The sequence below is a fragment of the Vespa crabro genome, chromosome 6 (assembly GCF_910589235.1).
Source record: "Vespa crabro chromosome 6, iyVesCrab1.2, whole genome shotgun sequence".
NCBI lineage: Eukaryota > Metazoa > Arthropoda > Insecta > Hymenoptera > Vespidae > Vespa > Vespa crabro.
The window spans coordinates 11,146,857-11,289,160 of NC_060960.1; the positions used below are offsets into that span (position 1 = coordinate 11,146,857).

General features: G+C 45.3%; 6 protein-coding genes across 21 annotated transcripts in view; 4 read left to right on the top strand and 2 right to left on the bottom strand.

The window, feature by feature from the left end:
- Positions 1-270: 270 nt before the first annotated feature.
- LOC124424996 (transmembrane protein 11 homolog, mitochondrial) lies at positions 271-4,407 on the bottom strand. Its single transcript, XM_046964713.1, has 4 exons — positions 4,275-4,407; positions 3,588-3,667; positions 2,531-2,748; positions 271-2,456 (listed from the first exon to the last, which is right to left on the bottom strand). Exons 2-4 carry the CDS (start codon positions 3,626-3,628, stop codon positions 2,170-2,172), a joined length of 546 nt encoding a protein of 181 aa, XP_046820669.1. The 5' UTR covers positions 3,629-3,667; positions 4,275-4,407; the 3' UTR covers positions 271-2,169.
- Positions 3,968-67,505, top strand: LOC124424988 (protein outspread). 11 transcript variants are annotated; one of them, XR_006942401.1, is made up of 18 exons: positions 5,098-6,042; positions 25,040-25,120; positions 37,367-37,432; positions 55,452-55,640; positions 56,715-56,787; positions 56,854-57,468; positions 57,551-57,723; positions 57,790-57,930; positions 58,001-58,162; positions 58,368-58,540; positions 58,635-59,590; positions 59,708-59,864; positions 60,013-62,907; positions 63,015-63,306; positions 63,605-64,010; positions 64,977-65,169; positions 65,242-65,304; positions 65,430-65,491. XR_006942401.1 is itself a non-coding variant. In XM_046964693.1 (17 exons), exons 4-17 carry the CDS (start codon positions 55,482-55,484, stop codon positions 65,865-65,867), a joined length of 6,507 nt encoding a protein of 2,168 aa, XP_046820649.1. In that variant the 5' UTR covers positions 3,968-4,162; positions 25,040-25,120; positions 37,367-37,432; positions 55,452-55,481; the 3' UTR covers positions 65,868-67,505. The 11 variants fall into 11 exon arrangements, 8 of the variants coding, with proteins under 8 accessions (XP_046820649.1, XP_046820646.1, XP_046820647.1 ...); XM_046964693.1 differs by lacking the exons at positions 5,098-6,042; positions 64,977-65,169; positions 65,242-65,304 and adding exons at positions 3,968-4,162; positions 65,719-67,505 and having other exon boundaries at positions 65,430-65,585; XR_006942399.1 differs by having other exon boundaries at positions 64,977-65,304.
- Positions 67,506-68,935: 1,430 nt separating this feature from the next.
- Positions 68,936-70,591, top strand: LOC124424995 (mitochondrial import inner membrane translocase subunit Tim21). 4 transcript variants are annotated; one of them, XM_046964712.1, is made up of 5 exons: positions 68,936-69,478; positions 69,587-69,618; positions 69,690-69,815; positions 69,883-69,979; positions 70,087-70,444. In XM_046964712.1, the coding sequence occupies exons 1-5, from the start codon at positions 69,305-69,307 to the stop codon at positions 70,177-70,179; spliced, it is 522 nt and encodes a 173-aa protein (XP_046820668.1). In that variant the 5' UTR covers positions 68,936-69,304; the 3' UTR covers positions 70,180-70,444. The 4 variants fall into 4 exon arrangements, 3 of the variants coding, with proteins under 3 accessions (XP_046820668.1, XP_046820667.1, XP_046820666.1); XM_046964711.1 differs by having other exon boundaries at positions 68,943-69,499; XR_006942402.1 differs by adding an exon at positions 70,451-70,591 and having other exon boundaries at positions 68,954-69,503; positions 69,587-69,815; positions 70,087-70,274.
- A 315-nt stretch (positions 70,592-70,906) lies between these two features.
- On the top strand, positions 70,907-77,808 carry LOC124424991 (annulin). 2 transcript variants are annotated; one of them, XM_046964702.1, is made up of 11 exons: positions 70,907-71,012; positions 71,240-71,466; positions 74,666-75,015; positions 75,083-75,215; positions 75,277-75,506; positions 75,679-75,992; positions 76,102-76,371; positions 76,454-76,533; positions 76,594-76,738; positions 76,822-77,128; positions 77,234-77,808. In XM_046964702.1, the coding sequence occupies exons 2-11, from the start codon at positions 71,337-71,339 to the stop codon at positions 77,540-77,542; spliced, it is 2,268 nt and encodes a 755-aa protein (XP_046820658.1). In that variant the 5' UTR covers positions 70,907-71,012; positions 71,240-71,336; the 3' UTR covers positions 77,543-77,808. The 2 variants fall into 2 exon arrangements, with proteins under 2 accessions (XP_046820658.1, XP_046820657.1); XM_046964701.1 differs by lacking the exons at positions 70,907-71,012; positions 71,240-71,466 and adding an exon at positions 74,326-74,594 and having other exon boundaries at positions 77,234-77,807.
- A 10,617-nt stretch (positions 77,809-88,425) lies between these two features.
- Positions 88,426-115,979, top strand: LOC124424999 (T-box transcription factor TBX20-like). The gene is made up of 6 exons (XM_046964716.1): positions 88,426-89,127; positions 95,133-95,559; positions 100,737-101,010; positions 105,804-105,971; positions 106,061-106,137; positions 114,088-115,979. Exons 1-6 carry the CDS (start codon positions 88,956-88,958, stop codon positions 114,632-114,634), a joined length of 1,665 nt encoding a protein of 554 aa, XP_046820672.1. The 5' UTR covers positions 88,426-88,955; the 3' UTR covers positions 114,635-115,979.
- Positions 115,980-140,262: 24,283 nt separating this feature from the next.
- The window catches only part of LOC124425037 (T-box protein H15-like), a 23,509-nt gene continuing 21,467 nt past the window's right edge, over positions 140,263-142,304 (bottom strand). The window contains exons 5-6 of one of the 2 annotated variants that reach the window (XM_046964802.1): positions 141,364-141,440; positions 140,263-141,269 (exon numbers count right to left, since the gene is read on the bottom strand). In XM_046964802.1, the coding sequence (XP_046820758.1) occupies positions 140,579-141,269; positions 141,364-141,440 (768 nt within the window). In that variant the 3' untranslated portion in view covers positions 140,263-140,578. Of the gene's footprint in view, positions 141,282-141,363; positions 141,441-142,304 lie in introns of both variants that reach the window. The other variant, XM_046964801.1, reaches the window with a different exon arrangement.

Genomic DNA, 142,304 nt, shown 5'->3' on the forward strand with positions numbered 1-142,304 from the left:
AATTTTTTCTTTTATAAATTTAAAAATAAAATTCGAATACCCAGTTGACTAGAACTTCTACATGTTCTAATAATTCCAGTAATTCTAAATAAGACTAATAGTGATTCTACTAGATAGTAGATGTTACGTTAATTGATACCATCAAAATTATAGTATCGCAATAAATATATCAACAATTGCATTGTCGCTATAAATTTGTTTAAATTTACATATCTCAGCAATGTTAAACAACATAAGCCTTATAAAGAGGCAGGTGAAAAGAATGAAACGTCATTTTAAAATATTTTATTCGTACATATTCCGAAAGACCTTTTTATTCTGAATAACTTTAGCTGACAACATTTATCAGAATAAAGCGCACATCAAAAGTTACAGAAATACAGAATTTCGCACACGCAGTTCCATTTAAAATATACATTTGTTACGAGATATTATTGTTTGTTGATATTATTTGTACCTCTCAAGATCATTTCGATAACAGAATATAAACGATCAAATATAAGGTCATTTCGAGCAGACATACGATTCGTGACGGTATGGGGCAAAATATTCGAGAAACGCGCAAACGAACATAATTTCAATAATATTTATTAAAAGAGAAATATAATCGACGTCTTCATTGGAATTTATTTAGTTATTGGATGGAAGTAAAATTGTCGTATAGATTACTACAACTCGCTTGATGTGTGCATTATTTCGAATAATAATAAAAATAATAATAATAATTCAAGACGTAACCATTTATAATAAAAATGGACTTTCGGAATGTGTACGAATTAATCTATCATTCAATTTAATATTATTAAATAGTATCTCGTTTCTCTCATTTTAGAAGACATTTGGAATTTTGTTAGATATTGATAAAATAAATGTTTTTTCGTCCGATAATGTGAAATAAAATTATACTAATGTAACGAATCGATATATGAATAATTATTTGTTAAAGAGAGTTAGCGAGTCAGTCTGTATATAACATCAATTGGAGTTCTGTTTATCGTGAAATTTGAAATTTTTTAAATGATATAAAAGAAATTAATGTGCAAATATCATGAGTACATCTAATGCTATGTTGTAAGAGAGATCTTTACAAGAGAGATGGTCTATCGAGAAATTTATATTAATTGGAATGTTAGAACACTGGAATACTTGGCCGTAAAGGTAGACGAATCCACGTAAAGGTAGACGAATCGACTTATGGTTGCTGCATTCATTTCTAGCTCGGTATGTTAGATACATGAGTAATCAAAATTTGGGTTTTAAGTAAGAGGCCTAATGTCGATATACAAGTAGAGAAATAATTTCTTTTCTTTTCCTTTTTTTTTTTTTTGTTTTTTTCTTTTTTTTTCCCCCTTTTTTTTCTTTCTTTTTTTCCTTTTATAAGCTTCAAAATAATTAAAAATGTTTTATATATTGAATTAAAGAACTTTTAGAATCCTTTATCATTTTTTGCAGGAATGCTTACAATGCTCTTCTTGTGGGACAACATTATGAAGCTCGATATACCGTTTTGAGTAAACGTTTATTTACTCAAAGTTGATCGTTTCATTTTGACTCAAAATAATTATTTACTCAAAACACAAGGTAATCGTTAAAATGTTATATTATTTAAACAACTTGGAGTATAGAATAACACTATCATTTACAATTATTATGCACAGACACAGTCATTTTGCTTTGATTCTTATTAATTTTATAAAACGAAAAAGTCTAGGCAACGTTCTTTTCTTCATTTCGTGTTCTGTGCAATCTACCTATTTTATATACAATCTAAAAATACACGATGCTACATTTAACTTCTTGAATTTAAAGTTGCAATTCTGTATAGTTAAAAGAACACACATTACTAGAATTATTTTGGATTATTTTTCAATTTGTTTTGTGACAAAAATGATTATAGTATAATCGACAAATTATGGATCACAGAGTAGAAACACCTGCAACTCTGAGGATAACGTCCGAAGGCTAAATGCAATTGTTATTAAGTGAAGTTATACATTTTATGTAATACAAAGTCTCCTCTGTATAAGCAAATGTGATTCTGTGTTTCTTCTAATATAAAGAATCCTATGCTAGGCCTTGCATTCTATTGTTGATGATGTATTGCATGGGCCCTTATGTTGCTTCTTCAATTTAAAAACAAGATATAATTCGTTTTCAACAAATAAATTTTCATTTAAAAGCTTGATAGATTCTCCATGCACTAATGCTAATGGCTGTCAGCGTAACAGTCGCATGAAGAATTCGTCTCCTCGTATCATCCTTTCTTACAAGAAACGTTGGCGACGATGGACCTAAGATAGCTAACACTTCTACATGTGGTAGCTTACTTGTGTCAGTTTCTACTTGGTATTGACAGCATGGATCAAACTGCCATGACAAAGTGTAAAGTCCACAAGTTATAAGTGATACAAAACCTAATGTGCCACAAATATAAGGTCGATCGCCCCATATAAGACCTAGGAATATTAGAAACCGATAATTAAATCAACAACGTATTAATTACAATCACGATTTAAGGACATTAACAAACCTGTTGTGATAGCTGTTAAGCCAGATAACGTTGCAGTTTTATGAAGACAATTACCAACCGTTATCCATCTGGAAGTTTCATCTCCCAATTTCGATGGTTCAATTATGATTAAAGTACATTCGGACTCAAGGGCTCTTTCTAACTCGTACTCAAAAGTTTCATGAGCATTTTCACTGTCATATACTTCTCTAATAATTGCAACTTTTGAGTTATCATCCCTGTAATGACGAAAGTGTTATAATATGATGGAACGATACTTCAACGTTATTTCCTCCTCATTTGTGCCTCGATATAAGTAAAAATTGAATGAAAAGCGTATAAGAATAAATTGGAAAGCGTATAAGAATAAATTGTAAAAGAGGATCCATTGGTCATGGATCAAAAGACATTAAATCTAACAGCAAATAAAATTGTTTTGCAACATAATTGTATATAAAAGCAATATAATTGTAAACTTTTGATATGTAATTTTTAAAAGGACTCATTAAAACTTGATATCTCATATGTTAGATTTTAATTAGACAATTATGAATTTTTTCTATGAATTCATCTTTTTCATTTCATGTTTTTCTTTCCTTTGCATGTTATGTAAGATGGTCGGATTTAATCGGATTAAGATTTGTTTCGATATAATATTTTTCCATATCTCTAACAAACGTTTACACGGGTTTTTTTTTTTTTAATACTAAAATATATCATAATAAGATTATTTTATAGAGCGATAATGTAGAAATTGAAAGCAATAATGTAAAATTGTCAGGAAAATATTGGAAATGTGCATATACTTTGTACCTTTGAACGATTCATAAGAAACAACTTGGAAACGTGACATTTTAGATGGTCTTACGTTAGAGTAAAAATATTTTTTCTAATTAAATATTTACGAATATTAACACAAATAAAAGGTTAATTTGTTATGACCAAAGTATAACGTTGGAGGTTAACTATATTTTACATTTAGTTGCACAATATGATATTAAAATTTTACATGAACATCTTTGCGACTAATAAATATAACTTTTCGTATAAAAAATTAAAAATAATCAGAGCTACGAACCTGTCAACAGCTTTATCTACCATCTTTACAGGCAATCTCATAGACGATGGAACAACAGTCGTTCTGAACCCGGAACAAATCTACGGATATAGAACCGGACGTGTAAATCAGCTGATTGTTTTACATACGCGTATGACTCAAGTAGTTCCTCAAAACCAGAGGAACATATTTTTATTAGCAATATATGAAAAATAACAAAATATCTTTATCAAAGTTTCATCGAATAACGTAATTCGTTTAATTTTTATCACAAAATTAAGTAAATTTAGAATACATATATTAGTAAAGTTTGGAATGAAAACATATGTCGGATTAATATCATTTAATAATTCCCGCCTTTTATGGTTTTTACGTTTATGCGTTTCAAGATGTCGCGATATATTCGATTCGATAGTAGCGGGAATAAAAGCGCAATAAGTAGTTCGGCGTTACTCGACAATGTCGTTTATCATTTCTTTTGTTTTATAAATAAATGAACGATCGTCGGTCGTTGTGCTACAAATATGATTTCGTGATTCCGTCACGGTGTGAATACTCGTACTCGATCGACGATACTCGTCGGCACGGGAGAGGAGGTAACTTTGGAAGATTGCTTTCAGATTATTACATAATTTATGTCTCCGGTGTCGAACATTTCTCAATGCATACGATTAAAGAGATAGACGAATAACGTGAGAAAAATATTACAAGGAAAAATTTCACAGGTGTATTCGAGGACAAACACTTGGAGTAACAAGACACGAGTAATTTTTTTATCGTCGATAATTAACTTCATCTAATAATATTTGATTCGATCGAAGAAAATCGTATTGCACGTAAGACGATATAAAAGCAAAAAAGAGAAATGTGCGTCGCATCAGAAACATCGACCAATGGTAGAAGGCATGTGTTAAGGAAATATGGCGGATACGCGTTGGTGGCGTTAGCGACCAATCAGCTAACGAACTAATGGGACGATAGCTTGAGAAAGGGCAAACGGTGGCGCTTGGAAAACGGTACGGTAGCGAGGATCGCGAATGGATGTACGCGCGAGTTTCGTTCTGTCATGGATATTATCGGACGCTGTGTCATAGCTTTGTCCGAGCATCGTCGTCGCGCTCGTCTACGTGCTCGTCGTCATCGACGTCGTCGCCGTCGTCGTCGTCGTTCTTATTGTTAAAGACTCACATAGCGCCTCCACGGGCCGTTTACGCGATCCACACGAAATTCACGATTCTGCTTTCGTGCTTGTCTTTTTTTTCTTTTCTTTTTTTTTTTTTTTCTTTCTTTCTTATCTGCACCGAGTGGCTGCATCGAGTGAAACAGACGGAAAGAACGTCGGCAGGAGGGAGGGGAGAGAGAGAGAGAGAGAGAGAGGGGCTTCTCCGTGATTTCGTTCCATCGTCCACGTGCTTTCGCGGCTTAAGCAAGAGATTCTCAAGTGACGGGTGCGGCGGTGAAAGAGTGGAAAGGGAAAGAGGGGGTTTGGCTTGATCTCTCTCTCTTTCTCTTTCTCTCTCTTTCTATGCCGGAAGGTGGGGTAAGAGTGGGGGGAGAGCCTGTATCGCCGTCGACCTTAGGAGTTGAGCGGTCGTTTCGTTGCATCGCGTTTAGTGCGTGTCCGTCAGTGCGCGAGTCAATGACGACGTCGTGAACGCGCGAGACCGCGCGTGCTCGTGCGACGACGCGCGTTTCCCGCGACGTCGAGAGAGAGAGAGAGAGAGAGAGAGAGAGAGAGAGAGAGAGCAGAGCAGAGCAGAGCAGAGCAGAGAAGATAAAGAAAAAAAGGTGGGGAGTCGCGGAGAGAAGAATAAAGAAAGTCAAGAACGCCGCGAAGCATCCATCGAATCGTTTTTGATCACACGGCACGTTTGCGTGCCCAAATACACACGCATATAGACACACACATAGAACGAGCGGATAAGGTGCACTTCGTTCGCTCCTACGTTTATCCTCGAGGATATTAAAATTCATCTTGTTTGGTGTTTTTCGAATAGTCTCTTTTAAGAGCGTGACACATTTAGAGGAAGACCAGGCGGGAATTTCAAAAGGCGCCAAAGTGATTCGAAACGTAGGTTAGGGGGCGATACTTTCGGGTTAAGGGGGTCCGCGAAAGTGACGCGAAGTTGTCGCGAATCCCGAGGAGGGTGTTGTTAAGACGGTCAAAGGATAGCGACGGAGATCGATAGAAAATCTAAGAAAATAGAAAAAAGGCAAAAACTTTGAGGAGCGAAACGAACGATGTCGTTGCTAGTGTTGCTATTTTTATCGGCCGATAATAATCGTCGTCCTCGTCGTCGATAAGTCGTCGTGCTCGCGTCAGTGTGTCGCGATGTCGAGCGGCACGACGGGCGTCGTGCGTGCTACCGGCGCCGAGTGCAGGAAGTTCGCACCAAACATATTCAACAAGAGCAAGTGCAGCAGCTGCTTCAAGCAGAAAGAGGAGCACAGTGCGGAGGCTCTGGAATGCAATAGGGTGAGTTTTCCTTGATGGACTCTATCTCTCTCTCTCCCTCCCTCCCTATCCTTCTATCTCTCTGCTTCTATCTCCTTTCCTTTCTTAGTCCTTCTTTCTCGCGTGCTCTTGCGTGTCCTTTCTCTCTCTCCCTCTTTCATTCTGCCACCCTCCTCCATCTTTCTTGCGTATATGCTCGACTCGACGCGCCTCGAGACGTCTCCCTTGGCTTCTTCTTTCTTCTCCTCCTCCTCCTCCTCCTCCTCCTCCTCCATCCCTTCCCTTCCTTCCTTCCTTCCTTCTTTCTCTTCTTTTTCGTCTTTCTTCTTCGCCGTTGAATTCCTCGGCACGATCGGTGAGGAATAGCGATAGAAGAGGGAGGGAGGGAGAGACCTCGTAGGGATCATTGCTGTTACGTAAGTCATACTTTTTCATTCGATCTGCTGCTACCTTCGGCCATGTCTCAAAGGAGCAAACTCGATCGATCGATCTACCAACCGAGATGGATCGATCGATCGATCGATCGTCGGAGAAGCGTTAATTGCTCGCTCCCTTCGCGAGATGCTTTTATTCCGACGCATTTTCATACGACATTTCATACGTTGAGAATTCGCCGTTTGTTATTCCATCGATAAAGGTGGGCGCTTCTTTTCACGTACAGATTCTTTGTAATCGATTCTTTTTCTTTTTTAAGGACACAGCGCGAATCCTTTCCGATTGTTATCGCGGCGTTCTCGCGGCCTTGGCATCGTGACTTTTACGTATAGTAGATATGCCTTTCGAATCTACGTTTTCTCTCGCCGTGACGCATCACGGTTTGCCTTATCGCTTAGATATATTTATGCGGATTCAACGAAGGGAAAAAAATCTCGATGCGCCGATAAGAGGTCGTACGCATTTTCTTATCTCGAACTATATATATATATATATATATATATATATATATATATATATATATATATATATATATATATATATATATATATACTGCTACATATACGAAGAGATGTGATTTCGATCGAGTGAAAATAAAAGAAAATTGGATTTTGATGTTTTTCATTTTAAGGAGGAAGAGGAAGAAGAATTAAAAGAAAAAGTAGAGAAAGTTAGGATACTTTTATTTTATATCGTTACTTCGTTAGAAAAAAAAAAGTCGGATTGAAGTAGAGCCACGCGTTTCTCCTTATACTCGTTTGCAAATTTCGGAATGCTGGCAGCCTTGCGACCTGTTCTCTCGGTGCATTCCAATCGCCTTCTTCCAGCACCCTTTATAACTGCCTGTCGGAGAGCCGTTGCTTCGTCGACTTTCGAAGGAACGCAGTAATTTGCGTGAGAAAGAGAGAGAGAGAGAGAGAGAGAGCGCACGGTCTTCTTTCTCTCTTCGTACAAAGCAACGTTCGAAGAGACAAAAATGACGAGTCAAATTACCGGTATAATATCTAACCTCGGAATGCTCTTTCGATCTTCCCCTTATCGTTAGGAAACGCATTCTCTTATTATCTTTCCTCCTACGTTCGAGTCATCCATAAGATTGAGTTTTTATGAAATTAAAAATGGTTTCGTGTAGGTCACCAACACCTCCCTACCCCTCCGTCTCAAGATCATTGCATGAAATTCCACGAATTCGCATTAAGTCTCAGGGCTTTCGATCGTCGCACAAGGCATATTTCCATATACAACGCACGTAGAAGGTCTTGCGAGTGGTACGCGTATAAAGCGAAATACGTTGCCCGATTGCTTTTCTCCTTTACCACTAATTACGAGAATACTTGGCTCTCTCTCTCTCTCTCTCTCTTCCTCTCTCGATGTACGATCTTAAGGAAGCCGTAAGACGTGCTTTTTACGAACGATGCGTTCTCGCGGAGCAGTCAAAAACGTGTGCCCGTTATAAAAGCGACGGAGCTTATTTATATCGGTTTGGTTTATGCATACGGAGTATGTATAGTTTGTCCGACTATAACGGTTATACACGAAAACGACGTCCGACTTACCAATGACCGAGGACATTACCCGCGCGAAGTCAACAATCTTTTGATAAGAGTAGGTGGAAAATTTTTAAATGATTATCTCGACATTTTCTCCATAAAGACGCAAACGTTTTTTTTATTTTCGATAGCACTTTCGTACCTCGATAATCTCGATAGAAATTTGACGTGCGAGCGCGCGCGCGCGAGAGAGAGAGAGAGGCAAGATTTATTTAAGCGAGACACGTTCGCGATGAAAAAATTCTTCCACCGTCATCGTCCTCCGTCGTTGCGTTTGGTATTCGAAGAAGATGAGCGAGAGTCGAAGAATTTCAGTTTCCGTTCTTATAGCGATACGAAGAAATTTTGCCATTTGCCCTTCAAAATTCTCGCTACGCTAGATACGGTCAACATTTTTTCTCTCCTTCTTCGACGACCGAGAAAGACGGCGAACGTTACCACCGTGTAACGTGTTCATTCGTCTCTCCCTCTCTCTCTCTCTCTCTCTCTCTCTCGCGGCCGCATATTTACTTTGCTTACGACTCCGAAGCGTATGCCATAAGCGAGATACTGTTATGTTCGGCGCTGTATGTACGACGACGTATCGCTTCGTTGATCTTAATATTTCTTTCTCGCTTTTCTGACCCATTCAGCTCTTGCTACAAAGTTTCGATGAAATTACGCCTTACGAAAAACGCACATATTTATATAGATAAGTAGATACGTATGTATATACGTTGTACAAACATGACGTCGTCGACAGTGTTTGGTTTGCTTTGCCGCGACGCGGTGACATTGCTGGTATCTATCTGTGGTGACTTTTCGTTGGATCAACGAAAGAATCGTTATTGTTTTTCCTTTTTTTCTTCTTTCTATTTCATTGAGAATTGGCGAAAGCAGTGAAACTGGTAATATATCGCACGATGAGAGAAGACGCGAAGCGAGTTTTGCGCGCTTCTTAAACGTGCCGTTACAAAAAGGTAAAAAATCTTTAAGAGCGGGCATCCAGTTGTAACGGTATACGCGGTATATGGAGGCGAAAGAAAAGAGTAAATCGGTTCGATCGTTAAGCGAGTAAAGGCTAAATGAAACGTCCTGTACGCGAGAGTTACTAGTGAATGGAAGTCGTCGGGTCTAACGCGCGCACCGTCGGTGGCCCGCTTTACGGTGTATCCCGGATAGATCGCCCTCGAGCGATTTTAATCGAGCCTGCGAAGGCGAAGAAGAAGAAAGGCGAGCTAGATAGATAGATAGATGGATGGATCGATCGAACGATCTATCGATCGATAGATAGATAGATAGATAGATAGATAGATAGATAGATGAACAGATAGACTGCGAAAGGAGAGAGAGAGGGGGGGGGGTGAAGGGTACTTCTTTTTTCCTTCGAATCCGAAACCTTTTTCCTTAGCTCGCGCCTTAATACCTGCCCTCCTCGCTTCGGTTTCCTCTCGTGGAAGTCGGAGAGAGCATGCGCACGCACGCTTCTTACCTTTATAAGGACTTCATTGAAAACGTCGTCGTCGACGGAAAACGACGAGCATGCTCGAGAGAACCTATCACCGGCCATCATCGCCACTACTACCATCACGCGCGCGAGCGCGCTTTACAACTTCTCCTTACCGACCGACGAAAATACTTTTATGAGTTGGCCATCGCGCGTGCGTCGAATGGATTATTTCTTTCTACACGTAGGAACGTCGTTCCATTAGAGAGGGAGAGAAAGGAGACAAGTGTCTTGAAAGGATTTTTTACTATCTCAGAAATTGCTTCTTCCTTGCATTTTCTGCTCTCATAAATAAATATGACGCGCGCTACGTTATTTCGATTTTAAATCCGAAGAGATGGATGGATGGATCGAAAGAAGAGTCGTTTTTCCTCGTAGGATTCTCGTAGGGACTTCCAGGAAGGTTCTATGGGTCTCTAACATGAATGAACGATCTCTATCGTCCGGGCTTTACCTTAACGGAGTTACTCTTAACGAGAAAATCTGGTTCCGAGACGGTTTCCGCGTAGTCGTCTCTTCGAGGGAAGATGACCGTGGCGCGAGTAACTCGACCGATCTTTCCCCTTGAGCAGCTCTCTAAGCTCCCTCTCCTCCTCCTCCTCCTCCTCCCCCTCCTCCTCCTCCTCCTTTTGACTTTATCCGGTGAGACAGCGCGTTATCTGCGATCTCGACGAAGGATCGGCGTAAAACTTGGGAGTGCTCGTAAAATGAGCGGGATTTTCAGCTCGTATACTTTTTAGCTCGTTCTCTAGGATAAGGAGAAGTCTCTCGTATTTTCTTATCTTCTATGCGCTTCTTATCTTCGAAAAAGAAAAACCAAACAGAGAAAAAGAAAAAGAAAAGAGAGAGAGAAAATAAAACGCAATTGGCAAAGATCGATGAGTTATTTCGTTGTTCTCGCTCTTTATCGTCGTCACCGCGCGATCATTTATCCACTCTCTCGGTCGTTCGTCCTCCCGTTGACCACCGGCAATTAGCTTCACGGTCACGACAAGGACATCCACTTCGTGATAGGCTAAACGTAGGTCGGCCAAGTTATGAGATATTGCTCACCGAACGGACGGCCCGGGGTAACTCGAACCGGACGGATAATAACGGCACTGGATTTACTCTCGATCAAAATTTCTCTTTTCCATTTCCGTTCTTAATTGATATCGGTAGATAGTATATCTCATGGTTTTGGAATTTGATCATTTTAAAAGCGTCTCTTAGTCACGGCGCCAATTTTCTATACGGCTGATGGACGAATTCAGTCGAATAGTCGTACATTAATGCTTGGCACGATTGAATAACTCATCGGGTAGAAATCTCGGTGCTACTATAAGCGTGCCTGGAATGCCGATTTATAGGTCGATGAAGTTCGATCGAAGCGCAGAGGATGATTATCTGTAATCGAGCGGGCATAACGTAGTGCCAGATCTTGTTTCTCCGATGTGCATCGGCCAGCCGTTTGCTAGTCTCTCTCTCTCTCTCTCTCTCTCTCTCGCTCGCTCGCTCGCTCCCCGTTCCTCTATCATTTTCCCCTCGTCGTGTTTTAAATATATGTACGGTGTGAATCACCGAGGAGGAAAGCCACCATGCTATGTAGTTACTTTATTATGTCAGGAATTACTCGAAGGCGCGATGGGTTCACGTAGCATTAAGAATAAACTCTTGAAGACTGGCGAGAGAGAGTGCGTGAGAGAAAGAGAGAGAGAGAGAGAGAGAGGAGCAAGCTCGAACGAAGAGAGAACTCGTCTTGGAATAATCCGCTGCTTCTTACGGAGCTCTCTGATCATTCGATTTAATTGTTGATTTATTCCAAACGAGAATTCATAAAGCGCGTGGGAAAGCGATCGGACCGGTTTCATCGATCTATTTTCCTTTCCTTTTTCGTAAGCGCGATATCAGGGTTAGGCTTTCGAATTTGAAGGATTTCGTATCTCGATGGCTGGACGAATAGGTCGATTACCTTAGATGGCGAGAAGGCCCAACCCAACTACTCCCAGTGTGCACTCTCGTTTCCCTCACGGAGATCTTATCCTGACCTTGTAGTTGGCGTATAAATGATTTATAAATAATGTATGGAGTGCATTTATTTGTACACGGGCGTACACCACGCGGAGGAGTGATGTACGATAAAAAAAGAAGCTTTGCGCGCGCGCGCGAGAGAGAGAGAGAGAGAGAGAGAGAGAGAGAGAGATATGTCGTTGATATTTGTCTCGGTTCCTCTTCGATTCATTCACTCGATCTCTCCCTCCTTTTACCTCTTCGATCTTCCACTTGACTCGTCCGTTAGTACACCGTCGCCTATCTCTCTGGAGCTAACTACGACGACGACGACATTGCGTACCGTAATGCACCAAAGAAAGGAAAGACTTAATTTTTGTTCGAGACGTCGGCCAATTTGACCGAGATCGTCAATGAGCGTACAAGAGGGAGAAAAACGATTCCTATTTCAGATCTTTTCATCGCGTTTCCGATAGCATTAGGATAGACCAACCATAACCAACCTTCCTCACTTTTCTCGAATATCTCATCGAATTCTCGCGTTCGAGCGATAGAACGAAGAGAGCGAGCGCATAGTCACGTGGAAGCGAAGAACTTTCCACCTGTCCTCGATCTTATCTATATACTCTCGGTGAACTCGCCGTGTAAAACCATACACGTGCGATCTCCGTGCTGTATTGCACGTGCATCGCCGTGAATGGTGCTACACGCTCGTTACATTTGTCTTCGTTGATTTCTGGAATTTCGCGTGTTACAACGTAACCGAGGAAAAGGAAAGAAAAAAGGAAAAAGTCTTCTTTATTTTCGAGTTTTGCAAAGAGAAATCGTTTTTTTCGTTCTTCGCTGGCTTGCTTTATCGGAGTATCCTCATCGAAGGAGGAATCATCGAAGATCGATCGAAATGAAATTTCTTTTCTCGGAATCCCGTTCGCACGTAAAGCTTGCTTTCCACCTGTTCCGGATCTTATCTTTCTCGTCATCACTCGACCGGTGAAACCTGCGAGCAAAGCCGGCGACGGCGGCACCAGTAGCCCTTCTCCTTTCATCGTCATCCGGTACGCGACATTCCTCTCGATAGCGATGAATTCGCGATCGTCGAATGGAGGACAACCCACTCGTATCTAAAAAATATACGCTTGTACCTGCTTACATGTACGACGTTTGCGCGAGCTTGTCTGCGCCGTTATGGAAGATTAATTAATATCGCGGTATCGTTCGCGGCGAGCAATGACAAATTGGAGAAAGTGAGAGCAACTCACTTTCCGGTGGTCGTGACTCTTGCGGGTAAGACACTCCATCGTGATAAAAGTCGTGGCGCAGGGTTGAAGCGTAACATTATTATTATTATTATTATTATTATTATTATTATTATCATTATTATTATCATTATTATTATTATTCTTATTATTATTATCTCAGATTATTTTTTATCCCCCTGCAACCACTCGAAACAAATATTTGAAGAATTTCATGTAATTTACGTTGGAATTAATTGGACCGCGTATAACGCGCGATAATAATCTACTAGATTTCATAACGATTTTCTGTTTCTTGTCTCGTAACGTTTCATTTTTTTTTTGCTCGTACTTAAGAAAAGCATAAAGTTTCTACTCGTTTCGCGCGTTGCTCTCTAGTCACGTAAGATTAATAAATTTGAATTCTTCTGTATTTCTTTCGACAGAAAATGCGTTAAATGTTTGCCTGCGTTACGTGACCGACGACGATGATTTGGCGTACACGCGTACATACGTGCATTGCGTAATGCAGATACGTGTCTTCTAATCCTCTCTCTCTCTCTCTCTCGCTCGCTCGCTCGCTCGCTCTTTCGCATTTTGTTGTACCTAGGATCGGTCGCTAGCTCGCATGGTTTACGCAATGGGAAACGCGTAGGAAGATGCAGATGTAATATGCAGATTGGATAAAAGTGGATCACGTGTTTGAAACCGTAGGAAACAGGCAGTTCGTGTGTACTCCGTTATATATTATCCGTATCGGAAATAATAACGTTATAATTGTGATTGGAAACGACGAGAAACCTACGGCTTTTTTCTTTTTTTAAATACTTTCGAGTCGATGAGTTTTCTTTTTACTCGCTTCGTCGAATTCGGTAAACGCAAAAGGTTTTATGAATGCTACTCATCGAGGGTTCTCGAGTGATTCGTTGTTTGCATCGAAATTACATAATCTCGCGGCTCAATGGGCAAGGGTCTGACGAAGCATCGAAAACATTTTTCCACGGTGCAGCCGCGACGCTTCGTCGAGCGAAACGTTTTCATCGGCATACCTACGACGGACTGGTCCTATCGATTACCGATCCGATCTTATATCGATGCCCATATAATATTACTGGCCAGCCTATATTCCAGGTGGAAATGGGAGGGGGGAGTCGGGGACGAGCCGATATCGTGTCTCATAAAGAATCCGTCGTATAAAAGTTGATCCTAGAGTCGGTCTCGTTCTCTTTCTCTCCTTTCTCGCGGAAGGTGTACGCGATTAGTTTGCAAATCGAATCGTGCTCGCATCGCAAATAATAATCGATGACTCTTCCATGTACGATGATTCAAGGAAAGTCCCTCGAACCGATCGAATATCTTCGCCGTGACACATTTCATAGGGGATCTTTCGAATCGATCTATCGTCGAAATTCCGAAAGGATTACTTTCATCCCAGAAAAAGGGATGACCGTCATTCGGTTAGGTACGAACGACGAGCGTTAATACGAATAAAAGTAAAGGAAAGGAGATAAAAGGGAATGGAAGAGAGAGAGAGAGGAGGAGGAGGAGGAGGATGTAGTATCTCGCATAATCTACGTCGGTGGATCGCCATGGTGGTGATGGGTGATCGATCGTTACATAGCGTGCATGGAAACGATCTCGCTTCCCCCGATTTGCGATCCTCCCTTTCTCTTCTCCTCCTTCCTTTTGCCAGTCATGAATCCCAGTGTCAGGGCCGTAAGGAGAGCTACGCGGCAACGGGATCTCTTCGCGCGCGCTCGGTGGAACGCGGAAATCGAAACTTTCCTTCCTTTCCAAGACTCTCTCTCTCTTTCTCCCTCTTTCTCGTTATCGGGTACTGAAAAAAATATCGACGAGAGATACAAACGAGATATCGTAGCGACTTTTCTACGTACGAGGAGGAAGATAAATAATCCGATAGGCGGGGACGCATCGCGCCACCAGATCTTCGCGTTTTGCCTTTTTCTAATATTTAACGTCATTTCTTCGTTTTCACGAATCGGAACTATTCGTGAAATCGACTTTAATTCGTCGACGAAAGCCTTAATAGAGAGTTATAAACTTGGTTTTCGTTATTGCGATGTTATCGATAGATACGGGACTGGTTTATAGAACGGTCGAAGGAAGATGGAAGGAGAGCAGAGTCGAGAAGATCGTAGTCGGTCGGTCTCCGCGTGATTATAATCTCCTCGTCACTATGGCGGCATGCAATCTGAGACTAGAAGCATGTCATTCGGTTGTTCGCAGCTGCCAAGGCCTATGGTTATCCCTTCGTTGCCCATCTTTTTTCTTTTCCTTCTTCCTTCTTCCTTCTCCTTTCCTTTTTCTTTGTCCTTTTGGAATCCGCGGATTTTTTATCGCGAACGAACCACAGCCCAGCCTAAGAGAGAGAGAGAGAGAGAGAGAGAGCATAACGCGAATACTCACGTAGATCGCGCTGATCGATAGAATCTCGAACGCGCTCGGTAGCGCAGATCACTGTAATATCGAATCTCGAGAGCTCCTTCGAGCTCTCCGAACGATCGAAGAATCATACAGGAAGAGAATCTCGAGACACCTTTCAACATTTTCTTCGATCGATCAAGCTTTTCCATGTAAATCGTTGCAGCTGACGCTTCGGCGAAACGAAGCAGACGTTTATACTAATATTAGAAGCTGATAAGATAGGTAGAGAGAGAGAGAAAGAGAGAGAGAGAGAGAGAGAGAGAGAGAGAGCTTCCTTGTACGCACTTGTTCAACTTATAATTCTCGTAGGATTAGCTCTAATCGAATGAACGAAAACGAACAACATACTCCCATTAATTAGTCATCGAGGAAGCAATTCTCGCTAATTCGATATACCTACGGAACAAGTTCTTCGCATTAAAGAAAATGATAAAAAAAAGAATAAAATAAAATAAAATAAGGAAAAAAAAATATAAAGATAAATAAAAAGAAAAAAGGGTCGTTAACGAGGCGGCCTCGTTGGAAGAGTAGAATAAATCCCGCTTTGGCGAGGCTTTAACTTAGCTGCTCGAAGTACAGAGCAAAGTCACGAAGGCGCAAGTGCGCCGCAGCTGCGGCACTCTTCGCGAAGAGAAGAGAGGAGAGGGAAAGGAGAAGAGGCGGCGACGTACGAAGCGGTGCAACGTCTAAGCCGATGGCTAAGCCTGCTATTCCTGTACGTTCTATACTAGACGGCACACAGGGCAATGACACTCTCGTCCCTGTCCCGGTTGGCTTCGCGCTTGCAGGTGCGCCTTTGCATCTCGCGCACGGCCACTCTTCTACGGCCGCCGCGACGCTAATTTCATCGATTCCCCCGAATACTGTTCTCCTCCCTTCCTTTTTGCACCAAATCAGATCTCGACGCGTAAGCACCGTTCTCCTTTTATTTACCCTCCTATTATTTAAGATAAATACTCATCCTTTCTTCTCTGTCCCTCCTTTTGCAACCTATCTTTCGTATCTCCTCGAGTTTTTCTTTACATCTTATTGCTCGTTCTAATTCCATTTTGGTCCTGACTTTCGGCGAATCCTCGAGAGAATTTCTTTTTCTCCGTTTCCGTCTCCGAATCTAAGAATACACGGTCGGTCTCGAGAATCATCGGGAAAAACCAAGACCACGTCGCGAATTCCCTTTGCGCTCGTGACCTCTCTCTTCTATGTCTCTTCGAATTTATATTTGCTCGTAGTTTCGTCATTTCGATCGGACGCCGATTCTTTTCCGTTCCGACTCGTTCTTCTTTTTTCTTCCCTTCTCTCTCTCTCTCTCTCTCTCTCTCTCTCTCTCTCTCTCTCTCTCTCTCTCTCGTCTAAATACTCGATCGTGCGTCGGCCAGTAGCCGTGCTACTTTCGTTAATTTTCTCTCCAACGCGTTGTACGTTATTACTTCTTATTGTTAGCCGGAACGTTGGCCGCTCATTGTGGTGGCGCACGTAAGAGCGGCGCGCCGGTGCGCACCTATAAGTGCATTATAACGGAATTATTAAGTTAATTGCGGTTACGCGCGCGCGCGCGGCGGACTAATTGTAAGGCTAACGTTCTGCGAGCTTAGATATATCTGTATGCAGCGCGCGTATCGCATTAAAATAACCGTAAAATACGAACGTTCCTCTCGCGAGCTAATCTTTTTTTTCTTTCTTTCTTCCCCCCTCCCCTCCCCCTCCCCCCTCCCCCGACCCCTCCCTACCTTACGTGGAAGAGAAGAAGCCGCACATCGTGGAACGCTCTTCGAATCTTTTGCTTTTTATTGTCCGAAGATTTACCGATAAAACCATAATGGTCGCCGTGCTTCTTGGTTCGCGAGTCGGACGAAAAGTCTGGCAATTTTATGAGCCAAGAAAGAAACGAGCGAGAAGTTGATTACAGAGTTGCAAAGATTGCAGGATATGCAGGTCGACGACGCTTGTATCGAGGTATCTTTCTTTGACGTGCGTCATCGTCGCGATGCTCCATGTGCGTGACCGTCGATACTCTTTGTCATTTCGAACGCATCGCACGTTACGATCTCTTTTTATTTTTTCCAGCTCGCTCGCGTGCATTCGTCCCGTATACGATCTTCGTTAAACGTTCGTGAAAGATAATTCGACGAAACAGAAATATGCTTTTTCATACGACGACGATTCGAAGATCGTCATCCCCCGATACGTCGTATCCGCTCGTAATAATTTACAACGCTTTGCACTATTATTTTGGAGATTTGCTTTGAAGAAGAAAAGGCTCGTTGCTTAAATCTTCTCATTTCGTTGGTTGCTCCTCGGAGAAGTTGATAATTCATCTAAATGTCTCGCGACTCTTTCTTGAGATACCGGTCGTCGCTTTTGCAGAAAAAGTTGCTCAATGATAATGCAATTCTCGCGCCTCTCTCTCTCTCCCTCTCTCTCTCTCTCTCTCTCTCTCTCTTTCTCTCTCGCTTTCGTTCGTACTCTGTACTTTGGTAAATAGCGATTTTGCGATTGCTGGGCGTTGTCTTCTTTTAACAATTTTGCACCGGACGCGAGTCGGTCACCGCAGACCGGTTTTTTACCCTACTTTCTCTGCCTTCTGATATTTTATTCTTCGATAACCCGACGCTCGCGAACAACGCACGTACCGTCCAAGATTTTTGCAAAATCCGCGTCACGATGATGAATGAAAATCGGTCACGTACCATGCCGGCTCTCGATAGTTGGTATTTTTTTTGCTAAATAATCTAGTCGAGCGGTCTAAAAGAGTAAAGATTCGATCGCGCAAAGGGGCGTTGTATCGGAGAGGGTCAAAGGTTAAACGGAGGAGGAGTGGGGGGGGGGCAGAGAGAGACTTTCGAGGGCGTTCGCGCTGCGGTCGCCGAGATAAAAGCGAGCATCGTTATAGATGCTTTCGAGAATAGCGAGTCGGTGGGGTCGACTTAAGCGTGCCACTATGCCAATAACAGTACTCCTCGTAAGAGGATCGGCCTCCGAGGTCATGAACCGCGTCTCACGTACGTGGTACCACTTAGCAGCCCTCTAAACCGACTTCAAATCATTCTCCTCGAAAGCACCTGCGCGTAATAAGATCGTCGTTCTTTTTTTCTCATTCTTCAAACCTTTCTCCCAATTTCAAATGTTCGATAACGTCGGAGATACTCCTCGACGTTCTTCACGATGTAATTGCACGACGAAACTCCTTCGCGTACTCGATAGGATCGCAAAGAACAGAATTAAACGTTGCCATCGGGTGGCTCGTAAAGCTTAGCGCGTTACGTTATAAATATCAAGGTAAGCGAGCAAGCTGCAGGGATGTGAGAGAGCGTCGTCGGTATTTTCTACGTCGTCGACACCTCTCGGATCGTAGATCACAGAGAGAGAGAGAGAGAGAGAGAGAGAGAGAGAGATACAACGACATCGATAAGATTTAACTCGACGACGTTATCGTATCGCCGTGGCGAGAGATATATATAAAAGCTAAGAGCGATCGTTCGATTTCGAAATTTTTCGGGGTAATTGTCGTACGATCTTATCGATTTCCGCGATGCTAAATTTCCTCCTACTCGGCATCTCTTTGAAATGTGTCAATTATCTCGGTTGGCGCGCTTTCTCGAGTCCAAGACTCGAGGTTTCTCACAAGTAATGGCGCTTGTGCTCTCGGAACTTTTTCTTTCTCTCGACTGGAGGAACGGTAGTAGTAACAGCAACGGCACAAGAGCCACACACAAGAGAGTGTTTCCATCTCTCTCTCTCTCTCTCTCTCTCTCTCTCTCTCTCTCTCTCTCTCTCTCTCTCTCTCTCTCTGTCTGTCTCTCTGCTCTACGCCATCTTGAACAGTTGGTTGCATTTAGTGACGAAACTAGGATACTGGTATTAGACAGGAATCCGTGCACGCGTTGCTCCGGGGCTCGTGTCATTCGAGTGAAAGGACCCTCTGCTCTACCCTTTGTCGAGGTTGCGAAGGACGAAACTTTGCGCGCTCGATCACGGCCTATCGATATCGTCGTTCTCCTCGAGAGAATAATTTCAAGAAACTCGTCGGAGCACCGCGGCCTCTACCACTTTAATCTGCGCACACACACGCACTTACGCCTCCAGATAATTCGATTCGACCCGATCAATTGACCTCTCGCGATCCTACGTTCGCTCTCTTGCTCGGTCGAGCGTCGATATTAAATCATCGGTCGAATTAAACATTTAATGGCTTTATCTCCGCCGTTCGTTGGACTTTTTCCCCGACGATGACTTTGTCTCTCTCTCGATCAAAACCCTTAAACGTGTCTCTACGTTTGAACGGAGAACGCTTCAAAATGTAGAAAACATAATGCGACGTTTGCCCGATTAGAATTGCAGTCTCGTTTACACAGGCCATCGTAAACGAAGGCTTTCCTTTTGAAACCGTTTTCGAACGGTCGCGTCTATTAATTGTTATTTGAAGCGACGCTCTTGGTTTCTCTACTATCTACGTCTCTCCTCGCATGGAATTCTAAACCGGAAGTGAAGTACGCCTATGAATGCCAATCAACGATCGATTAATATTCCACGTTGACGTTCCAAAGGAATTCGAATATGTCGCGTTACATTCTTAAATAGTCCGACTGGTCTAACGAATTTAGTCGGCTATTGTAGATAAAAATGTCTGTTTGTTTGCATTTACGTATTCACCTAACGGTGCATCTCGAAACGCGCCTTGCCATATGCAAGTCGCTTCGTTGTTTTCATTCCTTCCTTATCTATTTCTCTATCTCTCGTATCGATAGATCGGAGGCCGATGGCCGATGAGATAACGAGCAGCCAACGTACTATAAAATATCCCATCAATTTTTTCCCCGTAATTTCGATTTTTCGTATGACACCGCAAATCTTTCCGTTGCGTCGCACAAAGATAATTATAAGATTCGATGGGTTGTGCGTGTAATTAATATTACGCGTGAACTCCGAACGCTTCGCTCGACTCGGATCGTACGTTTGCGAGCGGCCTTTATAACTGTATTTGCAAATTGACGGAAAAGCGTGTGCGCGGTAGAAAATAACGGTCTTCGATCTCTAAGAACCTTGCAAAAGAGATGAAAAACGATAGAAGAAACGTTGGCGTATCGGTTCCGTAACGGTTTCGGTTGTAGTTAATATCGTCGGTAAACGCATACCGTCGTCGGTTTGAAATAATACAAAAAAAGAGAGAGAGAGAGAAAAAAAAGAACAAGGAAAGGAAAAAAGAAAAAGAAAAGAATGTACGAACAAATAAACGAGTAGAGTGGGTCGGTCGGTCGGTCGGTCGAACGTACTTCCGCGTAATTTAGCACAAATAAGTCATTTTCGATGTTTTCGCAATGAGAATCGACGAAGGGAAGCGAAGGATCGTCGATTTTTTACGAGAGAACGTCGAAATATCTCGACGAGGCGCGTAATCGTTACGAAGCATTTTCATTTACGGTCGAGTCACGATTCAAATTAAAGCGCGCGCGCACTTTCGAATGCGATCCTATGGAGAAGCGGCGGAGAGCGGTTCGAGTTCGCGATTCGTCGACCGAGGAAACCGCGTACCTCGAATACGAATCGGAATTTCTATTCACGGTCGACCGTGAAATCGAAAACTTAGGCTTTGTCGGTAGTCGAAGAAAGTCGTGTACGAAGATGCCACTCAATGGCGATTGTTTTCACCGTGCTCTTTCTTGTCATAGCGAGATCATTGTTATTCGCAATTCGTTTAACAAAAGTAAAAAGAGAAATCTCTTCTCTCGTAAACTTTCGATTTTCGAGCTTCGACGCTACGTCGTTTACTTTCCCAGAAAGAGGCCATTTTGCGAATTGATAATGATATTGGCATTTGGAAGGCATTGGCGAGACAGAGTCGAAACGTAGCTCTGGTTTTTTTTTTTCGCTCGAATATTATACGTGTACGCGCAAGTACTTATCTGTTATTGCCTTGGGGCAAGCACGAAGCGCGCAGCAGGCCAGTCATTGCCGACAAGTGCGCATCACGACGTCGTTTTACCTATATATATATATATGTATATATATATATATATGTATATATATATATATATATATATGTATATATATATATATGTATATATATATATATATATATATGTATATATATACACACACATATATATATACACCAACGTAGTCTATACGCGTAATGTATTTACGACTGTATTTACATACGTAAGTATTTACGTACCTACGTACACACATAGAGACATCCCGATCCTGATCGTATTCGATTACGTCACTTGCTTTTTGTCCGACTCTCGAGATCGTTAATAATATAATAATCCCGCGTGCTGTGCGTCCTTGCAAAGGCGGATTAAGGCAGAGAGCCGAAAATATACGGTCGAGATCATCCCGAGGCTTCGGTTCTTCTCGAGCGGTGAAAATGATAACACGCAACGTACACGCGTACATAACACGGTTTTACTACGGGTTTACGATTCGTGGAAGAATTCTTACAACACGGATATTTTGCGGATGAGGCAAATAAAATAAGAAAATACGCTGATTCAGAGGCGCGTGCGACAGAGAGAGAGAGAGAGAGAGAGAGAGAGAGAGAGAGAGAGAGAGGAAACGTTTGACCTTAAAAAAGAAAATGAAAACGTATCGAACGCTTGATCGTAATATTTTTCCACGAATTCAACGCGCAAATGATAAAAAGAGAAAAAAACGGCTGTTTACGTTGGAATGTTCTTCTTTTTTACAAATTTTTGAAGGATAACGCGATTAAAAAAGATTGCGTACAGAGACGTTTACAAACTCGCAATTATTGTTAGAGTACGTAAAGAGAAGTAAAGGGGAGAAACGTCGAAGAGCGCGAGGTGCGATAACGAGCATCGATTTCCAAGGGAATTTAAACGTTCGAGAGATAGAGAGGATAGTTTTGTAATCCATAGGTGCTCGCGCAGCATGCGAGGCGTTTCGTTCCCATCTCATTTTTATTCTCGATAAGCGCACGATTCTCACCTCGCAGAGTCCGCAGCAGAGGCTTGTTAGCGATTTGCGTGGCAAGAAAAATGGCCGACAAAAGTCTTCGGCCGATTACGCTGAAACGTTCCAAGTGGTCTCTCTTCGTTTCTCTTAAGCGACAGCAAAACAACTTGTTCGATCCCACGTCTACGACCTCCAACGATCTCTTCTCTTGAGTAATTCTTTTGGAATACCTATAGCCGCGGCCCCCTTATGTTTGTACGCGCTTGTGTGTACAGCTGCATCGCTATTGCGAAACGCTCGAGAGGTAATAATCGGCGTAACGTAACGGAGGAGGAAGAGAGGACATATGCGAGGGCTCGGCAAGAAGGGAGCGGAGTAGTTAGCTTCTGACATAACTGCGACTCGCAAGCGATAATTTATGTGCATCGACCGGAGCGCTTTGCGAGAGCGCCTTGCGACTAAGAAAAATTTATCAATAAATCCTCTTATCTAATGTCTCTTCTCCTACTATATTCCATCCAGAGACGTCTCTCTTTCGTTCTACCAGCTTCTTATATTATAATAATATTCGTTTTACGAGCAGGAGATCGCGAAACCGTTGTTATTGGGTCAAGGCGATGCCGTGGACGCGTAACGAGGCTTATTAAAGCGTCCCACTTATCTTTCTCCCCTGCCCCGCCCCCTGCCCCTTCTCTCTCTCTCTCTCTCTCTCCCTCTCTGGGGATCGAGAATAGGATCGCGAGAAAAATGCAATTATAGTATTTAATGAATCGTACGACGAGATCGCTATGATTATATTATTAAATCGAAATACACGTGCACATACAATCGTAATAAGCGGTAGGCAAAGTGTGTCGTGACTCGAAAAGAGAGGCGAAACGCGTCTATGTTTTCTATCGAAGCGTTAATCCACTCGTTGGCCGATTTCACGGCATGATAACGTTGTTAACTCCAGGTGAGAGACAGGTTTCCAGTGACGAGTTTGAGTACGGATACCGGATGTGGGGGATATGCAGATGCGTGGGATTTTTCCTGCGTTGTCCGCGAGTATTATGTACACTTGTTACATTTCCCTTGGAATCGAGTAAACTCGTCTTTATAAGCTCCTCTTTATAATTACCTCGTCCGTCAATGGGTCATCATCATTTTGCTAACGAAATATCCTCACGTATTCTCGGCTTAATTTATAATTAATGCCCGTCCGTCGGATTATTTCACAACGAGAATACGAGAGACGTTCTTTCATCTTGTATGGACAAGTCGGACAGCTGGCATTCTTTGAGAATAGTTTATACCATGCTCGGAGTATGTAATAACGATTTAAAGTCTATGCGCGTGGAGAAGGAATTAACGCGTTTAACGGTATTTGCCCATTGGACGGGCGGGCATCGCCCACGTCGACGTGTTCTGATTGGCTAACGAGTTGATTCGTCGACAAGGTAGACCTTTAATTGCCTTAATAAACGCCAACTCGCTCCTCGTTTTCCTTCGTTGTGCCTCTTGCGTGTTCACGCGCACGTACAAACCGGGAAAGATGTATATATAGAGAGGGAGAGAGGGAGAAAGAGAGAGAGCGTGCGTGCGTGCGTGCGTGCTTGCGTGCGTGTTTGCGTGCGTATACACCTACGAAATAATGAGAGAACGCCTTATCGGCCTTATTAGAAATTATAAATGTCACTCTGGCCGATCTGGGTCGCAGATCGAAGCTTAAGGATCGGCAAGGACTAACTAACTTCGAATCGTGCCAAGGATGAGCACGAGGAAATTGACCCAGGATACTCGTCAATATGTCAAGTTTTTGCCTTCTAACGTTTTAAACTCGGCAACGAATGAATTTCTGACAGGACGTTTCGAACGACGCGTCCCACGTATTTACGCGCGGTCGCTTTAACCAGCGGAAGTTAATTGTTAGTGCCGAGGAATGACAGGAAATCATCGGAAACCGGATGGAAAGCGGTTAAACAGAGCGTACCCTCGCCGGCCGATGCTACAAACTGTATCGATCGGTGATTTCGAATGATAACGTTTTCCGTAATATCGCGAGAATGCGATGCGGATTTATATATCGATAGCGACTTTCCAATGTCACTTTTTCCTTTTTAGTTTTCTACTTTCTTCTCTCATTCTCTCTCCTCTCCTTTTCTTTTCTTTTCTTTTCTTTTCTTTCTATTTTTCTCGATCGGGCACGATTAACGCGGCAAGCGAACCGTGAAAGACGCTTTTCGAGATTCACGATGAAACTGCACGAGAGCTATCCCGCCTCTCTCTCTCTCTCTCTCTCTCTCTTGCGAATCGGAGCACGCTCCATCTGCTTTGTCGTCGTCGTCGTCGTCGTCGTCGAACGAGTAATTTTGCGAACTCGTTGACAAGAGTTTTGCGAGCGTACTTTCCTTTTATATGGGTCGTCTCGATTAGGACGAACGTTTTCCCTCGGCCGTGCGTGAAGCATCGAATGTAGAGAAACTAGCAGCAGCTTGCCATTATTTTTTTTTCTTTTTCTTTCCTTTTCTTTTCTTTTCCATAGATTTATTTCCAAGAGTTTAAACTGAAACTCGACTCGTCTCAGTTTCCATCCTACAATTTTGTTCTTTAGAAACGATATACATAAGCAGAAACTCGTTTGGAAGGAGCGTTCTTAGGAGAGTTAAGTTTTGCACGTGGGTTGTGCGTAAGTGGATCCATCAAGACGAGACACGACGAGGCCAGATCGAACAATGTTCGCGCGAACGAAACGATCGCTGCCCTACGTGTAATTTCAGTGCTTTACTCTGTCATGTTCGACACGAAGAAAAACTTGAGACGACGACGGTTGTGGCCTCTTCTCTTTCGTAACGAGCGAAAGTTAAAAGCGCGCGATCCAGCACCTGGATCCATGGCGAATCGTTTTCTTCCTTTCGTCGAGAAACATTTTCGAGAATCGTTTAATCAAACTTTATTCATTCCCTTTATTCATTTTGTTCCAGGCTACAAGAAAGATTTCAAAATGTGGATACCTCTTCGTCGCACCCGGCTGGGACTTTTCGAATCCTCTCAACCGTACAAAGGTTCGTTATTTTATTCATCGCTTGAAAATGTTCATTCTGTGATTATCTTTTAAAAGTACCTCTACCTCTACTACCTATCTATCGGTCGCTTCCGATCGTTAGATTCCATCGATGCCTCGGGAATTATCATTAGTCCGTGATCGACAAATCGTGTTGTAAAATCGATCTCGAGTTTCGCAATTTTCTCATTATCGTGAAAGTGAGGATAACCGTGCCTGCCGCATATTTCCTTTTTCTTTTTCATTTTTTTTCTTTTTTTTTTCTTTTCTTCTCCCCTCCTCTCCTCTCCTCGCCTCGCCTCTTTCATTTTATCGTTACAATGGTAGGACCGCGACGTTTTACGTAACACGCGAAACGAATGATTACCCACGTTTCTTCTTTCTTTTCGATTCGATTATTTGTTATTCAATCAAAGAAAGAGGGGGGGGGGGGAGAGAGAGAGAGAGAGAGCCTAACGGATAAGAAAATTTCAAATCTCAAACATTCCGTCGCGTGAGCACGGCGGAGAAAGTGAATAATTAGGAGTCGCCTTAAGGCCTTAAAGGCATTTGAAGCCTCGAACGACGAACGACGCGTAATGGCCGTTAATGCTTGGTATCGACTCCTTAATCAAGCGGATCTCGTTAATTCATACTCTTACTAATGTCGCCGTGCCAGCTAAATTTTCTCCTATCGCGAAAAATCAATGGGCGAGAGATGATAGGTTTTTGTATTTTATTTGAAAAAGCGAATATATGATTTCGTATTTATTTACATGCATAAATTTTCCATGTTGGTACTCCTCTTCTTCTCTCGTTGGCAGTTCCCAATGGAAGAAAGTTCTATTTTTGCTTGGCGAAGCTTAACGAGCGTGTTTCGAGCGTAATGACGGCTCGTCGTCGCCTCGCGAACGCGCTCTCTTGCCTTACACGCGAGAGCTCGGCTTAAGCCGTCTTTTCTTCTTCTTCTTCTTCCTCCTCCTCCTTCTCCTCCTCCTCCTCCTCCTCTTCGTCGTACGTTTCTTCTTCTTCCTCTTCCTCTTCTGGAAGTTGGTCGCTGCAGCCTTTGCAAAATGCATTTGCTTACGGCTCGCACCGCGACGAGTGCACGGTGCCGTATAAAATGGCGCATTATTCGCGAGTTATGTCCCGCGTACGCACGTCGTCTCTCTTTTCTTTCTCTTCTTTCTCCTTCCTTTGTGCCGCCTCTCTCAAAGCAGCACCAGCAGTAACAACCTTAAGGCGGCGGCCCCCTTGGCGCGCGCCAATACGACGACTTTCTTTTCTCTCTTTCTCTCTCTTTCCCTTTTTCTTCTTACTGCACTCTTATATGCTTATATTCTTTTTCCTTGACATTTTTTATTTCGTACAAAAGTACACGACAGACGGGAGCTTCTTCTCCCAATTTTTACTTCACGAGTTCAAAACGACTCCACGCTCGTTTACTTTTCTTTCTTACAGTTTCAAAGATACGCACGAGTTGCGTCTCGATTCGAGAGTTTAGACCCGAGTTTGTGATATACATACACACACACACACACACGTGTGTGTGAGAGTGTATATACTTTTTATTATTTTTTTGTTGTTGTTTTTTTTCGCGGAATTGAACGGATCGAACGGGATCGCTTTCACTGCTGAGTCTGCTTTCTTGCGTCTTCCGGAGTACACCGTGCAAAGTTCCCTTAATGGATAAGTTCATGCGCGTCGACCTCAACTTCGTTTCGCTTTCCATTATCGGTACACCTGGAGATGGGTAATAGGAATTGTTTTTTCATTATCCGTAGCTATGTGAAATATTATTCGAAAACATTGTTCGGTCAATGATCTCTGGAAAGTAAAAATCATCTTGTACATTTCCCGAGCTCATTAATGAGATTTTATTCATTTTGTTGGCTTCACGCTCATCCGACAATAATCGGGTTACCGAATTGCCCTGCGGGTAGATCGATACGTTTTATACGAGGTTGGACGAGCGCAAGCAATGAACGATATCTTTTTAAATATGTAACTATACGATACATCGTACCTAGCATTCAGAGAGAGAAAGAGAGAGAGAGAGGGAGAGGGAGGAAAAAAACACGAGCAGCTCTACTCCGTGTCCATTTTGTCTTATTTCTTGTGAAACTCGTAACGGTCAACCCGGTTTACATCTCGCAAATTGTTTTCGAGATGTTAATCGTAGTTTACGACGATTGGATTTAAACTCGGATTTTAATCGATATATCCTGCGTAAAAATCTTTTTTAGATCTATGCCTTAATTCGCAAAACTTTTTAAACAATGGTTCGTTTCGTCGATCACAAAGTACCGTTTTGTCTACCATCGATACACGAGAGATAGAAGAAGAGATGGAAAAAAGAGACATAAAGCGTTCTCGATTGCCAGTTGACACCTGTGTCGAAAATAAAAATGGACCGCAAGTAGGCGGCTTGAAATATCTCTCTCTCTCTCCCTACCTCCCTCTCGCTTTGTCTCTCTTATTCTCGCCCACAGCACTTTACGCTTGAGTCACCGCGAAATCCGTGTGAACGAATTGTCGTGAGAACGAGAAAAAAGAATGTTTCAGAGTCGTAAGGAAAGCGCTACCACATGGTGCCCACTTGGAATAAAAGGAGCTCTGCAAAGTGGCGCTAAAGAGAGAGAGGGAGGGAGGGAGGGAGGGAGTCGTTAGACGCATATTAAGGTCAACGTCCGCGGCAGGACGCAAACACGAGACCTCGATTTTAAAATTCACTTTCGTCATCGTTACGGCCCTCCGTTCGTGTCAGGTGCATTTACATAGCAATACGAAAAAGTGAAACACGCTTCGTTGGCGACAATTTTATTAGATCAATTTCGAAGAGAAATTTATTGTTGCATCTTTTCACGATCGCAAGAACGAAATAGTTTTCGTAATTTGGACTTTCTCGGGCGTTTCCTTCTCCTCCGATATTTAAAGATGATCTTTCTCTTTCTCTCTCTCCGTGTACCACTTCTCCGCGGCTCTTCGCTTCGCGGATCTACCGATCCGTATAAAATCGTTTCGAAACGATCGACCGAGGCTACCTGACGCTTTCTTCTTTCTCTCCTTCTTCTTTAAGGTGTCGGCTCGTTTTGAGCAAGCCTTGTGAAAAAATCGAAACGTCAAACGAGCTGTCCATTCTTCTCCCTCTCTTTCGATCTCATTGGCCGAGAATTGGCAGGTGTTTCGAGCGTGCGTATAAAAAGCAGGGCGTTAGGCGTATGCAAGATGATAATTTATCGATTCGCTGGCACAGCACCTTTGTAATACATTTTAATAAATATGCGACGCTGAAAAAGTCGGTCGAGGTCGCGTTCTCGAAGATCCGAAAAAATTCGATCGATCGACTCAACCTACGTACGATTGATATTAATTTAGATTGAATAACGGTAAACACCGTTCAGCAAGGGAGACACTTTTCGTAGTCGGAGTCGATCGTTAAAACGACATTCGAAGAATCGTATTCTCTCGTTTAATGGGAATATTTTTAGAAAAGGTCGCTCAGTGTAAACTGACTTTTTGAGTTGGTTCAATTAAATTCTTACGATCGAGCTCGATCGATAAAATGACTCAGCTTTGATTCGTACCTCTAACGGATCGAGTCTTTGCTTCCCTTATTTTCTACCATGTCCAACGAAATTGAGAGATGCTCGTACTTTAATGTTTGCTTTAGAGAGGTAAGAAAGAGTTCTGGAAAGGTCTCTCTCTCTCTCTCTCTCTCTCTCTCTCTCTCCATCTCTCTATGGATGGTTTCTCCGATCGGGCGCAAAGTTAAGAATATCGTTGAGGAAGAAACCGCGTTCGGAGTAACTCGCAATGACGATATCGGTGAAAGCGAATCTTCATTAATGCTTCACGAGAACATTAAAGGCCACGCCGTTTGGTTCGTCGACTTCCGTGTGGAATCGTAGCTGCGTATCTTAGTAGGTATCTCTTATCCCCTATACTTACGTATGTTGCTATTATTATTTACCTATCGTCTTTATCTCGAGTGAAATTTTTTAATGATTCCGACGAAAGACTTGCATTCGAGAGAGCAAAGAAACAATCGTCGAGAAAGATGGCACGAATGTTTGAAAACGCGTATTCACGGGGCCGTGATACACGCGAACACTCGTCTTATATGCATAACTGTACCTGTCCGCGGCGAAGCGCGATTACCGGTGCCGATGTAACGAGGTAGGTAGGTACTATTAGCGATTCTTCCGTTAGGATAAATACGTGTCAGGCGCCATCGGATCTCGTCCTAACGACTAATGACAGATTAACGCAAATGCTAAGACACCAGGTGGGATAATGTCATTCTGGAATTTCATAGAAAATTGCGAACTAAATGTTTAACTTTGAAACTCGAGGTGAGAAAAAGGTTAATCCTTGCGTATACTATTAAAAGCAATACGACGGTGGACGTCGCACGTGCGAAGCCGAGCGAGTGAGTCACCACCGGCAGAGAAGAAGAAGAAGAAGAAGGAGGAGGAGGAGGAGGAGGAGGAGGTGGGAGAGAAGGACACTCTCGGAGGACGATTTCAAGGGGGTTTCTTGGCTCTTACGCAGGTGGTTCTGCGGTAGCACGAAAGGTTCTCTCTCTCTCTCTTTCCCCCTTTCCTCTCGCCCTTTCTCGGACGCGCGCGCGTGCGCGCGAGCGCGACTCTCGGTGGTGGTGGTGGTGGCGGCGGCGGCGGCGGCGGCGGCGGCGGTGATGGTGTAGTAGTGGTGTTACGGTAGGTTATGCCTTGCATTCCTCGCGAGGTCGACGAACCGAGACGAGCGACTGCCTTGCATGTTCGGCGGCCACGTTGCCTTCGCTTCTGGCCACTGTCCGCTCTCTCCCTCTTTCCTCCCTTTTCCCTTCCCAGTCCAACCTCTTTTCCCTTTCCTTCTCTCTTACGAATAATAAAATCCACGTTTTTGAATAATTTAATAATTCACGTCCTTTAAATTCGTTTTATGTCGTTGTAATTTTAACGCATGGCTCCCTTTTATCCTCCTATTTTATACAATATTATTTATTTAATAGCTAATGCAATCCTCGATGACGAAGAAGTCGTCGTAGATAGGGTCTTTCTCGTAAGTTTCTTTTTCCGTTCTCTTTCGCTTCTATCGTATTATTCCGTGGAAAGAGAAAAGGATCGCGTCTCGCTCTCCCTTCGTCTCCCTGCTCTTCTTTCGTCCCTTACAGGGCGTTCCACCTCGGGGACACTTCCGTCTTTCTTGCTGAACGAAGGAGGAGAAGGAGGAGGAGAAGGAAGTACGATCGAACGATCCTGACGACTTCTTGCATGTTACCACGCCAGCTATTCTCCACGATTCCACGAGGCGCAAACTCGAACACAAGTTCCTTCTCTTTTTCGTCTTGCTCCACTTCTTCGGATCCATCAAATTTTTTTCCCACCTTCTCGGATCCCGAGTGCTCTTATTAATCAAATATGTTTCATTCCGATCGTAGTACCACGGAGAAATTATTAAAAGATCCTACGAATGGTTGATGCGTATACGGCCTCTCGCTGGCTAGAGCCGGTAGCTTTGCCCTCGTAAAGGGCTTTCGATGTTCTTTTTTTTTTTTTTTTTCTTTCCTCTTCCTTTCTCTTTCTTTGTCGTTGATAGTGTCGTCGATAGTGTCGTCGTTCGCGAGCCGCGCACGTGCCGATGGTAGTAACCTCGAAGACAATGATACGTCGGCGACGAGCTCGTTGGCACATGTAAATGTAACCTTTTGCGAGTGCACGGCTAGAAGACGTTGCGGCTGCTCCGTTCGGTGAAAGGTGCGACGTGTTTCGATTCCGCGATCCGTAAGGCCTCCGCGCTGCCGCTTCTTCTTCGCATTCGCCGCTAGGAAATGTCAGGTAGCCGTTTGCGAAAATCTCGGAGATAAAGCTGCTTCGATCTCTTCCTCTTACACCTCCTTTCTCGTCATTCCTTTCTCGCTTCGCGTTACTTCGTTGCGAAACGTTCCAACTTTGTTTCTCCGCTGGTTTTTTCTTTTTTTCTTTTTTTTTCTTTTTTTCTTTTTCACAGCTACAGAAAAAATTCTAATCATTAATTAATTAAGTTAATCGGCATGACTCGATTAGCATTCGATGCCGATTGGAAAATCGTTCAATCGCCATTACGTGTAATGGAATTAAAGGGAGAAAAATCTGCGTTGCGTAATACGCGTCGATCTAATATGAATAGGGAGGGAAGTGGGGGCATTTCAATGAGATCTTTTCCTATCAAAGAGGTAGGGGATCGTTTGCGCGCAGTCTCGAGAAAGATCACACGAGAGCGGGATCATAACAAAGTCGCTGTATCCGTCTTACGGCGAGGATCTCGTATTTCTGTGGGACTCTTTCACACAAGGATACGGTCTTCGACGTCGAGTGGAGATGTAGCGAGTTGTGTGTGCAGTATTGTCGGATGGGTACACGCGTGGAGTCACGCGAAACGGGCTTTACGATACCGACACCATTCATCGCACTTCTTCGAGCAATCCTGCGGAATGACCTTCGATCTTCTCGCATCCATCACGAGCTAGAATTCTCTTCGCTGCGTAATCCTCTTCTTCTTTTGCCGTCTCTCGTAATAGATCGCGAGCCGCTTGCCGATCTTTCGCTTGGGATTTCAGCTTTCCGGTTTTACATTGGATCTTATATTAGCGGAAAAGATACCTTCTTAGGGGATTCCGGGAAGATTAGAGTAGCCGATCGAATGCCACTTAGAACGCATGGATTAGATTCTTTCGAAACTCTCTCGTTCTCGGCACTCATTTAAGATCGTAATTTCCACCTGCCGGTGGACCACGCTCGATTTGCATTCGCGTGAGCAAAGGCCTGCCAAGTATCGCGATCCGGTCAATTAATCGCCTCCCGAGAACACGAGAGAGCTCTCTTCGAAGGAGCGTTATTTTTCGTAGCAACGCGTTCGAACGATATTATGCGTCGCCTTATTACGACAACGATCTCTTCTATTTATTTTTCTTTTTTTTTTTCTCGTTTTTCTTATTCGTTCTGCTCCCCTTCTTTCTCGTCCTTTCTCTTCTTAGCTAGGGGAATGTACGTCGTACGTTCATCTAGCGATCGCTAGTCATTAATGTTTTCACGTCGAAAGGTCATCTCGTTAGGCGACATCGCGCTTCGTGATACTAAGCGTTGCAATAATTCATTGCGTAAGCGCGACTTTAAAGGCGGCACCTCGCGCTTTTACGTCCGGGATCATCGAGAGCGTCCTTTAACCTCGGACTAACTTCTCGTGCTTCGTAATTTTAATGTATCCTTTAGCGGCCACGATCGAACGAGTTCCTCCGATTCACGTTCTTCGCCGATCAAGATCGATCATCGGAGGTTAAATATTTCGCTATTTTGCTCGACGAAGATCCATCTCAGTAGAACTCGTCGATCGCGTAACGATTTTCTATGTTCGCATCTCTCTCTCTCTCAATGCATTCTCGCCTTTAATTGCTATTCCTTCGACTCTGCGATTTTTGCGCGATCCTGGTCATGGTTGGCAAAGGAAAATAAAGAGAGAGAGAGAGAGAGAGATCATAGAAGAAACGATCTACATGGAGGGTAATACGAGTTAGCACGAGGAAGCTGTCGACAAGAAGCAAGTCGTAACGGAAGCAAGATAAATGCGTGCTCGCACGCATAGCCGCGTCGATACATCGGCCACTTTAAATGTACACGCTCGCGAAATAACGATACCTCTCGAGAATTGCCTTCTATTATCGTAAAATACTCTTCGACGGCTAATGAAAATTGTCCGTATAATAAAAAAAAAAAAAAAAAAAAAAAAAAAAAAAAAAAAAGGCGAAGGAACTATAGATAGATCCCTTTTTCCTTTATTTCCTCTATTCTCTTCGTTTCTCCTCCGTTTTCATTGTCCTCGCGGCGGCGGGAGGAACGATGCAACGATGTCACCGAACAAAGAGACGTCGCATTGTTCCAAGGATTTATCGGACATCCTTGTGGACATAATTCGTTTGTCACAACGAATTATGATACGCGAAGGACGATACCATTCGATTAAGTTATTCGCGCCAACAGGGAGGGAGGCACAGAAGAACGGCTTACTCGAGAAAGTCAGCCGTCAATTATCACCTTTCTAGCTCTTGTCCGAACACGAACTCGTTTTAGTTTTTCTCCTTTCGATGTAGCCTACGCGGTTTTCTATTTCTCCTCTTCTGGCTCGAATCGAATCGAAGGAGACGAATCGACCGTGCCTTTTTTTCTTATCGCCCGGTGAAAACGCATTGGAAAACGCATTGGAAAACGACGAAAGAGGAGGATTTTCCGGTCTCTTCCTTTATAATCGTGTCTCGAAAAAGCTGACGGATCTACTTTCGACGTCGCGATTTCACTTAATCGTCCCGTGTCTTGTCGCCACGGAGATTCGTCTTACTTTTCATTTGTTCTCTCTTTCGGCCCCTCACTTCTTTCCTTCCAACGAGTAATCATCACGCGCCGCGTTGCTCGTAACGGTTTCTACAACGAGACTACTACGATGTTTATGGCACGTCACAAATTGACACGCCTTTTTCTTATTTTTATCCCGAACCCGCGATCGAGCCTTTGCTTATGCGCTCGTAAATCTGACGTATCGGGTGCGGATAAATTATTAACCTGGACTAGAAGGGGATAGTCGAGCAACAGCGCGTGGGTGGATAGTCGGCTTGGCGGCGAAATTTCGATTTACATTTTAAGGAGGTGTTACGAACTAGCTGCTCCCCGCGAGAGGGGAATAATATTTTATTTATTAACGTTCACTCTCTAAAGGAACTATCTGCCGGGTGAAATTAACAAAGCCGGACTTTCTATGGATTTATCGCTAAATCATTGCCCGTTAAAATTGCAAGAGGAAAATTCTAAATAAGATATGCGCATCGTGGATCGCGTGTTTCGATTAATTTAAAAATAATCTTTTTCGAAGATCGAATTCTGCTAAAGGGTTAGGCAGCCATAATATATATTCGTTCCACGCGATGTCCTTTCTTATGACTTATTAATCGAGAGAAAATCTCTAAGGTCGGATAAAACATCAGCGGCGCGTAGCGAAGCAGCGGGATTCGTCGAATATACCTATTTTAATGATCTCTCTTCTCCTCCACCCTCTCTCTCTCTCTCTCTCTCTCTCTCTCTCTATCTCGTCGTATTAATTATTGACTGGACGAGCAATTATCTTGCCGAGAGTACGAGGACTAACGGGGCGAAACTTTGAAATTATGCTCTTCGCAAGACGGAGAATTAATTACGCTATTTGACTTCGATCTCTATGAGGACGTATAACGGAGCAATAAAAATTCATCGTACCTTCGATTAAATCGTTTTACTTTGTTTCTTCGTTTCGAAGAAGAAAGAAAAGCGAATCAACGAGCGATACGCGGAATCCGACTACGGTTGGCCATCGAAAGAAATTTCTACTTTCATCGGAAAGGAAGATTTCTCTTTTACAACGTTCTCATCGAGGACGTTGATAAGGTCGGAGATTCTCGGCGGCGGTTGCGCGTCTAATAAGAGAACGATAATAAAACTGATTTCTCTCGTTGTTGCAACCACTTGTATATACATATATACTTTTCTCTCGATAGCAAATGGAAAAATGCGCGTAGCACGTGACGCTTCGATGAAAAAAAAAAGTTGTTCCAAGTTCGCGTTCGCGAGGTGCCGTTCAATTTGAACCGTCTCGGGTTTGCGCCAATTAGTCGTTTACCATCCGAATCGATGTTTGCCCGTTCCTCTCGATGTTCCGTAACATCTTTAAAGATCAGGATACTTTCACTTTACGCGCTGCATTGCCTTTTATATTGCTTGCAGTCGGTGCATCCGACGAAACTACTTTCCGTATACATTTTCTCTTAATATATATAATTTTTTTTTCCTTCTCTTTTTCTCCTTTTTCCTTTCTTTTTATTTTTCTTCTTTTTTTAATTCTGAGTTCGCTCGAAAGAATCGTTCTAAAGAGAGAAAGAACGTTGGGGGGGGGAGGTAGGACAAGAAGGAATGCAGGTTGACGAAACAAGATCCACAAATTGTGGGTCCTGGATCGAAGGAAAAGGATCATGGTTGGGAATGGATTAGGTCACGTTACCGTTGAGGTCAGATTGGTCTCTTTAGCAACCTCGCCCATTTCCTACCGCAGGGGAAGACCATAGCGTGGCGATGGTATAGTTGTTTCGTAGCACGCCAAGCCATAACTGCACGACGTCGACGATGGCGCTTCCTCTTCGATTCAGACGACGGGGAGAGTCGTGAGCCAAAGAGAGGAAGCCGAAGAAGATATAATCCGATCGACGTCTAGGAAGTCGAAGCTAACATCGGGAACGTTTCTTTACCACGTCACGAAACGTTTCGCTCTTTCTCACGGGAACGACACGCATTCTTCCAACATTGATATTTCTTTTCTTTTATTTTTGTTTTTGCTTTTATTAAAGAAAATTTCTCTCGCTCGCTGATAAGAGGTTTATTATGTCGCAATTTAATAAATGAAAATTAACGAAATATTATACTACGATATATAGCGTTTTGCCATCCGCCCGTATCTCTTTTTCATCCAGGAAGCGCGTTCCGAATGACCATCGATATGTAAGACAAACTTCTTGATCCGTGGGCGATGCAAAATGATCGTCGCTATACCCGGAAGAAGGTGCGGTAGGTCAGCGTTCCGAAGCGCGCACCGCGATCGATCGATCCGTCGATCCTACGGTCCATCCTTCTCACTCTCTCTCGGTAGAAGAACTCCTTAGAGCGCATCGAGGGACGGACGTGACTCGAAAGTCTTTTGCTTCAAGACGAGGAATACGATCTAATCATAGGAAATACGCGCTTTATAACGTTTATCAAGTAGTATTTGTCCTGTCATTTTTTTTGCCGACCACCGTTAAAAAGACAGGCTGATTCATCCGTATTCTAAATGGCGGCCAAGTGGTACAACGATAGCGCGCTAACGGGGTCTGCGCTTTATTATCTTTTGGCACGCGACACAAAGAAGCCTCGATCGATTCCTCTCATTGCGAGAAAGAGAGAGAGAGAGAGAGAGAGAGATGTACGAGGGTTATGTCTCTAAAAGTATAGCTAGAATTACAGCAGACGTTACACGAGGAGAAGAGATTACGGAGTCCAAAGTTCCGCGCTTTCTCTTCTACACACCGTGTCTCAATTCTCTTCCTCTCTTTCTTTCGCGGTGCATTGTTCGCCAACCAAATGTCCCGCTTCTTCGTCTTTTACGTCCTTTACGTCTTCCTTCTGCTTCTCTTCCTCCCTCTCCACTTCTTCCTCTTCCTTCAGCGAAGAGAAGATCTTCCCACGCACGTGCCAGGGCCCCTCGTACGAGTTCACCGAGGCCTGGTGAATAATTACCAGATAAAGATACCGCCGTTCTGTGTAGGCCGAACGTCTCTCCTTTCTTCTTCTTCTTCTTCTTCTTCTTCTTCTTCTTCTTCTTATTCTTCGTCCCTTCCTTCTCTCTTTCTCTCTATTCTGCATCAGACGATTTTGCAACGGTACCTAGATGCCTATTCGACAACGTACGACGACGTATCTCTACCGACGATGACCAGCGACGAATTGTATCTACGAGGAAGTTGTCTCCTCCTCCTCCTCCTCCTCCTCCTCCTCCTCCTCCTCCTCCTCCTCCTCCTCCTTGATATGAATGCAAAGATAATGAAAAGATAAAGAGAAAGAAAATCGCAAAGTCGAGTCCTTCGCATCTTCTCGTTCGTCAAAGTTCGTGCCAGGAGCGATGACTCGGCATGATCATTGTCGGAAAGTCTCTCGTTTTACCTCGTCATAAATTAATGGCTGTGCGCGGTCGCGTTTTTTTTTCTTCTTTTCTTTTTTCTCTTTTTCTCTGCAAGGGATCATAAAATTTGGAAAATGCAAGGCAGAGACGTTTAAAAAAGGAATCGTAGGAGCCTCACCGCAGGTGGCATTGAAAGGGAAATCGTGACGACCTGCCGCGATGGCTCATGCCGTCGTTCCTACCTTTCTTTTCTTCTCCGACTTTGTTTCTAATTAACGGCTACCTCGTGCTAATTACCCAGCTAGCGCGTCGGTAAACCTTAGAGATTCCTTGCCGCGAACTCGAACAAGTATACGGACTCTTTACTCTTTCTCGTAGAATAGTTTTCGCTCAGAGTCGTAATTACGATTTCGTGGAAGCTCCGCTATATACTTAGAGAAGAAAAAGAGGAAAAAGCGAGAGTCGAGTTTTCGCGGTAAGAGTTTAAACGGTGATTGACGCGGCTATCTTTATTAACCTTTCACTCGACATTTTTTCTTTTTTATTTCTGTTTCAGAGATGGCAAAGAAGATGGTTCGTCCTTTACGACGACGGAGAGTTGACTTATTCGGTCGACGAGCACGTAAGTACTCGCTTCGATTTATAATTCAAAGTGGATACGCTAAGACGAATCGAATCCCTTTAAGGGCACCGTCGCCCCTCTCAACCGCCTTTCGTGTTCACTCGAAAATCCACTTTACCGTTGACAAATCCGTTTATCGTACTGATACGGATTCGCACTCCGACTATTCTCAACTGTCGCTGAGAAAGATGACACGGGTCACAGTTGTTCGTGTTCGTTAAAGAGAACGAATTAATATCGTTCTTTCTTTTTATATTTTATTTACGCCATCGAGTCTTTTATAAGGCTTACGTAAGATCCCCGTTGTCGTAGACCTGGAAAATGCTTAAATTGGCTTCTGCGATCATCGATCTCATTAATTGCTAGCTAAAATACTTAACCCCGCTACGTTGCTTTTTCTCGTAGAAAATGTTAAACGGTATTTTGTTCGTTCCCCCGGCGCCTTCTATTAAAGAATCATTTTCATGGAATTCCCTTCCTCCTTTCGTACTCGGTATAGAAAGAGAGAAAGAAAGCGAGATGGATGAAGCCGACGGTCACGTATTATCATTGAAGTATCATGAACTGTCAGACTTCTAACTTTATAGCTAGGCAGTGAATCAAAAGCTGCCCCGCCAAGTGGCTTCCTCGGAACGTAGAAGCGTCAAAGGTCGAAGTCAATTGTGCTCGACTGACAGGCCGGTTCGCGCTTCCCGGACTCCCCACGATCTCTCTTCGTAATATCTCTCTACCTTGGTCGAGAGGACCTTCGACGACGACGACGAAGACGACGACGACGACGAGGAGGAGGAAGAGGAAGAGGAAGAGGAAGAGGAAGAGGAGGATAGCGGTTCGTCCATGCGCGATAACGTTTCCTCTTCCTGATGTCAATGCTCACTTGAAAACGCATTGTCAACGGTACCGATTTAACGTCGCGTACAATATGTCCTCGAAAAAATTCTTCCTATTTCTCGGCAAAGCTCCTTAATTCAATGTAGATCTTTTCATTGAACCGGTTGGAGGTCGATTCTATAATCCAAACTCTACGAAGAAGCCCTATCGTTTCTAAAACCGACACGAACCGTCTCTAATCTCTTTCAAGTCCGTTCGATTTATTAAGAAGATAAGTACGACTGCGTATGGATAATGAGACACGCCATTCCCCCCCCCCCCTTATTATCCTTCTAAGATGACATAGGGAGATCCGCGCAGCCACCATAAGTACAATCTTTCTTTCGGTTATCTCTATCGCGCGCGCGATATTTCTGATATTCCTTAAAGTTCGTGATACGAAAAGGTGCGTATCTTTTGTATTCGTCGACCTTGGCTCGTCCCCTTACTAGTAGTAGGTCCTTGGAGGCGTGGTAAGCTCGAAATCGTCATCTCGCGCGAGGTTGCACGAAAGTCGCAAAAAGGAAATGGACGATCTTGTTCGCGTGGTGCGAAAGAGGTTCACCTCGAGACACCTTTTCTCACAGTCGTCTCTCTCTCTCTCTCACACACACGCACGTACGTTCGCTCGCGTGCACGCACATCTTTGGTTGGCACCTTGTGCTCATTCCGAGATGAAATCTGTTGAGATCCTTGATTTCCTGGGCGTTCGAGTTCTTGTAACACGTCCAATCTTTCTATCTCATCTTTGAATCCAATTGATCGTCGACTCTCGCAATTACCTTCCTCTCGTATCGTACTTAGCTTGCAATAAAACGTGTCACAATCGGTCGTCCGTCTCGTGTTAAGAGAAAACTGCGGAACGAGGAATGGCCTTGTCGCGTCGCTTTCCTGGAAGAACAAAGACGACCGGCGTTTCGTCGGTCTTTGGTGACAGTGCGCGATAAGACGTCGCCGCTGCTTGTACCTCAAAGTGACTCCGAGATAACAGAAAGTTCTACCGTTAGCGAAGATATGTGGATGCCTCCATTACTCAGCTCTGTTCAACCTGCTCGCTTGCAATCAGTCTCTCGAAGGAGATCTTTTCGAAGGAGACTTCGAAGGAGCGCTTTAAACTAGACTAAACGGGGTACGGGCTGTTGGTTACGTTTAATGGTACCTCTCTTGCATCTCTCTATCTCTTTTACTTCCTCGGATCATTCGTCCTTTTCGCATAGTCGTCGTCGTCGTCGTCGTAGTTAACAGTTAGTCGGAACACGGAAGCTGCACCTTTACGATTTAATGGAACGCGATGAAGGAGGCACACCGTGGACTCGTTGAAATTGAGCTTCGAGACGACTGCCGGCACGAAACAGTTTTGAGCTATAACGACCGGTTTAATGACCGGCTTAGATTCATTGTATCGGACCACGCTTCGGTGCTTAGACTTCGAGAAAGGTACTTACTTTAGAAGTAAGTATGCGAGAGCTCTGATCAACGACTCTGTTTACTTACGTGCAACGCCCGTGTCCAGTTAGCTTTAGCTCGATCTCTCGCCACCATAGCAGCCGCGCTAGCAGCGCTGCTAGTAGCGGAATGTTCGCTGTTCCTTCGGTATTCTTACGACGATTCGACGCTTTAAGAAAGGCAGCGCTATTCAAAGGAGAGACCTTACAACGAAATCTTTTTAGGTACGTTCCATCTCGAAATTCTTTAGGCATTTTTCCTCGACGCATTCCGTTGAGAAAAAGAGGGAGAGAGTAAGAGAGAGAGAGAGAGAGAGGGAGAGACTTATCGACGCCAATGACGAAAAGAAGCGGTGACTTGGAACCGATAGGCACATCCCCGGAGAGAGCAGGGCAGAAACTCATTTCAAAAATTCCTCAGGGAGAAGTATGTAATTATCTGGGAATAATGGACATCCTAGGCGGTCTGGGTAATTTTCGTCCACTGAAATCTATCTAAAGGGAACCAGTTGAAACACGACGGCGAATTAATTGTCTTCCTATGCGCTATACGACGTCGTCGTCGTCGTCGCCGCCACGTTTCACAAATAATCGTTTCTGCTTTTTAACGCGTTCCTTTTAATTACGTTATCAATGATTAATAATAAGAAAAAAGTATTTAATTTTACCAAGTATGTTTCGATCCTTTTAATAACAATACAAACGCGCTCGTTAGAAACGATAATACGGATTGATAAAACGTGTAGTAGTAATTTGTAGTATTTTAATCCCGTGTAAGTCACACTTGGATAATTTATTACCGGCGTAAACGAGACGGCGTGACGACACATGAATTATGAGTCGCTCCTTCCTCGTGTCTCATGGAGGGACCCTCGAGTCACAACTTTGAACGGAATTTAACAAAAAGAATCAAAGCTGAACATTTTCGAAGATATTCTTTTCGATAAGACGACGTGGAATTTTGATTTTCTAATTGGATCTCTTTTTACTTTAATTAAAATCGAAAACGACGCTGTTTTCGCAGTATCTCGCGGTGTGTGTGTGTGTGTGTGTGTGTATATCCTTCGCAGGGAATCGCGCTTGAAATATAACGAGGCGTGTCTTCTGTCGAATTTTCTACTCGACTCGTCGACCCACCGCCAGAACTGGTCGACCTCTATCCACTCTGTGTTTTTGTTTATCATTTTCCTCCAGACATCCTGTTGTCGTATTGTTCCCCTCGTTCATTTGTGGCTCGATCCGAGAACGAAGAAGAAGGAAGGTTGGGATCTGAGGATCGGTCGTTCTCAGGACGAGGCGTTATACAGACGCAATTATCAATAATAATAGTTCCAAGGAAGGTCGTTCCTTGGCAACGACATTCGCTTCGTCCTCTTCTTTTACTTCGTTCTCTTCATCGCTGTCCAAATTGACAAGCACTTACCGTGCGAGATAATAGAGAGCAACTTTGTCTCTTTCTTTTCATCTACGATATAGAAATCACGCGAGTATTATTTTTTTCCTTTTTTTTTTTTTTGCCGATAAAAGTAGATTGAGATAAATACGATTATCCCACTACCACCTATTAATTATAATCGTCGTAGATTAATAAGACCTCTTTAAATGTAATTTCAAGGTAAAATGTTTGACCGAGAGAAAGATGAAGAATATTTATTAAGACGTATACCTTACCTACTCCGTTGTAAATGACAAGAGAGCCTCGTCTATTCGGGGAGATATTTCATGGCACATACCACGAGGAGTCACCTCATAGGAAGTTCTCCTTTCTCGTTAGAGCGTAGTATCAAAACATCGACTTGTAATACTGGGTACTATTCCTTATTCGAAGCGATTACCCGTTTGGGCGCAGTCTTGTACGGAGATATCGTATCGTTTGTCTCTAACTATTTGCCGCTTCCGTCATTCCTCGATACCGGTTCATGCCTATCGTCGTCGTCGTCGTCGTCGTCGACGTTGTTTGCCGAACGAACGTTCGCCAAGTCGAGTGGATTCCTATCAGTGACATGCAAATTGATCTCTTGTCTCGACCTTTCCAACGATGCCAGACGTATGTATCTCCGATAGCGCATTGCTATCTTTGCCTTTGCCACAGGTATATCCTTTCATACTTGCCATTGGAGAAGCTCCCCTCTAACGTAAATACTATTCTTGGTATCTTCTTTCTCGCGTTGATTTAACAAAGTAACGCGTATATCTCTTCTGGTAGGATTCGTAAAAGTTGTCAAGGACGAGAGGTGCGTTCAAGGGCGATAAGAAACGAAGGATTTTCGCCCGTGGCGCGTCGTCTTCCTTTCCAAAAGCAGCCCGTAATTTCTCGCCTTTATTTGATCGCTGTGGACCAGCTCTTCTCTTTCTCTCTCTTTCTCTCTCTCGCTCGCTCACTCGCTCTCTGCTACACGACCAGATGCTACACGAAATCTTGGAGGAGAAGCTGGGTGAAAGGGTGCCTCGCCGTGGGCTCCAAACGGGTTCTAAATTACGCCATGCGAAGGCATTTGAATGCGAAACACGCGAGGATGCGAAAGGAACCGCCTCGACCTAGCCAGAGCAGACGACTTTTCTTTTCATCCTTTTAACGCACTTTGTCCTTGTTACGTTCTCTCGAAAGAAATGAAAAACCATTAAGATCATTGTGGGATTTTTGGAAAAGAGCAAGCAAGCAAAATTGACAGCTTCTTCCGCCGTTCGTCTTCGTCTCGCTCGTTGACGCAGCGAATCCCGGATAAGTAGTTCGAGTTAAGTGGCTTGTCAAGTCGTGAATCGTCGGCGTATCGGCATCGATAAACGCCGTGACGGTTACTGGAGAAACGCTTGGAAGCGTGGCTATTAAAAGGGTTCAGGGATTTGCATACGTCGAGGATGGAATGCGCGTGGAAAATATTTGAAAAATCACGTTCGTCGTCGCTAACACGCCCTCGCTAACTCGTCGACCGATGATCGATGAGTCCTGAGTTTTTAACGAACTATTTAACATTTTTATCGATCGTCCTCGTGCTCGAAAAATATTCTCCTTGGAAATCTCGTTCCTTTCCTTTTTGGATTTTCTACGTGATATACGGGATTCGAACAATTAGGGAGATTCTTTGGCCAGTGCAGAGCGAGAAAAGTGTCGGGAACGATAGATCTCGCGTAATTGGCTTTCCCGTTCGACCTTTCAATTAACGCCAATCGATAGTCGCCCTTACCTCATACATGTACATAAACCTATGTATACAACGGATCGGCTATAGACGTACATACATTAAAGGCACGGGGGGAGGGGAGTCAGTCCGTGGTGCAATCTAATTCGAGGATCGATCGAGAACGACCTGGCCGGTAAGACCTGATTAACACAGGTCTTACCTCCGATCAACGCCCGGTGCCGGACAACGAGTGTAGCGGACTTCTAATCTAATTAGATGCAATTAGAGGAGCGAGCAACGGCACCAGCTGCTGTCCATGTCCACGATCGGCTTCTTCGTTCAAGCGGTCAGGCGGCGGCCCTCTTCCTCTCTTCGCTTTGCTTCTCTTTTCTTCGTTTCGCTTCGCTTCGATTCGATTCGATTCGATTCGACTCGATTCGATTTGATTCTACTCGATTCGATTCGATTCGATTCGATTCGATTCGATCCGATCCGATTCGATTCGATTCGATTCGACGAGTTACGAGCTTTTCTAGCCGTCCTTAGTTTCTTACCAGATTAAAAGAAACTCCTGTTTATTCTCTCGGATGGTAGGATATCTGTCGGATCGGAAACGAACCGAACGTGCATTTACGAGCATATATTCGCTACTATAAACATATCGATATAATTTCGTGTCGTTAAGCGAAAGCTAAGAAAAATATAGATAAAAAGCTCTTGCCCTCGGAACACTCCTGGCATATTATTTCCATAGGTTAGCTCGCTTAGCATCGAATAGCACGAGTCGGTAACGAGTCGGTTACGGTGTTCCTGCTTACATGGTGTCCTTTACAATCACCACACGATGATGCTTGCACCATGCTCCAGCGGCTTCGCGCGCATTCGCTCGGCAATGTCTGTCGGACTTCATTAAGAGGGTCATATACCACTCTCCTCCAAGAATAAGAAGAATAAGAAGACGAAGCGGTGGAGGAGGAGAAGAGCCGAGGAGAGAGAAGAGCCGAGGAAGAAGGTCGAAAAAGCGAGGCCGCGATCGGTTGCGATCATCGCAAATTTTGCTTATTATAAACGTCTGAATGACGACGACCCTTGGGGTCGAACAAATTTTGTGTAGTAATCGAGGAAAAATCTTAAACGGTGGATGATAACTTTATTTCCAGCGTATCCGCGTCCACGTGGAAAGAGAAAGAAAGGGAGAAGGAGAGATAAGCTCGGCGTGTGGAATGCTCAACGACGGCTGTCATTAATCATAGGAAAATGAGCGGACTTATCTGCACCGTAAAATCTACGAATAAATCTCGGTATCGAGGAGAGTCTTAAATATCCGTTCATTTTCTCGTGATTAATCGACCGTCAAGATGATTCCAAGCGAACTCCTTCCGTCCTTCCATCTCGAATAAACTTATTAATCCTTCTTTTACGAAAGAGCAATCGCGAATCGAATTAAGGAACGAACGAGTGCAAATCGGAAAGATAGAAATGTTCGGTTCGTTGACCCCCTTTGAGATATCGTCCCGCCAATACTCGGTGGTTCCTGTTTTCGTGAATCGCTCGCATTCTTCGATCTTTTTCTCTTGGGGAAACGTCCTTTCGGACGAGTTACAGGACCTCCTGGACGCGATGGCCAAAGGTAGCCGATGTTGCCTTCTCCTTTGAAGTATTTACGGTCTCATCGAGACAATGAGCCTCTCTCTTCTTTTTTTCTTTTCCTTTTTTCTTTTTTCTTTTATCTCCAGGCGTTGTGCACCGTGAATCTCACTTTTCTCTTCGGCCCCGATACACCTTGTCTTTTGAGGGGGGGGGAGAGAGAGAGAGAGAGAGAGAGAGAGAGAAAGAGATTTCGCCTTCGTCTCCCTTCTTCCGGTTACCATTTACAGAAAATATCCGTCCAGCGTATTAACCCGACCAAAGAGGTTGGGAGGTCCGCTTTCACCCAATATATCTTATATACCTGCTACTTACATCGAATCTATATCGTAGAATTAGTGTTAAATATTTTCTTTTTGATCGCAAATATAATGCGACGTTGATTTATAGTTTTAAACGTTTAACGAGACGTCTTAAAAATCTATTTGAAAAAATGACAGCAGTTTTGACTTACAAATATATCGTCGAGAACATGAAGATAGAAGGAGAGAGACTCTTCGGGACTTGTCGCTCGATCACGAAGTCGTATTTCGTAATCTACCGCGCCGTAAGGTTACATAAATCTCTGTTTATGCCAATGTTCGCGTATCGGATCGCTAACTCGTTCGGCAGATAAATCGTGCCGGATTATACGTACACGCTCCCTCTTCTCGCGGGAACGTTTTACGAGGTAAGATCGCACCGGGGCCTCCTTTGCGAGACGATCTCTCGCACGCGCTCGATTATTATTATTATTCTTACTATTATTATTATTATTATTATTATTATTATTATTATTATTATTATTATTATTATTATTATTATTATTATTATTGTTGTTGTTGTTGTTGTTGTTGTTGTTGTTGTTGTTGTTGTTGTTGTTGTTGTTGTTGCTGTTGTTGTTGTTGCTGTTGTTGTTGTTGTTATTTTACGAGGGTCTGTAATGAAAGCCCCCTCTACCGATGTTCATTCTTCGAAAAGTATACTCGGAACGGATCGAGTTTTCACGTTATTTCCACTCATCGTTCGATTCAACGAGGACTTTAAAAGGAGTTCCTCTCGATCGTTCGAATAAGACGAACTCGCTTTGATGCATTTCTTCCAAAAGCGAGGGGAGTGATTCTCGTCGTTGTCGTTGGTGTTGAGCACGGACAAGATGAGGGAGGAGGAGGAAATCTTTTTATTATATCGTTCTACTTCCTACGAAGAACCTGGAAGTAACGTACGTAACCGTGGAATTGAAACGACCCGATGTAAGAAGCAGAAGAAGAAGCATTCAAGAGAAACAGAAGAAGAGAAGAGAGAAGAGAAGAAGAAGAAGAAGAAGCAGAAGGCTATTATACGGTGTACCGACCATTCAACCGACCAAGCCCATTACCATTTATCCTGGCAGCCGCGTGCCAGAATCGGAATTTGTACTTTTGCGGGGAACGAGCCGAGCGAATTTATAATAACAAGGAACTCCTTGTTCGAGAGCCTTGTAATCGACATCCTAGATTGCAGAGTATGCCAATCGTCGGACGATTTGACGGATAGAGAAAAGACTAAAACGCTTGAAAAGAAACGAAGGGAAAAAGGACACGCAGACCGATAATCGCTGAGGCGTAAGCTCGATTATTGGTTTTCGAGCCGCAAAATACGATCGTTTGGCGTATTGCTAACGATCAGGAAAAACGGAAGAGAAACGAGAGGAAGAACCTATCCTTTCTTTTTCTTTTTTTCTTCTTTTTTTGTCGTATCTAGTAATTGGAATCGCGGTAGCCAAAGTACCTCGAACGCCACGGAAATTTTCACCGATGAGTTTTCTCTCTCCCTCTCTTTTACAAACAACGTAATATCGCGCGACTGAATTACGCAGATTCCGATCGAATGATCAATTTCATCGAGATCGAAGCCGTTCGCATTCTTAATGATCGTTCGATGACTGCAGATAATTGCCATTGTCGAGATCGCGATCGTTAATGGCACATTTGGAATTAATTATTGCGAAACGAGCTGGTAACGATCAAGGATGTTTCCGCGAATGAAACGTCCTCGAGCTTCTTCCAATTGTATTACGACCAAGACGCGTTCCTCTTGGATCGATGATATCATCGAACGCAGCGAGAAAGAATAAAAAGGTACTATCGTGAAAAATATGATTACGATAACGTTATTACTCTGATTCGTCCTGAGAATACAACGAAATAATTGCGATCGATCGTTCGACTTGAAAAAATCAGAGAGAGAGAGAGAGAGAAATGATGGATGAGGGGGGTGGGAAGGGAGACGAGAGCTAAAAGAAAAAAAGATATACGAGGATGGGCAAAGAAAAGCAAAGGGTAGGATTTATTACGAGGATCGTATGTCCCGCAAGAGCAGCCGTGAAAGTGCACTCTTCCCCTCCCCTTTCCTCCTCCATATCTCTTCCTCCTCCCGCGCGAAGGCGGAGCACTTTGAGCGAGCGCTCGTGTTGCCCGACGATCGACGTCCTCGCATTCGATTAGTCGGTAACAGTACGTACGCGAGCATGAATTATTAACGGCTAATCGTGTGTACGAGCGGAAAATTACGGCGGTCGGCGTGTTTTGATGTAGGTAAAAGGGCGGCAAGGGTGGTACCTTCTCTTCGAGTCGAAGGGAACGAGGTGTCTCTCGATCTCTCCTCTTCTTTCCCCGATTCTTCTTCATGTTTTCTTTACGCAGACGTCCTTCTACTACGAGAGGAAATTAATTTCATTTAGTCTTCTGCGTTAATTAACGCGTTCGTTCGAGCCTTATTATAATATTATTACGATCTGCCGTAAATCGAACAAGAAACTTTGTATCGATTCGACGATGTTACCTCGGGATATTTCAGCTAGTATTTTTCTCGAAGCGGCAAAATTACCTTTCTAAAGCGGTAAAACGGCGTTCTTATTAGATATGAATTATGGTTATCAGAAATGTTTAACGTAGTAGATATAAATGTCTAGAGCGATTAACTTTTTTCTAAGCCACAGTTATCCTCTTAGCCGTTTGGAGAAGCGCAAAAGTCGACGAGAAGAACAACTAGCGAATCTTTCTCGTAAGGATTTTCGGCACGTCGAGTTGCGGTCTTTTGCAATTCGATCGTATCCGAGAAGAGAGAGAATGAAGTGATGAGGTGGGGGGGGGATACCTTTGATCGTAGTAAAAAAAGGCACGTAAGCTAGAAGATATTCTGCTCTCGTATCGTTTGATCGACTTGCGGTCCCGCCCTACTTCCTCCTCTTTCGAATGAACCCGATGTCTCGCAAGTATCGCTTTCAGATTGCCCTTGATCTTGGAGAGCGTGCGAACGCTTCTAAAGATTTTTTTCTTTTTTTTCTTTCCTCGACTAAAGTATATGCAAAATATATGGAAATTTTTCCACGCGTATTCTTACGACCGATCCGTAGTAGGTTCTCGTACGAAAGAAATTTTTCGTATAGCCTTAGGCAATAGGAAATATGTAAAAAGGAGAAGAAAAAGAGGCAAAGACGCGAAACAATCAAAGTAGAGCGGTTCGCGGCCGTAAACATCCGACCGATTTCGCGCGTGCGTCGTCGTAAAGTCTCGGCGGATACGAGGCAGAAAGATAAGAGACCGTCCGTCGAGTTGTTTCCTCTTCGAAGACTTAAGAACCAAGGAGAGGAAGAGGAGGGTGTTATCCGGTGTAATATGCCGCGCCGTCCTCATCATCGGTTGCGGGCTAAGCTCGTTGCATCTTGCGGTGGAAACAAGAAACTCTCCCTCCCTTCCTCCCCGTTCTTGTTCTCGGTAATCGGGCGCATATCGTTGGAAAACGCTTAGGACCAGCCCATATTCTGAACCAAAAGAGAATCTTACCGGGCTTATCTTCTCGGAACAAATATTACCTCTTTCTTTTCTCTCCTTTATAGCGAATTGAATATTAGAGTTTCGTCGGACGGGAAATCGATCGGGGATTCGAAAGCAACGAGTTCGAATATCCGGCCAAAGAGTTTAAAGAACCATTCACCCTCCTTTACTACCCTCGTTGGATTAACGTTACCTTTATCGCCGTTCAACGCATATAAATGCAAATTCACCGAACGAGTAATTTGATTATTTCGATTCGCCGATCGATCGAGATATCTACGTTTTAATCCGGCGATCGATTAAGCGACGTTAGGGGCGGAGGAGGAGGTTCGAGAAACGAGCTTTCCTTCCTGTCGTTCGAACGTTCTCTCTCGATAGGTTTCGATTTTCAGAAAGCCAATTCTGCGCTCGATCTGTGAATGGTCGTGCAAACGAGATATTGAGTGGCGGACAGTAAAATATCACGATGCTTCCGATGTACCAATTAGCGTATATTGAAGCGCTTCGTAAAAAGCCACGGTCGATATCTCGGGATTTCAAAAGAAAAGGACGAAAGATGTGGAGAAAAAAGATGGTTGGTAGGAGAAAGGGAGAAGGAAATAGGCTTCGTGCGAACGTACTTACTGAACGTATACGCCAAAGTATTACGAAACTCGAACCACTGGTCTTTCCTTTGATTCTCGTCATTTGGAATTAAAGAAAACAGGATTCCTAACGACGCCATAGAGAGAGGAGGAATTGCCCGTTCCTTCGTATATTTTCTGCTCGTTCTGCGCGCACGGGCGCACTCGCGTAATACGAGCGTGGCAAAAAAAGGCACACGAAGAATGCGTTTTATGCCTTGTCCAAAGATAACGTAGAATGATTCGACTTTGTTCGTCGTACGAGGGCCAAGAGAGAGAGAGAGAGAGGAAAGGTCTTGTAAACTCGAAGCTTGCCATCAGCACCGGTCCATTACGTCCCTCTATGGAATTTGGTTGGGTCGGTCGTCCGGAGGGAAGATATCCCTCGAGTTAGAAAATTACGGACATCCTATCCCAAGGGCCTCGCTCTCTCTCTCTCTCTCTCTCTCTCTCTCTCTCTCTCTCTCTCGTTACAGTCTTCTGCTCGACTTTGCTTCTTCGTTCTCCGCGCGGTCGAACGAAATAAAAGTCCTTTGCTCGATTCTTCGCGGAGCTTCGAAACTACGAGCTGCATCTCTCCTTCCTTCCTTTCTTACTTCTACCGACCGGATAAGTAAGGGTAACTACGTCTCAATAGCTTCCATCGTGGTAGACCAAGAAGCAGAAGCCCTAATATGGAACTTCTCTCAACAAGCACCCCGAGCTAAGAGCTTGCTTGGTTCTCCTTCGTCGAGTCGATTGAAAAAAAAAAAAAAAAAAAAAAAGAGCAAGAAGAGAGGGAAAACTGTAAAGCGTTATTACCGCTAGTTTCTTGTCCAGAAGCAGCGGTGGTAACCGATGGAACCAACTGCAACACAGTTCGTGTTACCGAGCTACTTATCTTTAAACTCGTGACCAAACTGGCCTTTTACCTTTTCCTTTACTCGCTCCTCATCGTCTTCCAAAGAGGTTCCTCCTCATCTTTGATCTCTTTTGGTTTTCGTCGAAACGAAAAGACGCGACTTTAAAGAAAGAATTAAAATAATACGGTTAAAGAGGGTTGATCGTTGAATGATGGCAGATGCGTGCGAGGAACCTTTCTCGAACTTTACCGTCATCGCCAATGGTAAGAGGGAAATGGTAAAGGAATTTATCGTCGGATCGAAGGTCGAGTCTATCGAAAAGGAGAGATCACGAAGTAAGGCCTCGGTTAACGACATGACGCAGTTACGACACCTTCGTAACGACGATCGTTATCTTTACGAGCGAAGAACGCGCCATACGATCGTAGATTCGCATAGAATTCGCCTTCTCCGCCTTCTCTGCGTTCTCCCGACGCGCAGGTGCCGCGCCGTACCGCACCGCAAATTCTGCGCGGTACTTTCGCCTCGCGAATTTTTCATAAGTTTCTTCCTCGATTTATTACTCTCTCTCCCTCTCTCTCTCGCGCGCGCGCGCGCGCGTTGCCGCACGCTATTCTCCTTGGAACGCGATCTCTCGGCTTATCCGTGGACGATCCATTACTTCTAAAGATGGGCGTCATTTTAATTAATGAAATAATACGAACAACGAATGTGAAATTTTATTTCTACGGTAAGACGGTGGTGGGCCTCCTTCTCGGTCGAAAGGAAACTAACGTAAGAAAACGTGTATGGGAAATAGAAAAGAGGATGAATATCTGACAAGAGAAAAGGGGGAGAGACTGTAAACGGAGGAGAGGAGGGCGTGACAACGACTGCTCTTAGCATAATAATATTTACTATTAGAAGAAACTAAGAGACTTGAATATTCTATGCGGTGGCCTCGCCCAGGCCTTGCACAACGACTTGCAGTCTCGCACCGGCTCTATAATTATGCACGGGGATGGGACGTGCGCGGACGCGTCTCTCTCTCTTCTCCTCCGTTAGCAGCTAGGATCGTCGCTGAGAAAGAATGCACGAGAAGTTTAGGATAGAAATTAATATGATTCTTTGGAATGACGTTGCACTTTTAATCGCGACGCGTTCTTTCAATTGAAATGACGCGTTTTGCGAATTTCTCGCGACACTTTTACAATGATTATCTCGAAAACAATGCGAAAGAAGGACATCGGTGATCGTCGTTGATTATCGCGACGTGGTGGAAGACGTTGCACGCTCGACTGATACAACTATGCCGAGTGAAAGTTAGTCGTAGAGAATTACGTCAATAGTCGGGCCGGTGAAAAAAAAAAAAAAAAAAAGCAAGAAAGAAAGAAAGAAAAAAAGTCACGCGTCTAGTAGGAACTTTGAAACGAATATTGTCCGTGCATCTGTGAGAAGAAATCGTGAGCTCGTGGTACATCACGCAATACGTGTTCGTATCCTCGACTAATGGCATTAAACACAAGGTACGTACCGTACGTACGTACGTACGTACGTTCTACGTATATATACGTACCGAACCTCGATATATTCCCGTTCTTGCGTAATCGCCGCTGTCTCGTTCTCCTAGTACTATTCGTCTCTCTTTTCTCTCTCTCTCTCTCGCGCGCGCGCGCGCACGCTAATCCTCTTTTTTTTTTTTTTTTTTTTTTTTTTTCTAAATACCGTTCGCGTTTTATTCGACGGCAAGTTCTCTCCGAACATCGATTCGCCGCCGTTCCTTTTATCCTCCCGATCTCGAGCGTGTCCTTTTGTTCGAGGCCGAGCACGCTCAGCGATCTATCGACGGCACGCTAATTAGTAATTACCGATCGAAACGATCGATGCGTTTACGTGTCGACGAACGTCGAGCGGTTTCTCCTGGAACCCGGAAAAGCCTTCCCATCTCGCGAGTCGAATTTACAACGGTCCTATTGTTTCCTCGTCGAAACGATTCACGGCTCCTTTTATTTTACGTAATTTGCCGTTCCCCTCCTTATGCCGCCCACATTGACGGCTCGTCGTCGATCACTCCTCGCGACGTATCGTTTGTATTTAACGACTCGATTCTCGTCTCGAGCTCGAAGGAGGTCTTTGTAATTTCCCGCGAGACGATTCGAATTCCAGCGCGCGTGCCGCCATAATACCTACATAAATACGCCTGCGTGTACTTTGACGAACGTAACGTACCTACTTAACTTTCTCTCGATCCGCTAACTTATCCTCCTTTATCGCGCGAATTATAATCCGCGAAATAGGGCAAGCGTCGATGTTCTTTGGAAACTTCCGTCATAGACCTTTTATATTTTTCATCCGCTCGAAATATCGTCGAACAATAACGCTCGTCGTCCTACACGTCACGGAACGCGCGCATTTTCAAAAGCGTGTGCTTCGGCGAATCTAATTTATCGCGAGTACAATATTCGCTCTCTCTCTCCCATTTTCTTTCACTCTTGGAAGAAAGAGCACGTAGTAGACGTTGGACAAGAAATTAAGGTTCGAGTTCGCGTGCTTTTGTGGGCGTAATTGCCGCGACATACGCGCGCAACCGCGTACCTAAGACTTTGATTATCAAGCACGAAGAAACAAAACGTGACCGTACATGTGCCGAGTTAACGGTAAACGTCTTGAGAATAGAATGCCGTACCTTATTAATCGTTTCGAGTTTGGATTAATGCCGTGGTGGGCTCCTCGCAGGTTTCGTTCCTAGCGAGGTGGGGCTTTCTTTCTAACGAGAGTTATCTCCCCCTCCCCCCCAACCCTCGTTTGCTTTAGTTTTTTAACAGAAGATAGCGCACGCTCGCGGCGTTCCAACTTTACGATTTGACGATTCTTATCTCGCCGTTGAAGGCGAACGGAAAACAATCGCCTCTCTCTCTCTCTCTCTTTCTGCCTGGGAAGCCTCAGGCCCTTTACGTAATTACGCTCCGTTTGCGGAAACGTCCCGCGTTATCGTAGATGTAATTAACTTTGATGTCGTTATGGCGCCAACTACGATACCGTGCGAACGATCCTCGAGGCAGTAACTAACTGGTTCTTAGCGAAATCATAGAATCTGGCGTTACTACGATGGATAAAGGAAAAAAAAGAAAAAAAAAAAAAGAAAAAAAAGAAAATGATTTTTCAAGAATCGTTAGAAAATTTGAAAAGGCAGGATAGCCTCTTAGATACTCGCGAGAGTTCTACGTTTAGAAACGACTTTACTGTTCTTTAGCTTCATCTTTATTCTCGGATGATCTTGGGTAGTACGCAAGAAAAAGTAGACAAGATCTCGTGGAACGAGAAAGTGCGTACGCGCGAGTGCCGATCGCATAATTGCATGAAATTGGCCGTGGTAAAATAATTGACTTACAACGTATTTGCTCACATTCTTTCGCGACAAAGAGAAAGATATAGGCGTACGCTTACCATCCGGAGAAAAAGATGCTCGGTGGGGAGATAGGGAATGGAAGAAAAGGAGGAGATAGAGAAAAGGGAAAGAGAAAATGAGGAGAGGACGAGAATGCTTTTCCAGCGCGAGGAACGCGGCATCCGGTGTATTCATACGTAGCCTAACCTACGGATCTGCCTCGGTTCTCTGTTTGCGAGCTCTCTCCCTGACATTGCCTTTAATTAGGCATCAAGATAGAACGCACGCGATCCATAATTCGATATACGCCACTTTCTGCCAGAGAGGGGAACAAACGCTTAACGAATAATTATTCATTTTGCGGCCGGACGAGGACACAGACTTCTCCGTAACGAATCCTTTCGGCCAATAATTAGCGACTCGATTTCCAAAGACGGAAAAGATCCTTTCAATTTCATTAGCGCGAGCATAAAACACGTTTATTATTTTGCATTAACGTTTTTTCGTCGAGCATTAATAAATAAACGCTCGTACGTTTCTATCGTTTGTTGTTTTTCACCGCACGAGAGACCCCGACGATTGTCTCGAGAAAGCCGTTCCACTCTCCTTGTCGCGATGCCGCAAAAAAGTCATTCATTGCGACGAGAGAAACGATTAAAGAAGTTATATATTCGGTGAGGCGAAAAGCAAATGCTTTTCATACCCCACCCTCCTCTTTCTATCGATGTGCGCGCGTTCGCGTTGAACGCGCATACCCGTGACACGCCCAAGCCACCACGAGGCCGACCAGGAAACCTAACGTTTGCGCTCTCTCTCTCTCTCTCTCTCTCTCTCTCTCTCTGTGGGATACTAACCCTAACTATCCTGGGCAACATATTTACCGACGTGTCACCTAGTACCACCGAGCTCGTGCACGATTTGCGCACCATTCCGTTGGATGCTTCGCGAAAGATGCGCACGATAAGCACGAGACGACGACGTAAGATTTTCTTTGTAGAGGAACGAAGAGAGAGCCTGTCTTTGGTTTCTTCGAGTATCTGCGGATAAGCGAAGCAACGCAGAGAAGAAGAATGGATGGTACGCGTAGTCACGCGTGTACATGTGCGTGCGCGCGATCGAACACGTGTGAGTGCGCTCGCGTATAATTGCGAGCAGGTGCCACATTAATCTTGCGGCCACCGTAACCCATTTTCTTCGCTCTCCTATCCGGCCGTAGCCACGCCGCGGATAATATGAAATAACGCAAAGAGAGAAAGAGAGAGAGACGGAGTGATATATATAACTCATTACTTTGTAATCAGGCAGTCCATTTTCTCTTGGAAAATTTAAAACACGATCACCCGTCTTCTCGATTTACTTTTATCGATCGTTCGTTAAAACTTTCGAGTGTTCTCGTCCAAAGAACTTTCTTCGAAGAAATTTTATAATTGAAAAGTTTTCTCTCTCTCTCTCTCTCTCTCTCTCTCTCTCTCTCTTTCTCGAGAGAAATTTTTCATCTTCATCGATTCTTCGTGAACGACTTTTTCTTCGCTCTCTCGCTACCCCCACCCCGGCCATTCCCGTTTCCACTCGCGACTTAAGTTTGGCGTGATTCACGAGCGGATACATCAACGGAACGATATAAACCGTAAAAAGGAGAGAAAGAGGGAAGAGAGAGGAGAGTCATCGGGGTGCAGAGAGGACGGGGCGCGTCGTAAGAGTCTCGACAGGCTCGTCGAGTCGAAGCAAAGATGGGAGAGGGAAAAGGAGAAGGTACGAAGGACGCGCAAGGTGCCATGAATGCCACTTAGAGGATTATTAACGAGCGACCGATGCTTAGGCCGGCCGATGGCGATGTGCTTTCAGGCTATTCGAAATTCTCGGCTACGCGAAGGCTGTTTAACGACGAGCAAGTTGAGATTTACGTCGAGATCCTAGAGGCGAGTCCTTTCGCGCAAAGTGGGCGGTATAATCGTTGATAAACCTTTCGAGGACCTCTTGACATCGAGCAGCGTCGAGACGTAAAGGAGGAAGAGAGGAAGGCTCGAAAAGACGAGGGGGAAAGAGCTGACGAGGAAAAGTCGCTGCCCTTGGTGTCAAATTTCCAAACGAATCACCCAGTCGAAAGATATCGGACCGAAGATATTCATCTCGCAAAAAAGGAGATCTTGTCTCTATTCTCTTCACTTTCTCTTTTTCCTCTTTCTATGGGTCTTTCTAACTGATCGCGAATGAGACTCTAAATTTTGATCGATCGTATTCGCGATATCATCTCTACCGCTGATAGATGGATAATAAAATGCGCCTTTTTCTCTCTTCTGTTGCAGCCAGAAACTGTGCCACAAGCACGGATCGACATGACACGAGTTCTGGAGGTCGCAGCCGCGGAGGACATCACCGGGCATCCCTATAGCCTGGCCGTGACCTCGCCCGAAGGCGTGACGTTCGTTAAGGGCACGTGTCGAGAGGAAACGAGATGGTGGGCCGACGTTCTCCAGGTGTATTCGCGAAACAAAGTACGTCGATCGCTTCCTCTTCTTCCTTTACCTCCCCGTAAAAGTATATTACCTACCGTACGTAAGCGTCCGTTCCCTTCACCGAGCGGCTCGTATGTTCCTCGATCGATCGTCTTGTTCGAATCCTGCTGGTGTGGTTGAAAGGTTTACGATTGTGCGCGTATCGATTCGGTTACGCAAGAAACGATCGATCGAGTAAACCTCCTCGTCGTCGCTAACCTGCCGTTGTTGTAAACGCGCGAACGATCGCATATGTTAGGAGGCCAAGGCGATGCGTACGTGATATCTCATGCCGAGAGAGCACGTACTTGCTCGCCTATCTACGTAGGTATATGCGCGCACGCATATGGAGAAGGTGAACGTACAGGAAATGCGAGGGTTCTTACGAATTTTTTTATTTTTTATTCTTCCGCCTTCTTTGCGTCCTTCTCTCCTTCTTCCTTTCTCGCGCCGGTGTAAAAGCGACGCAATTGTTATCTCCGTTATAGGAATCGTAAAAGTAATTATTCTGACGAATCGCGTACTTTTCCTCTCGAGAACGATAAAATTCCACAAGATTTTTATAACGCCTCGTCGTTATCTTCTTTCGGTGGATGCGAATACGTCAGTAATGAATGAGATGAGAGAGAGAGAGAGAGAGAGAGAGGGGCGGGGGTGGATTTTAGAAGATGATTAGCCTGCATCAGAGGACAATCCCAGTGGCGATTTTGATTCGTTTGGATGGTCTCAATATTATCGCGATACACGAGACATCGAGCACGGCTAGCTCGTAGATCTTCAGCCGCCTCGGCCGTTTACGTACGGTCGAGATTATTGCTTCGGACACACGTCGGCGCTCTTATGAATTATGCACGCGGCGAGGGCTACACCTTCGTGGAACATTATCAATGTTATTGCTTATCTGCCATTATTACGGCTGCCTACAATGGACGATTCTCTTTCTCTCTTTCTCTCTTTTATTCTATTCTACGTTTCTCCCCTTCGTACGAAGATAAGATATCGCCTACGTAGAAATTCTAGGACATATCGTGCTATGAAATCCCTTCGTAGGATGATACGAATTGAATTTTTCAGGGTCGACACAAGCGAAACGCCACGTTTCCTGGCAGCCAAACGACGATCCTCCAAGTTACACCGGCGATTCGAAGTAAGTCGATTTGTCATTTGTTAAAGTTTTCTCGATGTTTTATTTTCGATGGGTCGTTATTTGAAGGTAACACGCCGAATCCACCTCGACCGCGCTTCAATAGCTGCCGATCGGAACCTCGAAGCAATGCCATGTGGATTACGGAAACAACTAGCGGCTCGTCGGAACTTTGCTCTTCCGTATTTTCGTCGACACCTTCTTCGGTCACTACCAGCGTGTCGACGATGACGAGTTGCTCGACGAATTCTCTTCTGAGTAATGGTAACGTGGACAGCAACAACGTTTCGCCGCTGCGAAGCAGTACTCCTTTGGAGAACGGTACGAACGGCCCTTATTTAACGTCGTCTTCGTCGTCGTCGTCGTCGTCGTCGTCGGCAGCCACGTCGGTTTCCATGAACGGAAACGTCGTATCCGTGAGCACGGCTTACACGACGACGCCAACGAGCACCGTCGTCGTGTCCGCCTCGAATACGACGATCTCGAGCACGTTGTCCAGCAGCGGTTCTAGCACGACTTTGACCGAGAAACCACCAATGATACCAAGCGAAGTTAGATCAATGTACAGGGATCAACCCGCCAGTGGATCCTCTCCGCCCACTAGAGACAAATTGTGCGCCGAAGACAAGGCTAGACGTAGGTCGAATCATCAACAGGGAGAACATGGATCCAATGAGAAGTTAGGTCGGTGTCGAATTTCTAAAGTTCGTCGTATCACTTCGTTTTCTACTTAATATTAATCGATAGATTAATCCTTTCCCCATAGACGACGACGCTTGTCGAAGAATATTCTTAGAACACGAGAGAGAACGGGAAGGTAAATTACGGGATATTGCCGCGTCATTGACTCAACCGCGAATTCGCAGAATCAAGCCTAGAACCTCCGAGCCAACGAGGGACGTAGTCGATGCCTCTAATGTGGTTCATCGAGACAAACTCGTGAGTACTATTCAATGTATAACTGATCAAACGATACATATCTTATCGATCTTTTTTAATTCGCAGGTAAGGGGCGATCCCGATGGTTGCGGATTAGATATTTCCAGCATTAGATATTCGCCTACCTCCGAATTGAGGGTCGATTTACCGGCGGAAAATGTACTAAACATTAAGAAGGGTTGGCTAATGAAGCAGGGTTTAAATAAGGTGAGTATTTTTCAAAGCCGAAGTAGAAAGATTTTGTTGAAAGTATAACGATCGGGGTTTCTCTTGTCAGGAGTGGAACAAGCATTGGTTCGTTTTACGAGGTTGTGGCCTGATGTACTACAGAGATCCTTGCGCGGAGGACAAGGGCATCATGGATGGCGTTATAGACTTGAATACCGTTACTGCGGTTACGCCGTTGCAGGTCGCAAGAAATTATGGATTTCAAACCGTGGTAAGATGCGCAACAGGAAAATTATACCCGAGCAGTGCTTCGGAATTACTTTTTCTTAATTCGGATATTTCAAGATCGTCAACGTTGTCGTCGTCGTCGTCGTCGTCGTCGTCGTCGTCGTCGTCGTCGTCGTCGTCGTCGTCGTCGTCGTCGTCGCATAAGAGAAAGACGTTTCGAATGATAACTCGTGATTTTCCTGATGCAGGCCTGGGACGAAAGAGGTAGCACCGTCTTATCCGCGGTGACGGCCGGAATTAGATCCAGCTGGATGTCGGCTATTAGAAGAGCGGCTAATCTGCCCGATCCCGATAGCAATGGGGAGTCGTTGCCGATATGCTCGGACAATCAACAGGATATTAATTCTCAATCACCGACAACGTAAGCGATAAGTTTCTCCTTCCTCATTTTCGACAACGCGTTCTATAGCAAGACGTTTTACAATTAGTATTAAAAAATTCTCCATCCATGAAAGGTCCATCAACGATCGCGAAAGGGATCCCGTAATTCCTCCGACGTCGAACACGCCTCGATCGGTCCTATTTTCCTCCGACGAAGAATACAGAACTGCATCGGAGGGCGGACGAAGAGAATCCGGTGACTGGTCGGAAATTCCGGTTTCGCCGCCTCTTATTAGAAACGGCGATTGGTCTTTACCTTTGAAAGGATCCAACTGGTCCGACACGACGAATCACGAGTGGTCGGAATTACCACCGTCGCCGCCATTGACGAGAACGGCTCTATCGAGGGTTAAAGCGAGATCGAGGTCGAGTTCGAGATCGCGCGTTTACAAGAGGAGTCGAAGCTCACCCCCGAGTTCCCGACGAAGCACCCTGGACAGCGTAAGGTCGGAGGACCTTATGATGGCTTGCTGCGAGTTAGGAGAAGACGAGGAGCAAAGCAACGGGCACGTCCAAAGCAATAGCCGTCTCTCCGGTTCGAACGACAGTCCCTTGATCGTCGAACTCTTGGAGAATCAAGTTTCCCTATTACGCGATCAACTCGATCACAATCAGTCCCATCCAAGCGCACTGCTAGTCATCGTCGAGCGTCAAGAAAATGAGATAGAGAAATTAAAGTCACAGTTGAGTACAGCGCGATTGGACGTGGCCAATGCCGAGAAAGAATTATCAAGATTGAGACAGCAAAAGGCAGAGGCTGTGATCAGGGAAAAACAGGTGGAAGAATTGCTCGGTACGATACAGAGAACGGAACAACAAAGGAACAAGGATCTCGACGATTTGGAAAAATTGAAAAAAGTTTATACGAGGGAGAAGGAGATACTAGAATGCAAATTATTGGAAACCGAGGCTATTCTTAGAGAGACGAGCGAACGATGCGAGATGCTTACGAACGAGTTGACTTCGAGTCACAGAAACGTCCAACGTTTGCAGGAAGAGGTGCAGGCACTTGGCGAAAGACTCTCTCAAGGTTTTTTTCTTTTTTTTTTTTTTTTTTTTTTTTCTTATTTATTGCCTCCTTTACTACGTAGACGACGAAGAGAGCAGACTTTATTAACTCGTACATTCCTTTCCCTTTTATCATTAGGTATCGAAGAAAACGAACGACTGTACAATAGAGTCAGAGAGCTGGAAGAAAGGGGTGGCCTTCCCGGATCGCGAGAACGAGGCAGAAGCTTCGATTCTCTTAGCGATCTGACCAACATCGATTTGGACATGGATCTCAATATGCTGGACAAGGAGAGGTAACAGATAGCACAAATCGATAACGCGTATTTTAACGCGTTACGCCTCCATTTTTCTTCCGAATCGAATAAACGTATCGTTCGCGTGTATCTTTTTTCTTTTCTTTTTTTTCTTCCTTTTTTTTTTTCCTCCTTTTTTTTCTTTTAGGGTCGTAGAAGAGTACGAAGAGTTGAGAGTTCGATTCGAGAAGGCCATATCCGAGATACGTGCGATGCGTAAAGAATTGCGCGAAGCCCACTCGACGCAGGATGCATTGGAATTGGAGATTTTTGCTTATAAGCAGGATGCCATCGGTGTTAGCGAGACGAATCAAGCGCAGGTACAATTGATGGCAGCTCGTATTCAGGATTTGACCAACAAGCTCGCCGCCAGCGAGAAACAAGTTAGAACGCTTAAGCAGAAATTGACGAAGGCGGAAACCAGGGACAAGAGGAGATCGCTCTCCTTGAAGGGAAGGGAATCTTTTCAGATATCTCAGGAAATGGAGGATAAGCTTTGCGACTTGGAGAATAAGATTTGCGCTATAGAACGCGGTGGTAAGGCCGCCGGCGGCGTTGGTTCGAATTCGAAGGAGTTGAGTCCGAATTCGAAGAAGGAGAAGAAGAAGGAGGGTAAACATTTGGATCGCGCTAGATTGCGCAGAAAGTCGTTGGACAGCGCCACCAGTTCGGAACCTATGAAGGTGTTGATCAGATTGAGCACGTTGGAGACCAAAGTCGCGAGCGTGGCCGAAAATATGGCGAGCGACGTCGAGAAAGACTCCAGCGAGTGCAGCGAGGTCAGCGCGACTTCCGTTGGCAACGAGATCCCCTTGGAATTTCTCTCGAGATTGAAGAAATTGGAGAGAGCCGTGTGGAAGTCGAAGCGACGATTGGAAAAGTGTTTGGGCTCGACCCAAACTGAGGACAAGGCGGAGAAGTGCTTGCGCGAGGTCAACGACATATTGGACTCGTGCTTAGAATGTAAGAAGGGCCAAGTCGGTGGTGGTCAAATCGGCGAGTCGATAGGAGTAGTGGTATGTAGACTAGAGGCTATACTTAAGGATAAATTAAGCGAACTCACGAAGAGACGGCAGACGCTCGCGTCGAACGACCGGTTGGACGACAGGGAGAAAGTAAAGTTGATCGCCGAAAGGATAGCCTTCGAATCCGTGATTCTTGGACGATTGAAGCGGGCGATCGGCGGTGGTACCTTAGGCGACAAGAGCGCCGTTCTCGGTGAATTGCTCGAAACTAGTCAGCTTGCCTCAAGCTTAAAGCATAAGATTCATGGAACCAAGCCCAAAACGTACCAAAACACGAATTACGTTCAGTATCTTTCTAGGGTCTTAGCTAATAAGTTAGTGCTCGTAGGAGGCGTTCTCCCTGTTAAAACGGAGGCGTCGCTTCAACTTTGCAACGCTCGAGCCGAGTGCTTGAACTTTTTGTTGCAAAAGCAAAAGGAAGTCGACGGTATCGTCGGACGTTACAAGGAAACGAAATTGAGAGAGCTGGCGGAGGCCTTGGCGATCGAGACGCTCAATCTCTCGAATCAGGAGGATCATCATCTCGCCAAGCAAATGAACGTGTCGAGCAAGAAATTGCTCGAGGATAAGCGTATTCGCGAGGCTTGGGCTCTCGCCCAGGAGACCGTCAATAAGGAGCTAGTGCAAAGCGAGGTGTCGCGCGTTATATTGCACTGCGCGCAGATCTACGAACAGGATATCGCGTCCGTCCTCGACACTTGTCTAACCTTCAACGAGGCTGGATCCGTAGGTTTGGAGAATTGGGCGGACGAAACGCGAACGAAATTACGCAAAGAGATTCAACTGTCCGTAGAGGAACTCTCGGAGGTTTACGAGGATACTCTTCGTACGATGAAGCGTAACAAGGGCCTCGCAAGTACCATCTCGGAATACGATTCTCATAGACTTTTGACGGATTACGCAGACGTGATCGCGCACAAAGCTTTAATAGATGCCAGAATAGCTCTTCTCCAGAAGGGCACGAAACCGTCGACCTCTTTCAACAACAACAACGGTCAAACCGGTCAGAATTTTCTATCTAGTCTTATTAAAAACGAGGACCTTCTCTATCACTTGACCGAGGATAATAACTCTGGTAAATTCGATAACGATCTCGTTCTCGAGGCAGAGTGCAATTATCTTTATCGACAGTTTGCCGAGGAATGCGAGGATAGGATATCCGGTAGGCAGGAGTCGAAGGAACGAATTAAAACGATAGGACAAAATTTATTATATCTCGAGGAGGACATAAGCGGACTCGCCAAAGTTATAAAAGAAAAGGCGGTGGGAGGAGAAAAGGCGGCTAAGACGATCTGTCAGTTTGAACGTTCGAGCAACGGGCTCGCGGATTGGACGAACGTTTGCGAAAAGTGTTCGCAATTAAGGGAGCAAATCAAAAGACTCGCCGCTTACGTCGATCTTATGTCCTGCAAACAGTGCGAGGAACTGCAAGAAACCATAGAGAGGCTAACGGCTCAACACGAGGAAGAGCTGGAAACGCTCAAGAGAAATCAGGAGAAGGATATAATGGACATAAAGGGTGAACTCGACAGTCAAAGGCAGTCCCTTACGACGCAGTACGAGCAAGAAGCGGCCAGTCTGCGAGAAAGGGCGAGAAAATTGGAGTACAGATTGAACGCAATGGATTCCGAACATTCTGCTCACGTCAACGAGCTACGTGCCGTTTATCAGAGATCAATAAGCGCCGAACTCGATACCGATGCCGAGACGAGAAAAAGATACAAGGAGGAGATCAAACAGCTCAGGGCACTTTGCGAAAAAGGATTGTTGGCCATGGAGAATTCACACCGACGTATTATTTCAGAAATGGAGGAAAAGCATCGGCAGGAATTGGAAAATTTGAGAGTCGAGAAGGAGCAAGCACTCTCGGAAGAGACCCAAGCGACTTTGGCCGCATTAGATGCCATGAGAAAGGCGCACGAGCACGAGGTACAAAAGGAGATTGCCAAGTTCAAGCAGGAATTCATCAAGCAGATGCAAGCTCGAGAGGATATCGGTGAACTGCATAAAGAACACGAGTAAGTATGGTGGAAGTGAGTTTGTTTTTTTTTCTTTTTTTCTTTTTTTCTTTTTTTTTTTTAAGCAGCTGATCCTTAAACAAAACTTACGAATTATTATTCTTCAGGGAAGAAATGGAGGAAATAAAGCAAGAAATTCTTTCATTGTCTGCCAAATATTCATCGAAATGCGTCGAGTCTGCCGCTTTGGAGGAAAAAGTAGGTACTCTTACGAAGCAACTTGCACAAGCGCAACAGCATATAATGCAGCTAGACGCTAGGAACAAGCAGCTGAGGGCGCACTTTCTGGTGGAATGTAGCGACGCTGGTATCAATGATACTATTCAGATTTTAAAAAGCGGAGAGAATGACACAGTCGAACCGAAGGAGGAACTTTACAAGCTACCACAGCACATAAAAGTATGTAAAATTAGGCTCGCCTAATCTAGGATATTTCATTCGTGAAGAAGTAGACACGTGGTTAACCAACAATACAATACGTATATCTCGTAATTATCATTAACTCTGCTGCGATCGATTACATGTTGCGTTAAGAAAAAAAAAAAGAAGAAAAAAAAAAGAAGAAAAAAAAAAAGAGAAAGAAAAGAAGCAAACGTTAACGTGTAATCGTGTATCCATTTAGCTAACATCGATTTCTAGCTATTCCGTGAATTCGCATTAGCCGTACTGACGCATATTTTCGATATTTCACTAACAGCATGGGGACACCCTTCGTGAAACGACCGGTGTACCACAGAAATCTTCGTCACTAAACACCTCGCCAGCGTACTCACCGCAACGTGTAAGAAATAATCACGAGTCGATGCAAGGAACGAGCGAGGAGCAGAAATTAACGAGCGAACGCCCAAAAAGCTCCTTATCCACGCTTCAAAAGTCCCTTTCGGCGGATAAACCGAGCAGCTTCTCGTACAAGCTCGAACGAATTAAATCCATATCGTTGCCTTACTCGAATAATTTAGTTAGGCCGGGGAGTAGTACTGCTATTTCATCGCACGATAGGAAAAATACGATCTTAACTCAAAAGAACGAAGAACATAATGGTATAGCATCGCCATTATGGGACAGCTTAAGACCAAGGAGCGGATTGCCCCATCAGTATCAAGGTACAGAAGAGAGGTGAATGGAAACGTATCAAAAAAGCATCTCTGGTGGGTGGTGGTGGATATGCATCTGTATTCGGATAAAAAGTGCTGCGCTTTCCTTTTTTTTTTTTTTTTTTTTTTTTTTTTTCTTTCCTTCTTTCCTTTTTCCTTTTTTATCAAGTATATTCCGCATATTCGATGTATATACGAGAGTAAATTGGTTATATCGAGTTTTATACCGATGGAAAAAGTCGCGTCAAATTGCTTTGTTTGTGGTATCGTTTGTTATGCCATGTGATTTACGATCGTGTTACGAGATACTTTGAGCATGCACTCGAATTGACTTTACTTTTCTAACACGGATCTTTTAACCGATATACGTGATCGGGACAACGACGTTGTCCGATTTATATTTATAACTGGTGCTTATTAAAATTAATTACTCCAAATCGGGATTGCTTGTATTTTACGGAGGAAAAATATCGTGATGAAAAATTGATTCAAAATCATTTTTCTTAAATCATTTTTTGATAATCTTTATATTCTTTAAGAAACTACTATCCTATCCGAAAGAACGGTGCAAAGTAGTTATGTGTGATGACATGTAGGAGGAATGTGTTTACCAAAGTGGCGCTCATTCGTACGCGAGTATGTTTGTATTTCATTGATTCTAACGCAAAATTTGCACGAGCCTTTTATAATATTGTTAGTAAATACATATATGTGTGTGTGTATATATATATATATATATATATATATAAATACATATATATATATACACACACATATAAACATATTTATATACGTGTTAAACGTCAAAGCATGAAGGTGATAATTTATAGCTCAATTATAACCGATAATATCATATTCTTACTTGCTAACATTTGTTTGAGATGAAATTAACAATGCGCGATATGCAAGACGACTGTGTCTTGCTCTAGCTATAGACGTTTGAACTTAATATAATACTTAACTGACTTTTCATAGAAATCGAAGTTGTATCTCTATGTCCATGTATACGCTTCTACGTGGAATCGTAGCTCTTACTTGGCCAATCTTTAACCGTTCGAGTGACGCTTATATCGGAATATAATACAGGGGATATAGTAGGGGATAGAATTAATTGTGATGTTTGACGTAAAATAGAACGGAGAGAACGCATTTTGACGTAGAAATACAGGTACGATTCCCTGCATTATCCTGGACACGATAAGAATGTGGAAATAATTGTATGTAATATTTAATCCAGCAGTTGGTACGATTAATAAGGTATCCGAGCATATAACTGATATCCCTTGGAAAGGTATAATCTAAAGTAAATGAATTTTTATTTATTGCGAAAAGCTATCGCATAGATACTTTACACGCGTAGTAATATCTGTGAGATATAAAAGTCCTATTAGCGCATAATTGTATTTGGACAATTATTTAAAATAAAAGGTGGCACAGCAGAGATGCGAATCAACGGTACTGGCAGTCGGAAACAGGCGGACAAACAAAGTGAAAAACAGCAACAATCGGAGACATATACCCTCCGTACCGACACTCGTCACCCATCCTACCTCAGCCCGGAACCCCCAGCTCTCTCCGTTGCAGGTCTGTCATTAAAGAGAGAAAGAAAGAAAAAAAAAAAAAGAAAAAAGAAATAAAAATACATATCTTTTTCACGTGAAATTTTCGATAAAAACCATTGATCTTTTTTTCTTCTTCTTTTTTTCACTTTTTTCAGAGCTGATGAGGTCTCCATTATTGAGGTGGTCGAGCAGAAATTGTCGTAGCTTGCCTCCTACACCTCTACCGAGTTATCATCAACCGCTCCACCCCCCACTCCCCGCGGTGGGCATGGTTGCAGAGAGGAAGAAACGTTTCGAAGTTTAAACTCTGTCCATTTTACGCATTAAATCACTCGAATCATCAATTTATACGCACGAGCCATCGTCTTTTACGATACGCATTCAATGTGACTTTTACGAAAGCGTGCAAATTTCATTATTGTGTTTTATATGGTGCTAATTCGGTCGCTCTCGTGCACATTATTTCTTAATTTCTTTTCGTTTTCTTTTTCTTTTTCTTTAATCGCGTAGATTGGCTCAGGAATTGAAATGTGTTGGAAACTCGGCGGTTTAAAATGCGTTCCTTGTGACTGTTATTCGCGACGATGATTCGGTATATGCGATTCGTAGATAATTAGTATACATTGATAATGTGCAATAAGTCGTGCTCAAGTACGTGCTTACCTTGTATCGCATCACTCTATTGAGCATGTTTATAAGGTAAACATGATTCAATAATAATCGAAACGAGCCTTTAGGCTCGTCAAAGTAGGCGGGTTCTTTACGCCCATCTTCGTTCCAGGTGGCTTACTATACGAGCGTTCATTACACGCCTATTCGTACAATAGGTTGTTTTTGAGAAAGTTTATCAGAAAATTTTTGCTAAGTACATTCGTATACAAGATGGTCGCCAGATTCTCGCGACGACTGACTTTGATATGCATTTAAACTTTGATAACAAGTTTTTCCATAGATACGATTAGTCCCATTCCTACGAACGACTATTTTTCCTTCTTTGTTTAGAAAAAAGAAAAAAAAAAAAGAACACTTTTTACAAGAAGATATTCTGCGCTACAAGCTTGGTGCGATAACTACAATTAACGAACGGGGGTGGGGGGGAGGGGGGTAGACGAGAACATAAATCGCGAGTCATGTACACAAGAAAATATTTACGTGATAATCGCTATAAAATTATTGTCTACTATTTCAACGCATACGTATCTCGATGTTATGTCGTCCAATAATAACGATAGGAATCAGTTTGTTGTCTATTTTCCAAATATATACCCAAACATCGCTAGCTTTATTTCTGATTTCGAATTTTTGACAATGAATTTAAGTTTAATCGTAACAAGCTCAAATTTCTATCATTCCTTTGTATATCAATTTTGATTCGAAATCAGGCCTCTGTTATATGAATTTTATGTTGTTATACACGGAATAAATCTAAATTAATACCAACGTGCAAAACGAGAGAAAGTGAGAAAAGGAAGACTTTCGTTGATTTAGAATCGAAATGAATGTTATGCTTGTTTTTGCTCTTGTTATGTACAGATTTTGCACATAATTATGCAGTTATATCGTCGCATTGTGTATTATCGCATCTTTCATCGTGTAAATGTTTTCAGATTGCGATCATTTGATGTTAATACTGTATAGTTTATGATGTTTTCTCTAAGATATCAAATATAAATAGTTTTGAATTAATCTTTTTCCATTGAAAATGGATCGTTTACTATATATCAATATTGCATTCTACTACTTTACGACCGATCGCGATCCGTTGCAGCGATTCCGCTTGCTATTGAAACGGTAAACATGATGTTGAAAAAAAAAAAAAATTCATTATCTCTTATGTAATTACTCAGGATTGTTTAACATTTATAATATATTACGATTATGATATTGTATTTGTATTATAATTTATAACACGTTTGAAATAAAATATACAGTAACTATCGTATATTTGTTTCTTCATCTCGCATTCTTTTTATTCTGCTAAATAACAAACTCAAAATCTATCTTGCTATCTTTATTATTTTAATAAATATTACAAGAGAGATTGACATTTATAAAATGAGATGAAAAGAGAACGATTTGATGCATTGTTTTTAAACGTCAATATTATTATGTCGAGATCCAAATAACGCGACGCAAGTAATATCAGTCGAATGGCTGAAAAAAACCAAAAGTATAAATAAAGTTTGTACGATTAACAAATACTTTTCTAATAATCTTATCTTCAGAGAAAGTGTAATCTGCCATATGGTTTTATTGAGACATACTATATCATTTTTATTCGGTACATTAACTCGATCGTTAGATTACGCGTGAGATGGGAATAACCTACTACGTCAATCTAGCGGCACAGTGATGACTATATTGCCTTTCTAGTTCGTATTTTGTTAATACCTGTTGCTAAAGTCGTACGCATTACGATCGAGAAAGGTGATGATAAACAGCCTTAACAGCAACTTAATATTGTTTCGATGAGAACGGACATTGTCAGGCAAGCCCACTTTCTGATTTTCATAGGCCTCTTAATATTTGACAGCTCCACGAAGTCGACCGAAACGGAGATCTGGTAATAGGAGAACATGATACGCAAGAAAGTAATCGTGTATACGTTACGAAGTTGGCCGAAGTAGTGGGCGGGTTTACGTAAACGGCCGAAGCGGATGGACCAATCGCTAAGCAAGACATGAAGCACCTTTACGAAGTTGTACGAAGTACTCTACGTGTGGCTACGAAAAAAGCCGAAGTAAGCCGGTAATTGCGCGATCTCCTTACTCTCATACGTCTCCTCGTATCTCCCCAGCTCCACGAAATCGGCCGCAACAGAGTTCTTGTAGCAGGATAATAGAAAGTATAAAGAGGTTAACGCTAATCTCTTGCGATATTATGTTCTCCTTGTAATTCGTTCTTTTTGCGGCCAAAATTCTGTCTTTCACGAACTAGAAGGAAACAATATAGCATCATTTAAAATACATTATAGAACGTTCAAAAAATGATGGTTTTTTTGAGCCGAATAACCTTTTTCGTATATTCTAAGCAAGATGCATTTGAATTTTGAGAAAAGAATTGGCAACAATTTGTATCCTTGTTGAAAGTAAACGGAATAAAATTTACTAAGAGATACGTAAAATATGCGTAATTAATTTTTAACGATTGTTTGTTGTAATATACAAAAGTGCGTGTGTACCTCCTCGCGGTGAGACCTGGACAATCGATATTGTATAATATTGTATGTGAAAATTATTGTTATAAACGAAGCACAAGTATCGTCGAGTTGATATTTAAGTTTATATTAAATTTATCATTATTTCTATACCAAATGAAATTACATTTGACAAATAATAGTTTTACCTTCTCGTCGACACTAGGCGCTGCAATCAATCCTCCTCACGGTCTGTCGGTAAAGTCGAGTGAGAGAGCTTGGAAGCGTTCGGGTTAAGGTTATGTACTTTTATTGTTTCGTCAATTTATAATAGCTACTAATAATAATATTCTAATAATAAATATTCGTTACGAGCCGTTGAGATTCCTATTGAAATAAACGAATGCGAGGCATCTGTTGTGATTTTGTCTTAAGTAATTGTTAGTTTTCTGTTTAATCGAATTTAGATTAGTATTTGTATATACAGTTAGTATTTGTATTTAAAGGAAGAAAAACGTTCCTTGGAAAGCGTTAGTTTCTTTATCCGCTGACTGTAAAATTAATCAATATCTTCCTTTGAAAGCATCGTTATACTCTGATAAAATATGATACTCCTAAGAGGACTAACTTGTATCTTACTTAGGCGATATCCAATAACAAGAGTATCTAGTAATTCTTATTTTTGTTGTTATAACGTTGTATTTAATGTTAAACAATGTCAATGGTATTCTACGAAAAGGGATGTAACTAAGATAGATTCCAAGGATACTAGAAACAAAGTAAGCACGGATTTTGTGGAAGTAGGTAATTTATTTCAAGAATTTTCATCTTATTAGCTAACTCTGAAACTCTATTAACATTATATTAAATTTTTTGTTATATTCTAGTTAAGCAGAATACAATATCTGCCGGATACCTAGTAATTATAGCAGTGGGCATTACCCTTTCAATCTATATCGGTTATTCCATACTATACGAATTGTTTTCTAGCAATAGCCCGTACGGAATTTACAATAGAGCTTTGGATCGTTGTCAAAAGAATACAAAAGTTTTGGATGCTCTTGGAGAACCTATAAAAGTTTATGGCGAAGGAAGAAGAAGAAGAAATCATTTCAGGTAAGATAACACTAATTTTGTTAAAACTCTTACACAAATAGAAAGTATATGTATCAACTTATCGTAGTCATGGTTTCTACGAAAAAGATGGAATGAAATATTTGAGATTGAAATTCTATATGGAAGGGATAAGACGTAGAGGCACCGTATATGTGGAAGCAAAAGTAAGCATCATTTTTTTTATATGTTACCTCGTTCGTCGTTGCTTCGATCGGTGATCCATATAAAAGTAGAGATTCCGTTAATCATATAAATACAATTTATGTTTCAGAACGTGTCCGATAATTACGAATTTACATATATATATATGAAGCTGGATGATGTTCTTGGAAGTGTTCTTACAATAGAACATAATGAAGAGTAGGAATCAGCAGTGGCGACAAATGAACGTGGCTGCGTTAATTAATTGTTTACAAGTCTCGCGAATTTTTCAGAGAAAATGAATTGTACATATAGGAGGTATTATTTTATCCATAGAATAATACTCATATCGTATATGAGTGTTATTCCTTCATTATTCAAGATATATCGTAAATAATATATGTAATTATATATATATATAAAATGTGCTAATGTCACATACACGTGTTTTATCTAGAGAAGAAATGATTATTAAATTCTTATAAATATTTTAGGATTTATATTGCATTCCGTCGTTTAATCGTAACTCGATTAGAAGCTATATAATTCGAAGTACACGTCAACATACTTTTGTCCTCTTCGTACGAAGTTTTATCAAAAGAAAGATACTAAGAAGAGGCACGTGTATCCTACGAGCTCGTCAATAGTAATCTCTCAAAGTAAGAGCGAGTACACCGAGCGCGGGAGTTCTCTCTCACGCGCTTCTTTGCCAATACCAGTAGAATCGAACTGACAGTCGTGCATCCGTCGGCGAAGTACGAGCGACTCGTTACGCATACGCGATTAAGTATGAAAAAAATCCCACATCAACGGAGAAAATATTTCGTGATCGTCTTATAAAATAGGAATTTTAATTACGTCACAATTGACGGAGACTTTTTCTTCCTCTTTCAAACGTTCGCTTAAAACAAGTGCCGATTTAATTATTTTCTCGTATATATATATATATATATATATATATATATATATATATATCGAGGGTGAAAAGAAAATAAAGGAAGAGGATAAAAAAGAGATTCGCTTAAACAGTTGCGGATTACGATATCTCGTTCGTTGGTAAGGAATGAAACCAATTATCAATGTCCTTAAAGATCATTGATAGATATAACTACGTATAAAATCACGTAATCCTTCTGTAAGGAAATTTATCGGATCGAACGATTGATAAAGAACCGCGATGTTTTTCCCCCGCTCATTTTTTTTCTCTCGAAGAATCTCATATTAATCAGAATCAATAAAAGAGAAGCATAAAGCATCCTAGTCTTTCGCATATTTTTCATTAGGTTCGCTCAAAAAGGAATAGTAAAATATCGATAATATCAGGAAGAGGACTGATTATTGATAAATTAATAAAATTATCACGAACGATCGATAAACGAAATGAAGAAGTGTTGTTCCTGCTTTACGGGATTTAAGGCCGTCTTTCAACCTCAAGATAGCGGGACGGTTTTAAAACCGATATGCACCAAACCAGAATGCATGCCTCGACCACCGAATGCCTCCGAATCAGGTAACGATTAATTTACTCGTACGTATCATCAAGCGCTCTTTGATATTTACTCCTACGAGAATCGGTCGTGAGCTATTTCAAGGACAGATACGAGTTACGCATCTTCCTCGCAAAGGAAAACGATCAATGATAAAATAATTGAGATTCTCGATGAAACAAGGAAATAACATTGGTAAACATTCAAAGAGAATTACATTTAATATCGTCAGAACGTGCGAACGAGTCGTTGGATTATCTCCGATCGAGAATTACATCCATTAAGGCTCTTTCATCCTTTCATCGATGTACCAAATTTTATCGATAAGAGATCAGTGAGTTATCAAAATGGCTAGGGAGATATCGAGATATTTCATAATTTCAATTTTAACGGACTCTCCTTAGTAATGAATTTATTTTTACATCATTTCAAAATCCTTCGCGATAATGTATAAGCGCGTGTCATTAATATGGCATCACTAATAGAAAGAAAGAACGCCTTATGATTAGCCTAGAAATTATGCGGAAAATGATTTCACTTGCAGGGACACGCCTATTTTGCCTACGATTATTTCGATATGGTTATATACGCTTACTCCCATATCTCTCTCTCTCTCTCTCTCTCTCTCTCTCTCTCTCTCTCGTAGAATAATATTTGACCAACCTTATATCCTTTTTTCTTCGAATCGATCCATTCATCCGTCCGCAAAGTTCGAATTCGTTCGACAAAAGTTGGCCAAGGTAAAAACGCCTCGAGCGTTTACGCGCCTTTGGGAATATAATTCGCAAGTGCAACGAGCGACGGTGTTTACATTCTTCACGGGTGTGAGCGTTTTCTGGTCGATGATGTCATTGGACTCTTGCGACGATGCGATGATATTTAAATATCCGTTCGTGCTCAAAGATCCACGTCGCTCATTGATCACGTTTCTACGAAAATTATTTATATCCGAGTTTCGAGCTGATAGAGATCCGAAAGGACAACTTTTCTTTCGTATCGAACAATGTTCGAGCGATCGAGTAACGAGAGAGAGAGAGGGAGAGAGAGAAGGAGATTTCTTTCGGCTTAGCCATCCATAAATCGTTTATTTTAATCTCGCTTAACGGAGAAGTGACCTTGACACGAACCCTTGACACGTTCGGTCGACGTTTTTAGAGAGGATAAAAAAGATCTAGAAGAACGTACTTGGACTCGATTCGATTCGATTCGATTCGACTCGACTCGCAAAGGAAATGTAACATTTGTACAAACTTGTACGTTCGCAAAGGAATTCATACACGTTCATTATTTCTATTTGTTAGGCAGTTGAAAGCTCTTAGCCGTCTAAAAAAAGAATTTCGTTAAACCGCGGAGCGCGTTTATTTCCCGGGGCGCCATTCTCAGCCCGTCCCGTCGAACGGAGATAGATTTAACAATTTTCTAAAGCAAATACACGGATAATACGAGTTTAAACGTATAGAGAGGAGGCCGTGAAATAGTTTCTGGTTGCAAACGGCCAAGAGTCGATCCATCTCTCACGTAATCGGCTGCCAGCGCCTGATTTGAATTATTAAAGGCGCCTTCTCGACGCGCGTGCAATCACTCGATCGGGTTGATCTCGTTTCGAGTCGTACAGATGCGTACCTCCGAGAATTCGATCGTAATCGTCCACTTTGGCAAGTTCGAGTCAGAGAACTCGGTTCTTCGAAACCATAGCTAGGAGTGATTCATAACTCGAGTCTCTCTCTCTCTCTCTCTCTCTCTCTCTCTCTCTCTCTCTCTCTCTCTCTCTCTCTCTCTCTCGTTAAAATACGTAACAAGTTTTTTCGTCGCGCTTCATTACTCTCTTCTCTCCTGCATTTTCGTCATAATCCATACCTTGCACCTTTTCGTTAGTCGGGATGGATCCGATAAATATCGATAGACAGCAACGAGAAATCTTCATAGCTCGTGTATTTTTGCATACCTATAAATACGATTGCATAAAAATATACGGAAGTAGTAGAGTACGTCATCGGCGTATTATGAGTCAAGCATTGTAGTCCGTCCAAAATTAAATAGAATTGCCTTCGTAAGCGACAAGTAAAAACACTTAAGAGATCGTTAAACGGGGTGTCTCTAGATCGCTTTAACAAACTACATAATAGGCTTGGTGGAGTAATCGAGGTGACACGCTCGATCGTCGGAAATATGCGTCATTGACCCACTTGTCACAGATATCTATCGATGATCGGAAGAAATCATAACGCGCAAATCCTTTCTCGATTAAGGATTCGATAAATAAACGGTTAGATTAGTATAGGCGTTTTCTTCGTCGAAAAATAGACGCTCGTCGAGGTGATCGACAAATTTTTCAAACGACACGACGCAGAACGGAACAGAGCTTTCCGATATGGAGAAAAATATAGCCGATCATTTTCGAAAGCGACTTGAAAATGATCGGCAGAACGATACCTATATGTCTATAGCTATACGTTTCGAGTTTATTACCGAAGCTCTTTATTAGCTTCGTTTGACGACTCATTTAACGATCTCTCGTTGGCAATCGATCTTGGCTGGCACGCTCGTTAATTACCCGCTATAAGGAAGCAGGCTCGTATCGAGGATCGAAATCGAAAGTCTTTCTCTCTCTCTCTCTCACTCGCTACCTTCGTGATTCCTTTTCGACCGTATCTCGGCTATTCATCCGGCGAATGAGATTCCTTGGAAATTGATCGCGATCTGTAGAAATGGGTACTCGAGTGATATCACTTTTCGCAGATCGGTAAATCGTATATAGTTCCGCGATAGATCGCGTAGATCGCATAAAACGATAATTAATGGGAGGTACAAAGTGGGGAGATACGATCCATCGAAGGATAGAGGAGCGAGCGACCATGTATGGTCGCGTGCACCATGCACGTGCCTCGCACTTCTCCTCCGACTTGAAATGAAACAGTTGCGAATACTGACTTTCAGTGCATCTGCGGATCTACTGGAGGACTTTACCGTACCGGCTCCACCGAGCGTCGCGTTACGTCGGTAATCCATATGGATTCGGTTAGGCGCATCTTTACGAGACGTCTACCATCCGAACCGATTCCCAATCGTCGCAGAATGTTTTACAGATTTTACGATCGTTACCGTATATTCAACGATCGACACTTCAGACCGTTTCCCTTTAGATTTCATTGTGAGTGCGTTAAACGCGCCGTCTACGCGCAACCCTCTAATCTTCTTCGATATTTTTCTTTTATTTTTTAGGGGAACATTTTAACGTGCCGATCTTGACGATTCGTCACGTCGATCCTTGCATAGAAGAGAATGGAAACGATCACAAAACTTTGAGATACGAACTGATGACGCGCCACGGGGACGAAGCGAGACTCGTCGTCAGGCGCGGTCAACCCTTTTACTTGCATTTGACATTATCGAGGGACTACGATCCTAGCATAGACGGTATTTCTCTAATTTTTACCGTAGACGGTGTGGAACAGCCTCAATACGGTCATGGGACCCTCGTCGCTACTCCCGTTCTCGAGCCAGGAGAATATTCCGAAGCTTCCTGGCAAACCACCATCGACGCGATAGAGCCGGCCTTTATACGGCTTAAGGTACACGATGGAACGATAACTATTTCAGCGGTCCCACGTATCCTCCTTGACAACGTTATTTTCATAGATCACACCTTCGCCGAAAGCCATCGTTGGCAAATGGAAGATGGATATCGATACTAAAAATAGAGAATCGGAAGGTGCGGTGAGCTACACGATGGACCATCCCTTTTACATTATTTTCAATCCGTGGTGCGAAGGTACGTCGACATTTCTTTTTTCGCGAGATCATTGGTTTGTTATTTCTTCGGGTTCTTGTAGACGATACGGTTTACATGGAGGACGAAGCACGAAAACAAGAGTACGTTATGGCCGACGACGGTTTGATATGGCGCGGTAGTTACAATCGTTTGAGACCAACCGTATGGAAATACTCGCAATTCGAACGCGATATATTGGATTGCGCTTTGCATCTTGTGATAAACGTCGGAAAGGTTCGAATTAACGGACGAAACGATCCCGTCGTAGTGTCTCGCATTCTATCGGCAGCTGTGAGTATGAAGTTAATCATTAACGTTAATTTTCTAATGCCTTCGTACGGGCAGGCACAAACATTGCCTATCGCAGGGGCGACCATTCGTTCGTTAAAAGGATAAAAGTGGTACGCGGGAATAGGAAGGAATTTTATAGCACGATTTTTTCATGCCATCTTATTGGCCTTAGGTAAATTCGCCGGATGATAACGGAGCCGTGATGGGTAATTGGTCGGACGATTACGAGGGTGGAACGCCACCGACGAAATGGATGGGCTCGCAAAAGATCCTTCAGCAGTATTACAAGACGAAGAAGCCCGTTAAATATGGCCAGTGTTGGGTATTTTCCGGAGTATTAGCCACCGTTTGCCGTACTCTTGGTATACCCTGCCGAGTGGTAACCAATTATTCCAGCGCCCACGACACTCAGAGTAGCTTGACGGTCGATTATTTCGTCGACGCGGAGGGCAAAATTATGGAGGAACTTAACAGCGACTCGATATGGTAATGAGAACGTAAAACGCCATCGCGGCCTATACTTACCACCCAGCTCCCTATAATTAATCTCTGGAGGGATTCGCTGTTAAAAAGTGTCTGACGCCTCCTCGAACAGGAACTTTCACGTCTGGAACGAGGTATGGATGAAGCGTTTGGACTTATCTCCCGATTGCGACGGTTGGCAAGCTATCGACGCGACTCCTCAGGAATTGAGCGAGAACGGTTACCGTTGCGGCCCGGCATCCGTGGCTGCCGTAAAGAACGGCGAGGTCTTACGTCCTTACGACAATGCCTTCTTATTCGCCGAGGTCAATGCCGATAAAATATTTTGGCGATACAACGGTCCGACTCAGCCTTTGAAGTTGATACGAAAGGACATTTATGGGTGAGAGCTTGACCGGCTGAACGAATTTAATCGTATAACGTGGAATTTCTTTTCCTCATTTCTTATTCATTTGCTCGCATAGAATCGGTCAGCTGATAAGTACGAAGGCGGTTGGTCGGTGGTCCAGGGAAGATATCACGCACACCTACAAATATCCTGAAAGTAAGTTTGCCACGTCTAACCGTTCATTGTCTCCGAGGTAAACGTCGATGTTTCTTACAGAATCGGACGAAGAACGGGCTGCCATGATCAAGGCGTTGCGCCAGAGCGAATCGCTCTTTAGTCGTTACTATCTCAACGAGGAGTTCAATGACATCATGTTCACTTTCGAACTTCGCGACGATATTATAATAGGACAACCGTTCAGGTAGGTAAATAGGATCGATCAGGGGAGTTTTACAAGATCGATATATTCGGTTCGAAGGTATTACCCGTATTATACTTCTTCAGCGTCGTCCTTTTGATCAAGAACCGAAGTCCTTACCAACAATACGAGGTGTCGATTTTATTGAGGGTCGAAACGGTTCTTTATACCGGTCGCGTTGGTAATCCGGTAAAGAAAGCGCAGATCGAACGTTTGGTCAAACCTGGTGTCCTCGAAGACGTACGCATGGATGTCTCCTGGGAAGAATATGGTCCACGACTTTTGGATCAATGTGCCTTCAATATCGCTTGTCTGGCTACGGTAAAAGATACCAACTTTGAGTATTTCGCCCAGGATGATTTTCGCGTGAGAAAGCCAGACATAAAGATCGAGGTAATTATCAACGCGCACCCTGTACGTAACCGTACAAGTAAATAGCTAGCTATTTTTATACTCATTGAATATTCGATTGAAAATAATTTTCGTTTAATGAAACAGTTGTTGGACGAACCGATAGTAGGCGAGACGCTCAATGCAACGGCAAGGTTCAGAAATCCATTGCCGATACAGCTGAGAAAGGGAAGATTTTTGATCGAAGGGCCTGGCTTGGAGCAGCAATTGAAAATAAAATTATCCGAGCCCGTAGAAGTCGATGCCGATGCGGAATGTTCGTTCTCCATGACGCCAAAGCAGGAAGGAAGGGCAACGATCGCCGCTAAATTCTATTCTAAGGAGCTGGAGGACGTTGATGGATTCGTCAACTTCATGGTAAAGTCTACGAAGGAGCCTCTGGCCAACGACGATTGATGCCACTCGAAATCTTTAGGAAATGTTCTTAGGTCTTTGATTCGATTACGAAATAATACAACCTATTTTCTGTTCGATATAAAAATACACGGTATATATTTAATTTTACAAGCCAAAATCACATATTTTTGAATACGTATCGATATTTACAAAACATTTATATATCTTCTTTACACGTATACGAAAAACTATATATATATATATGTATTATAGAAATATATTTTTGACAAATTTTTACACTTGTACACACAGAAATCACATTGTTGGGATCTAACTCATTCGTTGTCCTCTACAAGAAAAAAAAAAAAAAAAACCTTTCGGAGAGTTACCTTTTTCCTCCGTTCATCGTTCTTCGTTCTTCATTCGCAGAACCTCGCAATGAAGGATCTCCTACCGGTAGGTAATAAAAATTTTAATAGGACAAATATATTAGAAAGACGAGTAGACGTGGGTGACTTTCGAGTGGAATGGTATGAATTGATAGTCGTCAATTAGGCTTCATTCTCGAACGCGGAGCATAATTATTTGGAAGAGAAAGGAGGCCAAAAAAGGAAGGATGACGATACGCGCGATCCTGATGCAAACGATGTATCATCATCCGAGAAAATTAATGTTGAAATATGGCCGTTTGTGAATGATAGGTGATGTAGGAGGCTAAGCGATATATCGGTACTAGAAAGGGAGACACATATATCAGTGTGCCCGAAGCGAGAAAGGGAGAACGAGTTATTGCGAGATATCGATTAATGAATGCCGGTGCAAAATCATAAGGTGGCGAAAATAGCGGGGCAAATTGGACAGAGAGTTGAAGGGAAGACTGATGAAAGACATCGACAAGGGCGTTGTAGGTAGAATCGGACGAACAAGTATATACCTCTAGCTTTTCTCTCTTCGAGTACCGATCGAGCGTACGTACGTTCGTTCGTTCGCACGAACTTTCGCTGCTTTCTTTCGAGAGATTTCGTATTTTCATGAAATACCGTCTTATCTTCGGTCAGTATATCCGTCGAACGAATAGAATATCGCTGGGAGATTGGTGTAACGGACGAGAGAAAAAGAAAGAGACAAAGAGAAAGGAAACAGAAGGGCAAACAGTGAGATATGTCTACGAAGGTAAGCGTGACGTGTGATGGACGTGTAGCGGCCCCTGTCTGCGGGGTTCTCGAAGAAGAGGAGCCAATGGAGGAACTCGTGGAGGACCCATACGGGGGGGTTCATTTGGGTTCAACGTGATTCTGGACTCGGCACCATGCTACGCGCCATGCATCAACACCCAAGATCCATCCCATTATGTATATCTCATCAAAATAACAAACACGCCTTCCACTGTTAAACCAACATTCCTTTGTTGCCATCGAAAAGCCGGTATCCATCAGAATTGCCAGGGAAGATGCGTCAGTGACGTATGCCCCTTGGAAGTGAAAAAGAGAGAAAGAGAGACGCAACCCCAGCGGGATGTCGTGCGTGGTAGGGGGCAAGAATTCGAAATTTCTCGTGAAATGTTATTAATGCCAAGGATCAACGACGATACGCGCGATCAAAGAGCGTCCTCCTTTTTTAGATCTTTATCTAGCTCTTCCTTCTCGTCGTAATGAAAAATTGACCGTAACAGCGACGATTATTCCAAACAATTATACACCTACTTGTTTCCAATAAACATTTTTAATATTATACAAATAAATATTTTATCTCAATGGCTAACACTTTCGTTCGTTTCGGTAGCTAGTTTTATCGGAGCTTGGTAGATGGCACCGCGATTCTCTCTCGGAGAAGTATCAGCGCCGTAAGCAAAATAGGGCGACATCATTTCAAAAAAGTTTTAATCGATCGAGGTATTAATCGATTTCTCGATTCGTACTTTCAAAGAATTATTATTCGCAAGAAATATTTGTCGAAAATAATTAACACGCTTTCTATGTCGACGCGGTAGACAGATTACCACCTGTCGAGTCAGCTTGCAACGAAGACCACCGAGAAAGACCTAATCGTTTCGACAAAGAAGAAAAAAGGAAGAAAAAAGAAGAGAAAAAAAAGAAAAAGGGAAAAAAAGGAAAGAACGTTTAATTTTGCGGTTCGTCGGCGCTTCTTCCACCAATAAAGAAACAAATTACTTCCTTATTAGATGGCATACATTTTATGAAAATTATAGTCGGCACATAATGGTCTTCGTTCCCATAAAAATTGGCCCAATTTAGGTGACAAGCGATTAGGACACGCGAAGTTAAGCTAAAGGTATAGATATACCAAGTAAGTAGTAGTTTTGTCTTTCCTTCTCTCCCTCTCCCAGCCGCTCTCTCCCTCTCTCTCTCTCTCTCTCTCTCTCTCTCTCTTTATCCCCTCTTCCTTTTTGGTCACGCCAAACGTTGTTTGTCGGCAATTTTCGAATGTTTATCTCCTCTCTTTCATCGTACCGCGAGAAAAGCGCTCGATCTTTCCTTTTCACCGATGTTTTCACCTTCTCTATTACTTTCTCAGCCAACTGTGGAATAGCGTCATATTTTCTTTTCTTCTCGTCGACTTTTGACGTACCGTTGCGGTTTGAAGCACAGTCGGTGTTCGTAAAAGAGATCACAGCAGCAGTCGAACGAGTACGGTAGCGACCGCGAGAGAGCCCATTGTTTCTCGAAGAAAGAGAGATCGGTTACCCCGGAGCTTCGAGAATATCATTCTTGTCTCGTTACACGAATGTTTGCGCGACAGCCTATTATTTTGACCGATCATAACCATAATCTCGGTTGGAATAATGGGGGAGCCGTTCGAGCAAAGAGGAGGAAGATGGCTGTGACACAATGCCCATAAAAGAGGAAGAGAAAAAAATTGTCGGTCTTTGAAAGTTGGAGCAGGAGATAAACGAGAGCGGAGCACCTTAATCCGTATTCGCTAAAATACGATCGGGTTTTGGTAGGGTACGATTTAAAGAGAGAGAGAGAAAGAAGGAGAGGTATCTATCGAAGATCGAAACTTTGTGAAAACTCGAAACTCGATCGGTAGACTTTCGTCGAGGATGTCGATGAAACGGCAGGAGGAAAAGGAAAGTCCATTCGTCCGGTTGTTGGCGCCGCCGCGCCGTAGAGAGGTTCGAGAGCGAACCCCATTACCGAGAAGATTATGGTAAAGCGAGTACCAGTGGCAGCGTCAGGGCAAGAAGGGCAGGGCCGCGCCGTAATTAGGGCGTCGCAAAGAGGGAGAAACGATGGCTCGCCCGAGGACACGCAAGTAGTAGTAGTAGTAGTAGTAGAGCTATAGTGGTAGTATAGTAGTTGTTGTGGTGGTGGTGGTGGCGGCGGCGATGGTGGTGGTGGTGGTGGTGGTAGAAGGAAGAGCGAGTTTACACAAGGGGAAAGAGAGAAAGGATTTTCCACGGGCGCGCCTCGTTCGGCAAGCCGGGAGAAAGCCGATATTTCGACGTGCGTTTGGGTAAACGTTGCTAGTATTACGTATATCTACCTACAACCTTTCATCTACATGCCTAGCCAGCTAACGCCTCTATATACACGAATCCATGGAGATAGGTACCTATAGAAGTATTGGCTACATAATAGAGGCGCATAAGTGGGAAGAAGGGAGGTGTACGCGTAGTCAGTCAGTCAGTCAGACCCTTTTTCGACCGGGGGTGCATGCGTAATGAGGAAGGCGCGCCATTCCAAGCTCCCCTTTTTCGCATATCATCCCTCTTTCTCCTCCTCTCCATCTCGAAATCCCTCCTAGGGAGAACCTTCGTGCACACCCCTCCGAAAAATACCGCTCCCTCTCTCTCTCTCTCTCTCTCCCCCTTTCTCGCTGGATGGAAAGCTCGAATCGCGCTGCTTCTCGCAAACGTCCAACTTTGAGGATTACTCCTACGGAAAGTGCTACGTCTTGCCATCCTCGATTAGGCTCGCCGATAAGGGAGAGGAGGGAGAACTGAACGAATAACGAAAGCTGCCGTTCGTAAGTAGGTATATCGTTTCACTTGGAGGGCAACGATAGTTAAACCCCTCGTTGTTATGCGCCCGACATGCTGCCAAAGTCAATTTCTCGTTCGCTCGTTCGGTGCATCTCCCTTTGTTTGGACAAACTGTCAGCGAGTCGCTACCATCCCAGAGTAAATATAGAAGCGCAAATAACGAACGAAGCGTCGAAGCGGACGACGATCGTGACACGTTCGAAAAAACGATTTTGTTAGCTCGGCTTTTCGAGTTGGAATAACGAATGAGAAAGATTAGGGCCGATCTTTCGACCGAGCCTCGCGCTGCCCTCTTCTCTCTCTCTCTCTCTCTCTCTCTCTCTCTCTCTCTCTCTCTCTCTCTCTCTCTCTCTCTCTCTCTGGCAGAGATAGAGAGGGGGAGCGAGTGAGTTTGTGGCTCACCCGAACAAATACGTAATTATCGATAAGATCTAATAGAGACGTAAGGAAGAGGATTTACAGGTCGGAGGATCGAAGCTCTTCTCTTATCTTTGGAAATTATAGATGAAGATACTTGGTTATTCGAAGTAATATAACGAAGAATTGGATCGGGCGATGAGAAATAGGTAAGAAGAAAAATCGATCGATCGCGGCCACAAGGTCGGCCTTGTGCAGGTACGTTCGGTCGATAAAACAATTGCCGAGGGGATAATCGGCATTATTTACGCCGGATTCGCTCCGGAGATAGTACGACGGGGGCAGCAGCTGGGTGTTCGCGGTGCACGAAGAGAGAGGGTGGCGCGGATAGAGAAGATTCCTTCTCGGCAGTTATAAGCCTAGGGTGATCTCCTATAGTGGGTCCGTCGGCTTAAGCTTTATCCCATCCATTCTCTCTCTCTCTCTCTCTCTCTCTCTCCCTCGCTATACTCACCCCCTCTAAAGTGGCCTCAATTAGATACGTCAGTGGATTTCGATGTCAAGCAACTAGCCCGGATCTTGATCCCTCCCTTGGGAGAGTCCCCATCCCGCCCCGCCTCCCTCGTGCCTTCATCTTTCGTTCGTTCCTTTGTTCTTTCTTACGAAAGCAGTCTCTTAATTAATACCAACCACTCCTTTTATTATCGCAAGGCGAGTTGCGCGGAAGCACTTTCGAGGTTATTCATTTTTGGTACTACGTTTGATCGTGTTTCACTTTGATCGAGAAGCGAACAGCTTGCCTTCCACGAGCTTAATAGAACGCGCACCCGGTCGTTCTCCTCCCTTCCACTTCTCCGCTAATTATGCTATTACTTAGAAACACTCTCCCTCGTTTCTCGAAGCAATATTTGAGCGCGAATTATGCCGATCTTCTCTCTTCATCCTCCTCATTATCCCTTCACCTTTCTCCTTGTACATTTTGTCTCTTTCTTTCTCCGACGAATCTATTTAGAGTACGAAATATTCTGTTTGCAAGAATTTTTATCAATATTTCGATACGCGCGATGGTTATGCCACGAGCGATCAGGCATAAGAAAAAAAAGGAGAAAAAGTACGCCGTTATGTCCGCCATTACGACGTACCTTCCCCTTCTAACGACTAAATAAGACTCCACGGTTAAAAAATTAATTTCGACTAGAATCCACATGCGGTTACCCAAGCTAGGGTGTCGACGATCTAGGGTTGGTATGGGAGAAAGAATAGAATTTATTAACTTTGATACGCGTTTGAAAAAGAAAAGGTAGAAACGTAGAGGTATGGGTGGACGTAGAGACAGAGGTAGATGCAAAGAGAGAGAGAGAGAGAGAGAGAGAGAGAGAGAGAGAGAGGCGAACACGAATGGAATTCCAGAAGAAGCGTCGCCGTGCGCGTTACAACGTATTTCACACTTCGGGCAAGTCGCCCACGCCCAAACAAATATATAATGCGGCATTAGAATAACAAATAGTGGTTGAAGCATCCACGCCTGCGAACCGCGGGGCGCCCTGGGGCCCGCAGCACCCACGTAAAATACTAATACGCGCATAAATAATTGCATCTTCCGTGGCAGCGGCAGCTCCGAGATGGTGGCTCGTTTCTCTCGACTCTCGGATTCGTCGCAAAACCTTTCCCGGATATCTACTTACGTGCTTACCTACCTACTTACTACTTACGTTTCCTCGCTCGGTCGAGGACGTCAACGGCAACGTACATCAAGGAGGAAGACGAGTTCCGTTGACGGAGTCCTTCGTTATCGTTCATAAGAGGAAATGGAAAATTTGTTGATAAAGGACCAAAAGGAGTAAGGGTAGAAGGAGGAAATTCCTTTCGAAGCGGTGGGTCCGTTAAGAAAACTCGTAGACAGAAGCTACAAAGTTTATTAACGTCTACGTCGCGCGCGCGAGCACCTCTTTCTCTCTCTCTCTCTCTCTCTCTCTCTCTCTTTCGAGGGTCTCTCGAGAAGAAGAGTAAACGCGTACCTTCCTCTTGGCCGTTCCTAGTAACAACGGAAAAAGCAGCACCATTCGTGTTGCCGATAACGAGGAGACGATTCGAGACGGACGAACGACTTTCGAGAGAGCGCTCGAGAGGACGACGGCCCGTCGATCGGCCTCTTTCCTCTTCGAAACTCTTTACAAAGAGGAAAGACAAACTTTTAACGCAAAGTCTGTCTATGTTTGCTCTCCTTCTTTATTTCTTTCCTTCTTTTCTTTCTTTCTTTCCCTTTTTTTTTCCCCACGACTTTTCGACCAGAAGAGTTTTGCTAAATCTTTTTTTTTTACTCGCTCTCCCTCTCTCTTCTTCGACGAGATTACGGAACGCGAGTTGAGATACACGAGAGACAGAGAGAGAGAGAGAGAGAGAGAGAGGATTGGAAGGAAAAGTAGGCGTGTGCGTGGCGTTAGAACACGTGTAGGGTGTAAGATCGAGGACTACGTGTCCCATGAATAACTCATACGAGGCGCGCACACGCACGATCGTGTTTCCAACGCGAGAAACGCCACCGCGCGTAATCGTTTTAATATATACATTATCGTTAATTATTTTCAAGCACAACGCAAGGTAGATAGCTCTTCGAAAACTCGAAAATTCTTCGATCGTAACGACGTTGAAGACGCGGAGGAACGATGGACGAGAGGAAGCGAAGGAGGATTACCAGGTAGAGATAGGATCGACAGGATGCTCCGCATAGGCTGAAAGAGAAAAGTGCTGAGCCGTCGTCTCTCCTGCATATACGACGCGTATTTATCGATAGTCCCTGTCTCTCGAATCGTTGACATTTTTCCAAGCTGCATTTCTATATTTTGTTTTGTCCTCTCTTGGAACACAGCTCGCCCGTGTCAAAAAGTGTCCTTTTTTTTGGGATAATTCGAAATTGATTTATCTCCGCGAACGATAATCGATACGATAGATCCCCTAATTACGTTTCGAGCGTTGAGAAGAAAAGGAAAAAGAAAATCGTGAACGGATTCGTTTGCTCGTGGACTAGGTAAACTAATGCGTCACCAGACACCCTCGCCGCATGTGGTCAGCCATAGAGGAGATTCGCGTAGGTAGGTGGGCGCACAAGAGAGAGAGAGAGAGAGAGGGAGGTGAGTTAAAAGTGCGTTAAGCGGGATGCGCGTGGATCCCCGGCCCTTTCTCGAGCCTCCGGCTAAACGCGCGCCTCGTATATCCTACACCTACACCCGCTGCCGTCTTGCTACCGTCGCTGTTGCTGCCGTTCTTGCTGTTGCTAACGCGACACCAACGATAGCCGCCATACAAAGCTCTCTCGGTCTTTCTTCGGATTCGTCCCGTAGCCGTTGCCGACGACGACGACGACGACGACGACGACGACGACGCGCGCTCATAGGCGCGATGCGACTACACCGCGAAGAATCAGTCCGATATGTCGAGCGATTCGACGATACGGACACGACGATAATAAAATTTCCAAAGTATTTTGGCGACGGTAAATAGCGCTTCGTTATATACGAATAGATAGTATCGAATAATTCGATAATAGTTTTTAGAAAAAGTTTTCGAAAAGATTGGAGAAGCGACGCCTATGTCACGATGGCACTCGTCGTCTACCTGTCTTAGGCAACTACATGGGATACTACTCGGTGGTATTAAGCGATACACGATGCTTATCTAGGTCCACACACGACGCGCATCGTTGAACCTATACGCGACTACCTCGCACTTATTACCGCACGTCTCTCTACGCTACTCTCCGCGTGCTACTTCGCTTCGTCGGTAGCCATAATGGACGAGCTAGCCACCTACCTCTCTCTACCTACCGCATTAACATCGTCTTTATAATCTCGGCATTAAGTATGAACTATAGCTCGAATTTGTATTTTTGAAGGTACGCTCGAGATGACACCGTCGAAGCGATATATCGAGAGAGGATTACGCGCGTATATTAATTCTTAACCGGTGACAAGAGCCCGGATCTCCTACAAGATTCGTATACTCATCGGATAACGTCATTAGCTTTCGATCCCCTTCTCCTGCTCGTTAGTAGACAGATCGATATTTTTCCAAAAGCTCGAAAAGGTTCTTCTCGAGTAGTAGACTCGTCGTCGGGATGCCGTTGCTGGCTGGCTCGTCAGCGATCTCGAACGTTCCGCGTGGGTGGCCTACCGCTTCCACCGAGCCTCCTCCGGCTCGTTCCACCAAACTTCCTCCGGCAGCGTTAACCGCGCGCTCTCTCTCTCTCTCTCTCTCTCTCTCTCTCTCTCTCTCTGTCCGTCTCGCGCGCGCGCGCGCGCGGGTGAGATGACGAACGACTTCGTTTCCTCCCCGCTGCTTCGTCGCATGCGTGCACCTCCTCCGTCGTCCAACTAGGAGGAGGACGGCACGGAGGAGGACCGTCCGGCCTCTTCCTTCTCTTTCTCGATTCCATCTGTTCGCGTCCCTTTTCTCCGTTCCTCCTTTTTTTCTTCCTTTTCTTTTTTCACGGCACAATGGCGCGCAATTTCCATCCAAGCAGCCCCTGTCGATGCCACTGCCGTTGCCGCTGGCAACGCGGATGTATCGCGACTCGACGGAAGAGAGAGAGAGCGGCGGGGGGACGGGAAGAAGTGCGCACGCATCCCATCTCTCTATCTTGAAAGGAAACGCGTGCCGGATAATCGAGGTCGTTACGAGCCTCGAAAAGGGAGAGAGAGAGAGAGAGAGAGAGATGGTAGGAATCCGTTTCGCGTGAGCTCGGTCAAACACGAATTTCGCCTTTGGCAAAGTGGAATTCGAAAAAGCGACGTTGACACGGCGAAGCATCCTCGTTGGGTCTTAAAAGGCGCTCGAATACCAAGCGAAACGGGGGGTCTCGAGGCTTGGCTCGTTTTCTGCGGTCGAAATACTCAACGTGGAACTCGTCTTCCTCTCCTTTCTCTCTCTCTCTCTTCCTCCCTCTCGGTTACCGTGGTCTTGGCTACCTGAAACGACGCGATAGAGAAGGATCACAGACGGGGAGGGGTGAGAGAGGAAGCTTCATATTTTCTCTACGAGAGACCCTTTATGCGCTCAACTACGGGGGCACCCAGCGTGTCGAATAGAATTCAGAAGGCCCACGGCTACGCGATAGCTATTTTGACATGCCCGAGAAATTAGTATAATAAAGAGGAAACGCCGAGCGTGAGAGAGAGAGAGGGTATAAGCGCTGCCTTAAGTGCCTAAACACACGCCGTAAATCTTCCTCCTCTCTCCTTCTCTCGCTCTCTCGAACATATATCCAACTTCCCTTGTAAACTAACCTCAAACGTTACGCGTTATCCGACTCCTTATTTTTTTTTTCCTCGGGATCGATCGAGACGCCTAGATAGTAGCTACGTACTTACCTATTTAGAAACGTCGATCGATCACTTTCCTAACGGTCCTTATTTTATTTCCAAACAAACTTTATCGACACTCGAAAATTTCAACGCTCTTCTACGAGTCCCTTTGTTCGCTAATATTCGTAAAATTCAAATTGGAACGAAAATCAAAGTGGAAAGAAAATGTATTAATTCGAACTCATTTTATTTCTCTTTGATCGTAAAAAGATCGCGTCGGTTCTACTCGAATAAAAGAATAATTTCGATAAAGTCTAAGCAAGAGTATATGAAAGAGTCGTTTTAGTTCGGTTAGAGTCGCAGCTCGATTTCCTCTTCGACAGAAGAGAGCTAAGACGATCGAGAGAGAGAGAGAGAGAGAGAGAGAGAGAGAGAGAGAGAGCGTAGCTGTAAGCCCAGGAGCATAGGCAATAGCCACCACGTCACATACTCGGTGACGGATATAATAGCGGATATAAAGGGAGCAAGCGAGTACTCGGGCATGGGAGGAGGAAAGAGTAGTAAGGTAACGTCAACGATTCGAGCGTTGCTTTCGAAACGTCGATCCGTCGTCCGCGACGGCAACGTCGACGTGTGCTCCTCGCAGTGGGGGAGTAAACGGGAGAAAGAGGAGAAGAGGGTAATAGGTAGAGTATAACCAACGCCGGCCATCCAACGAGAGAGGAGGTCGATCGATCTCCCTTTCGTCGTGCGCGCGGCCACCGTCCTCCTCCTCTTCCAGCCTCTGTCCGCATCGTCTCCGGCGCACACGTCTCCCGGTGTGCCGTGTACCACCTATACATAGATGGTAAAGGACGCGTTACGTTCCTCGCATCTTTGCGCTGCCCCTCGGGCGAGTGCGCGCGAACCCAAGGTGTAAGAGTGGTAGTAGCGGCGGGTGCGACACGATGACAAGGAGGAGGAAAGCCAGCTCGGCAATTCCGCCGGAGGTGGTTAGCCCGCGTCAGAGGAGGGCGTGCCATCGTAGAATCGGCTTTGTCGTCCGGCAGGAGGGGTTAGACGGGAGAGCGGTCGAGGCTCCGCCTTCCCTACTCGGTGGCCTGAAAGGCGAATCGGGCTAGTCGCTGGGCAGCGTCGTTCACCGCCACGGGACCGCCTCCTCGGCCAGACGCAGGCCCTCCCCTACGCCGCCGGGCCTCTAGCGAGCGAGGACGGCGGGATGGGCGCGCGCGCCGCGGGGAGACCGATGCCCCGGTGCCTCCGGTGGTGGGGAGAGCCTGCCGCGTGGGAGGAGGAACGCCGAGCCAGTGGAGTCCGGGAAGTCGAGCAGCGCAGACGCGTTGTGTGGCTCTTCGCGCTTTACGTTTTCTTCCGACCATCTCTTCGTGCTACGTATCATCTCTCTCGGTGAACCAGAAGAGACGTACATACACACACGCGCGCGCACACACACACACACACACATATACGTTTCGGGAGTGAGAAGTAGCCGAGAAAGTAAAATAATTACGGGATAACGACGCGTCTAACCTCCTCTCGAGGTCTACGCTTCCGTCGATCGCTGCCCCGCGCGCGCGCGCCCGCCCGCCCGCCCGTCATGTCGTCGAGCAAACGACTCGCGTCTCGTTGAGAGAACGCTTTTCCGAGAGATAAAATAGAACGCGGACGTGAACGAGGACCTAGTGGTGGTGCTGGTGGAGGAGGTGGCGGCAGCGGAGGTGGTGGTGTTGGCCGGAGGAGGAAGAAAAGAAGAAGAGAAACGCAAAGACGTTAGAAAGAAAGGAGCGAGCGAGGTGTCGCGCGAGAAGGGATGCCTGCGAAGGGGGAGAGGGGTAAGGCGACGGACTTTAGCATCGCGGCCATCATGGCGCCCAGGGGTCCGTCCTTCGGGCATTACCACCTGCAGGGCATCGGCAACGCCGCCACCGGCCTCGAGTGTCCTACCGCTAAAGGATTCGTCGCTGGATCGACCCTCGATCATCGTGAGTTTTCCTCGATATTCCCTAATCCGTCGTCGTCGTCGTCGTCGTTCGACGGCCTGCCTGCCTCGTCGTCCGACGGCTACCGCGTCCGCGATAGGACTCCTTTCGCGTTACGGCCGAGCTCCTCACCTCCGTTCTCCGCGATATCTTTCTCCGATATCCTCTCCGTTTCTTCCATAAAATAATCCATAATTGGAGCTTTACTTTCGTTCTCCCTTTTAATTCGATAGTAACTGTCAGTAATGGGGCGCAGAGTGTGTGTGTGTGTGTGTGTGTGTGTGTGTGTGTGTATAGTCTAGTCGCGGATTCGCTCGCGACGCGTACGAACGGTATCGTCGTGATCTAACCGTTCGTTCTTCCGACGGTAATTCGCTTTTATCTCGCGGGACTACGAGTTCTCTTTAAGAGCTACTAGATGAATATGTAAACGTTTACGGAGTCTCGAATCGCGTAAGTTGTTTCGTGCCTTTCGTGCCTTCGCATTACGTGTTTATTCGGATCTTGCGATAGGAAATAATTAAGTCGAACGTTCTCGGAAGCAAATTGAACGATATTATAATGGCGTCGTTGGGTAAAAGACCGATCGAAAACTGGTTTTTCTTGGTGCCAGCCGACGATCTGCCGTCCCATATCTCTCTATTACGTGTCCCTACCTTTGTCTATTACTACACCACCACCACATGTACGAGTATTGGAAAGAGGGACAGTTTATACTTTTTACCCTTTTCCCTGCTCCCGTTATTCTTCGGCGATGCCCGCGATAGGGGAGACGACATTGAAAAGTACATGGAACGACCCAAACACCCTCCGTGCTTGTACACGATCGCTGCCATACGGATATCGATATAACGATTTGCCTATGTTCTCTTTCTCTCTCTCTCTCTCTCTCTCTCTCTCTCTCTCTCTCTCCGTTTCCGCGGAAAAACGTCGCGTAAAACGTCCTCGCGTCTATAATTGATGTATAGGTAGGCAGGAGTCGTCGTGCACGCTTCACGATAGAGAGAAGAGTTCGATCGTGAAAAAGTCGTCGACGATAAAATCGACTGGATGGACGTTGCTTGGTAATACATCTACGTCGAGGGGAAAATAGGGGCAGTCGGGGCCGGAAAAGAAAAAGGAAAAAGATATAGACGGACGTATAATTTTCTGCGAGTCGGCGATATTTTTCCGTTGGCGCGCGGTGTACCGCTGGCAAGCGAGCTAGCGAGCGAGCGAGCGAGCGACCGAGCGAGCAGCAGTAGATCTCGCTCGTGTTTTTGTCCTCGGGAACTTGTCCGCTGCTTTCAGCCAGTAATCACATTAACGCAGTTAACGACGCCATTACGAGCTCTCTCGTAGCAATCTAGAGATTCTTAATCGTTCCGCGGAACGAGTTCTCTCTCCTCGTCTCAGGCTCTTCCCTTCCCCCCCCCCCCCCACCCTCTCCGTCTTCTCGAGAAGACCGAAGAGATAGGCAAGGAGTGGGCGAGAGGAGTGGAAAACATTAAATACCAACTGCAATTAAATTCATAGGGTTCTCTCTCTCTCTCTCTCTCTCTCGCGCAATTACCGCGCTACGTCGCTTCTAATCATTGTCTCGCGAATACATTATTCCATCGAGCTACCGGTTAATAGCCAAGAATCGCATTAATGATCGCAACTGTTGTTCGAGACTGATGAGGTGGGCGAGCCTAGGAGGTTGCATTTCGAGCCTAGAACGAAATTAACCCCCTCTCTCTCGCCCCCACCTCCCCTGTTGCCCCGAGACGACGATCGATGCTCGTCGAAAGAACGATATATCGGCGTCGTTCGTATTTCGTAGAAAATAAGACGAGGATAAAAAGATTATAGAAGGTATTTAGGATTATTATTGCCGCGACGATCCCGTGGTTAGGACCGTTCCGGAATACCTGTTGTATTCTTCGGCACGAGTTCGTTAAAGGTGCGCTTTAGCGTAGAAAAGCGCGCGAGGTAGGAGAGCTCGTAAATGCGACAGTTTGCCGTTCCTTTTTCGATCCTTTTTTGAGCAACGTTCCTCGAACGTTGCTCGGGTGGTGGTGGTGGTGACAGGATTCTGGGTGGTCGGTTGTGGTGTCGGTGGTGGCAAAAGGAAGCTGACGTCAGTAGCTCGGTCATATTTCTTCTGGCTTTAAGATCGTGGGACCACCTTCTTGGCACACACGATGGACCGTACCGGAAAGATGGAACGAACCGGAGCAACAAAGTGTGCGCGCGCGTCGCGTCCGTGTTTGCGTGGGGAGAGAGAGAGAGAGAGAGAGAGAGAGAAAGGCAGTTTTAATTCCTACGCGCCCGGAAAGCTTCCGGTTTGAAACGTTGCAGTCTTCTTACAAAGTCCAGACACGCGATTGGACTTTGTCAAAGAAGAAGAAGAAGAAGAAGAAGAAGAGAAGCCGCGGGTCTGGCCTAGAGCAGGATAAAGCTTTTTCCCGCGGGCGAGCGAGAGAGAGAGAGAGAGAGGGAGGGAGGGGCGACGTATAGGTGTATTACTCTTCGTTGACCTCGATTCGCGAGTTTTAGTTGGTTAAACGGGCATGGATAATTGATCGGCACGTCGAAGGTAACCGGTTATCTTTAAGTATAGGCTGGGATCGAGGAAGAAGCAAGAGCGGGATCGTGGAGGAACGGAAGGAGGCCTGGCGCGGCCCGAGATAATCGCCGAGAGAAAGAATAGAGATTTCGTGTCCGCAACGAATTATCACGTTCTCGGCTCCATGAGTTTTGCGTGCTTGACGGACCTTTCGATGCCCGGCACCTACGTGTTAAGCGCGATGGAGGAAGCGATAAACGAATAGACCATATCAAATCGTCCTATCAATATTCGTCCCTGGCAAAGAGAAGCCAAAGAGAAAAGTCTGTCCGCATCGTTTCGTTCGGTTCGATCGATCGATCGATCGATCGACCGACCGACCGATCGACCGTTTATCCATCGAACGCGTTTTCCATTTTCGACGAGACACGAGAAAGAGTCGTGGATCGCTAGTACGCCTATCAACCACCTATATATCTACCTGTAATGGAAGGAAAATGGCGCCGAAGGGATGCGCCGGTAACGTGCACGCGTTCCGCGCATCGCGTGAGCCTTTCGCGCGTTGCGTGCGTTCTCGCATCTGCACGCACGTACGCGCACCAACACACGCGAGAGACTAATAACAACGCGCGCGTCCTTACATCCGCGTTCGAAGAAGACAACAAGCGTTCTCTCTCTCTCTCCCCCCCCCCTATCCCACCCCACCTTCCTCCTTTTCTCCTTATTTCAGTCTCGAATTTGTCCATTTCCTTATTGAGCCATCGAAAATTATTCCTCCTTTCTGAAAGTACGCGGGTACTTTAGGTAGGTACCCGAGTAGAGATACGTATAGATACGTGCGTGCGTCGAAAGAACAGCCGGTGTTCGGACGAGAGCAAGTGCGAGACCAGCAAGTACACGAGTAAGAACGAGAGCGGACGTACGTTTGCCTCGCGGACGATCCAGCGTTAAAATTAACACCTCAAACGTCGTTGCGTGAGTTCCCTCTCTCTCTCTCTCTCTCTCTCTCTCTCTTTTCTCCCCTTTTTCTTCTTTGTCCCATCCTCCTCGCACACCGCGTGTCACGCACTCGCGATCTCGCAAAGCAAGAGTCGCTTTGGCTTGAGCGGCAGCGCCGGTAGGAGCAGCCAGCAGCAGCAGGCTACTGCTCTTGTAATGAGTCGCTCGAAGAAAGCGAAGAAAAAGAAATAAATAAAGGGACGTTGAAAATTGTTGTTGGCATGTAGGGGTACTTGCGTTCTCCTTTGTGTCGGACTCGTCGAAATTCCTTTAGAAAACAAAACCAAGGAACACGATTCCGCGGAAGAGAACGAAGAAGATATTGACCCTTTGTCGATGAGACCGAACGGTATAATAATCTAGAGAAATAGAGTTGCTTTTGGCAAAGGGGTAAGGTCTTTTGGTCGGACCGCGGGTATCGTACGACGATCGAGGATAGATAAGATCGTATCTTGAACGAAAGCGCACTCGATACAACACCGCGTACGCCTGCACGTACGCGGAGAGGAGGGAGAAACAGTCAGAGAGAGGTAGAGCGAGTTTCCAAAGAGACGAGAGATAACCATAAGTTAGAGCTCGAAAACGTTACGAAACGGTAGTCGTCTCGAAACGATCGAACTCGAAGATAAAAGGCGTTCTTTGGTGTGTGCCAGTCTCGATCGCTCGAAATTTGACTACAGGAACCGGTTTCCTTTGGCTCATCGTCGTCGGCCGAGCACGCGCGCTTTCAAATATTTCTCGAAACGACGGCCGTGTACCGTGTCGAGGATAAGCGCGAAAAGAAGGATATGGAAGGAAGGACAGAGAGAGAGAGAGAGAGAGAGAGAGAGAGAGAGAGAGAGAGAGAGTGTCCGGGAACGGTAACCGACGTCGAATTATTGATAATAATATCTTTCTCGTTAGAATCGCGGCTCTCGTAGTTGAACGCGCCGCCACCATTAGACCTCGCCGTCGGACTCTTCTTCTCACGCGATAAAAGCGAGTCTCCTCCTTTAACGGTTTCGAATTTTCCACGAGTCCAATGCCACGAGTCAAAATTTCCACGTCATAGAGAAATCTTTTACAAAGACAGAGGTGGTGGTTGTTGATCGTGAAAAATGAGAAAGAGAATCGAGGGTACTCGGTTCGCGCGTACGAGCGCGAGCACGTTTGACCGGCAGTCAGACGGCCAGGCGGCGGATGTAATCCGGATGTAAGGACTGGTTTCCCTCGGAGCCGAGATTAGATATTATAATACGATTATATATACGCGCGGCCCTCGATTCTCGCGCGTAACTACCAAAGTGTCGTGGCTTTAATCGAGTTTGGCGCACCCAAAGAGAATCTCCCGTCCACCTACCTTCGGCCCGCACCTCGCTTTATTCGCGAATTCCTAGCGATCGTAAATCGACTAATAATTCATTATTTTTTATTTTTCTTCCCTTATACAAAAAAGGAAAAAAAAAACAAAAAAAAAAGAAAAAAGAAAAAAAAGAAGAGAAAAAACGGGGAGAAGAAGAAAAAAGGAATAAAAGCATTGCGAGTCGGTCGATGACGGGCCAGCTCGTCGCGCTCGAGATACGCGCTCGCGCGTAATTAACGAGCTAATTATTCGACCGGAAATTATAAAGCCACGTTTCTACTCGTTAGTTCTCATACGTTTAGCGAATGATACGAGAAACGATACTAAATCTTCCCGCGTTACGAAGGGTCTATATACGAAGAAAAGTTTATATTTCCGATAGGATCTAACGCATGCGTCAACTCAGGCGGGCCTCATCGAGTAGAGAAGTCGTGTGTGTCCTATCTTCTTCTTCTCATCGATAAAGATGAGCAGCCGTTTTTCGGTTGCGCGCGCTTCGGTGGAAAGAAGAAGAACGCGTGCGTGGAATCCGCGTCGACGACGGTCAAAGTCCCGAATAATCCGGTACTCGTTTGATCGTCGACGACGTACGTCGTTACCTATATATCGCGCGTCCTCGTTTCTACGGTGGCTTATCGCGCCTGAAATAAATATTCTTAAGCGACGAAGAGGCGGCGTAAGATCGTCCTCGGTGTGCCGTTAAATAATTTCTCAATGTCGGTAGATCGGTAGAAAGCCGCCAGAGTGTTTTACCTACAGGCTTCTATCGGTCGCGGATCCAATTTGAGATATCGCGTGGAAGGGAAGACACAGAGCTTCCGCGCGAAATAGTACGAATTAACAGATCGGTATCGAGAGACCGAAGCAATTAACGTTTGTGTACACAGTGGGTTCGCGACGGCGTCTCTTTCGCGAGCGCGCGTGCCTTTCTTCAAATCTGACGGTTTAATTAGGCGCCGACTATGCGGCAGATGCGCGCTCGTGTTTCTCGATTAATTATCCCCGACTTTACATATCTTTCGCCTTCATCTTTCTCCCTCCCCCCCCTCTCTCTCTCTCCCTCTCTGTGCCCGAATATGGCTATACATACGTATACACAGGGAGAGTAATTTTCTCTTGCGTTTGGTTAATTTTCAGGCGCGAGAACATCGCCGGTTAACATCGTAGCGACTGCCACCGTGGTGACCGACGACGAGGCCCTGTTGGTCGAGGAGGAGGTCGAGACGTGCGAGGGCGAGAGCGAAGGAACGGAAAAGTCGACCAACGAGGAGGACGAGGAGGTCGACGTGGACGTCGACGTCGAGGAGTGTAGCAGCGTCGAGGACGGACCCGTTCACGGGCTTCCGGACGATCTCAGTACCGGCTCTTCCTCCTCCTCGTCGAGGAAATACGACGGGGCTAATGGCGTGCCCGGGTGCAACGAGCATCACGAGAGAAAGCACAGACTGAGGACGAGCTGCAACTCCGACGAGCTCCGGGACGTCGAGTGTCAGCTCGAGACCAAGGATTTGTGGGATAAGTTCAACGAACTCGGGACGGAGATGATCATCACCAAGACCGGACGGTACGAGAGAGCCGCGATCACTTTACCTTCTTTAAATTTTCGTCTGAGGACAGCAAGTTTCGTTTTCTCCGTAATCAACGCGGGTGAGACCGCGCGTTAATTTCAAACGTTCGAAGAAGAGGAGGAAGCGTGCCTCTTTAATTTCCGAGCGAATTACGCGAGATTACGCGCTGGACAAAAAAATAATACAACGGCGCGCGTCCGTTGTGCGGCGCGACGCGTTGCCCGTACCTGAACTAATGGATTTCATTGACTGACGTTTTACGAGATATTTAAAGGGAGTTTTAGATGTAATTTATTGCATCCATTTATGCCGTTCGCTCGCGCACGAGCTCTAGCGGATGGATACACCACGCGCGCGCGCGCGCGGCGCACATTTTTATAGGTATGTTAATAAAGTTGAGGCCGCAGCTGGCGGCCCCGGCAGGATGCGTGACCACGTCGGAATTATGAGATATTTGTGCACGGAACGAGAGAGACGCGGATCTTCGTCCACTCGAGCGTAACTCGCGGTATCGTCTCCTTTCCTGCTCTAGAGGTTCTGTCTCGAAATCGACGATCGCGGACGCTTTAGCGTACGGTGGTGGTAGACGCGAGAAAGAAATAAAAAAAAGAAAAAAACAAACGAAAAAAAAAGAAAAAAAAGAAGAGTGGAGGAGAAACGTTTCCAACTTTTTAGCGAGCCTCGTCGTATCTTAATCCTTAATCGCTAAAATAAAATCTAATTTATAAGCGCGTTCGGTTGCTCGCTTTAACTAGAATATTTTTCTAGTGCGATATAATCACTTTCGGTTAATTAAAACGAAGCGAGAACGCGTAGCTCCTCTCTTGCTCGTGGATTTTCACGGCGATACGTGAGTGTGTCTGGTAACGACGTTAAATACGAAGGAACGAGATAACGGTCGAGATGACGTATAAACGTCCGAGAAAGAAAGGAAGAGCCGCGAACGCTTCTTCTCGTTGTCACGCTAGCTTAGCATCGCTCGGACATTATCTTCTTGGGCAAAAAGAATAACCGAGCGAAAGGCCATCGGCTTTCACGCTTTTTACGAATGCCTTTTGCATACGCTCTCGAATTATCTTGCGAGGATCTTATCCCCGATAGATAGGAGAGACGAGACGCGCGTCCATCGATGCGTTATTAACTGTACGATCGTCGGCGCTATTTATATTTACGAGGGATCGTTTCTAACGACTTTGGCGATCGTAAACGCGCGCATTCATAATTGAGTTTTCCTACGTGGGAAAGGCTTTACGAGTGGGATAAGGAAAACGAGAGAATGGATTAAAAAAGTTGTCGACTTGACTTAATCGAGTAAGACCCGCCAGATGAAATTGAGAACTATCTTTCCTCGAGACGGGTTTATAAATCTGTCGTACATCACCTTTCCGGAACTTGTGTGCGATTAATGCGCTCGATTAACGTTCAGATTTTTTGCAAAAACGACCTGACGACGAGCTAAGCGAACGGATCGATACTCGATAGCTTCTACTTTCTTTTTATTTTTCTTCTTTTTTTTATCTTCCTTTTCTTGTTCTTTTTTTCTTTTCCTTTTTTTTCGAAAAACGCGCAAGCTATACCTATCGCCGAGTGGTATTTAAAAATGTCAAGATAGCGAGCAAGGGTAAGTTGGCTGAGTCGATCGATATATCAAGTATACCGTGGGCGATACACACGAATAGCGTCGTTAGCACGGCGAAACTTGGCACGAAATCCCAGTCGAACGAAAACGTCAGTCTCTCCTAGAGTGACAATACGAATTCGGACCAATCAGGTGGAATTGTCTGGCCCGACGGGGTGCCAGGACCCTCTCTCTCTCTCTCTCCCCTCTCTCCAAGGTTCGAGCTCTCAAACTTTCTTTTTCCCACGTTGACGCCCTCTGTTTCTCTCTCTCTCTCTCTCTCTCTCTCTCTCTCTCGCGCGCGCGCCCTCCGAATACACCAACCGTCGAGATGGCAAACAAAAGCTATTCGAGAGAGAGAGAGAGAGAGAGAGACTTTTCTTTGCATAAAATTTGTTTCGATCGAGCACGACGGACGATTATATTTCGACAAGTAGTTATATTGTAATGACGAAAGATCCTTTCCCAAGGATTTACATGGTCGACTCCCGAGAGAAACGAGTCGTCGTAGTTGCGAGCGAAGGAAAAAGCGAATGCGGGTCCTCCTCCTACGTTAAATCGTAGCCTCCGTCGCTCTCGGAGGTAGTATAGTAGGAGGTGTGGACGAGCAGGTCAGGAGGAGAGAGACAGGAGGAGGATAGGAGCGGATATGGAGGGTACTCGTCACGCGAACCCTTCATCAAGGTGCCAGCCAGCCTATATCATAGGCGTTCAACACACGCGTGACGAGTCTCGGCGTACACACACACACATACAGAGAGAGAGAGAGAGAGAGAACGATGTACCGTGCGTTTCTCTCCGTCCGTATTTCCGCGTGTGTAGGAGACGAGGGAAGGCAGAAAAAGAAGGTCGCCGGAAAAGAAAGAGAAATAACGGAAGGTGGATGAGATGCGAAAGGACAGATAAAGGAAGTGTGCGAGAGAAAAAGAGAGAGGTGGGAGCCAAAGCAGAGAGGGCACGATATGGGCCAAAGTATAATTATAATAGCGACACCACCTGGCCAGGGCCAGAGAAGTCGTTAGCACGGCAAACAGCGAAGAGCAAGTCGGATGGCCACTCGGATCGGTATAATATCCAGTGCTTCCGTAATCCATTTGTACGAACCCTACTCCGTATTTCTTCTTCTTCTTTCTTCTCTTCTTTATCTTCTTCTTATTTCGCTCGCCGAGCCCGTTCCAGGCTATATCCTTCTCGACAGTGAATAAGCGACTCTGGCAGCACGCGCGTACGTCCGCGAGAGCGAGCGAGCGAGAGAGAGAGACAGAGAGTTAGAGAGGGAGAGAGGACTGAGAGATGTATGACGGGAGAGAGGGAGAGAGAGAGAGAGAGAGAGAGAGAGAGAGAGAGAGAGCGAACTCCGGCAAGGTTTAGGGTGCTTTCCGAACGACTTCGAGGGTCGAGCCGTTCTCGCGATTATGCTCTCGTTAGCCACGGCCTATGGTATCGAGCCTCCTCTTTGCGTCCGCTTAATTTGCCGGGGCTAAACGATGATGAACCGCGAGGATACGTTGCGCTGAGTTCCAAAGAGAAAGACCAATTTTGACGGTTTCGAACGAGTCTGGAAACGGTAAATAGCATATAGGATCGGCTGATAAAGCGATCCGCTAATCGTTTGGGTCGTTACTTCGACGATGATCGTCTCTCGTAGGATCGTTCGAACGAACAAAAAAGAAGAAAAAAAGAAAAAAAAAAAAAAAAGAAAAAAGACAGGAGAAACTTAGCGAACGACGACATTCCTTGGAAATCCGCAAAGCGATCGAGAGCGGCAATCTTTCGAACGTACGCGAACTTGTTCGTCACGCGAGTCGATGCCGTGTTTCTTGGGAAAGGTTTCGCGCTCACGAATCGCAAGAGGATAATCCTTGCGGTCGTTCTCTTTAAAGCGGTTGCGGCCTTTGCGGTTTCTTCAACGTTTTCTCAAACGATTTCTTTTCATCGTGATCGAGGCACGTCCCTCCTCTTTGTGTTTCTCGCCTTTAACGAGGAGGAGCGCCAAAGTATGGCGCTCGAGTAAAACTCCCAACGAGATCAATGAAGAAACCAAAAGATCGATCTCTATTCGGACTTTATGAAATTTTAGAAAGGAATTTACAAAGGAATCGTGCCGACAGTCTTCCAAATAATGAGCGTGGCGAATCCGCAAATTTGGCTCGAAAGGAAAATCTCGTAGAAAGATTGGTGCCAAGCGAGTACGGAGAGGAAGACGTGAATGATCGCGTAAATTAAAAGGGCCAAAAGATAGGCGGCACAGGTTGTCGTTGCTTTTCTCTTCGACCTATCCTCTGAGCAAACTTCGATGCAATCCGATGAATTTTTTAAATAATCCTCTTGATATTGTTCCAACGGCCTAGCTTTTCTTTCGGAGTAATTCGAACGTCTTTCGACGTCTTCGATTAATATTTGCGAGAGCGCAACGTTGATGAGCATGACGTTTTCGATCATCGTAATTGTTTCCTCGTCGACTCGAACGGTCGATTCGAACGTTTTAACGTCTACTTCCTTCTCGTCCTCGTCTTTTCTCCTCCCGTTCTTCCTGTCGTCGTCGTTGGCGTCGTCGATGTTATTGCCGTTGTTGTCGTTGCCGTCGTCGTCGTCGTCGTCGTCGTCGCCTTTGGCAACGAACGGCGAACGCGCCCGGCAGCATCGCTTCTCGGTCGTCCTCTCCGCGCGCTTATGTCGTCGATGATTGCACAATCCCGGACAAACTATCGGTCGACCATGACACGTACGCTTTGGCGTACCAATCATTTCACCAAATCCTCCGCTCTTCTTTTTCCTCCTCTTTTCCGTAGGTAGGTAGTATTCTCTGGCTTTGGCCTCCAACCTGCGAGATCGTCAAAAGAGACGATTGGTTATGACGTGGTACGCACGTGGACCGACCATCGCGCTAATTCCCCCTAATCTAGTATTTATCGCGATACGCGTGTTTGCGTATTTTGCTGATGCGTTATGTCCGATTCGTACGCTCGTTAACGTATCTTTAATCGATCGATCAATCAGGATTAGCCGGTTCTCCTTTGGCAATGGCGTTACGCGAGAATATCAATCATAGTCCAGCTCCGTACGTAAATTAGTCCTGGCTAGGTCGTGCGACAGGAGAAAACGCTTAACGAAAGAAGAAAGAGAAAGAAAACTCGCGATTGTGTACTTGATGGAGGAATCTCTTGGATTTCTTGGTCCTCGATGTGTCAGGCCGAGAGGAATTCAAGGACGCGTTAAGGAGCGCATCCGACGGTGGCGCGTGCGCGCAGATGTTGGAGGCGTTGAAAAGTTGACTGCATATGACGAGGTTCAAGGGTGGATTACTACTACTACTACTCCTACCTCGTAACGCTACTACGGGCTTGAAAGCTACTACTTTCGATCGAAGTGTCTTCTGCTCGTGCCAAAACGAGATTTCCGCGATGGTCGATGCCGCCGATGCATTACGGCCATAGTTCTTTGACAGAAAGAAAGGGCGAGGTTAACGATCGTTTCTTTGTTTCGTTAAACTCGATCGTTCTTTCTTCGACGCGAGCGATTTAACAAGCAGACGTATTTTTTCTCGATTCGCAGCCGGATGTTTCCCACCTGTCGCGTCTCCTTTCGAGGATTGAAGACGGAAGGTCGTTATGCGGTACTGATGGACATAGCACCGGTCGACAATAAGAGATATCGATACGCCTATCACAGAAGCTGTTGGCTCGTGGCCGGGAAGGCCGATCCACCGGCGCCACCTCGTCTCTACGTTCATCCGGATTCACCGTTCACCGGGGATCAACTCGCGAAGCAAGTGGTCTCCTTCGAGAAGGTTAAGCTGACCAACAACGACATGGACAAGCACGGCCAGGTAAGACGGATATTACTTTTTCTTTTTTCTCTAACCCCCCACCCCCACCCTCTGTCGTACTCCTTTTTTGGACGATTTCAAAGTCGACACTGAAAAAATCGCCATATACGCGACCGCGGAATTTTAATTCTATCCGCGTTCCAGTTCGCTAGGGGTATCCGCGACGATTTGATCGTAAAACTCTATGGCCGTCGTTACGTATCAGATTTCATATAGGTAACCAACGTGTTTGGTATCACCTCCGTATTCGAATACGTACGAGGGGGTCATTCGATCTCGAGAAGAAGGAGGAGGAGGAAGGCAATCGGTTCGCGGACTGCGTAGAAGAGAGAGGATTCACGAGGGACGTTATCCTTTACTCTCGAACGACAGCGCTGAAACGCGATTCGATCGTTTGCCGAATCGATTCACCGTCCCTCCCCCCACCGCCCCTTCGAATAACGTCGCATAATTTTCAGGCGAACGACGTAGCGCGTCTTCATCGACGACGACGACGACGACGACGACGACGACGACGACGACGACGACGACGACGACGACGACGACGCTCAAAGATTACGGTGCCGTCTTTCACGATCTCCATCGAACCTGGCGCTTTCGCTTTTCTTCGTCGTCTCGTCGTCGTCGGTCTCTTCGTTGTGTTAAGTCCGCGTGCGCGCGCGCGCACGTCACCAAAATGGCCTCGTAAAAGAATGAAAAAGAGGGAAAGAGCGTAGGACGCGGTTTATCATCGATTCAAGTTCGATCCTCCTTGTGTCGTTGTTGTTAATCGTGGGCGTTCAACTCCGTTCGGTTCTCGCGAAACGATTTTTCTTTTAGTAACCTCGTTCAATAGAATTTCACCGAAAAGACGAGTTCTCGTTTCTGTCCCGCTTACTCGTTCGAATTAGCCGAACGATCGCGCAAAATATCGGTAGCTCCTACGATCGTGGTAAGGCTACGCGATATCCGGTTTAAAATTAGAAAGGCGAGGAGTGGAAGCGGAGGATGCTCTTGGATGCGCCTCTATTCTTTGCTTCTTCTCTTGAAATATCACTGACTGAGGAAGGCCAACCGTAAAAAGTGTAACTCTATGGGAGAAGGAAGAATAACGCACGGAGAATGGATACTACTACTACTTTGGTGGGGTAGGAAAGAGGAGAGGTTCCGTGCGCGGCTCCACGTTCTCGCGGAACAGTCATAATGTTGGTATCATTATAGGCGACCGCGGTGGTGTGGTGCGGTGTCGTAGGTGGTATATAGTGGGTACTACGCCGGCATGCCTATAAGCTAATAAATTGAATGGATGTTTGCCCGGAGCTTTTGTCATGATGATCACGGGTAGCCCACGCCCGGCCCCGTTGAGCACCTTTTGAATCTCCCTCGAGGCCGTTCCCTCCCGTTTTGCTCTTTCCACTCTTTCGGATCGTCGAGGATGCCCAAACTTTTCTCTCTCTCTCTCCCTCTCCCTTCATTTCTAGAATTCTAATTTCGACGATAACGATAACCGGAATAGGAGGCTTCTTTTTCTACGGGACAGATAGATTTTCTGATAATCGTCGAGTCACGAGATTGTCCGTCTCTATTGTGAGCACGGAAGAGAGATAGAGGGAGAGGGAGAGAGGGAGAGGGAGAGAGAGAGAGAAGAAAAAGAGAAAAAAAAGGTAAAGCGGTCGAGCTCGAGGAGAGCCACGCAACGCAACACCCAACCGCCAGTCAAGTCAGAGTCGAGGACTCGAGTGGTAGAGAGAGAGAACATTCCTTCGCTACGGCCGCTATTTCATCGTTTCGTATGACGCGATATTATAAGACCCCCGCCTGCGTGCCGGCTACTACACGGTGGTCCAAAAGCAAGCGTCCACCTGCGCGCGAGAGAACCGGCTCGACTCTCGCTCGCCTATCCTCCTCTCTCTTTCGTCCGTCATTGAGATTTCTATCGCCGTCCACCTAACTCCGCAAACTATTTCTATATTTTTATCGTCCTTCTAAAAGCAGTACAATAATTGAGAATCCTTGCGAGACGTCCGATAACGTACGTTTATTCAACTACTTGGCTCATTGCTACGACCTGAAAAAATAGCGCGATATAATAGAGGAAAGGCTTCGTGTCCCTTTCTTTTTTCCTCCCTTTTCTTTCCTTTTCTTTTTTCTTTTTTTTTTTTTCCCCCTATATTAATGTACCCTAATCGCGAGGATTAAAGAGCGATAAACACGTGACTTACGTAGCCACCTCTTGAGTTATTCGATCGAATTAACATGGAGTGTGCCTTTCGAAAGATAGGAATTTGCGCGTAGAGAGGAGATTTATAAATGTTCATAAATCATTTTTAATCTTTTATCGTTCGCACAACACGTTTTTCTATGTACCCACGTCCAATCTACCTTACGTTTTGTCACGCTCCAAAGTCGAAACTTTTTCGTAAAGGAGACACGCGAATTCGCAGCTAGAAAAAGTATCGATTCTCACGAATCGAATACGTTTATAAGGTCGAGCTTAAGATCGCGAGGATTAAATTTCGCTCGTCTGCCTCTCCTTGCGAGAATACGCGAGACCGTGGTGGCTGGATAAATCGAGGAAAGACTCCTTTACGTGCAAGATCCCCTTAGGACTTGCGTGGTCGCGCGTGCGATTTCAGCTCGGTTATCCGGGACGACAGAACGAACAGAGTAGAGCAAATTGGACTCCTGACAAGTTACGGTAGGGTGTCCTGCCGTGCCACCACTCGACTCGCGCGCCGAGAAAACGAATAGGGACGCGCCGCGGGATTCCGAAGGACTATAATCGAGAACATAAAACGATTCCTTTTCGTGATATCGCGATCGTGATCGTTCCTCGCGCTCGACCCATCACCGATCGTGGACCTCTTCTGTTTCCGCAAAGAACGCCAATGCTTCTTTCTTTCTTTCTTTTTTCTCTTTTACCTCGAGTTAGTTTCCACCGCGTAGATGGTCGCAGCATCGTTTTAACGTCGACGTATTCTCTCTCTCTCTCTCTCTCTCTCTATCTCTCTATCTCTATTTCTATCTTGCTTTATTTTAGTCCTTTTTTACCTGGCATACCAGCATTAGGAACTACATTCTAGATCCTTATCGGCGTTTACGTACGAGTCTCGTCTCTTATTATGCGAGAACTTTTTGAAAGATAATCTTGTCCGTTAGTGTAACTCGTGAAAATGCAAACTTCTAGCCACTATGTCGGACCCTCATCTTCCTACTTTGAGAATTACTTTGTAGCGGCCACTACGATCCCCAGTTTGCGGAAGGTCGAGTTTACGCCTTTTATAATCAATGAAGTTGCAGCGAGAGAGAGAGAGAGAGAGAGAGAGAGAGAGAGGGAAAAGAACACGCTCGATTACGCCTGCATGCCGTTTAATTAATACACCTATAATTCGTAGTCTTTGCGTAATTACGCTCTCACATTTTGCCCTGATACGAGCGCGCGGTAGATCCGGATAATCCGTGGAAGCACTCACCGCGTTGCTCGCACGCACGAACGAGTCCGACGGAGGTGTAAAGAAACTTTCAAGAGCATCCACATTATATGTATGCTATTTCGATCTCCATCTACTTATACGGTCGAACAATTCGTTAGGAAAGATTGGGGAAAATTTAGTCTACCCGATAAAACGTGTCTAGCTAGAGAAAGAGAGAGAGAGAGAGAGAGAGGAAAGTCAGTAGCCGGACTTATACATTATCGCTAATATGAAATATAGAGGCGGCTGCGGTGGCGCAACTGTTGAAACTTAACGGCTGCAGGTGGCCCGAAGAGTCTTTGGGCATTGGGTCCCTTCACGCCAGCCCTGACTTTCGAGTCTCGTTCGCACGACGACTGGCATTCGTGGCGCCGTAAAGAAGACAGAGAAAGGAAGAAATAAGGGGAAAGAGAGAGAGAGAGAGAGAGAGAGAGAGAGAGAGAGAGAGAGAGAGAGATGACTCACGCACACATCTCAGCCTTTTGCCCTCTCCTTCCTCTTATTCATACCGCTCGGAAGAAAGTGCGGTTATTTGAACGTTTTATTCGATTTTTTATTATCGATCGTTTTAGGAGCAAATACTATTTTCATTGCGCTGACATCAAAAAGTTTGCAATTTTTGCTCTAGTTTCTTTCTTAGAGGGAAAAAAAGACGACGCTATTAAAAGTTAGTTTTTCTTTGTCGCAACATTGTATCGGAGAAAGAACGGTACCATTACGAAGTCGTGCGTTTCTTTCGAAGAATAAAAAATACAAAGTAAGAAAAGTTTATCGTCTTCATTGTAGGTCTGAATGATGGTCGGTTTGATTTAGAATCGATATCATACGAACGTAATATTTAATTTCCCATCGGTCCGGCTATAAATATCTTTGGATGTTTTTATATCGTAGTGATAGACGTGCATGAGCTTAATTAGTAAATCGATTAATAACGCGCGCGTACGCGTATCTATATGTTAATGTGGGTATAGATATACTCGAGGTCGATAGTTTGTAAAAAGGCGTACCTATTCGATTGCGAAGGACTCCGTTCGTTCGCGTTCGTTCTCACCCCTGCCTCTATCGCCGCGCGTACACGTGCGGACTTTAATAACGGTATTTTGCCGTGGCAAATGTCACGACGTTAAAGTTTCAGCGTAAAAACTCGTCTTCCGCATCCGAGTTTTTCGCACCTACGTGCGCGTCTACGCGCGCGCTTACGGATACTGGGTAAAAGACCTATGCGTTTTCTATCGATTTTCTGTCCGAGACAATGCCGCGAAAAAAGAGACGAGTAGACCGCCGAGTATCTCTAGATTTACTACATACATTTGACTTTACCTTATTTTTCTTTTATTGCAGATCGTATTGAACTCAATGCACAAGTATCAACCCAGAATACATTTGGTGAGATGCAAGCAAACGGACGACAACAATCTCCAGATCAATGATCTTCGAAAAGAAGAACACAAAACGTTTATTTTCCCTGAGGCGATCTTCACCGCGGTCACAGCCTACCAAAATCAGCTGGTGAGAACGTTAATCGTCGCAATTCGTTCCACGTTTTTCTACTTTGATAATCTTTCCCCGCTAAATTTATTCTCTTTCCTTTCTTGCAGATCACGAAGCTGAAGATCGACAGTAATCCGTTCGCGAAGGGTTTCAGAGACTCCTCGAGGTTGACGGATTTCGATCGGTACGTAAAAAACATTTCAACATCAAAATATGATTTTTCCGAGGAATCAACCAAAGCGAGCGATTAGCATACCGTTAATGAATAAATTGTTATCGTGCAAAATTATTGAAAACGGTGTGGTAAGCGAAAAGCTGTCAGGAAAGTGAGCAGCAACGTTACCTCTGAGATCGGGAAATCACGTATCGCGTAAACAGGGTATAATTTATCGCGCAATTGCTTTCTCTCTCTGTATATATCTATATATATATCTATATATAGATATATATATATATATATATATATATATATATATATTTATATTTATATGTATGTATGCATATATTGCTCTTTTTGTCGAACGCACAATAATCTTTCCCGTATCGCATTTAATCGACTTTTATTATTACCACGGTTGCGACATAGTCGCTAAATCGAGTTGTAATTAACTTCGGACATTGCGTAAGTATTTTTTTCTATCTTGAATATTTTTTATAAGAAATAAAGTAGACTTTTAAGATTCGTCTTATTTAATTTGACGCGTAACTCACGGTGTGTAAAATATGATTGACCGTGAAAGGAAAGAAAAAGTATCATGTAGAAAAAGTTGTCGCGTAAAAGGTTTGTAATACATCGGAAATGATCGATCGCATCCTAGCTTAAATTACAAAATTTCTACAACGTTAAACGATGCACGATACTTTATTAGATAGATATATCGCGAGTAAGCGTGCACGCGTTCTCTCGACCGATTTCTTATTATCCACGATCATCTATCTGCATGAAAGATGACGCACCTGCTCTTAGTAGCCACGTTCCGTCTCCTCTCGCGATCGTTTCGTATAAACAGGAACGTAGGCTCTTGAAAAAAAGGTTTTACCGTTTATAAATTATCTGCGTATATCGCTTTAAGTGGAAATTTAATCGGACAAATTTTCCAACACTTTCTCGCGTTCTCTTCGGAGAGCGGCTATCTTTCCGATCCGATCGATCGATCCCGACGATTCCTTAGGATCGTTAGCTTGACGTTGGCCGAGCTAGGCGATAATCGAGAGCTCTCCCGATCATCTAGAACGCGTTATCCTTATCGTCGTCCTCGATTTTCTCTCGGCGATGATGCGAACTTTGAAAAGGGTTCGCGCGATAATGAGCACGGACACGCGGAGTCCGGTCGAGTCGACGCAAATTGCAAACACGCCCACTAAATTGTTAACGACAGCGCCAGCAGCTCGCTCGAGCGCAATTCAAGGTTTTATGCAAATCGCACAAAGAACGCTACTAACGGCGTGTCCACGAATCGATAACGCTCGCCCGATAAACTTCTCTCCTCCCCTTTTTTACGATCGAAACTCGAATAACGCGACCTCGCGCTTCGAACGTCCCTTCCCCTTTTTTATTTTTTTCATTCTTTTCCTATTTCCTTTTTCTTTCTTTCTTTCTTCTTCTTTTTTCCTTTTCTTTTTTTTTTTCTTTTTTTTTTTATCGAGTCTCCTCGACGACAACGACAAGGAAGAGAGTCGCTACTTGCAACACCTGCGCTCCACGATCGAAGATGGGCGGATCTTAATTAAATTGTTTGTTCGCTCCTAACGATGAAATACTAACTGCGGAGATTTAGATAGGGATTAAGTTACCGTCGCTCCCTTATTACTTCTTCCTCTTCTTATTCGTCGTCGTCGTCGCCGCCGTCGCCGTCGCCGTCGTCGTCGGCAAGACGAGGAGGTAGTTGGGCTTCACCAGAAAAATCCTTTAAATCGTTCGACAGACGATCGAGATCCGGTCTTTGCGCTTCGGCCACGAGGAGCCTTCTATCTTAGATATTAATCTAATTATACGATCGATGCGCGCCGTTTCAACGCCTTCGAAGGTTCGAACCGAAAAGTGCACGACCTCTTCCCGGATTGTTGTCGGTTCACCATGACCCTCCCCAAATCAGCACCTGCCTAAACTGGGGCCACTCAAATCTTGCTCCGTCACTCGGATCTTTTACCCGCTGACCCGTTCAATCGACCATCTTTAAAGTGCGAAGACACTCAAAGTCTCTTCTCCGGTCAGAAAAACTATGCCTTCGATATTTATAGGTTGTGGGAATACTATACCAAGCTACTACCTACGTAGGTGGGATCGAATAAGTGCGGAATACGAAGAGGAAGCACTGGATTCGGAACAAAACAGATGTCCGGGCTCCTCTCGATTCCTCCTCCTCCATGGGATCTTCGGTAATGTCGGCTTTCGGAGTTAATGAGAGGCTCGGGACTCTGCTGCGAGAAGCAATACGTTTCGAAATTATGATTCTCGATTTATCCTTTATGGTTTTATTAAAAAATTTACTCGATTCGTCGAACATCCGCCCTTCGATCTCCCCTTCGATTACACTTGGGAAGCCGTGATACGTCCGACTTAATGGGATACTTAAAAAAAAATTGTATCGGCATCGAAGGAGATATCAGCCCTTCTCCGAGTGGACTTTTATGAGATGGAGGATAGTTACAATTAATTAGGAACGTAATATTGAAAATCTTTTACGACCCGATAAAAAGTTCCTTCATCGCTGCTCGCAATTTTGATATTTCCGACGTGCGCGAATAGGTAACTTATGTCGTCGACGAGAGTATAAGCTTTCTCGTCGAAAGCGTTTGTAACATTGCGATCGAGAGAGAAAAGAAGAAATTCCTGGCGGTGTCTCGAACGCGTTTTCTCGAGGCTACTTTTGCTACCTCTCTGCCAGCGCAGCATCCCTCCGCGGTCCTCCCTGGTCCAACGCGGGCTTCGGCGGCGTCCAGAGTTAATGAGAGAGCGGCCGTACGGGGCAATACGGCGCATGCTCCCGCCCACTTCACGCCGGCGCTGATAGATAGACTCTCTCCCTCTTCCTCTCGCGTACGCGTATGCGCTCGGAGGAGTAGAAAGAACGTGCAAGCGAGCAAGCGACCGACCAACCAACCAACCAACCAACCAACCGACCGACCGACCGACCGACCGACCGACCGACCGACCGAACGAACGAACGAACGAACGAGCGACCGAACGAGCGAACGAGAGAGAGAGAGAGAGAGGGATGGATCGCGTCCATTTCGCCCTGCATTGCCGCCACCGGGCAGCTTTCGTCGTTCCTCGAGATGCCAGGAGGAAAAGAGAGGAACGAAGATAGAGACAGGGGGGAGAGGAGGAGGAAAGAGAGCGATTCCGTTCTCCCTCGTTCCGCAGGGCAAGGAGGGCAGGGCATTCATCTATATTAGCTTCGAGAGCGGACGGCCTGTCATTACCGCTGCCGCTCCTGGCCCTCTCCCTCTTTTCCTCTCGCTTTCCGCCTCGCCATCCGTCTTTTCGTTCTCTCCCTCTCTGGCGTGCGCGCGCGGCCGTACACGGACGCACATTCTCTCTCTCTCTCTCTCTCTCTCTCTCTCTCTCTCTCTTTCTCTCTCTCTCTTCCTTTCCATCTCGTCGATCTCTCTCGCGCTCGATGCACGGTGGACCCTTTTTCTCGCTACGCACACGACCAACTTATTCTTCTTCTTCTCCTCTACCGGCGTAGAAGCAGATCTTCGACCGCGGCACCGGCAGCAGCACAGACATCGATACACCAAAGTCTTCTTGGCCCATTAGCGGGCCCCATTACCAAAGTGCCAGCGAGCGAGATGAATAGAGAGCAAAAGAGGCAGCCTTGCCGTAGGAATAAGAGAGATGGAACAGAGGGGACTGCTACGAAGCTAATAACCGCCGTTTAAAACGCAAAAACAAAGGCCCTCGCCGTGCATCATCGAGAGAGAGAGAGAGAGAGAGAGAGAGAGAGAGAGAGAGCCTTTGAAAGAGAGAAGAAAGGTGAGCAGGTAGTGGTAGCAACGGTGCAATGGTGTGCGCTAGAGTGTCCAGGGATGAGGAAGAGGAGAAGAGCTTGGAAGCACATACCCCGCGTGAGGGGGGAAGTGGGGAGGCGAGGCGTCAGGGTCATTACCGGATCATTACCTACCATACCTACCGTGCGACGACGATGATGACTCGAGCCGTGAGCAACAGGCTCGCGAGGAACACCTACACAAACGTGTTCGGTCACCCTACTATCGGTCGGCTATATACTATAAACACACATGTATACGTACATAGAAGAGCGTGCATCGCGAGTCCGATCGCGCGGACGTGCGTGTGGGATCGTACGCACATGCACGTGCACACGCGCGCGCGCGCGCGCGCTCGGCGGCAGCCGGGGTAAATTACAGGCTCGACCGTATTTTGCGTTGTTTTGTTGTTTTTCAACGCGCCGAAAGGAAATGAGCGAGCAAACGCGTCACGCCACCCCGAACCTGCTAATTTCTATTCATATTTTATGGCTATTAATTTCTTCGCTGTTACACTCGTCCTTCTCCCTTTCTCTCTCTCTCTCTCTCTCTCTCTAGCTATCTATCCATATTGGTATACGCACATGTACATATATATGTATGTATATATATATATATATATATATATATATATATATATATATACATATCTGTATGTATATATATATCCATTGACCCTCTCGAAAACGAACCTCACTTTCTTCCTTCAAGTCCTTTTAACGTCGTTTCTCTTTGCGCGTTCCTTGATATCGTCCTTGAACGATACAAACATGCTACCTCAAGATTTCTCCGAATAATAAGGTACGATCGAAACAAGTTGTCCTTTCGATTCGTCAATGACACATGTCCACAATATTTTTGCTACGATCCGATGGTTGTCCCGTTCGCGTTGGTAGGAGATATCTACATGCGTGCGTTGTGTGCGCGAACGTAGAAAGCGAAGGGGAGTCGAACCGCACCGTTCGATGGACTACCTTCGGCCATCAGTGGGGTGTAACCTATTATTATCTACCACTTACCTAATGCCCTGTGTCAGCCTCAGGGTAGACGGAGAATAACAGGCTCTCCCCGCTCGATGGAATTCATTCGGCATTAATATCGCGACCCGTGCAAAGCCGACTCTTTCACACTCCGCCTTCTCCACCGCTCCTACATAACGCTTCGAGTTTCAAAAAACGTTCGAAAAAGTCGATTAATTCTTTAAAACGTATTACCTAATGCTTTTAGCAGTAGATGAAAATCAGAACCACTCGAGAGTATGAATTGCTCTCGAAAAAGAAGAAAGGGAAAGAGACGAGAATATACACTCGTCTCTCTCTCTCTCTCTCTCTCTCTCTCTTTGGCTCGCTCGCTCTCGAAGGGTGTAGCCGTGCGAACGTCATGGACATTTTAATGGGTAACGGCGGTGGCCTCTAATTAGAACGTTTCGAGCGTAACCGCGCCATTACGGGGAAACGCAGACTCGTCAGATCGATGAGGAATATTTATTGCGGTGTAACAATTACAGGAGCGCCCATAGAGGGAATAGTAATAGGCAGCGGAGGAGCCGGGGGCAGCTCTTTCGTCCTGGCGAAACCACCGTAATTAGGGCTTTTATTGTCCGTACATGAGGAAGCTTTATGAAAACATTAAAGATATAATTCAAGGCCGGAAGGCAGGACGCCGCAATCGCCCGTAGTCCTTTCGGCCGTCTCTTCGTACTTTCGTAGCAACAACGTCATTTCCGCTTGGCGAATATACAGGTGCCCCCGTCTAACGATCATTAATCGCGAGTCTTGGATTTCCTTCCTATGTCGTATCGATCGTGTATCGTTTGTTTTCAACGACGGGAAAAAGAAGTTATCCGTCAGCTGCCTTTTATCCTCCCGCGTTCAAAGTGTCGACACGATGATGTTATTGGTTTACCAAACGTATCGTCCTGCCGGATCTCCGAGACGATGCTTATCGGACTTGCTCGTCGCGAGTAAAAAGAAAAAAAAGTGGAAAAGGAATCCTTTGCACCTGGTACTCTAACCGAGGTGAAAGTATAGCTCTTAACTACGTTACAAAACGATCGACATTAAAGATACCGATTGGAAATATGAAATGAATTCGCTTATACGTCTTCGTCGACGAACACGAATTAAGATGTGGCTATCGATAACGGTGTACGGCAGTGTGAACATTATATATATATATATATATATATATATATATATATATATAAATACATACATACATATATATATATATATATATGTGTGCATATGTATATAAGCAGCATTAAAACCGAGTCGTCGACTATTTTTCGTGTGCAATTTTAATGAACGATTTCGGCTCGCGAAAAGCGCGTCTCTCGGTAAGCGAAAGAGGAAGGAGGGAGGAAGGAAGAAGATCAAAGTCGGTGTGTGGTCCGGTCGCTCGAAGCGGGTACGATTAACCGCGGCCTCCCTAATCCCTTTCCCTTTTCCCTCGGTGACTGGGCAAAGGGCCGAAAGCTGCTGCGAGGGCCCAGAAATCGCGTGCTTACGTGGCACACCACGTAGGTGCGTGTACCTATGTAGGTCGCGCGCACACGACGCGCCTTTCCTCTCCTCTCCCTCTCATCCCCCGGTTCTACCATGGGTCTCGTGTTACGTGCTAAGAAGCAGTATACGAGCAACGCGTGGTAACCGAGACGCAGGAACTACACACCGGACCCCATTGTTCCTTGCTTCCTCTTACGAGTTTGCGTCTTACGAGGTCGCTCGATCTTTCGAGCCTTAACGATTTCAGAACTGCTTCATCGGTCCCGTTCGCCGCGATTTTTTCTACGGAAGAAAGGTGCGAAAGGTCACGGCCGTTCGGGCAAAACTCTAAACTTCTTTATTGCCTCCGTCTGCTCTCTCTCTCTCTCTCTCTCTCTCTCTCTCTCGTTACCCTCTTTATTTTGACGTCTCGATCGTTCGCGCCTTTTTCGAGCGTTTCAAAGAGTAACCGGAGCCCGTGTCGTTTAACGTTCCCCCATACACAGAGAACGGCCGATTACCGTTTCGCCGAGATATCGAATCGGTTCCAGAAGCGATCCTTTTCTCCTTGCTCTTTCTCAATCTGGCAAAGTCAAAATCGATCGTTATCGATATTTTATCTCCCACCAAGAAAGGGATCCAGTAGCAAAGAGATTTTTATTTCTCCGTACCCTTCCTTCCGAGGCGCAGCATTGGCGTGTTTATCGTTATCGTTTTATACGCTTTGAATTACTTTTCGACCTGGCGCGTACGAGTGAGAGAGAGAGAGAGAGAGAGAGAGGAGGGACGCGTACGATTTGAAACCTTGAAATATCAAGCGCCGTTCGTGAAAGACAATCTCCAGACCGGCGAGCAGCATCGCTACGGTGCGTTTCGGAGAACTGGATGATCGATCGGCGGTATCATCGTCGGCCGGTCGGGCTAAAATTATCGTCCAAGCTTCTAGTATCAAGTTTTCATTCGAGCACTCGACTACCGAAAGGCACGAAGAAGAAGCAAAGGCAAGCACTTTTCTTCTTGCTTCGAGAAGGATCGGTTTGCCCGTCTAAAGAAAAATCGAGCCGAGGAAGTCGTCGTCGTCGTCGCCGTCGAGAGAAAAAAAAAAGAAAACGTTAGGAGATAGGACGGCTAGGAGATAATTAAGAATCCACCTATCGTTGTAGTAGACGGTCATCGTCGATGCGCGCTAATCCCGCGTAAATAATCGGCAAAGTAGGAAATGACGCGGACCTTTGGATTTCGCAATAACCATGGCCGAGCATACATTAATTATCATCGAGCAGCGGGGTCGCGACACTTAAAAGCGCACTGAGCTCTCGACGGCGCTCGCGATCGGCCAATAATCCGCTCGTTAGCATTTCCCCTCGTTCCTCCTCTCGCGACGTAACGAAGCCCGAAGGATCGGCTCGAACGCACAATCGCTCGTAATTAACCCTAATTATGCCTTCGAGGCCGACCGTACGAATTCATCCATCACGTTATTGCGATACGCCGCGTTACCGCGAGAATTCCTACGGACGTCGATTAGAAAAGCTCCCGCTAATTATCCTACGTCCATCTTCCGCTCGAGTTTTCTCCCCTTCGTCTCTAAAGACAATTTTCTAATAAGAACCAACGAGGATGTCCGATTAGCTCTAATGACATGTTTGCAGAGATCCTATGGAGCTGATGGAGCAACAGCTGGTGAGATGCGGAGTACCACCGGTGAGATTGTACGAGCATCTCGCGATATCTTCGCCGGCAGCAGCGGCAGCGGCGGCGGCCGCGGCGGCCGCCGCCGCTGCCGCTGCCCTCGGTGCCCAACAGCAGCAACAGCATCAGCATCAGCAGCATCAGCACCAGCATCAACACCAGCAGCAGGCGCAGGAGAACGGAGGACACGCGACGGCCGCGGCTTTGGCACCGTGGCTGACGGCGGCAGCGGGTGCTTCTACGGCCCTACTTTACGGCGCTGCCGTCGGACAGACGCACCCTGCGAGCAGAGCTGCCACCGGCTCACCCTCTCCCTATCATCCCGCGGCGGCCTCGACTTTTCCCTACCCGACTGCCCTAGGCTGGTCGTGGCAACCGCCACCGGTCGCGATCATCTCCCGACGGACCTCGCCACCCTCTGCTACCCTCAGGTACGCGCCCTATCCTCATCCCAGCGGTACGCCACCGCCTACGACCCTACGCGCACGCCCGTCCACCCCCAATTAGCGAGCCTTACGCCGTCTCTCTGCTTCTTCTCCGACCTTGCTCCTTGAAGAATAACATTTCCTCTATTCCCACGATCCTCCCCTGCGTGTACCTATGTAACATACGATGGCCAAGTTTTTACGTTAGTGAAAATGGAGACGTTGTAAATTCCTAAAAGTAAATGTTAATGCGTTCTTTTCTTTCCGTTAATCATAGTCTAGTCTCGCGCGAAGAAAATTCGGCGATGCGTCAATCGGGAAAAATCAAAAGGGGAAAAAAGAAAAAGGCAAAAAAAATAATAAGGAATAATAAAGATTAAAAAAAAAGAAAAAAAGAAAAAAAAAGAAAAAAGAAAAGAAAATAAGAAAAAAATTAATAAATAAATAATTAAATAAGAAGAAAGAAAGAAAGAAAGAAAGAAAGAAAAAAGAAAAACATCCATTCGACTCGTTGTTGTCTTTCGCACGCGGCCAAAGAGAAAGAACGATCTTTCTTATTTTTTACTTTTTTGTTCTTTTTTCTTTTCTCTTTTTTTTTTTTTCTTCTTCTCTCCACTCCTCGCGGAACTCCCAACGTCTCCCTATTTATGTAGACGTAATTCCACGTAGGTGTGTCTTGTTGTAATCTTATCGATACGGAAGGAAACGAGCGACGAGCAGTTATTAAATTCTAATGCATGAGAGAGTTTTATCCGCCGAAGCCGCTTCGGAGGACGATAATTGTAAAGTAGAAAGTGCAAAGAAGGAAGTAGTCGTTGTTTCGCTTGGAACGATACGAGCTTTCTTCTACGTTAATTCAACGCGTAAAACTTTTGTATATACAAGAGTATCTATATTGATATGTATGATATATTTCTCGTACGCTTCGAGCGAAGAGCGCGCGTCCGTTTTACGTGTATGTGCGTCTTGCTTGCGTGTGTTGCGTGAACGTCAGAGTACGAAAGAGAGAAAGACTCAATAGTTGTATCATATACCGCGATAGTATTAATGCGTCTTCCTCGAAGACGACGTAATTTGTACATAAAGAATTTCCGATGGTAGTGCATAGTTTCAACGCCGTATTATTTCTCGATGTAGCAGAAAAAAAAAAAAGAAAAGAAAAAAAAAAAGAAAAATAAAATGAATTTTCATTAACATTTCGCATTTTTAAGGAGAAATGGACGAGCTTAGCGACGGGCTTCGTCGTCGCTCGAGGGTAGGTAAAGAAAACAATTATTTTCTCTTGTTACGCATTTAGAAAAGGTTTTTAGCCAAACCCACTTTCCACGAAGATTTCTACCTACGTACAATCTACGAAGCAATGGACAACAACGAGCACGGAAGAACGCTAAAGAAACGGAGATGGCCGAGATTACGTTGGTACGGAGAAAAGGTGGTTAATGGTTTAATCGTTCCTCTCATCTCGCAATTAGTAATTACCTACGCACCATCTCCGCTCTCTCTCTCTCTCTCTCTCTCTCTCTCTCTCTCTCTCTCCCCCTTTGTGTGTGTGTAGCGTACGACGAGGTTAATGTATATTCTCGTGGCTGATCGATCAACGAGAGAGATTAAAGCAATCCCACGCGTTTATCTGATCGCGCCGAACGATCGACTAATAAACTTTGTATTTGTAATCGTTCCGGTCGTCTATTGCGATACGAACTTTGTAACTTTAATAAGGCTCTCTTGCTTGAATAAGTATCTTGTCCGATTTGTTGAAAAATAAAGCATCGAATAATGGAAAAAGATTGGGTCTCGGGGCTGAAGAAAGAGAGAAAGGATATAAATCGTCGGCGAAGACGAATGTGGAGCGGAGGATGAGGGGCGTTTTTCGGGTTCAGTCTTCGAAGGCGGCTTTTCTCTACCTTTTAGCTCTTCTCGATTGCGTGGCTCCACCTTTGGCCCCTTTCTTCCATCGGTCGGTTAACGTCGCCAGTGGCCACCGACCGGACTTCATCGCCACCTTTTCAACTGCCGTGTAATTCTGTTACACCAATCTGAAATTAAATAAATTCATTTCACGGCCTGTCAGCGAGCAATTATTTTTAGATGCAGCAGCCACTTTAAAGGGCCGCTTCGTTCCGTCGCGCCTTCGACCAACACGTACGATTCGAGTCGAGTCGTCGGCACGTCCGTGTGCGATTATTATTACACTCCCCGCTTCCTTTCCACTTTGCCGATATTTCCGACCCTTTTCTCGATTACCTATCCCTTCCACGTTCTACCCTTCCCCTTTAATCGAAATTAATGCAACTTTTCTCTAAAAATCTAATTATATATCTCTGTACAACAATGTGCGTTTCTTTTTTTCTTATCTTTTTCTCTCAAATTTCGCACGTCGTCGTTTCGCACTTGGAGAATCCAGTCCGACCTTGAAAGAAGATCTCCTAAAAGTCGCATCTTCTATGCGCACAGGTACTTTCTCGAATGGCATAGTTCCTTAGAGAGCAGCGATAGCGGAAAGAGACAAGAAGTGGAATAAGAGTAAGAAAAGGAAAAAGAGTAAGGAGAAGAAAAAGTTTCCTGGACGGATCAGGAACGTTGGCTGCGAGGTAAGACGATATCCTAGGGCTAAGGGAAAGGTAGAGAGGGAGGGAGAAGGCGAGAGAGGCGCGAAGGCGATCGTGTGTTACGTCGCGAGATGGGTGGAGCGAGGTGAGAGAAACAGAGAGGCGGCTCCCGAGCTTGTAATTATGTTGATACGAATGATCTGCGGCTTGCCGCAGACCGACGAGCCAGAAGAAGAAGAAGAAGAAGAAGAAGAAGAAGAGACGTAGGTATAGGGGAAGAAAAGAGGAGAAGCCCCCAGCGGTGCTCATCGACTTTTTCGCACGTTCCTTCCGTCTCTCTTTTTCGATCTTTCGTTCTTGGACCAAAGCGGTGCGTTCTCCTCCCTCTTTCACTTTCTTTCTCTGTTCCCTCTTTTCTACCTCCCTCCCTCTCGTCCGGCCTTCCTCATACTTTCCGCAGTCCCCGTCTCGAGAGCGGACTTTAGAACCGTGGCGAAACCAGTTTAAGTGGTTAAGTGTAGATGTAATTGATTTCCATTTTACGAGGCCCTCTCGAGAAAGACGCTCCACCCGCCGCCGCTTTCTTCTTTCGCCGCGATACCGCTTGTCCCCTGTCATTCCCCTCTCTCTCTCTCTCTCTCTCTCTCTTCCTTTTTCTCATTTTTCTTTTCACTCTCTTGATCCTCCCTTCCTTGTCTTGCCTCGAACGGCTTGTAATACGCTCTATAACGTATCGGCCGCTTAATTTCTCGATGAATTTCGCGCGCGCGCGCGCGTCTTACGGCCTTTGCCGAGTATAATCGTTTTCACACGCCTCGTTCAGGAGCGAGGTGGCTTCGAAGACACCTCGACGAGTCGAAGGGCAAGGGTGGCTAAAGGCTTTCTCGTCGAAGACGCTTCGAAAAAGAGTAGAGTAGGTATCGCGAGACGAATGTTCGAGACGAATGTCCGAAGGGAACTGGAAGGTAAAGAGAGCAAAATCGTTGGGTAATTTCCACTCGAACGTAGTATTTTACGCTTTATTTTGCATTTAGTGTAATTATAGTGCACGCCGGTGCAAGCGCTTGGTAGCGCTTTATCGTTAAAACTCCGCAGGAAGAAGGAAATTCATGGACGGAATAACGACGAGAACGCGTGTGGTCCGCGCGCGTGGAATCGTGTATATATTCCGTTCGTAGAGAGAGAGAGAGAGAGAGAGAGAGAGAGAGAGAGGGTATTTTATAGAAATTCGACGAAAGGAAAGTGTAAATACGTGCCGTTTTATTCGCGATCGCTCGAGTCGAGTCTAAATAACGTCGGAATCTGAGGATAAAAGCGATCGTGCACCGACCAAGAAGGAAAAAAGGGAAACGAGTCATCGGAAGTAGAAGGCTGTAATTAAGTAATTAATAACGTCCGAAACTAAATCGGTCGTGTCTCGGCGTACCTCCACTGATTTATAATTATATCGAGAAAACGTTAACCGGTGACTCGCCGACGTGCCGTTTATCCTTTTTACTATTTCATTTTCAGTAAGTAATAATCTTCTTTCCTCGTCGCCGATGGGTGCCTTTGATGCATTTCATTAAGAAATACCATCTTATTAAATCCAAACTATTTTCCGTCGTTAGATCGAAGATCCGTCCCGGTTCTAATCGGGCATCTTAAGAGATTACGCCGTTCGCGGATGAATCGGTCGAGCTGAATAATGAATGAAATCACCGAGCGGAATGGAAGCTGAGAAATATTTTAATGAAAGCAACGTTATGGATGCTCGTCGGTTCCAGTCTTTTTGGAGCTTCGTCGGTATACCCTTTACCTTCTTCTCTTCCCTCTTCCATCTTTTAACGCGCGAGAAGAGGGCGAAGGCGCCAAAGTTACGATCGATACCTTAATTGCAATCGAACGAGCTATTTCGAGGTAGAAGCCGGAGGTTAATGTACCATTAAGAAGTACGCCTTACACCGAGAATAATTCGATCCATTAAATCCTCTCCTCGATTCTGTTTGGCCAATCGTGCGAACGAAATTTTTCCATCGATATTCGTTTCTTCTTTGTCCTTTGTTTCGTTTTTCGACTTTTCCCTCTCCTTGTGTCGATGCACAATCGTTTCTTGCGAATCCTTTGCTTCGTCGAGATGGACTCTCTCACGAGGTACGTCAAAACGCGTACATCGTGATCGTTCGCGTATAAGAAAGAGAGGGAAAGAGGGAGACGAAGCAGCGACGAAGAAAGGACAGCCACCGCGTGATCCGGCAGGAGAAGGAGAGAGACTCGACGCTGGAGAATATGTAAATTAGAAACTCCGTGTGAATGCGGAGATTTATGGAGGACCGTACACATTTCTGAGCGCAATAAATATCAGTAAGTAGCGGAGAAGAGAGAGAGAGAGAGAGAGAGAGAGAGAGAGAGGGAGAGAGAGAGTGGGATCTCACGAGCGTACTGCTTTACACGGGTACGACACCGTCCTCCTCGTCGTCAGCGCATGAGAGATTCTCCACCGAATTCCATGATACAGCCCGCATCGTTTTTTCTTTTTCAAAGGAAAAGCAGGAAAAGGGAAAAAGGATTTTGAGCTACTCGAGATACGATATACGACGACAATACACGAAAAGTTAGCGCGTCTTGCTTTGCCTCGCAAAGGTTTAAAAACTTGGACTCGATGGCCTTCGGCGCGACGATTTATTGGCACGGCGTGCGCGCTTCTCCGGAGAGCGTGAAAGATGGATCGATAGGAGAAATGCCGAGGGAAAGAGAGATAACTTTGAAAATAAAAGGAAAAACGATTCGACTAGTACTCGATTGGCAAGGTTACCACGGTAAATTTAAAGTTAAATATACAGAAAGAGTCATTTAGAATTTCACGCCGGCGCGTATTTATCGGCTTTTAATTGCGATATCGTTTAATCGAGTTAGTCCTCTATCTTTGCTAATCGATCGGAGGAAACAATAATAAAACAAAAGAAAGAAAAAAGTAAGCTTACTCGTTACGCAACGCGAATTCTTCTTAACACGAGACTCGCATGCGTGCGCTAATAATGCGATTAAACCGACGGATGGACTCATGCCCCGCTTATGGGATTTAAACTCAACAGGTTTGAGAGCCGCAGGCGCGCTGTTATCACTCGCGCGGGATTCTTCGAGTAGCGCGCGCACCTCGGATCGAAATAAGTTTGGTCAGCTCGTCGACGTCGCTGCTCCACGTTATCGATCGTGGATCGATTTCAAGGAGATTAAGTAGAAACGAGCGGAGCTTCGAACGGGATTACGCGAAGCGTCGTCGCCGTTGGAAAGACCCGAGCAACGTCCAATGGAAGCGGACATCGAATCGCCGCTTAAAGACTAGCTTCCACACGCAAAGTATAAATCCACATAAATTCAAAAATTTATTACATCCGCGATCGTCACTCCTGGAAAGAAGCTGGTTTGGCCGGCTAGAGGAGTGTTACTTGTTCTCTCGCTCTGACTCGAGATCGAAAGAAGAGCGAGAGAAAAGAAAGAAAGGACAAAAAAAAAGAAGAAAGAGAAAAAAAAGAAACGAGAGAGACAGAACGGAGGAAGAGAGAAGGAAGGGTGGCTTTATTATTTACAGCAGTCCGTAAGGCGTGTCACAAAGGCATTGCGGGTTTCCTCTTGAAAGTTCGACAATGTGAGCAGGATTTATGAGCGAAACTTTCAACAAAAACGTCAATGGCCCACCCTCGCCTACGAGGTATCGTGCTACTACCTAGCATGGGAATGCGCACAAATATTTTCACCATAAATCCTCCTTTTTATCTCCTTGTCCGCTTTATTTACAGTCACTCTGACCTAATCCACTGGCCTTCTCGCTCTTTCTCTCGCACCTATCTCAAGGATATCCTCTCTCTCTCTCTCTCTCTCTCTCTCAGAGAAAGAGCTCTGCTGTGACCTGCGACTCTTCTTCGGAGATGGCGTTCATCAGTCTCGATTCTTCTTCTCTTTTGTCTACCTCATAACCGAGGAGCTCGTCGTTGTTTGCAAGAAAACAATCTGCTACCAGATGAAGAGTGTAATTAGTCGAACAAGATTTACAACGCGATATTTCGTTCTCGTGGGATTTCGATCGCGTTATCTCTAGATCTAGGAAGAAGAGCGCACGCGTAATTTAGATCGATGATTTAGATCGAGTACCTAGATCGGTATCTATTTTTTTTGCTCTACTCTTTTGCCTCTTCCGTCGTACGGTGGGAAAGATATCGAAGAAACTTGAAACACTTTAGAGTTCTCCATTGTCGCCCCTTTTATCGTATCTATGTATTTGGTTGCAAAACATATTTTATGTTTCGCAACGAACTAAACATAAAATATGTTTTGCAACCAAATACATAGATACAATGTAAAAGGTATGTGATATCTTAAAGACGCCGGCGTTTATGATTATGTTTCCCTGACAAAAAATATTTGTGAAATTCGATCAATCCGTATAGGTTAGGTCGTGCTAAAGTCGGTTGGAATCGTTGCGGTTTGTTGATTCAACGTCAAAATGGAGGTACATGTCTGTGCGACACCAAGAGAATTCGGCGGTTGGTAGCATTGTTGAAGTCTCGCGAGGACAAGATCGTACGACGAGAGAGCGAAAGTCAACGGGCGCAGAGAAAACCGAAGGTATTGTTTGGATCCTTCGGGATCGTTGGGAAGAGCGCCCGCTGAGCCGAATGTTGACTCTCGGCTGCGGTCAGTGTGACAAAATTCACCCCTCGATTTGACACGCATCCCTGGGTGCTCCATCGACCTCCTCCTGTACTCTCGTCTCGCTTCGTTTCTCGCATCGTCTCCTTCGGCTCTATTCTTACATATAGAGCTATCTTTTTCTCTCCTCGCTCGAACTTTTATTTTTAAATTAACGAGCAAAGCAATCGACTAAATTAAACTTCCTCATCTTTTCTTCCAGTATTTTAAATTCCTAGATGATAATTCTTTCGCGTTGTCATCTCTCTCTTTGTAATATACATATATATTCTCTTTCTCTCTCTCCCTCCCTCTCTCTCTCTCTCTCTCTATCTCCTTTTTTTCGTCGTCTGGGGAGCAGAGTTTTACGATGTCGCTCTCTACGTGACGGTGCCTACAATTTTTCGAACCCAAACGCCATGCTCCCGCTGCTAACAGACCGGCACGATGCCGAGGCCAAACATCTTTTCATCAGCGTATAAAGCCGGAGGTTCTCTTCATTCAGTAACGAACCGTTAACTCGACGTAAATGGGTAGAACAAGCTTGCGACGGGCAGGGGGGCGCATCTCGTTGTCGTTGTTGTCGCGCCACGCACTGGGAGGATCTCTATTTGAGAAGGAGTGAGCGAGTGAGCGAGGGAGAGAGAGAGAGAGAGAGAGAGAGAGTTTACATTCATAGAAAGTAGTTCTTTCATAGATAACTTCACGCCGCGTTAAAGATCCTAAAGTTGGTTTCCTCGGCAAAGAAAATACTCGGCAAGCTACGAAAATAGCTATACATACCATTGAAAAACGATTCATCTCGGAATCGGAAAGATTTCCAAGTAGTAGGAAAAACTCGTCGAGTTCTTTGCTACATTTTTTATCGTTGCAATTTTTTCACGAGCTTTCTCGGACTTTCGAAAATAAACGAAAAGATCTTTATTCGAATATAGACGGCAACCCTGAAAATGGGCTTTTTCACGGGAAACTTCATGGCGCGTTAACGAGTCGAGTTGGCACCACACGGCTACCACCTGAGCCATTTCTCTTCCCTTTCTTCTTTCAGGTAATCGGGCACGCGTTACGCGAAATTCATTTTCAACTAAAATACTCAATGTGGTTCAATTCAAGAAAGTTAAAAGGTTGTAAGGTCGGTTAAGGATGGCATCGCGCTAGCGATATGCGCCGTTCAGGAATTATTCGACAGGCAACGCTAGGAAATCTAGAGGGTTGCTTCTTGGGAGTCGACTTTGGTAAGTGGTAAGGAAAGACGGAAGGAAGAGGAAGAGGAGGGGGTTGCAGAGTCGGTTTTGCGGTGGCGAGAACGCAAGCAAGAAGTGTAGTAATGCTTGCCGGCGGGCAGGCGGCAGACTATTACCACTGCATGAATATGAATGAGTCGCGTCGCGAGTAGAAGAGGGATGGTAAGAGGAGAAGAAGGAGGAGGAGGAGGAGAAGGAGGAGGAGGATGGCCGCGGAAAACGGCCGCCAGCGAGCGCAAAGGAGGAAGGGTAAGCTTCGCTGGAGCAGGGAAGGGCGCGTTTGATCGAGCGACCGAGGCTTCGAGAGGGGAGAGAGAGAGAGAGAGAGAGAGAGAGTGAGGGAGGGAAGAGAGGGAGAGGAGAGAGAAACAGAAGGAGAAACGGAAGAATGGACGGGCGAGAGGCGACGCCGGCGAGACGCGTCGGGGGAGAGCCCAAGGAAGCGAGAGTGAGAGAAGCGGCATTCAATTAGTCTCCTAGTAATTAGCCGGGAAATCTTCGGCTTTGTCGGCAAGATCCTCTTCTGACCGATACTCGAGACCCGCCCGATCCGCAAGAACCACGATCTACGTGGAAGGAGTTTGTGTGCGTGGCTACATACGCGGTGTCCACTTTCAAACGATACACATTTTCCTTCCTCCTCGTAAACGTTTCAATCTTATTAGATGGAGCGTACAGAAGGTCGGGTATCGATCTTTAGATCCCTATCTTTTATACGTCTTTCTCTTTGTTCCACGCAGCTGTCTACTTTTCGAAAGTAAGATAATGGGACACCCGGTATGCCTGCATATGCAGTTCTCCATCCGCGGCTTGCGTCTCGCGCACACGCGCGTATTCGCACCAATGAGGAGGCTGCACACCTCGCTCGCGTTACGCTTTCTCGCCAGTGTGGACCCGGTCGAAGGGTCCATTTACGCGCGAGACCGAGAGAAAGAGAGAGATGCTCTTGCACTTTTTATGCGGAATTCGAACTCGAGACTGCCATGGAATTAGTCGTGCACCCGTGTATTACGCTCGTAAATTGATTTCCGCGGAGCGAAAGGTGAGGAGGCGTCCCTCAAAGCTCCGCACGCGTTCTCTCTCTCTCTCACACACACACACGCACACACACACACACGCTGGCTCACTCTTCTTTCCTTCTTTCTCTTTTACACGGCGACCATCTTGAGTCGTGACGTCAGCGGCAAGAAGAACGACCGAGAGTAAGAATTTTTATTGCAACGAGAGAAGAAAAAGAGACAAAGAGAGACCGTATTCTTTCTACTCTTATCGTACTTTTTCATGATCGTACGAATCGTATAAGAAACGCATATCCGTCGTTTCTATTTTCCGCGACTCGACCAATTTCTCTCCGGACTCTGAAGTGAAACGAGATAACGTGCTTGAAAATAGTTCTCTCGAAAGAATCATAAGAGATAAATCATAGGCAGGGAATTGGCTTTAATCGCAGATAAGCACGAGTCGTTACCGGCTGCTTTCCGTGAAATTCTTGTACATACGTATCGGTAAACGATTCCGAAGGGTGGCTGCGTCAAAACGAGGAATAAAATAATCATTAACGTCGTCCCTATTGCTACGAACATGAAGAGTAATAGGGAAGGAGAGAAAACGTGTATCGAAGCGTTATAGACGATCCGTAGAGAGAGAGAGAGAGAGAGAGAGAGAGAGCAGAATCCGAGGGTGGTCTACCCTCCACTATGGGTGGGATCTCCAATCTCATGTATCACGACAAACCTAAATAGGTAACACGCACGCACCCACACACGCGTTGCCTCTTTCGTACCCTTCGTGTTACGAACGTATCCGACAAGCTCGCTACACAAGCTCCTCCAAGGGCTCGCCACCCCCGAGTTCTTCGGTGTATACCGTGCTGCCACTAAATCACCGCTAAGGGCTGCTAAATAGGAGTACTCTCTCGCCTGCCTTTCCGACCTCTCCTTCACCACCCCGTCCCGCCTTCCTCTCCGTGTCCCTTGAATAGTCAAGGCGTGTCTCCGGGAGTCTGCGCGACGCGCGCGCGTGTGGTCCCTTCGACCTTTTTTCAAAAAGGACTCAATGTCCATCCCAAAGTCATTTCTTTCTATTCAAAAAGACGACCATGATCCAAATGAAGTGTTTTCCGTCCGTTTGACGACCTTCGAACGAGATACGAATTGGACTCAAGGAGAAAAGTTTGAGAGGATTCGTTGGAGACGTGATAGATGGGCGCTCGATGGTTAATTAAAAATCACTCGAAATTGTAGGAGTACAAAAGTCTTTGGGTGGTGCCGATTCGATCGCTTCTCGTGGGAAAGACAAGGTTTCAATTTTTTTTTCAGTGATGCACTCAAGTGCTGCCAAGAGAGGAAAAGCGAAAAGTCGAAATTAGGCAAAAAGCTTTCCCGGCCAATAGGATCCTGTATTCGCGTTAACGAGCGAAACGCGCTGCTACAGATGCGTGATAATTTACAATGATTATCGTCGTCGAGTAACGTTGTCGTTAGTCAGGGTAGGCAAGCGGTAGGTCGAGAGGAAAGGTGGAGAGGAGCCCGAGGGGTGGATACGCGGCCGCTTTGAGTTTCCCATGGCTTTGGATTACGGCAGCCGCATGCCCAGCCAATCGAGCGAAGTTTCCCGATTTGTGTGGAACCTGATACCCATGCGAAGGGTCGTGAAATCAAGATATATCGTGCGCGCAACTCGTAGAGAAGGGTCGCGACTTTACCCACCCCCAACGAGTCCTGGGATTCGATCTGTCTCTCTCTCTCTCTCTCTCTCCCTCCCTCCCTCTTTCTCGTTCTCCCCGTTCTTCTTTCTTTTCCAACAACCGCGATATATCGACTCGCCGATTTTCGGGGTATTAACGAGAATCGATCCATAGGAAGGTACACCTACAGATAGCTATATTTTACGCGCAACTCCGCCTGCTCCTTCCTATATTTATTGTCCCGGAATCAACAAGTTTGGACTATCGTAAAACTTTGAGCTCGTTTCGTTGTTCGAAAATCATGGCTCGGAAGGCTTCCCTTTAAACGTGGCAAAGAGCATGGCGCGGAATAAAATTAAGCAAGACTGGACGTCGTAAATCTCTTATCGTTTTCATCTCGAGTATTCCATTGATCGATCGGAACGAGTGTAATATAAAATCGAGAAGGAAGGAGGAGAGTTCGCGGCAGATGTAATCTATAAGGGATAGCAAAGTTTTAACTTTGGAAACGAGCATCGAATCTAAACTCGGCGAGGCTAGATATCGTCGAGTTTGTCCAGGGAGCCTGCCCGGTGTATTGCCGTTCTTTCGAAAGCAACACCAACACCAATAACACGAGAGGTACCAGCACGAAGCTTTGCTATCGTGCGGCTATCACCCTCGGTGTTCGAGCGAAGCTAATAAATATCGGCAGGATACACTTGTGCCCGACTCTCTTCGTCCATCTTTATCCTTCGGTCTCTCTCTAGCGCGCGCGCGCGCTCGCCCGCTCTCTCGCTGGCTCTTCTTCCGTCGGTGCCACGTGCGTCCTATCCCATCCCAGATGACACCGTTTTTATTGGCAGTGATGCCGGCTCGTGTTTAGGGGCAATCATGGGCCAACGAAGCGACCACCGAGCAGCCCTCGGTCACCCTTTACCCCCTCGGGGCCGCTCGACCTTCCGAGATATTGCGAGACTTTCCCGAGGTCCGGCCAATCCGTTTAAATTCGACGAGGCTCGTGCTTCGAACTTTGCCATCCATGCTTTCGCACACGGAGATTGAATTTTTTTGTTCTTCTTTCTCTCCTTCTTTCTTTCTTTCTCAAATCATATTCCACGAACGTATCGTTCAGCTCAAGGATCAAGGGAAAATAAATTTGTGGTGAAATAATCGGAAGGCCTTTTTGCCGAAAGAAAAGGAGTTCAACGACATTCTCTCGTGGCCGAAGAAGGGACCGAAGAAGGGCTCGCACTCGTTAACAGATGCACCGTGGAACAATTAACACGCGATTATATCTGTTCGCGTCTAACAACGCCTATAATAACGAGAAAGGTTCTTTAACGTGGAACTTCTTTTTGCGATAAAATCGAAATTTGCTCTAGCATTGAATTTTACGACGATCTATGCGTCCGAAAGAAAAATTGATATAAAAGAAAAATGAGATAGATATCTACAAAATATTAAAGTGATCGCTCGTAATCTAAACAGGAAAGAATTTAATTCACCGGTGGACGAGATATTCGTTTGCGAGAGAATAAGTATTATATTACTTTTACCATTACATTGAATTAAAAGTATATCCTAGCTAATAGGCTCGTTATAAATATATTTTCTACCGTTTCGATTTCCATGTTGTAAGAACTGCCTTATATATCGTTACATGGCCAGATCGTGGGCGGATAATTACAACGTGCTCGCGCTTAACATTATGCAAGATCGCAGCACGTTGTAATATTAATTTCAGATTTGCCGTCGACGGCGGTCGGCTCGGAAAGTTTTCGAGCCGTGACACAGTAACGATGCAGCAAAACACGTATCGTGTTCGCACGTAATTTCTGGCGGAACTTCCGTTCCGTTAAGTAATTACCTTAGCCGTCCTTCCCAAAGAGCGCTGCTTAAATTAAAATCGATCTTTGGAAAAGGCCGACGGAAAAGGTCCGATGAAACGATCGAATTCTATCGGACTTTTCCTATTTCGGGTCGGTGGATTTTCCAAAAAGAGAATGCGTTCTTTCGCAAGAGGGTAGAACGACGACCGGAAACGGACCATTACGAAGGAATAAGTGGCACGATTTCGCAGAAGAATACGTTTCATTGTATTCGACGGGCCGTTCCTCGTTTCGCGAGCTTACCGGACACACTTCCTACGTACGTATAGAGGTAGGTACACCCTCTTGTCGCCTGTTTCCCCTCGACGGAGCGACGGGCTTATTATTTCGGCCGTTAAGAAAATAAACAGAAGGCAGGAAAACACGCGAGCGGAGGGCCACCGCCTCCGCGCGCGGCCACCGTTGGAAATTATAGGCGACCCAGCCAAATGGCTTGAAAAATGCTCGACCACAAATCAAGGTACAAGCTCTCTCTCTCTCTCTCTCATCTTTTACTCCTCCTCCTCCTCCTCCTCCTCCCCCTCATTCTCTCGGTCACGGCGTGGGAGCCATCTGTCGGTTCGTTCGTCGCGGCTTCCACGTCGTCTTCGTTCCTACGCTCCTCTCTCCTTCTTTTTATTTTAAAAGGGCGGTCTTAAAGTCGCCGCCAGAGGCGCTACTTCCTCCCATTTACTTACTCGAACCCCTAATTATCTACCCCGTTGCTTCGTTCTTTCTCTCCTCTTCATCCTCGAGCCTGGGAAGGGGCGAGAAAAAGTCCAAGAGGCCGTGCGGGCGCGCTTTTCTTCGCGAATGTTCTCTTCCTGTCTGCCATAAGACTCCTCGGAGATCCCTACTTTTGTATTCAGAAGCGAAAAAGTCTTAAAAGAGGCAATAAGAATTGCTCTACGTTTTTATTCGCGCAAAGAGCGTAAAGTTTTGCGTCTGTACGGGTACTCTCCGATCGTGCTTTTCGTGTTTTTTGCCTCGGCATCTTGTACGTCGTAGACGGCGCGTTTGATCTTTTCCCGTTCGTCGATTCGTGGGTTATAAATATCGTGGTGGGGCGGGAGAAAGGAAACGACGATATCTCTCTCGCTAGATCTCTCGTGATCAAAGGTAGCCTTCGTGGATCCTTTGCTGCAATGAGAAATGTCGCTTAGACAATAGGTTCGATTATTTAGCAAGCAGCATCGCACTATCTTCTCTCATGATCGTCGTCGTCGTCGTCGTCGTTCATAAGAGCCACGGAGACGGAGGGCGAGAGAGAGAGAGGGGGGAGCGGGGAGGGGGAGGGAGGAACCGCTTGGCGTCACCGTCCACGCACGCGAAATCGTTACGTGCTAATTAACGTTTAGACATGGTACGCCGCGCCGCGTCGAAGCTTCGTTGCCTTCAATCAAGCTAATTATCTACGTAGAGTCGTTTTGTTTCTATCGTTCCGTCCTCTCTTCTTCCTTGCAAATAAGTATATCGAAACTCGAAACCAAACTCCTTTCGTATTTTTCTTTAGAGTGTTCATTTGCCTGATCATTTCATAGATGCATCCTAACAAAGAGAAAGAAGATAATTAACATTACAAAGATACGTTTAAAACGAGTTCGCTAAAAACTTGCCAAAGTTAACTTGTCTAAAATATTTCTTCGATATATTAGTGCGGTAACCATTGTGAGGTTTTATCGACGTCGATTATACTATAATCGAGGATTGACCTTTTTGTTCGTCCCCTAACGATATGGATCGTACGTACTTTGGCTCACTGTATCCTAGTATGATCTAACGAATAGTTGCTCTTCTCGCGATATATACGTAGAAGGAAGCACGGTGTACAAGCCTACGTGCCGGTTGCGTCCGGTTACCTCGGCGAATCGACGCTAGAACTAAGACTCTCATTAAGACTAAAAGGCCGACTATTTCGCGCGAATATTACGAGCACGTAATCACGGATCTCCGCACGAGGCGTTCGTTAACAAACAATCCGAACCGATGCGGAAGAATAATTTTAGAACGTATCTCTCTTACCCCATGCGGGAGCGCTGGTACCGTTATAAAATCGATCGAAAGTCGATCTTTACCGCGATAATTTTGCTTTTGGACCTCCGCTATCATACGTTTGCGATCATTTTCCGTGACAATTTCGTTTTCGTCTCATTAACGCGATTTTATTCGTACGCGAATGTTCTTCTCGTTACGGTTCACGTAGATCGTCGCGCACCAATGCAAAGTTCAAAATGCAAATTCGTCGAGATACCGCGCGCGATTTTGAGTACTGCATGCGCATACGTATATATATATATATGTGTGTGTGTGTGTGTGTGTGTACGTATGTATGATAATAATATATTATATAGGTGTATCGAGTTAAACGATATTCGACCGCCAATAGCCGACATCTGTTCGGCCGTTCCTTCAGTTCTCGATTTTGTTCTCGGTCTGCAACTCGGCAGCTGGTACTCGCGAAGCATAATCTTCGATTCCCGATGCGATTCTTTTGTCGCGAAAGAGAAATTTACAAAAGTGAGTGCCATCTATCTCCAGCGAGATTCGATAAAGAAATCGAAAAATCTAATCGAAGATTAGACACCGTAGGCGACAGTTCCAGCAATTAAGGGAATCGTATCGCGGTCCGTGACGAAAGTCGAGGGACGAGCACTCGCTCCACGCAGTCTCCCCTTAATCTTCTTCCTTCTCTTTATCCATCTCGCGCGTCGAGGGCTTCGAACACGATGATTTAGCTACGATCGGGTCGCTCGCCTCATCCTCGTGCCACGACCCTACGCGTGCCGCCGTAACGCCGCCCTTAACAATATTAAAACCTTGAACGCTAGTTTTCTCTCTTTTTCTAGACACGACTCAAATAACAAATTCTCGATATCGCTAATGGTAGGCACATGCCTATATAATTTTATTAAAACGGAGAAGGTGTATACGTACTGCGATATTCTCTTTTCGTGCTCGAATCTTCTCACATTTCCACCCTTCCAATCGACTTTTTCGCATTCTATCTTGAAATAAACCAAAGTCCTTCCTAAGATCGGCGCGTCCCTTTTAGTATTCGTTACATCCATAGATCGAAATTACGCTCTTTCACGCTCGTTGCATCCTGAAAATACGAATCTTCCCCTTGGAGAATTTTCGAGGGTCAGATCTGCTAAAGGAAGAATATAGAGAGATAGATATAAATAGAGATAGAGATAGAGATAGAGAGAGAGAGAGAGAGAGAGAGAGAGAGAGGGGCGGAAAGCGGACGCGTGTCTCACTCGCGGGACAAATTGTTTGGGCCGAGTCAGTTAGTCGTGCCACAATGGAGTGGCACTTGGCACAAGGAGAGAGCTCACCGACGCTGCCACCGCCTCCCTCGTTACATTACATTACATTTATCTCTCATCCGAAAGCTTTTATCCCTCCGCTCCCCGTCTCTACCGTCCTCGGTTTCGCTCGTAACCATGGAAACTCCGTGGCGAGCCACGTGGCTCGGGTGCCGACGCGCCACCCCTTCTCTTCTCGCCGAGAAGATTCGTGTTTCCCGTGGGGGCGGAGGGTGCGCTCCTCGTGCTTTCATACTGGAAGCCACGCGACAACAAATTCGCAACACCGACGATAGGGAGCTGCTGCTTTTACTACCGTTACATCTCTCCTCCCCCTCGCTCTCTCTCTCTCTCTCTCTCACCCTCTTTATTCCCCTTGACTCACCAATTATAAGATTTTAATCAAAAGATCGTATCGCTCTTTCGTTTTCTTACAATTATTAATGTCATTCCGATAAAAGCCTAATGACAAAAACGAAAGTAGAAAAATCTAGTTAACGGAAATAGAAACGAGAAAAGTCCTATCGAATTAAATCCATGGACGTATTTTCGCGTCGAAGCGAAAGCACCTTTAAATGTCAAAGGTCCGAACGTTTCGGGTCGTGCTATTTCGAGAAAGCTTGCTTCCCAATGACGTCTCTTTCTACGTGTCACGATCGGATAACGAAATCCGCAATTATTTCGTAAGACCGTGTTCTCACCCCCTCCCCTACTTCTCTTGAAATCCTTCCTCTCCACCTTCGCTTTTTCCCCTCCTTTTCTTTTTCCATGAATAACGACGGCGCGAGTCTGTAATCCGCGCGGCATTTAAATTGCTCGTGGCCATCGAAAAAACGAAGCGAAAGAAAATAGAGGGAGAGGAGAGAGAGAGAGATTCGAGCAGGTGCCCCGATTCGATCGCTTCTTCTCGCGTAGCATTATATTGATCGATGTACCGCAGATTACGTTTTTTATTCAAAGCCAATGTCCGTTTGACGGTAAATTTTAATAAGCCGTAAACGAATTAAGCTCGACACGGCGTGGCCGCGGCGAACGCTTAAATCTCGCAAGACTGTACGATCACCTTTTGACAAAATTACGAGCACCTTTGCTCTTCGCCAAGGTAATCTCGAAATAATAATTGGAATTGAGCGTCGTGCGAGTTATCGCGTTGATTTTTTCGAAGCCGAACTCGCGTCGTTGCTCGCTTTATGGATAGACACGTCAAGCTAAAAGCAGGTGCAACTCGGCATGGTTTTCAGTATTTCGCCGGCACCCGCCTTTAACGACCTCAATTATAGTTCACTTAGGGGTGATCTCCGAGTCGATGATCGTCGGGGACGAGTACGAATTAGGAGCTCGAGTCGAACTCGACCGAAACTCCCCGTGAAAGGACACACCGAACGATCTTCGTCGTTAGCATGTTTCCTGGGCGCAATTTGACGATCATTTTCACATCGCCATTTGGTGCACCTTCCCCCTCTCCTCTCTCTCTCTCTCTCTCTATCTCTGTCTGTCTGTCTGTCCGTCTGTCTGTCTGTGTCTCTTAATGTCTTCATAAAGCCCATACGATTTCAAATTCCTCCTTGTCTCTCGTCGTCTTTTCTTTTTTTGTTCCTTGGAACGTGTGTGGACGATGATACATTAAAAGGATCGTTAAAAATATCACGACATATGGGTGTCTCTCGGCTCTTTAGATCTTCCAAACGTCGTTACTTTCCTAGCAAGAACATCGTTCTGGAAACATTAATTCCTTAATTCTGTTGCGGGTAGTATAGCTGACGTGCCACGAAACCAATCGGTTTGTCTTCCCTTTATCCGTTTTGGTCGCAAAACTCGTCGCTCCGGAGCCTAAACTCGACCACGAACATTTCCGTGAGAGATTTCGTTCGGGATATCGAGAGATTCACAACTATAGACACGTTCCGCGGTTTTACAGCTTGGTTGGTTCATTTACAAAGTACCCTTCAGATTCTTATCTGAGAAACGATAAAAGCTCGAGTATCATTAGTCAGAAAGGGCCAAGTTTATTGGCTCGTACAGGTAAGGACCATTTGGATTCCAAACACTTGTAGATGCGGTAAGCGATTGTGTCAGGTAGGCCGATAAGTCGACTAATTATCGAGACGTCCGTGCTTCCACGAGTTGGAGCAACGGCAGCAACAACGTTCGGAGACTTTGGAATTTCTCAGGATACGATCAACCGGTATTCTCGATTTATTAGCTGCTAGAGAGAATCCTTTTCTTTTCGTTCTCCTTTTTTTCCTCTCTCTACCCCCCACCCTCTCCCCTTCCCTCGTTCTCGCTCTCTCCGTCTGTCTTTCCGAAGGATTAACCAGCAACATCTCGGAACCAGTTGGTAGATCTACGAACGATAAGCATCGATCCGTCCTGATCCGACAAACTTGTCGCAGTCCTCGCCTTTCAACGCCTCCTCCGATCCGACCTAATTTTCCGATCGGATTTCGAAAAAGGTTCGATCGGCATGCAAGCTGATAGCTACCTACATATATCCTAAACGGTCGATTCTCCCAGAAACTTTCTTCCTAAAAAGAAAGAAGCATTTTTTGCATTCATCGTTTAATCCAGTCGTGTAGAAAAATAAAAAAGTCTCATCGAAAGTATTGCTTTCGAAAAGAAAATGTTATTTCATGCGCGCATCGATAGTAACACGGAACGATTAACGCTCGTAGCTGCACAGGATACGGATTGGATCGGTTTGCATCGATTTGCATCGGTTCGTTGGGTGGACGTGGCCCGTTGCAACGTCGTGTTCCACTATCGGCTAGAATCAACGCGCATCACGCAACGCTAATTTGTCTTCGATTGCCCGGCTCGCTCTGGCCGTTTCTGGCGTGGGAGATTCCTCCTCCTCCTCCTCCTCCTCCTCCTCCTCTTCATCAAGCCGTCTCTTTCTTTCCTTGGCACGTATCTTGTCATCCCTTTCCATTCTCCCTCCTCTCTTAGCGCAGCCTTTAACTTTCTACAGTTTCCTCGTCGACCTTCGTCCTTTTTCATCTTCCTTTCTCTCTCTCTCTCTCTCTCTCTCTCATCTTCATTCTCTTACACGGACGAGAGATCGCAAACAGCGGGCAAACGAATATCGCGGGTCATCACCAGGTTCGCGTTTCGTAATGACCGCGTCATAAATAACGTTTGTTTCAATGTTAATCTGCGGCTCGGATCAAATCTAATAAAAGTACAGAGGCGACGCGGAGCAATGCCGATGGCGATTGGCTCCTCTTCTCTTTTCTCTCGTCTCCTCTCGTCCGTTCTCGTCGGCGCGGCGAGAAGCTCCGCGGCGAGAAGCTTCTCCGCGGAGCAAAAAGGAGAGAAGAACAGGCAGAGTCGAGATGAGCGAAAGAAAGAGACGAAGGAGAGAAGGGCTCCTCGGCATTGTTCGCGGCCGCTCGCTCGTGACTCGTGACTCTTGCGACCCGGATGACCCCTAGCCTCAATTACCTCAGACACATCCGCCCGCTTACCCCTTTCCTCTCTTTATCCTCCTTCTCCTTCTCCTCCTCCTCCTCCTCCTTAACTTCTCCCTCCTTCGATCCCCTCCATTTCTTTTCTCGTACCTTCACCGTCCATCCGTGTCTCGTCTTCTTCCTCTCCTTCACGAACACATGCATCCTTTTTAAGCAGAGCCTTCTCTCCTTCGATACTCCTTCGAGCGAAGCGAACCTTCCGAAGGGCCATCGTGACCGCAACGATCGCCCCGATACTAAGCCAACTTAAGCTTCCTTCGCTTTTATCGTTGACCAGCACCGACGTCGATCGCATTTTTAATCCTTTCCTCGCGTTCCTCCTTAACTTCGAGGGACAAGTTCGGGGGAACGGAATAAAGGTTAGAAACGCGGAGGAGAGAATTGGAACCGCCCTTCCGAGTTAATTATTACCAACGACGAGACGATTCGAACATTGATCGGGGCATCTCGTTAATCGTATACCTTTACCTTGTAATTTACCTATCAAATCCGGATGCGTACAGATTATTCCTCCGATCGATCAATTGACTTACCTCGGATAGGACGAAATAAACGAATTGACGTACGTATCTCGACTAAATGACTTATCTTATAAGATATGTCATTTTGTCGTCTCAAAGTCGATTCGCGTCGGTCGAGTCTTCCCGCGCCTCGGCTCCGTGGTAAGATTCACGAAGAGCGAGTCGCACGATAGCGCACGACTTGAGTCTGATTTTTAGCAACGTAGCCTCTCTCTACGTCCGTTCGATCGCGTGGATCGTGAATTATCGGGTTCCTGTTAGTTGCGTGCCGAGTCTTTACTAACACACCCTGCTCGAACGACTCTTCTCTTCACGACAGGACAATTGGCTTCGTTTCCTGATATAGTTTGCGCCTTTCCAAGTGTAACGAACGAAGGAGTCTTCTACGAGTTGCTCTTTCGCGATAAGCTTTTCTTCCAAAATTTCATTCAAAATCGAATCGCTTGTGTAAATCATTCCGACAAGAAGAACGCTCGCAAAATTCTTTTAACTCGCATATAAGAAAAACAAAAAAGAAAAGAGAACAGAATTCGATCGGCGCAAGTTGACAACTTCCTTCCTCCCAATACCGATCGATAAGCTTCGAGGTTCGATTTAAATCTTTCGAAAGAGATTCAGCGGTCGGTTGATTCGGTCACGCTTCTCGTTCGGTCTTGCTCTCTCTCTCTCTCTCTCTCTCTCTCTCTCTCTCTCTCTCTCTCTCGCTCGCTCCCTCCTCTTCCCTCTGGCCCTTCTTCGCTCGTTCATTCCGACCAAATAAATACAGAGGTAGGAGCAGCAGCTCGGCATGCTCACGGTTTATCCCTTGTACTCGTTTCATCCACCCGCATACTCGAGTCTATCAGAAATACACGTACCTATCATATACGTATGTCGCGGAAAGGAGATAGTAGTCAGAAGCGGTAGGAGAGAGTCGGACGGGATGGCTACGCGGGAAGAGGAAGCGAGCGAGAGAGAGAGAGAGAGGGAAGTCGAGTTGCTCGCTTCATAGCCGGCACACAATGGGATCAATATCCCGCTGGGGGATAAACCCCATAATCCCCTGGCATTTGTAGGCCACCTGCAGTCGAGCGTTTCGTCACGGACTCGCCGCACGTTTTCCTCGGTGTCACCCAACCGTCCGGATCGTTCCAAATATTTAGACAACGCGATCGGTCCGCGACTCCCATTGTCCAGAGATCCTCTGCTTTTCGCGCGAATTCCCCCATAGTTATTTTTCCTTCAATAGCCCTGAGACTACTGTTATTTGGTTTGAAACGAATTCAATGTAGTCTTCCTCTATCCTCGTTGATTCTCGTCTCTCTCGATTCACGTCATCCGGGCTAGATATTAAGAGAAACGGGGTGGAGTCGTCTCACTCAATTCCTTGTTGGAACCCGAAAGTCAAGGTCGAACAGACAGATTTGTGGTAAACGAGGGACGATAGCCCGAATTGTCAAGCTTTGATCGACGAGCCATTCTCTCTTCTGAGATTTTGGAGACAGGGCGGAGATGCCGAGAGACAAGAATCTCGATCGATCACGAAGCCCGCTCGAAAGACGAGACAGCTTCTAGAACATGGGATTACGTGGAAAGTCGAGGGTCAACGAGGTCTTTTCTCTCTGTTCGTAACTCTCTGTTCTCGTAACGCAGCGCGAGTACCGCCACATTGGCTTGTAATCTTTTTCTATACGTGACAATGCCGATTCTTCGAGAGAGATTCAAATGATAGGACGAAACTTTGAAAATTTGACGTCTCGAATCTTTCGTGAAAATGCTCTTTTCCATATTTTTTCTTATATAGGCATAAAACGACGTTGGCTCTTTGAGTCTTTTCTCTTCTCGAGAATGGTATCCTTTGTACGGAGGATAGAAAAAGAAATTATCGACGACTATTTGGTCGGCAAAACCGTCGCAAATCTTAAACGAGTCAAACACGCGTAAATCACGCGGTAACCGTACGCGAGTGCCCTTACGTTCCTTCGGTAGACGCAACCCTTATACGTCTCTCTCTTTCTCTTACGCACGCACACACACACACACACACACACACTGTCTCTCTCTCTCTCTCTCTCTCTCTCTCAATTAAAATTAATAAACGTTTTCGTTGGAACGATATCGCACAAGGATTAGAGAGGTATAGAGAGTATTCTATTCGCCGCGATTCCCGGCAGCTTCGGAGCGGCCGTTAGAGAGCGCGTTCGCAAATTAATTCAATCAATTAATACATGCTTAAACGCGGAGGCGGCTGCGAATATCGGCGAATAATTCGATGCATCCGCACGGGTGCCATCGAAACGAGCCACGCAAAGCGTCGCCTGCGGTTCAGCACCCTCCTCTTCGCAGGAGTAACCTGCTGCTATACGTAACTACGTATATATATGCATACGTAGGTAGCTACACACATGCGTACGTAGAAATTCTGCTGCCTGCTGTCTACTGCCTGCTGCCGCATTTCGAGACTCAATCGATACCGGTGCCATTGCCGGACCGCCATTTTATTTCACGACCAAACCACCCTCTCTCTCTCTCTCTCGCTTCATCCCTCTTTCTCCTTTTTCGTCGGAGGACGGATACCAGAGTGCTCGAATAATGCGTTCTTCGATATTTCTCCAGCTACTATACTCGACGAATTGCGTCGTCGACGTGGACCGAAAAAGCTCCAACGAATTTTATCTCTCGTTTGGTAGATCGCACTCTCTCTCTCTCTCTCTCTCTCTCTCTCTGTGTCTTTTTCTCGTAAGCTTAATTAACGATTTAACGGACACATCGGATGACCGTCGGTTAATCGAGTTGTTATTAGACTGCTGTGCTGTATCATGGACTAGAAGAAAAAGTGGCAAGGAAAAAAGAAAGAATTGGCATTGGGTACCGAGATAAAGAGAGGAAAAAAAAGGGGGCGCAGAAGAAAAGGTGCCGGCGAGGGGGAAGGCAACCTGGACTGATTGTGAGAAGAGCGGAGAAGGAGAAAGAAAGGAGCGAAGCCGTTAATGTTTTGTGTATTCGAATAAAGAGCCGCGATGCGCGCGTTCGCACGCAAGCGGCCGTACGCTCAGGGCCGACTAATGGCTTTATAATGCCTTCATTTCGTATTAAAAGGCCGACGCGATTCGAGCTTCCAACTCGCGCCACAACGACTTTGTTGAAAGTCGAAACGCGAACGAGTCCGGGATCGCGTATTTTCGAGAAGAAAAAAGGATCGGTCTTCTTCTTCGTCTTTCCTTTTTTAACGCGTAAAAATAACCATGCGCGGGAGCTCTCAGCGTCGATGTAAAGCTTCTCAGCTTTACGACGATTGCCTGAGAGCTGTGCGCTCTTACTCTCACCGCCCCTCGCTCCGATATTTATGCCGACTTTTATGTTAATTCTTTTCATTGTAATGCCCTCCCTGCCATTTTCCTCTGCCGGCCGACGCCGAATGAGTGCCATTGGTCTTTCGCGTCAAACGCGAGAGTAATTTACGGCAAAAGGATCGACTGCTTGGAGAGCTACCAGACTCGAGAAACAGCCGTTCGTCGCTCGTCCGAGTTCCCCATCCCTCCGACCAAAGGATGGAACGAGAGGATCACTCTCTCTCTCTCTCTCTCTCTCTCTCTCTCTCTCTCTCTCTCTCTTTCTTTTCGGTTCTCATTCCTAAAGAAAAATAGTTGCTTTGGATTATTTCCCGAGATCCCTCTTACCGCTATCCGACGTAATTAGATTCGAGAGGAGGATACTCATCCCCCTCCCCTTAGCCAACTTTTTACCTACCAATTACGCGGTCGATTCGAGGATCGCGTGATGATTCCCTTAAACGCGCGCGCGCTATCTCTGCCGCGCCATGGGTTAACCGAACTGATCTCCGCCAACATTTGCTCGAATGCACTCACGCCAGAGTGCAAGGCAAATCACTGTGTACGCAAGATAATGGCTTCTTACCCGAAAGGGTTTACCTACCAACGGACGTTGGCTCGCGTTCTACGCCCCGTTACGATTCGACTTACCGTTAAATGGGTCCGATTTAATCAAGAGGTACCTCTCGAAAGTAAACCGAATTCTCTTTAGATTAACTTTCGAATTTGTTTTCAACTGCAAATCAATTGCCACTTGCGCCCGGTACAAGAATTTATTGGAATTTATTTACAAGGATGTAGCTTGCACAGCAATGGATATGCATTTTCACAACACAAGCATTAACGATATCAACGCTCTACGCTAGTAATAATCGTCAAAGGCGATAATAGTCGTTTGAACGACGGTGGAAAATTCTTAAAACGACGTTCTTGCGTACGCCTTTAGAACTTGGTACACGAATCACCGATCGTCTACGAATGAACGACAATCTTTTGTACTCTTAAATAGAAGCGCTTTTCTTTATTTTCTTTCTTTTCCTTTTTTTGTTACCAATTATAAGCGTATCACGAGATCCGAAATATTTTAAATTTTTTCCACGCGCAGTATACGGAACCGAAACATAAATAACAATAACGATAAATTGTGAGATGAAATATACAGCTTATTTTACAGGAATGGAGGGCAATAATACCGACAGGTCGCAAATAATCGTACCTACGTTACGCGATAATAGCGATGTAGATCATAGCGCACGTTGTAGTAGGTGTATAATTTTGTACGCATACAATTTGCGACCTAAGAGTATTATAACAACATACCTATGATACAGCTATACTTTCCTATAGCTATTCATATGTACATTTTTATATATACTATATATATATACATATATGTATATATATATATACGCGTGTGTGTTTGGCTCTGTGTGTGTGTGTGTGTGTGTGTGTGTGTATGTAACGTTGTATATACATGTGTGTCGCATATATGCGGATGTACAACGTATCCTTTATGAATATACCTACGCATTATTTTGGCTTATATCGTTATTTTAAAATTATAAGGAATACATATTTACAATGTAATAAATTGTTCCGTGCGTGATTAATACGATATCGTCGTCCTTTCGTCCTTTCACCCCATTCTGTCTCACATCTCTTTTTATCAAAGAACGTTGAAGAAAGATAAAATTATTAATAAAATTCATGGATGGACGAACGCATTCCTGTGTCGAGTGCGTTTCGAACAAGTTGCTATTTATATATCCGTCAAACGAAACGATAAAGATAGTAAGGTTCTTTCAAAAGAGAAGACCACGTTCCTTTCAGCGTTTCGTCGTTAGAAAAGATAAAGGCGTTTCAGCAGTGACCGAGGAGATCGATGATATGAAAAAGGTTGATACGTAGACAGAACGTTAAGTAAAAAGTCGACGCGTGAGAGAAACGGAAAACGACTAGTCATTCGACGAGAATCAAGAAAGAAATCCTCCACGGTTGCCAGCATTCTTAGAATAGGTCATGGGTCGCGAGAGAAGACTTCATTCTCTCTCTCTCTCTCTCTCTCTCTCTCTCTACCCCTCCCCCCTCCCCCTACCCCTCCCTTCCTGCTCTTTCGTTCGGCGAACTCGAAGTCGCGCACGTCTCGCGTGGTCCCAATGGGACCTTTGCCACCACAATTACCATACTGCCATTCGCGTTGTTGCCTCGAATCGGGCGTCCATCGTCTTTCCAAACATGACGACCTTTCAGCGTCTCTCGCGGGCGCACAAATGATTACTCGTCCGAGCAATTTAACACGCACTTTTAAACTTTCTTCCTCTCTTTGCACCTGCGTCAGCGTCTTGTTCGAAAAAGAGACAAAGATTAGAAAAGGAACGGCACAGCGCACGACGCACGGATAAACGTTCGGATGAGGTTCCGACTACGAGGGCGAAAGATCCTGTGCCTCTCTGCTTAGACTGTCCGTTGGCGAGGGTGTGGCCCTTCGGGAGGGCGAGGGCGAGGGCGAGGGCGCTGCCGGCGTCGCCGATTTCGGTGTGCTCGCCGTGTGATAAGGTGAGAATCGATGATGCGCCAGCGCCAACGCCGACGGATAAAGAGGTCTAGGTGCGGCTGGACCACCGACCGAACCCTGCTGAGAGCTCGAGGCCGCTAGCTGCTGCTGTTGGTGATGATGAGCCGCCGCGAAGAGCGTAGGTCCTATCGAAGATGCCCACCAGAGATGGCCGAGCTGTTGTTGCTGTTGTTGCTGTTGTTGTTGCTGCTGCTGCTGCTGCTGCTGTTGTTGCTGTTGCTGCTGATGATGCTGTTGCTGCTGTTGCTGTTGCTGCTGTTGTTGCTGTTGATGATGGTGACTCGTGCCGGCTGTGGTAGCGGCCGAAGCACCGGTCGCACCGGGATACACCAGAGACGGGCTCACGAGCTGAGCGTAAGGACTGACCGCCACCGCGGCGGCGGCTCTGAGCAACATTTGCGAACGTGCGGCCCACAGTGCCTTTTCCTCGAGACTGAGATTGCTAACGGCACCTGCCTGTAATTGGTCCATCTCGAAAGGCAATCGATGCGGAAACCTCAACGATTGCTGCTCCGCCAACATCGACTCCATCGTTTCCCTGAAAGGGAAGCTGCTCGATTATGCATTTAATCTTCTAACGTTGTCAACATCTTTCTTAATACGTGGAAGGAATGATGGATTTGCAAGCTCACCTCTCAAAGTCGGTCAAACGAGACGAGTCCCGGAATCCTTTGGCGAAGGGATTACTGTCGATCTTCAATTTGGTAATCTGGAAAAAAAAAACATAAGAAAAGAAGTCGCGATTTATCGGTCAAAGTCGAAGGCTCGCGTTGGCAGATGGCAACGACGCGTGGAGGAAAACGGCCGGCTGTTTCGTAACGCTTCGTTTCGCCGATCGGGAGTCAACGGTTCGTAAAATTAGAAGAAGGCGGCAAAACGATGTCCTCGATACAGCGGAAAGGGAGAATAGCGGGTTCACTCGCGATTCCTTCTACTTCGTCAGAATCGATCCGATCGTTTGCTCGTCTACGTAACGCTATCGTAATGACCGAGGGGAAGCGAGTCGTAGGATGGCCTTTTCGAAATCCAAGATTATAAATTACGAGAACCTAACGAGGAGGGACCGGGGCGGGGGAGGGCGGGGGAGGTGGAGAGAGAGAGAGAGGGAGAGAGAGAGAGAGAGAGAGAAGAGCCGTTCGACTCGTGCGATCAAACGACGCCTTCTTCGATTCGTACCAGAGTTCACATAAATGGTCTCTTTATGCCAGAGTCGAGTATAGCTCTCGAGACTATCGAGAGAGCGAATCGAAATTTAGAAAAATTATCGCTCTTGAATTCTAGCAGAAACGCGTGCTATTCGATTCACATCGTTAAACGATCCCGTAGTCCTCGACTCTCTACGTTCGAACAAAGAGCTCCTCTATCCACAGGAACCGCACTCCAATTTGGGTGCTCGTCATCGTAATATGAGAAAGTTTTTTCTAGGTGTTGGAACACAGATTGTCACGTTTGTAAAAGCCACTTTGGCTCGTCGAGGCGGAGTGGGATGAAAAGAGACGAGAACACCCCTAACGGAAATCCACCCTAAGTCGTCTCGCCCTGGCAAGTTAGGAGTTTCGCGTTACCCAAAGGG

Bases quoted from the DNA above. Each gene is read 5' to 3' on its own strand.
- LOC124424996 (XM_046964713.1), bottom strand. From the start codon at position 3,628: ATGAGATTGCCTGTAAAGATGGTAGATAAAGCTGTTGACAG. The intron at 2,749-3,587 runs GTTCGTAGCTCT...TCGTCATTACAG, and splicing joins GTAGATAAAGCTGTTGACAG to GGATGATAACTCAAAAGTTG. The intron at 2,457-2,530 runs GTTTGTTAATGT...TAATATTCCTAG, and splicing joins CTTAACAGCTATCACAACAG to GTCTTATATGGGGCGATCGA.
- LOC124424988 (XM_046964686.1), top strand. From the start codon at position 5,899: ATGTCGAGCGGCACGACGGGCGTCGTGCGTGCTACCGGCGCCGAGTGC. The intron at 58,163-58,367 runs GTAAGATGCGCA...TTCCTGATGCAG, and splicing joins ATTATGGATTTCAAACCGTG to GCCTGGGACGAAAGAGGTAG. The intron at 59,591-59,707 runs GTTTTTTTCTTT...TTTTATCATTAG, and splicing joins TGGCGAAAGACTCTCTCAAG to GTATCGAAGAAAACGAACGA.
- LOC124424995 (XM_046964710.1), top strand. From the start codon at position 69,305: ATGATACTCCTAAGAGGACTAACTTGTATCTTACTTAGGCGATATCCA. The intron at 69,504-69,586 runs GTAATTTATTTC...GTTATATTCTAG, and splicing joins CACGGATTTTGTGGAAGTAG to TTAAGCAGAATACAATATCT. The intron at 69,816-69,882 runs GTAAGATAACAC...AACTTATCGTAG, and splicing joins AGAAGAAGAAATCATTTCAG to TCATGGTTTCTACGAAAAAG.
- LOC124424991 (XM_046964701.1), top strand. From the start codon at position 74,453: ATGGATTCGGTTAGGCGCATCTTTACGAGACGTCTACCATCCGAACCG. The intron at 74,595-74,665 runs GTGAGTGCGTTA...TTTATTTTTTAG, and splicing joins GTTTCCCTTTAGATTTCATT to GGGAACATTTTAACGTGCCG. The intron at 75,993-76,101 runs GTAATGAGAACG...CTCCTCGAACAG, and splicing joins CTTAACAGCGACTCGATATG to GAACTTTCACGTCTGGAACG.
- LOC124424999 (XM_046964716.1), top strand. From the start codon at position 88,956: ATGCCTGCGAAGGGGGAGAGGGGTAAGGCGACGGACTTTAGCATCGCG. The intron at 89,128-95,132 runs GTGAGTTTTCCT...GTTAATTTTCAG, and splicing joins TGGATCGACCCTCGATCATC to GCGCGAGAACATCGCCGGTT. The intron at 106,138-114,087 runs GTACGTAAAAAA...ACATGTTTGCAG, and splicing joins AGGTTGACGGATTTCGATCG to AGATCCTATGGAGCTGATGG.